The sequence below is a fragment of the Homarus americanus genome, unplaced genomic scaffold (genome assembly GCF_018991925.1).
Source record: "Homarus americanus isolate GMGI-L3 unplaced genomic scaffold, GMGI_Hamer_2.0 scaffold26591, whole genome shotgun sequence".
Lineage (NCBI taxonomy): Eukaryota > Metazoa > Arthropoda > Malacostraca > Decapoda > Nephropidae > Homarus > Homarus americanus.
Window position 1 is genome coordinate 3,130 of NW_024755595.1, and position 115,101 is coordinate 118,230.

The 115,101-nt window shown below is 41.6% G+C and overlaps 1 protein-coding gene across 4 annotated transcripts; it reads left to right on the forward strand.

Moving 5' to 3' along the window:
* Positions 1–15,593: 15,593 nt before the first annotated feature.
* LOC121856597 (solute carrier family 2, facilitated glucose transporter member 1-like) lies at positions 15,594–108,230 on the forward strand. 4 transcript variants are annotated; one of them, XM_042352227.1, is made up of 9 exons: positions 27,581–28,022; positions 30,235–30,258; positions 90,885–90,983; positions 94,958–95,109; positions 98,082–98,322; positions 98,679–98,850; positions 100,080–100,267; positions 101,108–101,527; positions 102,892–108,230. In XM_042352227.1, exons 1-9 carry the CDS (start codon positions 27,810–27,812, stop codon positions 103,042–103,044), a joined length of 1,662 nt encoding a protein of 553 aa, XP_042208161.1. In that variant the 5' UTR covers positions 27,581–27,809; the 3' UTR covers positions 103,045–108,230. The 4 variants fall into 4 exon arrangements, with proteins under 4 accessions (XP_042208160.1, XP_042208161.1, XP_042208162.1 ...); XM_042352226.1 differs by lacking the exons at positions 27,581–28,022; positions 30,235–30,258 and adding an exon at positions 15,594–16,090; XM_042352228.1 differs by lacking the exons at positions 27,581–28,022; positions 30,235–30,258 and adding an exon at positions 30,631–30,959.
* Positions 108,231–115,101: the final 6,871 nt, after the last annotated feature.

Below are 115,101 nucleotides of genomic sequence, written 5' to 3' on the forward strand. Positions count from 1 at the left end.
AAAGTAGGGGTTTCTAGTCTTCAAGAGATCCAAACATACGCAAATATGAATAACTTTTTCCACTTAAAAGATTTAAGAAAAAAGGAAAAATAGTTTTGTAAGGTATGCCCCTTTTATCTTCAATAGTTGAGAGATGGGCTAAGTTGAGAAACTAAAATCTTATTATGTTAGTTCTCTCTAAAATGAAAAAAAAATATTAATATTTGTAATATAACTACTTGAAGTGTATTTCAGCATGATTATATAGGATTGTGAAACAGATTCAGTGCTGGCATTTTCAATAATGCCAACAAAAATTATTTACTGAATAATTATACACTTATCCCTGACTTTAAAAGTAGTTACTTTATTTTAATCTTTCGTATGTAAAGAATATGGAAAAAAACAGTGTTGGACTTTGCAAACAAAGTTAGCCAAAATGACTTGCAAGGAAGTTTATAATGGTAGTAGAGTCCCGCTATGATGATCTTCGAGATTGAGAGGTGCCGATAAACAGTTTTTCCTGTAAGGTGAGGTTCTACTTTAGATCCCCAATAAATCTTTACAGTATGTTGCTACAGGCAGACTCACAAATTGTCTCAGAAAATCAGACTTATTTAACATTTGTTTACTTTATAAATGATGTGGGCTTAGAATAAAAGAAAATATGATATAAAATCTGTAATATAAGAAAAATGAAGAATGCGATGGGTATGTAAGAAGTGAACTGTGATGACCTGTCATTGTCAGCCCAGCCAGATTTATTGTTACTTTTTAGAATGAAACCTTAAAAAATTGTGGAAAATAGTGGAAAATATAAACAAGAAAGTGAACGGGTGTGGATGCAGTGTAGCCAACGCTTTCGTTAGTAACTTCTGTGGTTTACTCGCCAGCATACATTGTAATGAACTATAAAATAGGGAAAATCATTAAATACCTAATGTGGCTTAGAAATAAAGAAAGTGGTTAATTTTAAACTATAAAATAAGAAAATGAAGAGGATGATGTGTGGAGTTGTGGGTTATAACTGTGGATGTGTCTCCTGATGTGTAGCCACGTCTGAGTTTGACTGGTTAAAAGGGCCTAGAGGATGGTTTTGAGTGTTGAATGAGGTATTTAACATAAAAATTTTTCATTGTATTTAACGTAATGCTATGAATCAATTTTAATGTTTATCATAAATAATCAATTTGCAGCTCATCCTTTGTTGCAGATGGTATTCAAACTTATGATAGTAGATTTTGAGGAATTTTTGTTTTATTGTTAATTATTTCATTTGGTGCTTGTTAGGTTGAATTTACTGTAGCCTGCCTGATATCGATAACTGGTATTCTAATGTGGTTAGATATGTTTGTATGTGTTGTATATGTATTAGATCTTATTAAAGAAAACTAAAAAGTGAAGCTGCAGTGAGGATGTAATGTCAAGGTGAAGTGATCGCTTTAATAAAGCTAATGTTGATATTAAAATAATTTCAACATTTAAGATGACGATTACCACTTAATTTAATTTGTTAAGCATGTAAGAACAAGTTAGTTCTGTTTGTCTGATAAGAGTATACAGTCCAGTATTGGTAATATGGATATAGTACTGTATTATGAAGGTATATTTAATCAAATTAGTAAATGAACTGAGAACTTGCTACTACATGACTATAACTATCTCTTTCTGTCGTGTCATATGCAGCCCGGGCTGAAGGAGTTTATCGGTTTAATCATGATGTCAATTCCTCAACCTGTATGATCGCAGTATAGGTCAGGTTTTTAGATTTGTTATAATCTTTTCGACAGTTATTGATAACCATCAGAATTATCATAGTTGAGAAATTTGCGTAGGTAGTGTGTTCTAGTTAATCCAAATAAATCATTTTGGTGGTTAAATATGTGTAACAATACCTTTTTGTGTGATCTGTGAGTATGTGTGTTAAGTTTATAGTGTGTCTTAAGAGTAAAAGTTTAGGTGTGTGAGGTATATCTCAATAGGCTCCTAAATTTTATTCTTGTTTAAGCTTAGTATTCAAAGTCATCATGATACTAATATTGGAGTCCCAAAGACACAATATAAATGTCTTTTACACATACAGGCAATAACCTTTTATTTCTTAGGGTGAACTAGATATCAGGAAACATTACATATAGGAGTATCAAGAGTTTTGGCCTAATGTTAGTTATAAGTTAAAAAACTCCATACAATCTGCACCCACTTTCTTGCCTTTAGTAAATCACAGGCACTTGATGATCTGCATTTCACCCCAGAGTTTCTTCTGTCATCATAATGATGAAGTACCAGCGACCTTTCCCCACTTCCTCGGCAGGTGTTGTACTGCTTGCTTAATAGACTTCCAGGCCCACTCCTCAACATTCAGGGTAAAATGTCTCATGGATCAAAGTGTGTTTTATTGGTAGCAATTTGTTAGTACTGTATACTCAATGGTCACTTCTTAACAAAATGACAAGCACCAGGAAATTGATTCCTGAATACCTTTTAAAAAAGAACTCAAATATTTTTAGTCTTGAAATGTTTGAGATGCTTTCAGAAATGACTATTGACCACCTCTCTCACATCACAGCAGAGGCAACACAGGCCATCAAAAGATATATTTTCTTTACACTCAAAGTGAGAATTTTGTATAATAATTTTTTGTCTTATTTACATGGGCCACTGTTGATGGCAACAAAAGTGAAGTCAATAAGGCACTGTAGGAGAGCAGTGGAATATTACCTCAGCCTGTGTTCTCCCTCTGTCCACACACAGGATGTAAAAGACTGGTGTGGAGGGTTTTGATGGGTTTGATAAACTGGGTAAGACTAGTACGTACTGAACTCATATTGACAGTTCTTTTTCTCATACCCCCCTGGCAATGTAATGAGGCTCTAGTGGTACCTGTACATATATCAAGGAGATGTTGAATTGCAAGAGTATCAAAAAATTAAAATAATATTTGTTTAGTTTAATATAAGTTTTTAAAAAACAAGTTTCAGGGAACGGCTGAATGAACTAAAAGCTTTTAAAATTATAAAATCCTTAAACATCTATATTAAATAAAGGAAATGAGAAGCCAGAATATAGAAAGCCTTCTTTTCCTAACCCTTCACCTCAGAGAGAGAATCAACAATATTTGAAATATTTGCTAATAGATTACAGAAGAGCCCTTATTCAACCCAGAGATATCCTATGCTAAAAGGGATAAGAGGTTGAAGGTTAATGCCAGAAATGAATAGAATGAAATATACTGCACAAAGACAGTATGACCAATGGAATAAGTATCAATCCATGATAAGAAAACAGTCGTTGCCATAGCCTTGTATAAGCTCATGTGTCATTCTTTCAACACTCGAGCCACCACGTAAAAGTGTGTATCATACCACACAGTGATCAGAGTTTTAGTATTACTACCCTCACTGTGGTTGGTTTACGTTGAGGAAGCCCAGGAGCACCAGACAAAAAACAAATCAAGGAAGTAACCGTAAATACATTGATTTTTAAGAACAAAGACAGATGATAACCACGAAGTATGTAGGCTTGAAGCATCGTGCAACAATCAAAACAGATGCAAAATAACTTAACCATATACAAAATACCATAGAAAATAATCATACTACATCATAAAGTTTTGAATTTTCTTCCTACATGTCTCGTTGATATGATGGCAGGTAAAAAATTAATCTAAGGCGCCAAGAATAAAATCTTTTACAATTTAACATAATAGGTACAAAAATATATAAAGACTAATATATCAACTCATTAACTTTTCTTAATCATCAACTTAATTCAGATATTTCACCACAAGGGCTACAAAGATTCTATGTTATACAGTTTTTTCAATTTCTCAATATCCATAAACACTTTACTTCCACAGCACAGAGGCGGTGCGTCATGCATCATGGTGGGAGTTCTCACTATAATAGTAGTATTTTGTCACAGTCGTCCTATTGACCACATCACATGGTGAGGCTGGCATCCTCTCTCGGTTCTGCCTTGTACCTGCCCCTCCATCCATATATTGATTCTGTTCCGGAGACACATGCATACCATAAGTATTACTTATATTGCTATTATTAAATGTCGACAATATACACTGATAAAAAATACAGTGATTTCCAAGAGTTTCGAAAGAAACAATGACAGTCTCATTCAAGATTCTTCAAATTAATGTTGATAGATAAAATATGTAACCCAAGGCCAATGTTGTTGTTATAGTACGTAGAGAGAAGGAATATTGTATTTAAAGAAATTAAAGTCTATCCATCAAATTAGATAACGTAAATCATAAACCAACCACTGATCACTTTATATTCACCTATAAATTTACTGTATGTTCATAAAAAACGTAAACGTCTGAGTTGCTGAAGGCTGTTCCGCAGTGTTCAAGAATCTGAAACGAGATCAGAGACAGGCCAGTAATATCACAACTCGATGTAGTACATTCCTTGCAAACGCTGTTTGTCGCTGAGCACCGACTAATCGCAGTAAATGGTGGGGTCTAGGGTCAACCATTACATGGTTTTGAGGTCAATCTACGTTGCTTAAATGCCTACCTCCTGCTTATTTTTCCCATAATCTTGAATCTCGGTGACCACTCTCTTCTTTCTAGAGAAGAAGCAGCTCTATATACCACCTCTGTTGTTGCCTGGCGGTTCTTGGCCTGTCAAAGAAGAAGCACCCACAAGTTACGTCCTCCTTGACATCCTCACCAACCAGTTTCTACATCATTAGAATTTAATATCACGTTACTTCCCAGCACCAAGTTGTATTGATACATGTATAAGAGATATTATCAGGAGTTTCTTTCCACCCATCCTGAGTGTGAACCAAAACAACAGTAACATCAGTACTGTATATTTAAAATGTCACATCCTGAAAGCACTGGGGCCTTAGTTGCTTTATAAACAATGAAATTAATTATTATAACTTCATCATCAAAATAACTATGAAAATCACTTGTTAAATATCTATGACAAATATTTATTTCTACTGTACAACCACTGAACTATACTCAGCTGCACCCAGACCTACTAAGACAAATCTCATGTGCTTCTCTTCTAATTCATATCCATGTAGCAAACACCTTCAGTGTAATGGTATTATGTTATCGCTTCTAAAGATATTCTAACTTACCTCCGTGTCTGAAATTATGTCACACTCTAAAGATAATTCTAGCTTACCTTCAGTGTTATATTATGTTACACTCAAAGGAATGAATTGGATCAGAGGTCTTCTAATATAGATTATCAAAAATACAAATTATCATTTGTTAAAATGTTTTTAGGGTTTTTACATGATATGTTGAAAAGCAAATAAAGAAGTGGAGAGAACGTGGTTGGAAAGTGTTACTCAGAAGAGGGTGGGATAATGGTGAGTGTAGCAAGTCTATACAGTTAGTCCCGGTGGGGCACTAAGCCCTGGAAAATATCTTGAATTGACCAATTCAGGGATATTTGAGCCATATGCACTGGATTTGAGGATATATTCCAAGGTTGAAGATGTAATATTTCAGTGTCACTAAGATTATGTTGTATAACATCCAGTATAAACAATAAAAAATAGAAAATGAACTGGAATGGATTAATTAAAAAGAGTTAATAATTGGTATGATGTGGTTAGTTTCAACAGATGAAGATTCAATACCTTTATATTACACGAATCAGGCTGATGGTTGAGTAGTAGCAGAACAATGGTTTGTAGCTGTAATGGAAGGTAATGATCAGAGGGTATGTTCCCGAGCCCTTTTCAACTTGTTTATCATTTGACATTTTTGTATAATAAATCATATATGCGGCACAATAGTGATAATACACAAGAGATAAATTCGTTGAAGAGAACTGGAAAAGATAACAAAGTGAATAATAGTTAAAAAAAACTAGCCAAACTGTCTCAAAGCACTGTTTAACACAAAGAAAAGTTTATTTTGTATGGTTTTAAAGGATTGTGATTGTACATATGATTCACCATTCATAGCGTAGGATGCGGTACATAGTGACAACACATAGATACAAAATCTTGTTTTGAGGAGAACTGGAACACCCACCTCAAAAAAAAAATTTAGTTGAACTGTCTTGGACGGCAACACTGAACATTAACGAGGGTGCCAGCGAGATCACACCAGGCAGAGCAGCCAAGTGATTTATTTTTAATAATAATAGTCTGTCACAAGGGCATGATCACTCTACATCTTAGTGCACTTAGATTATAATTAGTAGATGTGATTGTAAAGGAAGCTATCCTGTGCTAGGGGTACCCTTTAGTCAGTAAGAAATTATGTGAAAGTCCGCAGTTTGCATCATGCCCCCTTTCCCTACTCACTAGATAAAAAGGCCTATGTGAATGCAACAGCAGGGGCTTAAAAGAGACCTTGACCATGAATGGGGGCGGGTTATGGTCTACTCGGGCGGCACTTTGGGTGAAGGATCACGAGATGCTGAATTGCCATGCGATATTGGAATTGAGGAGAAATGTTTTCTTGTGGAGACAGAGTGATCCAAGAAATAATTTTTGAGATTTCAACATGCTTATGGAATTTAAGGAGTAATATGCCTTCCTTACCCCATTGAATCTTTTGGATGGATAAATATGAGGTCAAATAGGATCAATATCACTGATTTTTGATTGATAAAGATGATTCTTCGTTGAGAGAAAAAGACTTCAGCATTTTGTTGCTGTTATAATCTGGTTAAAGATAGAATACAGACGTGGAAAGAAGGCTCTGAACTTTTGGAGTTTATTCATAAAAGTATAAACTTGGAACTCGGTTCCAAATATAATACATGCTGAGGATTTTCCTCACAATTGCTGGTAGGTGTTACTCAGAGAGGAGTTTTTCGAAACTAAAACTGATCAAGAATTACTTAAGATCTACTATGAGCACCTTGCGGTTGGAGTAGTCCTCATACTGTCTGAGCAGAGTTTACAATTGACAGATGAAATAGTTTTGACAATGTCATTGAATAAATTTTGACAACAAAAAACAAGAAAAGTTACTTTGTAGAAAGTTGTAGTTTTCATTTCAGAAATAAAGATGGTCCTAATTTTTACACTTTTTTTTTCCCCATCCTATATGTCGTTTTTGCTTTTGTTTTTAACTGTTACTATAAAGTTTAAGTATGTTTGGTGTTTAAAGCATACTATATTTGAGTATGTGAAAGTACAGTCATATTATACGGTACATAAACTATTTAATATATATATATATATATATATATATATATATATATGATATTATATATATATATATATATATATATATATATATATATATATATATATATATATATATATATATAAGAGTGAGTCAGCAGTATTATATTTTATGTGCAGGGGGTAAACTGGGTCATTGGTGAATACTTTAGCTACACTGACCTTGACACTAAAGCCCTGCCACCAAGACAGAGAGACAAATTATCATAATAATAAAGATTATTATTACATAGCAATAATGTCAACGATTAGAATTATATCACTTGTAAATGGGCTTAAGCCTAAGAAGATTCTGAGTCTGCACCCTCCCCAACAGTGAGACAGCTGTCAAACACCAAGTGTCTCACAGGCAAGTAAGTAAAAGGAAGAGGAAAGTTAGGACAAGACATGAATAAGTGTAGGAATCAGGGGCTAAAACTCCAGCATCACCAGGAAGTTTGTTGATATGCAATTACTGCAGGGCGAAGTCTGATGCACATTATGTGGGTCTGGGCTCAACAGTGCCACTAGAATGGCAAGGAGAATAACATACACATGAACTGGTGCGGCGGTCGACAAAGTTGAGAAGAAAACCAGAAATTCAAGACGGGGTTTGGTCAACCATAAGCAGGACAGGAGGATGTACACAAGAGCCAGGAACCAAGCAGTCAGAGTGTAGAAGGGCTGAAAATAAGTTCCAGAGGCTAGGTTGCAGGTGAGGTAAAGTCAAACCCAAAGGCACTTTACGCTATGCAAAGTCAAAATTAAAAAACGAGAGTAGGAGTATCGACCTGGGGCTTGAAGATGGTACTTACACAGATTATGACCAGGACAAAGTTGAACAGCTTTTTCCTTGGTGTTCCAGGTGGAAAATGTTCCTGTGTTTGAGGACAGATGGTACGACACAGCACTGACCCACATTTGTTCCACACAAGAGGTTATAAGAAATAAACTGTCAAAGCAAAGGTTCATAAGAGTCCTGACCTGACATGGTGCATCCCAGAGTGCTAAGAGTTGTGCAACGGGCTTGCTGAGTCCTGAAGATCCTGTTCAGTAAATGACTGGATGAGCAAAAGGTCCCTAGTGATTGGAAAATGGCTTATGTGAGTCCTATCTTCAAGAAGGGCGTAGCCACTCCATCACTAACAACTATAGACAGGTGAGCCTAACCAGCATAGTATGTACAGTACTTGAGAGCATTATAAGAGATGCCATGATGTAACATATACTAGAAACAACTTTGTAAATGATTGCCAACACAGTTTATATGTGTGCCCTGCTTAACACAATTACTCGGGTTACTGGATATTTGGACCCAAATTCTGGAACAGGGTGGTAATATCGACAGTATTTACCTAGATTTTGCCAGGTCTTAAGCAGAGTACTCCCACGAAGGGCTGAAAATTAAACTGGAAGGTACGGGATTCGGGAAATGTCCTAGCGTGGATCGGAGACTTTCTCCATGACCGCAAGCAGTGTGTGTGTGTGGTAAAATTAATGGCACGAAATCATGTGTACTAGTCACGCAAGGTACCACAGGCATGTATTGGGCCCGCTGTTGTTTGTTTGTTTCATAAATGACATGCCTGAAGCTGTATATTCGTCCATACAAATGTTTGCTGATGACGCCAAATTATTTCGGGAAATTAAGAACCAAGCAGACTGTGAAGAGCTGCAGAAGGATCTCTGTGAGCCAGAATGGTTGAAGAAATGCCTGTTAAGATTCAATGTCACACAGAGGCTGCACCTGGATATACCAACGTAAGGAGGCGATCATGTCCCAACGGGATGAATAAACTGCATTAATTGAGACTGAATGTGAAAAGGACCTAGGTTTGTAAGCTGACAATAAGCTGAAGTTCTCGGGCCATTGGCAGTAGAAGGTAAATCGGGCAACTAAATTGTTAGGGCTCTGTGAGAATGTCGTTCAGATATCTAGACGGTCCGCTCTGTAATGATTCCAAGAGTGAAGTGTTTCTGCCTGGAGTACTGTCACCCGTCTGGTCACCGAGATATGCTAGGGCTGTCAGTTGATTGAAAATGTCCAAAGAGGCCACCCTTGAAGCTACCCTGAGATTAGAGCCTGAAATTGCCTATAAAATAGTTTATACTACAGGCGAAGGGGAGATCTAATTGAGGTGTACAAGCATCTTAAAGGGCACTACTCAGTCGAGTGCCCTTACCTGAGCTGGCGGACACTGCCCCACAAGGGGTCAACTAATTGTTGAACAAGCTGCAAGCCCAGAAAATGTGAGGGTAACTTTTTTGAGTGAGAGTTGTGAACTGTTGGAACAATCTGCCAGAGTGTGTTGTGACGGCACGAGTGTGAGCTGTTTCAAGGCCAGACTGGATAAGCACTGAGCAGGTTCAGATACATTCAGGAGCCAGTGCATGCCCAGTACTTGCGAACAGTGCATAACAGAGAGATGTGTAACCGATCGCCCAAGCGGCAAACGAGCCAATCAGTGGTGAAGAGGATAAAAGTAAAAGTAAGTGTTTAGGAGGCGCTAACGGTAAAGTATGAAGGCTGTTGCTGGTATTGCCCAAACTGCAAAAAATAAAGTATATGAGGTATTTGAAGATCAGGAACTAGATACTTAGAGACATAGGGAGATGCTAAATCCGTGTTGGTTGCTGCCGGAGCAGGATGGGAAAGAGATCCTCACTAAGACTGGGGAAGTAACTGACAGAACAGAGGAAGTAGTTAAGATGAGGTTGTAGCAGAAAGGAAAGTGCTGGAGAGTAATGCAGGTTCTGAACAGGTCCTCCGGTGGTTAGGGACTCTGCAGAAGTGTGTTGAAGAGTTGACGAGGACTGTGTCAAGTGAAGGGTGGGGAGGACTGTCAGGGAGGGTTGAGGAGGGCTGTGTCAAGTGAGGGTTGAGGGAGGCTGTGTCAGGTGAGGGAAGGGAGGCCGGGTTTACAGGTCAATGCCAAAACTAATGGTTGCCAACTAGGTCTTGACAGCAGGCATATAACTGTCACGGGGATTCTACGTTAGCACCGGCAGATGGATGGTTAAAATAGCATGTCGGCAGACATTTAGTTGTAATAATACTGGCAGACATGTAGTTATAACACCAGCACTTAGGAGCTTAGAACTCTCTGGAAGTTAGCTGGTTACCATAACAATGGCAGAAAGGAGGCTATAACTTTCCGGCAGTCAGTTGGTTGTCATAATAATGGCAGGGGGAAAGGCCATAACTCAATGGTAGACAACAGACTGTCTATCAACATATATTCAACACTTAACAAATATTGAACAAAAACAGAAATACTATGCACGTACAATATACTGTACACACACACACACACAAGGGACTCATAAACAGTATCATGACACTTTTAGCCACATGAAGTGACCCTGCAAAGCACTAGGTCATTCTTGTGCCAGGCTGAGTGTGCTGGAGGCTGAGTGTGTATGAGGCTGAGTATGTATGAGGCTGAGTGTGTGGTCGAGGCTGAGTGTGCTGGAGGCTGAGTGTGCTGGAGGCTGAGTGTGTGGTCGAGGCTGAGTGTGTATGAGGGTGAGTGTGTGGTCGAGGCTGAATGTGCTGGAGGCTGAGTGTGTGGTTCAGGTTGAGTGTGCTGGAGGCTGAGTGTGCTGGAGGCTCAGTGTGTGGTCGAGGCTGAGTGTGTGGTCGAGGCTGAGTGTGTGGTCTAGGCTGAGTGTGTATGAGGGTGAGTGTGTGGTCAGGCTGGTGTGCTGAACGCTGAGTGTGCTGGAGGCTGAGTGGTCAGGTGGTGGTCAGGCTGAGTGTGTGGTCTGGCTGAGTGTGTGGTCTGAGTGTGTGGTCTGAGGTGATGAGGCTGAGTGTGTGGTATAGGCTGAGTGTGTGGTCTAGGCTGGAGGTGTGGTCAGGCTGAGTGTGTGGTCAGGCTGAATGTGCTGGAGGCTGAGTGTGCTGGAGGCTGGAGTGTGCTGGAGGCTGAGTGTGTGGTCGAGGCTGAGTGTGTGGTCGAGGCTGAGTGTGTGGTCTAGGCTGAGTGTGTATGAGGGGGTGTGGTCGAGGCTGAGTGTGCTGGAGCTGAGTGTGCTGAATGCTGAGTGTGTGGTCGAGCTGAGTGTGTGGTCTAGGCTGAGTGTGTGGTCGAGGCTGGAGTGTGGTCGAGGCTGAGTGTGTGGTCTAGGCTGAGTGTGTGGTCTAGGCTGAGTGTGTGGTCGAGGCTGAGTGTGTGGTCGAGGTTGAGTGTGTGGTCGAGGCTGGAGTGTGGGAGGCTGAGTGTGTGGTCGAGGCTGAGTGTGGTCGAGGCTGAGTGTGTGGTCTGGCTGAGTGTGTGGTCTAGGCTGAGGTGAGTCAGGCTGAGTGTGTGGTGGGCTGAGTGTGGTGAGGCTGAGTGTGTGTGGCAGGCTGAGTGTGTGGTCAGGCTGAGTGTGTGGTCTGAGTGTGGTAGGCTGAGTGTGTGGTCGAGGTTGAGTGTGTGGGCTAGTGTGTGGTCTGGTGAGTGTGTGGTCGAGGCTGAGTGTGCTGGAGGCTGGAGGTGTGTGGTCAGGCTGGGTGTGGTGGGGCTGTGTGTGGCTGGAGGCTGCAGTGTGTGGTCTGGCTGGTCAGGTGTGGTGTGCTGGAGGCTGAGTGTGTGGCCAGTGTGTGCTGAGTGTGTGGGCTGAGTGTGTGGCCAGGCCTGGAGGCTGGTGTGCTGGAGGCTGAGTGTGTGGCCAGGCTGGTGTGCTGGAGGCTGGAGTGTGCTGGAGGCTGAGTGTGTGGCCAGGCTGAGTGTGCTGCTGTGGCTGTGGAGGCTGAGTGTGCTGGAGGCTGTGTGTGGTGCTGGAGGCTGAGTGTGCTGGAGGGTGTGGTCTAGGCTGAGTGTGTGTCGGGCTGTGTGTGGAGGCTGTGTGTGGGCTGAATGTCTGGAGGCTGAGTGTGTGTGAGCGAGCTGAGTGTGTGGTCGAGGCTGAGGAGCTGGAGCTGAGTGTGTGGTCGAGGCTGAGTGTGCTGGAGGCTGGGTGTGCTGGAGGCTGCTGAGTGTGCTGGAGGCTGTGTGGTCGAGGGCTGGAGTGTGTGGTCGAGGCTGGAGTGTGTGGTCGAGGCTGAGTGTGCTGCTGAGTGTGCTGGAGTGGCTGGTGTGTGGTCGAGGCTGAGTGTGTGGTCGAGGCTGAGTGTGTGGTGAGGCTGGAGTGTGTGGTCTGAGGTGTGTGGTTGAGTGTGCTGGAGGCTGGAGTGTGCTGGAGGCTGAGTGTGTGGTCGAGGTTGAGTATGTGGTCGAGGCTGAGTGTGTGGTCGAGGTTGAGTGTGCTGGAGGTGTGCTGGAGGCTGGAGTGTGCTGAGGCTGTGTGTGAGGCTGAGTGTGTGGTCGAGGCTGAGTGTGCTGGAGGCTGAGTGTGTGGGAGTGTGGAGCTGAGTGTGTGAAGGCTGAGTGTGTGGTCGAGGCTGAGTGTGTGGAGGGCTGGTGTGCTGGAGGCTGGAGTGTGTGGTCGAGGCTGAGGTGTGCTGGAGGCTGAGTGTGGTCAGAGCTGTGTGTGGGAGGCTGGGTGTGCTGGAGGCTGAGTGTGGTGGAGGCTGAGTGTGTGGTCTAGGCTGAGTGTGTGGTGGTCGAGGCTGAGTGTGCTGGAGGCTGGAGTGAGCTGGAGGCTGGAGTGTGTGGTGAGGCTGAGTGTGGTCAGAGGCTGGAGTGTGCTGGAGGCTGAGTGTGCTGGAGGCTGTGTGTGGTCGAGGCTGGAGTGTGTGGAGGCTGGAGCTGCTGGTGTGTGTGCTGAGTGTGTGGAGGTTGAGTGTGTGGAGGCTGAGTGTGTGGTGGCTGGTGAAGTGTGTGCTGGAGGCTGAGTGTGCTGGAGGCTGAGCTGAGTGTGTGGTCTAGGCTGAGTGTGTGGTCAGGCTGAGTGTGCTGGAGGCTGAGTGTGTGGTCGAGGCTGAGTGTGCTGGAGGCTGGAGGTGTGGTCGAGGCTGAGTGTGGTGCTGTGTGGAAGGCTAATGTGAGGCTGAGTGTGTGGCCGAGGCTGAGTGTTGAGGTGAGTGCTGGAGGCTGAGTGCTGCTCAAGCTGAGTGTGCTGATGTGTGCTGAGTGTGTGGGAGCTGAGTGTGGTCGAGGCTGAGTGTGCAGGCTGAGTGTGCTGGAGGTTGAGTGTGCAGGAGGCTGTGTGCTGGAGAGGCTGGAGGTGCTGTGCTGGAGGTGCTGGAGGCTGAGTGCTGGAGGCTGAGTGTGTACAGGCTGGTGTGCTGGAGGCTGAGTGTGCTGGAGGCTGAGTGTGTGGTCAAGGCTGAGTGTGTGGTCGAGGCTGAGTGTGCTGGAGGCTGAGTGTGCTGGAGGCTGAGTGTGTGGTCAAGGCTGAGTGTGTGGTCGAGGCTGAGTGTGCTGGAGGCTGGGTGTGCTGGATGCTGATTGTGCTGGATGCTGATTGTGCTGGAGGCTCAGTGTTTATGAGGCTGACTGTGTGGTCGAGGCTGAGTGTGTGTGTGTGTGTGTGTGTGTGTGTGTGTGTGTGGGAGGTTAAGTGTTTGTTCGAGGGTGAGTGTGTATGAGGCTGAGGTTGTGTGATCGTGGTAAAAGTATCTAAACTTGTGGTGAAGGTCGTCCTTCAAACAGTGATTATAATATTACTGAAAAAGGACAAAAAAAAGACTTAGAGTTTAGACTGTATGGCCGTAACGTTAGCCAAGTTTAACCTCAAAACTTCGTATGGGTTGAAAAGTGTGTAGGAGTTCTGGCAGTCATAGCAGAGACAAGATCTTTGTCAACCTGGGAGCCAAAACCACCACACTGAGATATGTAGCAACCAGAGGCGCTCGTCAGCCTTTGGTTATGACTGGTAGGAATGTGTGACAGAATCAGACTATAAAAGTTAGCCACCAAACTTCACCATGCTTAACCTAGCCTAACTTAGCAAAACATATCTTCACCATGCTTAACCTAACCCAGGGGTTATTAACCGGATGTGCGAGACCCGTTTCTTAGGGGGGTCAGAGTTTTATGCTGTGCTCAAACGTGGCTAATCTTAGGGGAGTGGAAAAAAAAACTGAGCATAAAATTGCTGTTTTATGTTATGAATTTGTCATTATGTTACTAATTTTAAATGTACTAAATTGTATTTAAATTGCTCAGTAATTTGTATTAATGTACAGATAATGTGTATTGTTTGAGTATAGATGCCAGCTAGATATGACGCAAGTTACTGGAATAGTTCAGTCCTAAATAATTCTTTACAATTCTCACTCATCATTACATTACCCTTTTGTTGCCAAATTGTCTTGCCTTTTATAAAATTACTATGAATTGTGTGAGAGAGAGAGAGAGAGAGAGAGAGAGAGAGAGAGAGAGATTCAGTTTTAAATTTACTGTCATCATGGAGGACAAACAACAGCAACAAAGTCACTGAGTTAGGTGCGCAAGCATAATCAATCAGCTTCATCCGCAACACACCATGCAAAGTACTTGCAATTGTAAAGTAATTTTTGTACATTTATAGTTATCTGAATTTTTACAATGTAATATTTAGTTGTCAATTGTGTACATTTTGCACTTTGGTAATTCATTGCATTTTCACTATTTATTTTTGAGTTGCCAATATAGATAACAAACCAAGATGGATCTGTTATTAATTCCCATGACAATAAGTTCTTTCATCAATTTGGTGGGAAGAGTGCGAGAACGGCTTGGCGGTTTGGAAGGGGCGCGAACAGGGAAAAAGGTTAAGAATCACTGATCTACCCTAACTTAGCAAAACATATCTTCACCATGCTTAACCTAGCCTAAGTTAAGCTTAGTTTACCAGGTTTAACCTAACATCTCCAAACCAAATAAAACCTGACCTAACTTGGTTAAACATACTCCGAGGATGGTTAAATACTGTTTGGGTGGTTGTTGTTGTTCCGAGTGAGCAGTAAACTAAAGGTCACAGAGCCGTGAAAAGTCCTCAAGTATTAACCACACCCACCATGACACACGTATAACTAACCTAACCAACACAGGGCGACCCTCAGGCTTTACGCTGAATCCCATCTTTGTTTACAAAAATACATTGTAAGGGGTATACATCCAACTATACCTAATCTCATATGACCTAAGCTAAGCTTCAACCCATCTATCCTCATGACACCCTCAGGCACTTCCCTCACCACGAAGCTGTGTAACTGGGTTAGAATTAAAGCTATGCAGGATTGCAGAGGACTCCGGCCACCTCACCTGCATATCACGAACGAAAATAGCAACAAGAGGAGTCACTGACTACAATAACCGCCATGGCAGATTGTTTGGTCAGGTTACTACACCACAGGTTACAAGTTGAATGAATTACATCACATGTCGTATCTACTGTTCGCTGTATGACAAGAAATTGTGTATCTACGATTTTGTACGTATAGGAGAGGGAAGAGAGGTGGGGGTTAGGAGGGGCAGTAGGCGTGGGCATCGTCAGGGTGTTGGCAGGGTGCCGGGCACCAGAGGGCGTGAGGCTCTACAGTGGTCGAGCATACTCTCTTGCACCTACACCCGCCCTCCGCCGCTTCTAGTATTGTTCCTCGAAACACTGAGGTCACTCCCTTCACTGAGATTGTCAGCTCGTGGTGCCTCGCTCACCCTGTCTTGGCGAGTGATCCAGCAAACGTTTCTGTGGGAAGATTTACTGAACGCCATTCTTGAGTATCTTAGTGAACCACCTGTCGCAGTAGCAGCAGCGTCGTGTCGTGGCCATGTCGCACACGCGGTCGAACGTGCCCCACCACCCTCTAGTGGAGGAAGAGTCATCACCCTTCCCGGGGATGTCACCTGTGGAATCCCCAGAAAATGGTTCCCCTGTCCGTGGGATGTCCCCTGATCGTCTCCTGGTCAACCTGGACATGGAGTCTTTCACTAACCCCCACGACCCAGCCCTCAACCTGCTGGAGGTCCCCGATACCAACTGGACCCGCGGCTCACAGGGCTCGCGGTCCTCCTCCCTCGCCTCCTCCACCTGTGACATGAGCGCCAACCTCTACGACACCGGCGGCAGCAACAGCGCCTCCAAGGTAAGTCCGGCCAACCACCGAAAACTTGTTATTGATGATCACTCTTGTTGCGTTATTATCAGTTGTTACCGATGTTCTTCGCTCTTGTTATTCTCAGGTGTTATGCATTACAAACCAAACCAAAGCTAACCAAACAAAACTAAACTCAACCCAATGCTAACCAAACCAAACCCAATCAAACCAACTCTAACCCAACCAAACCAAATGTAACCCAACCAAACCTGTGAACAGGCCGGTGAAACAACGTGAGGAAGGTTACTTTAAACTATAAAGGGTTTTATCTTTGGGTACAGTTGGACGTGTGCCCTGAGAGATGGGTGACGGAAGGATAATCTAGGCGATGCTACACACACACACACAGCGTGGTGCAAGGCGTGGTAGGGTGAGGCAGGGTGGAGTGTGGTAGGGTGAGGCAGGGTGGAGTGTGGTAGGGTGAGGCAGGGTGGAGTGTGGTAGGGTGAGGCAGGGTGGAGTGTGGTAGGGTGAGGGCAGGGGTGAGGCAGGGTGGTAGGGTGAGCAGGTGGGAGGGGTAGGGGTGAGGGGGTGGAGTAGGGTGAGGGGGTGTGGTAGGGTGGGGTGGGGGTGGGGTGAGGCAGGGTGGGGGGTGGTAGGGGAACAGGATTGGAGGCAGTAGGGTGAGGCAGGTTGGGGTGTGGTAGGGTTTGGCAGGTTGGAGTGTGGTAGGGTAAGGCAGGGTGGAGTGTGGTGGGGTGAGGCAGGTTGGAGTGTGGTAGGGTGAGGCAGGCTGAGTGTGGTAGGGTAAGGCAGGTTGGAGTGGTAGGGTGAGGCAGGTTGGAGTGTGGTAGGTGGCAGGTTGGAGGTGGTAGGGGGAGGCAGGGTGGATTGTTGGTGGGTGAGGCAGGTTGGAGTGTGGTAGGGTGAGGCAGGTTGGAGTGTGGTGGGGTGGGCAGGTTAGAGTGTGGTCGGGTGAGGCAGGTTGGAGGTGGCAGGTGTGGTAGGGGTGAGACAGATTGGAATGTGGTAGGGTGAGGCTGGGTGGAGTGTGGTAGGGGTCAGGCTGGGTGGGTGTGGTGAGGAGGCTGGAGTGTGGTAGGGTAAAGCAGGTGGGTGTGGTGGGGTGAGGCTGGGTGGAGTGTGGTAGGGTGAGGCAGGGTGGGTGGTAGGGGAGGCAGGTTGGAGTGTGGTAGGGTGAGGCAGGTTGGAGTGTGGTAGGGTGAGGCTGGGTGTGATAGGTGAGGCAGGTTGGAGTGTGGTAGGGTGAGGCTGGGGAGGTGATACGGTGAGGCTGGGTGAGGTGGAGGGGTGAGGCAGGTTGGAGGCAGTGGTAGGGTGAGGCAGGTTGGAGTGTGGTAGGGTGAGGTGGGTGGAGTGTGTAGGGTGAGGCAGGTTGGAGTGTGGTAGGTGGAGGTGGTGGGGTGAGGCAGGCTGGAGTGTGGTAGGTGAAGCTGGGTGGAGGTGGTAGGGTGAGGCAGGTTGAGTGTGGTAGGGTAGTGGTGAGGCAGGTTGGAGGGTAGGGTGAGGCAGGGTGTGGTAAGGTGAGGCAGGTTGAGGTGGGGGTGGAGTGGTAGGGGGAGGCTGGGTGGAGGTGGGGGGTGAGGTGGGTGGAGTGGTAGGTGAGGCAGGGTGAGGCAGGTTTGAGTGTGGTAGGGTGAGGGGTGAGGTGGCAGGCTGGGTGAGGTGGTAGGGTGAGGCTGGGTGGAGTGTGGTGTGTGAGGCAGGGTGGGTGTGGTAGGGTACAGGCAGGGTGGTGTGTGGTAGGGTGAGGCAGGGTGAGGCAGGTGTGGTAGGGTGAGGCAGGTGGGGTGGGTGGTAGGTGAGGCATGGAGTGGTGGTAGGTGTGGCAGGTGGGCAGGTTGGAGTGTGGTAGGATGAGGCAGGTTGGAGTGTGGTAGGGTGAGGCAGGTTGTGTGTGGTCGGGTGAGGCAGGTTGGAGTGTGGTAGGGTAAGGCAGGTTAGAGTGTGGTCGGTTGAGGCAGGTTGGAGTGGTAGGGTAAGAGCAGGGTGGAGGTGGTAGGGTAGCAGGTGGGTTGGAGGTGTGGTAGGGTGAGGCAGGTTAGAGTGTGGTCGGGTGAGGCAGGTTGAAGAGTGGTAGGGTAGGCAGGTGGAGTGTAGGGTGGGGCAGGTTGGAGGTGGTAGGGGTGAGGCAGGTTGGAGTGTGGTAGGGTAGGCAGGGTGGAGTGGTAGGGTGAGGCAGAGTGGAGTGTGGTAGGGGTGAGGCAGAGTGGAGTGGTGAGTAGGGTGAGGCTGGGTGGAGTGTGGTAGGGTCAGGCTGGGTGGGTGTGGTAGGGTCAGGCTGGGTGGAGGTAGGGTGAGGTTGGAGTGTGGTAGGGTAAACAGGGTGGAGGTAGGTGAGGCAGGTTGGAGGTGGTAGGGAAAAGCAGGGTGGGTGTGGGGTAGGGTGAGGCTGGGTGGGGTGGTAGGATGAGGCAGGTTTGAGTGGTGGTAGGATGAGGCAGGTTGGAGTGGGGTGAGGCAGGGTGGAGGTGGTAGGGAGCAGGTTGGAGTGTGGTAGGGTGAGGCAGGTTGGAGTGTGGTAGGGTGAGGCTGGGTGAGGTGGGTAGGGTGGAGAGGGTGGAGGTGGTAGGGTGAGGCTGGGTGGAGGTGGTGGGTGGGTGTGGTGGGTGAGGCTGGGTGGGTGTGGTAGGGTAAAGCAGGGTGGAGTGTGGTAGGTGAGGCAGGTTGGAGGTGGTAGGGTAAAGCAGGGTGGAGTGTGGTAGGGTGAGGCAGGTTGAATGTGGTAGGGGTGAGGCTGGATGGAGTGTGTAGGGTGAGGCTGGGATGGGAGGTGGTAGGATGAGGCAGGTTGGAGTGTGGTAGGATGAGGCAGGTTGGAGTGTGGTAGGGTAAAGCAGGGTGGAGTGTGGTAGGGTGAAGCTGGGTGGAGTGTGGTAGGATGAGGCAGGTTGGAGTGTGGTAGGGTGAGGCTGGGTGGAGTGTGGTGGGATGAGGCAGGTTAGAGTGTGGTAGGGTGAAGGTGGATGATCCCGTGCTCTTTGTGGTAATAATAGAACACCCTAATACATGAAGAAAGAGGAAGAGGAGGAGGAGGGAGGCTAGATGGGGTCAGCACTGTGGTTGACTCAGAGGGTCAATGCACCTCACAGTGATTCTGGACACTATCACTGAGTTGCCGACACAATCTATGGCCTTTCAGATATTTAACTGTATGGGTTGAGAAGGCAAGCATGAATTCCGCATGTTTCCCTGTTAGGTGCTAACCTAACCTAACTTGGCTTAAGCTCACCTAACTCTAACGTAACTTTCTCAAACGTAACCTAATCTATAAGTATTCACAGTTTGGGGAAAAATACGAGGTATTAGACCTCCATATTTTTTTTAATATCAGAGAGAGAACTGGAGGTGAATTTATTGACTTAAAGCGAAAATACAGTTCCAAGCAAAAGCGATCAATACCGCCTGGCGTTCCCCATGACACGCCTCCACTGGATGGTTATGTTTACTGTACTGTACACCTGTTGCGTAATAATACCTTACTGACTGACTTAGTACAAGTACTTACAACTCCGTGGTCGTACATACGATGTGTTTAATGCTTGTTCAGTCGTCTGTCAATGGTCGTCATGTGTTCGAGTAAAGTTGCTCCTTGTGTCTCAATTTTTATACACACACACACGAACAATGCTCTCTCAACAAGCTGAAACATTAAAAAAAATTGAATCGGAGGCACAAATGTATAATTCAGTTTTCAGTAAGCTTCAGATCTGTCCCGCGCGGAGGTTATTGTATTTTAGTGACGTAATATTTCACATCTATAGAGATGGGGTCAAAGGAAGGTGAAGTTAACTTCGGCTGATGATATACACAATCAGAGGTAAAAACAGTAGACACGTCTCCCATTCAAACCCTCTGCAAAAGTCGAATGAGCTAATAACAAAGTGGGCTCATGTGTCTAGCTATGACATGTTACCAGCATAGACTCGGGGACTCCTTGATGCGAAGTCTGTAGAGAGAAGTAATCTTACTAACTTTATGCTAGGCAAACAGCACGATGAGTGTGATGTTCCATATACTGAGTGGGAGCTTGACGCCGCCCTCGCCAGGGGTAGGTCTACTTCCCCTGGAGAGGACGGAGTCACCTACAACATCGTTAGACTACTAAGGCGCGTGCCAGGCAATCCATTGTTGGTATTGTACAATATGAGTCATGCCGAGGGCCAACTACCCACATCATGGACCAGTAGTATTGTTGTACCAATACCGAAACCAGGACAGCCTGATGCTTTTCGTCCCATATCACTAACCAGCTGCCTGTGTAAAACCTTTGAGAGGATGGTTCTTGGCAGACTCTTATATAGAATCAGAGAACACATGTCTCCTAACATAAATGGCTTCACCCAATCACCCATGGTAAAGGTGTACATAATTGCATCACCACATTCCTAACTGTGCATGGTGATGAAAGGCACAGATACACCACATTTCTTGACCTAAAAGCTGCATTTGATATTGCCAATAGGCAACTGATATTGTATGAACTAGCCAAAATGGATATAGGAGGAAGGCTGTTACACTGGATAAGTGGTTACCTAACCAACAGAAGGGCTGCTGCACTGTTTCAGGGTTACAAAAGTGAAGTTAAAGATATGCAACTTGGTAGCCCTCAAGGTGGAGTACTTAGCCCCACTTTGTTCAATGTTCTTATGAATGCATTATTAAATTTAATACCAGACAACCCCAGCAATATCTCAATCAGCTATGCTGATGATATTCTTATACACACTAAAACTCATCGTGAAATGCAAACCACCCTGAACCATGTATACGCAGCCTGTGAGAACCTCGGTCTTATTATCTCCACTGAGAAAACTAAGGTGTTCAACAAACAAGCTGGTAACCGCAAACGCGGCCCCGCCAAGTTCAAGATAGGTAACAACACTATTGACTGTTTCTTCGTTTAAATATCTTGGTGTTTCTGTCCCTTGTACCCTACCTGCCATCCAACAGCTAACCCGCCAATGTACTGACAGACTGAGACCTCTTAGAAGTGTAGCGGGGTACAGCCCGCACTATGGTGCTAATATTAGAATTGTTAAAACAATGTACCTAGGCTATATAAGATCTCTGATAGATTACCCTAATTTTGCTCGAGAAAATGCAAAATAAAGACCTCAGAATTATCCTAGGATAATTCGGCCCCCCACTCAGCTTTTATGATAAACGATTCAGTTATAACGGAACCCTCCCTCATTGCCAATCACTTCAATGAATATTTTATTAATGTTGGCAAAAATCTTGCAGAGAGCATCCCTGATCACCATGAGGAATTTAGAGCCTACCTGCAAAACAGACAGCAAAATGATCTATTCTTATCCCCTGTCACAGCAGATGAATTACTGGCCATCATAAAAATGTCCAAAGATGCAGCAGCAGGCGAAGACAATATACCAATGAGCATCATTAAGAAAGTGGCCCACTTATTACTACCTGTTCTCCTCCACATTTGTAACTCCTCCTTCACTAGTGGTGTCTTTCCTGATAAACTGAAAATTGCTAAAGTCCACCCGGCATATAAAAAATCTGGAGACAAAGGTCTCTTCAAGAATTACAGCCCCATATCAGTCCTCCCAGCCTTGAGTAAGATACTGGAAAAGCTAGCATGTAATAGACTAAATTCCTTCTGCAATGCCTATAACATCTTTACAGACTCCCAGTTTGGATTTAGAGCTAGAACAAGGGTTCTCAACCAGGGGGGAATATCCCCTCTCAGGTTTTCAGGGGGAACTGATACTAATATAGAAAAAATAAAGGATTTTCAGTATTATATGCATATTATTTGGAATGCACTTTTTGAGGCAGACAATCTTGGAAAGGAGGGGGAATGACATTCTGACATATGGTGAAAGGGGTGCATGGGGCAAACAAGGTTGAGAACCACTGAGCTAGAAGGTCGACTGAGAGTGCTCTGCTATCCTTTACTAATGACATCTTAAATTCCTTTGATGACAGTCAATTCACAGTCGGTATATTCTTGGACCTCTCTAAAGCCTTCGATACTGTCGACCATACCATCCTCCTTTCAAAGCTTGAACATTACGGCGTTAGGGGCCTGTCCCACAATTGGTTTACCTCATATCTGTCCAACAGGATGCAGTATGTCTGCTATAATAACCACCAATCTGACTCCTCGCCAATCTTGTATGGAGTCCCCCAAGATTCCATTCTCGGTCCAGTACTGTTTTTGTTGTACATAAACAACATAGTCCACGCCAGCTCACTCATAAAATACAACTGATTTGTAGACGATAGTAATCTCTATGCCAGCAACTCAGACTTCCATTCCTAGAAGAGAACAATGAACACTGAATTAACTAAAGTCGGGACCTGGGTAAAACGTAATAAACTGACCTTCAACCTTGAGGAAACACACTACACGATCTTTCACAGAATGAAAAACTTACCCCCAGACTTGGACCCCCTGTACCTTGGTAATATAGTCCTCAAACGCGAACAAAATACTAAATTCCTCGGAGTTATTGTTGATGAGAAACTTAACTGGAGAAACCACATACAAGCCATTCACAGTAAAATCAATAAACAGTGCGGTATCATGTATCACACTCGACAGTCACTCACTCTCACAGCAATGAAAGAAATCTATCATGATCTTGTTTACCAACACCTGATACACTGTCACACACTATGGGGGGCCTCTGGCTCTTCAAAAACAAAATCTCTGGTTACTGCACAAAAGAGAGTTGTACGGACAATGACCTACTTGAAAAAAAAAATCACACAAAAATTTGCTATTTTGAATTTTTTTAAATTCGAAGATATTAACACCTACTACTGTGCCCTCTTTGTTTACAAATCTATCAATCATTTGCTTGACAATAATTATTTCCACCACAACTAAACAGTCACGTACGTAGTCCGAAGTGCATCAGCTTGAGAGAAACAGTCACGTAGAGTCTAACCAACCAAAGTCTAATAATCTCTCAGCTTATGCGTGAGTGTTATTATCCCATGTTTTACACTACAAGAATATTTATTGTGCTGACGTTACACACCATGCACGGGTGGTGAGGCAAGAGGCATCCAGCGTGACACGTCATTAGCAGCGAGCGTGACGTCACCACCACAGACCTCCGAGACCCCAGGCACGATTACCTTAACCCCCGCCACCTACCTCAGCTGACCTACTTCAGTGGTCATAACTCATATTTGGAGTTTACCCCCTCCCCCCACCTACCTCAGCTGACCCACTTCAGTATAGAGGTCATCAAACCCCTGCTGGTCACTGTACCGGTATTGTTTCTACACAAGACAACATCTAAGATCCGTAAACTCTTCCTGTTATATTGTGTTACGACTCAACTGTACCTGAATATGACAAAGTAACTCATTTTACCAATAAGTTGATTATAAAGAGATAAGTTAATGCTGTAGGTTAAGTAAAGATTAGTATATTTAAGGATAATATTTTTACCTACAAGATGATGATGATGATGATGATGATTCATTAGTAATTGCGTATACCTGCACGGTCTATAGTATATCTGTGATGTCTAATATATATATGGTGAACCAACTGTTAACTTGTATGGTGATTTTACTGAACAACTTGTATCTACCAATGTATCTTTCTATATATGTCGTCAGCGAGGGTTAGGTCGTGTTGGCAAACTGAAGCAAACACTAACACAGTTAAACTTCTTATAACGGACTTCTCTCCATATAAAGCACTTTCATTATTATATAGTTCAGTAGATGGAGGTTTCATGTCTAATGGAACCTCGATACAAAGAATTTTCATCTCTATATAGTCCGTTAAATAGAGGTTTGCCTGTATTAAGGGCAGCGGCTGAGTGTTATGGTGAAGAGTAAACATGAGGCAGCGTTAGGTGCCCTGTTGGCTGGCTGCCTCCCTGCATCCTGGTTCCCTGATGACTTACGACACACACAGACAACAGGTGTGTTACGAAGTCTGATTGGTTAATTCATTGACTGGTTAATGTATTGATTGGTTTGGTTAATTCGTTCATAGCTTAATGGTGCCGAGTTACAATCAAAACAATATAATGTGCAATAGAAAATAATTTTAACTGTGATTTTAATTTAAATTTTGAACTTGTGCACCATAGTTGTTTTTATCTTCGACTGTCTCACTGGTAGCCAACTTCATCCTTACTGTTTAACTGACGACTGACTGTAAGACGATTTTTGGTGTGGTACGTTTATGAAATTACGATATATTGTGTGCATGTGCGCGCGTGTGTGTATGATCGCGCGTGCGTCTGAACGTGCGTATGTGTGTACGTGTATGAACGTGCGTGCATGTGTGAACGTGCGTATGTATGAATGTGCGTGTGTATGAACGTGCGTGTACGTGTACATGTAAACGTGTGTGCGCGTTTAATAATAATAATAATAATAATAATAATAATAATAATAATAATAAACGGTTTATTAAGAGTTGCAGCCGGTGGCTGAAAATATACAAATTTACATTTGATTTAGACATAATGATATGCGTTGAATACATTTACAGGGCTGTACAGTACATAAATCAGGAGTTGTTTATTATTTTAACAATAGATAGGATGCTGCTATTCTTATATCTACCAGTGAGGGCTCTTATGGGCTGAATTTTGTTGTAGTGGCGGACTGCGCGAGGTGGGCAGGGGACTGCTGGTGGCAGGAGGTGGCGATGATAAGGAGGGTGCAGTAGTCCACTGCCAAACCTTGGTGGTGGAGGTTACTGAGGGATGGCATTTCCAGGGTGGAGAGAACGTTGTTATACTCAGAGTATTCTGCGCCGAGCATGATTCTGCAGGCTGTCTTCTGTACCTTCTCTAGCTGACGCTGTTGGGTAGAGTTGTGTGTGTGTGTGTGTGTGTGTAAATAAAGTATTAAAACAATGTAAAATAATTTAGACGCTTGATTTCTGTATTTTGTTAAAAAGTCAAACCTGCCAAAACATAACCTTAGAGTTGTTAGTTGTTGTTTATATTGAATGATCGTTCACAGAGGTGAGGTCAGGTCAGGTCACGTTGGGTTAGGATAGAGTAGGTTAGGTTTGAGTAGGTTGGGCTCGGTAAGGTTTCGGTAGGTTGGGTTAGATCAGGTTAGGGTAGGTTGGCTTATATCAGGTTAGGGTAAGTTGGGCTTAGTTAGTTTAGGTTAGGTTTGGGTAAATTAGGTTAGGTTCTTAGGTTAAATACATCCTCGTTGCGGTAATTTTAAGAACGCATCTAACGTTAACCTGTCCCTCCAGGTAACGCTAAGGTGTTTAATCATCACACACATACACACACAACGTTAAAGGTCACGTTATGTTGTTGGGTTAAGTGAGCCATAAATGATTTATTCGTGTGTATGTGTGTATGTGTGTGTGTGTGTGTTTAAGAAACCTGAATAGACTGGCTTATATTCCTCGAAAAAACAAGAATTACAGAATAATAAACCCAACAAGAAACACAGGACAATAAACACACAACAAACACAGGACAATAAACACACAACAAACACAGGACAATAAACACACAACAAACACAGGACAATAAACACACAACAAACACAGGACAATAAACACACACACAAACACAGGACAATAAACACACCAACAAACACAGGACAATAAACACAGCACATCAAACACAGGACAATAAACACAGCACATCAAACACAGGACAATAAACACAGCACATCAAACACAGGACAATAAACACAGCACAACAAACACAGGACAATAAACACACAACAAACACAGGACAATAAACACAGGACACATCAAACACAGGACAATAAACACAGCACATCAAACACAGGACAATAAACACAGCACAACAAACACAGGACAATAAACACACACAAACACAGGACAATAAACACAGCACATCAAACACAGGACAATAAACACAGCACAACAAACACAGGACAATAAACACACAACAAACACAGGACAATAAACACAGGACAATAAACACACAACAAACACAGGACAATAAACACAGCACATCAAACACAGGACAATAAACACAGCACATCAAACACAGGACAATAAACACAGCACATCAAACACAGGACAATAAACACAGCACAACAAACACAGGACAATAAACACACAACAAACACAGGACAATAAACACAGCACATCAAACACAGGACAATAAACACAGCACATCAAACACAGGACAATAAACACACCAACAAACACAGGACGATAAACACAAAAATAAATATAAGAAGTAATATTCGACAGGTTGAACATGGTACTGTAGTGGTGGGAGACATTACTGAAGATCAAGGTATAAATCCTAATATATTACACGTATGGCTTCTTCAGTATCACACACCACGCAGCAGAACAATACATTATTCTCTTGATACAGACCGCAGGATTGGGTGAAGGTGACCTCTAATAAACGTTGGGGGTTTGAGTCAGGTCGTCACAAGGTCTCTTCCTCCGTGCGTATGTAACCTTGGCGTCACCTTGAACAGTCCAACAGTAAACATTGTCTAAGCTATTTACTACTTACATTCACCTGTCTTCAGCATTCATATTGATTTAATGATTTAGTGTTAGTTTTATATAACGAGAGGAGTGAAGTACTACTTTAACACTCCTCGTGATAGTTTTATTATTTCATGACGAAACATATGGAGTAGACACGTGGGCGGTAACAGTTGCCAGTTTTAAGAGCGTAATTTCCATTCAGCGGTGACATCAGTAAGTCACGGATTGATGACACGATGTCACGGTGTCGGAGTGGATGAATGCGTGATTAATGAAGGTTTATATGGAGGTTGTAAGTGCTCGTTTTGGTATTTTGATTGAAACATCTGCGTAAAATGCAACTGAGTCACACCTCTGTAATGCTGGTCTGCCATTGGCTGGTCCCAGGGGTGGGGTTCTGACGTCACCAGTCTACCGATATTCAATTTCACAAATCCAGATTTCCCTTCTGGGAGTACCGACACTTTCTGGCGTTATTTAACAAGGAATTATGATCTGTAATGAATGATAATTAAGTCAAGAAGTAATTAAAATATCTGAAAATTACATTACAAGGTTTGGCGGCAATTTTCCAATTCTTGCGTCATTCATTCTTGGCGGGAATCACAGTTGGCATTGTGCGAAACTTAACGATTTGTTCTCAACTAATGATGCGAGTGTAAGGGCTGTAGTCTCGTCACCAATGATCTTGTGAATAGTGAAGAATATATAAAATACATATTATTTAACTTCAAGTTTCATATAATGCCGAATACTTGAATATTAAAATAATGTCCTATCTGGCAGTGGATGAGTCTGGCCACTGCCTTCACAAAATGACTCACCAAGCTGTTCAAACACGACTGGTGACCCATTTATAAGTTTAGATAAATGATCAACATTATCAGCCTCCTTAAAATACATACAGACATCAAGAAGAGGTACAATACGAAAGATACAGAGGAATGGTTGACAGGGAGACACGCGGGCTACTGCGCACGTAGTCTGGTCTGAGTCCCGCCAGATCAATAAGGCTTCATATTTAAGTCCAGCGAGGCTGTATACATTCCGAGTCTTGTGTTTCTCCCGGACTGGAAACAACGCCAGTGCTGCTAGAAACCATTAAACTCTTCCTTATCCCGTAACCTTGGTAAAATTCTCGCCGTAATCTGCCTAAGGCTTGCTGTAGACGAACGAGTTGACCGCCGGCTGACTACGTGTGCGGGTATAGTAATAATAAAAGAGTATACCGGTGTTTAGGGTACATCTACCGGACTGTAAGACGGGTCATCGCTCCTCAAGATGACCGCTGAAGAGAACGCCAAGACAGAGGCGGAGGCGGACAAGAAGATCTCACCTACAGAAGAGAAGGAAGTGGCCAGCAAGAACGGCGCGCCGGCTGTTGAGGGCTCGGACCAGACGCACCCCGAGAAAACCCCGGCGGACAAAGATTCAGCTGACAAACAGCCGGCAGCCGTGGCCACCATCACGACACCAGCTGATGTGGACCAGCCGGTACGTTTGTGTCCCTTATGATGAACCTTTGACAGGTGTTATTTCCCTCTCTTTCTCACGCACACACGTATTCAAATAAGGAAAATCATGTTAGATCGTAATAAAACGGTTTACCTAAAGATTCGCTACTCAGCTTATTTCAACTTAAGATTATACACCTGAACGCTACATGGATGTTAGGTTAGGTTAGGTTGGTTAGTTAGGGTAGGTTAGGCTAGTTAGGTTAGGTTAGACTAGTTAGATTCACATTTGGTTTGGTTGGGTTAGATTAGGTTGGGTTAAGTTAGGATACGTTAAAATATGTTAGATTAGGTTAGTTCGGTTCGCATTAGGGTGATCTAGTTCAACTTACTCTACCTGGCCATCGACCTATCTCAACCTATTCTACTTGACCATCGACCTATCTCAACCTATTCTTCCTGGCCATCGACCTATCACAACCTATTCTTCCTGGCCATCGACCTATCTCAACCTATTCTTCCTGGCCATCGACCTATCTCAACCTATTCTTCCTGGCCATCGACCTATCACAACCTATTCTTCCTGGCCATCGACCTATCTCAACCTATTCTTCCTGGCCATCGACCTATCTCAACCTATTCTTCCTGGCCATCGACCTATCTCAACCTATTCTTCCTGGCCATCGACCTATCTCAACCTATTCTTCCTGGCCATCGACCTATCTCAACCTATTCTTCCTGGCCATCGACCTATCTCAACCTATTCTTCCTGGCCATCGACCTATCTCAACCTATATTCTTCCTGGCCATCGACCTATCACAACCTATTCTTCCTGGCCATCGACCTATCTCAACCTATTCTTCCCTGGCCATCGACCTCTCTCAACCTATTCTTCCTGGCCATCGACCTATCTCAACCTATTCTTCCTGGACCATCGACCTATCTCAACCTATTCTTCCTGGCCATCGACCTATCTCAACCTATTCTTCCTGGCCATCGACCTATCTCAACCTATTCTTCCTGGCCATCGACCTATCTCAACCTATTCTTCCTGGCCATCGACCTATCTCAACCTATTCTTCCTGGCCATCGACCTCTCAACCTATTCTTCCTGGCCATCGACCTATCTCAACCTATTCTACTTGACCATCGACCTATCTCAACCTATTCATCGACCTATCTCTTAACCTATTCTTCCTGGCCATCGACCTATCACAACCTATTCTTCCCGGCCATCGACCTATCACAACCTATTCTTCCTGGCCATCGACCTATCACAACCATTCTTCCTGGCCATCGACTTATCGCAACCTATTCTTCCTGGCCATCGACCTCTCTCAACCAATTCTTCCTGGCCATCGACCTCTCTCAACCTATTCTTCCTGGCCATCGACCTATCTCAACCTATTCTTCCTGGCCATCGACCTATCTCAACCTATTCTTCCTGGCCATCGACCTCTCTCAACCTATTCTTCCTGGCCATCGACCTATCTCAACCTATTCTTCCTGGCCATCGACCTCTCTTAGACTACCTTGCTATCGACCGTTCTGTACCTCACTGAGAACTAAGCTTTATTGTGAAGCTCTATTGATTTATTACACGGCTATACTCGTCTTTTACGACCTCTCTCTTTCTCTCTACGTATGTCTATATTAACATCAACATTATCTTCAGCACAGTGCCGGATTAACCATGAGGCACTTGAGGCACTGGCATCAGGCCCCCCGACTCTAAGGGGCCCCCAAATCCAAATATTCTCGAAGTTGAAGCATATAAAACATGAACTTCGTTCAACGATGTCCTAGCAACGTCTCAGTTTTCTGTCTCTTAGGAACATTGAATGTGTTATTTTGCAGAAGCTTAATGTTGATGAAATCATTGATAAATTTGGGTATATTTCGTTCTTGCTATATATATATATACCTTGAGGGTAGGGGGCCCCAAGTTGATCTGTGCCTCAGGCCCCTATTAAGCTTAATCCGGCCCTGCTTCAGTATATACAGTAAGAGACGAGTTGAAGTCTGATACAAATTTAGTGTTTTATAAAATTTACTGATGAGTGTTTTTATATTGTGTTTAATATCAGATACGAACGACACACACACACAGAAACACACACACACACATGCACGCACGCACGCACGCACGCACGCGCACACACACACACACGCACACACACACACACACACACACACACACAAGATGTTAAAATAAAGTTAATTTAAGTTAAACTATCTTTATTGCACGCAGCCTAAGGAAGTCGGGAAGTTTGAGGTAAGATTTAACAGTAAATATAATTTGTTTTTATTAAATTTATCTCAAAATGGCGGAGTAGGATTACACTACTTGTGATTTAAGTCTTGACACATGACCTCCTGTGTGTGTGTGTGTGTGTGTGTGTGTGTGTGTGTGTGTGTGTGTGTGTGTGTCGCTGACCTACAGTAAATCGCTTTCGGGAATAACTTAACCCTAGCTAAGACTCACCAAACAACAGGCAGTAAACATGTTGGTTATGTTCCTTCACGTAAGCGTCCTTTGGGTTATGTCTCGACTATCTTATCTCTGCCCCCACCACCGCCACCACTACCCCCAGTTCCTATCGACCAACAGATAAGAGTCTAGTCGTTGTCCCAAAATCACTTAGATCACACGTGTTCCCAGTTCTCTTACCTGACGAAGGAAGACCTGTTTGAAGCGAAAGAGTGTGTGTTGTGCGACTTATTAATGAAGGGTATTCAGTTGTTGACATCTGACTGTCGACAACTAACTGAACCTACCTTGTCGACAACTATCTGAATCTACCCTATCGATAATTATCTGAACCTAACTTGTCGATAACTACCTGAACCTAAAAAGGCGACAACTACCTCAATTTTATCTGCCGACAAGTACAACAGGACCTTGTCGACATTTGTCACCACAAGAGCATCATGGCACAGGATCAGTACTCCATCACCTTGAAGGAGTTCATTCAGGTATTGTGTTTTGATGCCAATTGTCTTCTTATGTTGGGGTGCGGTAGGTAGGTTGCCGAAGCAGAGTGACTATGACACTCGCCTCCCGACCCAATGATCGCTGGTTTGGTGAGGTGCCATCAACCACAGTGGGTTCTTTGTTTTACAGTTGGGGAGTGAGAGGCGGTAGTGTGCAGTGCCGGCTATTGTGTGTATACGTGTCTTTATTCAACTATCAACGTGTCTATGCAACAGTGCACGTGTCTATGCAACAGTGTACGTGTCTTTGCAAGTATCTACGTGTCTATGCAACAGTCTATGTGTCTATGCAAGTCAAGTGTCTACGTGTCTAAACCAGATGTAACACTCGGCTCTTATCGTGAAACAAGTTATATACAGTACATTAATATTTATAACCCTTACCAATCATAAATATTACAACATTTGCAAATAACATCATCATCTGCATAATTACTGAGGAAGTGCTGAGATAATACTTAGTTCTTATCGTAGATGTATATTATGTAACTGTTAATTTCGCTACTGTTGTTTTTATCGGCGGGTAATACATTGTAATATTGTGACAAGATACAGCAATCACTATTATCGTCTCCTATACGCATATACAGATAATATTAACGTCTCCTGTACGCAAATTCACACTAAAATGTCCTCAGTACACGGACAAACACTATTAACGTCTCCTGTACACACACACAGCTCTAAAAACTCTATGTAATCGCCTTGAACAGCTGAAATGTCGTCGTAAGTAATAAAATAAGGCCGTGAGGTGTTCAGTAAAGGGAAAATGATAGGTTTCCGTCTTGCTCAACTGTCATGAACATTACCCGGGTGCAGTATTGTGTTGTGTCACGCCCTATTATACTAAGCCATAATAACTACTGAAAATATTTAGGACTATACACGTACAGAAATATATTGCCCCTCAACATGGGCACCTCTATTGGGTGCCCATTACGTACATAAGGTAAATATTACTGGCAATATTATTGAAACAGTGAGTTTAAACTTATAATGTCAGCCTAAAACAACATGCCATATAGAAAAGAAATCGAATTGCAGCAACTTGCAAAAATAAGGAGAAAATATTTACCTACAGACAAACATAACTAAAAACGGTTGTGTTTTATTTAGATTCTTTATTTTTCCGCGTCATTAAGCTTTGTTTTGGGCACAAAACAGTAATTACAACAAGACAGTTTAGAAAGAATTAAATAGTTTGGTTAGAGGTGGCGGGCCAAACATTACATGAGTTTACCATAGAAATTGTGAAAACGTTTTCTTTTATATATCACGGTGCGGGCTAACGAAAGCATTACTGTTACACATCTTTTATACTTCGATGTTTCCCATATTATACGATATAATTTATACCTTATTAGATTAAATATGATATACTCATTGGTTACACAAGAAGGTGCCGGTTTAAGGTGCAACAACATACTTATCGATGCCATTATCGTGTAACTTCATCCCAGTTCCGCCTCACACGTAATGCAGGGCGGATCTAGGAATAAAAAAAGGGGGTCCAAGAGGTTATGGGTGGGGGGGAATCATGGCGAGCACAGCAAACCCACCCAGCAGGGGAGTTTAAATCTGACTAATATCATGGCCATTTTAAGGCCATTTTGAAGCCATGTGCACTTGATATTAGGAGATATTCTGAGGTCAATATTAACAAGTTTATACAATACTAAAACGCCTGAATACAATATTGCATTAAAGAAAAAGTATTGATATTTTCTGATGAAAAGGGGGTTTCGAACCGCCCCTGGTAGTACTATGACAAGCTAAGCATTAACACATTCACGTCGTTTCACGTGTACGTATTGGACTTATGACAGACCACGGCTGAATATGCATGTATTGTATATATCTAAAAAGACACAAGGGTTTACAGAATTAATTATGTTTTGGTAACTCTCCTTCACAATTTATGTCAACTATATCTTGTTATCTTTTCCCCGAGTTTCTCTGACGCAACGCGAATTATCACTTGTTGTTCGTCACTCAAGGTGACGATGTTGTGTGGACGATAAGGTTCAGTCTTAAGAGTAATTTTGATGCTACTGTACTGTACCTTTGAACTAGGTTTTTTGTACTTCAGTTTAAATCTGTTTTAGTATATTATTTCATCGTTAGAATATTGATAATGTGAACCCTATTTAGTGATCATACATGAGTTTGGCCTCAATCAACAATTATCAGCTCACTAGCCATACGGGCGGTTGGACTGTTCTTTGCTATTGTGTTATGACCTACAGTGTATTGTCATTATATCCTTCTGAACTTTTTATCTCTCGAGTACCCTAACCTTGCTTACATCTAGCCCTTATCACTTATATCTATCCGTCCAACCCACATTTGAAGTTACCCAGCGTGTTCGAGATAATGATGGTGTTTAATTGGTAAACTTGTGCCACTCACCCACTACTCTGTTTCCAAATCAGTGTTTACCTATCTCACGCCTAAATCTATATTTGTCTAATTTAAAACAACTCCTACGTGTTCACTCCGGGTTTGATAGGTTAAGAACCTTAGTCATATCACCTTAATTTAACCCTGAATTCCATTTCTATAGTGACATTACCAACGTTACCATGCACATAGTCTAAGTGAAACGCTTCATAGTGCATCTTGTTCAGGTGGAACGTCATTGCGTCAATTATACACATAGTTTAGGTTGAAAGTTATTCTGCCATTATACACATAGTTTACGTGGAACATTATTGCGTCATTAAACACATAGTTTAGGTGGAACGGCATTGCATCATCATACACATAATTTAGGTGGAACGTCATTGCATCAATATACACAGTGTTTAGGTGGAACGTCATTGCATCAATATACACAGTGTTTAGGTGGAACGTTATTGCGTCATCATACACATAGACTAAGCGAAACATTACCATGCCTTCTATGAGTCATGATATTAAAATTACTCGTTCATCTGACTGACTGGAATACTGAACACTTCCTCATGGTTGACAAGAATCACATGACATCGGCTTCGCACCCTTAACCACATCTACAGTACGTCATAATTATGCCCTCCGTTGCGTAGCTGACAAAATGCAACGTTATATAATTATGGTATGAGCCCTGATACACTTTCATAGCCATATATTTGTGTCGTAGCATCAATGGGGAAACTAACTTATAATCTTTAGAGAATTCATTTTAGTGTTACTAGTTGAGTGAGTCAGTTATAATGTTTGTAGTTCCTCATTTAAGGAAAGGTAATATACACATATATATATATATATATATATATATATATATATATATATATATATATATATATATATATGCAAATAAACCACTGAAGGTGCGCGTGATCCAGGTATATGCTGATAACCACAAGGAAAAAAGAAAACACCGCTGCGGTGCTTTTGTAAAGATTAGTAGGGTCATTACCAATACTTGACCTCTGTGGACTTGTTCTCACCCTCCTCTGTATATATATATATATATATATATATATATATATATATATATATATATATATATATATATATATATATATATAACTTGTTCTGCACTTCTATTTTAGTCTGTACTCACCCTGAAGATGTGAATTATACGAAAGCGCTTGGGAACTTCGTTTTTTTTTCCTTGTAGTTATCAATATATATATATATATATATATATATATATATATATATATATAATTATATATATATAATATATATATATATAATTATATATATATATATATATATATATATATATATATATATATATATATATATATATATATATATATATATATATAATATATATATATAATATATATATATATATATATATATATATATATATATATATATAATATATATATATATATATATATATATATATATATATATATATATATATATATATATATATATATATATATATATATATATATATATATATATATATATATGAACTTCAGATTTATTGAAGGTCAAGATAATATTTCAGACAAATAATCGGTTTTCCTTCACTACAATGGCTAAGACGGGGTTTAAACTCGGCCACTGAAGAAGAGAAGACTGCTTGAGCCTTCTCAGGATCATATTACTGGAACTGCTGATGTAAGGCAAAGTTGTGTCGAACCTGTTCTTAGTATTATTGATTATAACTATTAGGGTTATAAAGTATTGTTCACTAACCTAACCTCACCTAACGTAATCCCCCGGTAACGTTAGGGTGTTTATTTATCAGGTGAAATAAGCTGGGGCTAATCTTCATGCGAGCCAAAATAAGAATGTATCTAATGGCCAACTTGAGATAAAACATGCAAGTACTTTAACTATAACACTAAAACTATACTTTAATCAAAGACGCCATTAAATTATCACTAGTTAGGGACAAAATTAAGATAGATATTTTATTTGGACGTTTCTGTAATCATGATTGAAGGCGGTGTAGTAAGTAATGATAGATATAGCTGTTTTTCGTATGTAAAGTTTTTGTATTTCAATTACAGTTAAAAAACTAAGTGCAATCCAACATCTTCGGTTACGAGGAATATTCATCTGAAGAATTTTGAAGGATATGACGTAGCCTTGCGTAATAGTGTGGGGGCACGGGCCAACCGTCACGTACTGCTGTTATATCTAATCTATCTCGCACAAGATTTCAGGTACTCAGCTGTTGGCAACTTCTGAGAATATATTGTTCTTACTGTTACATTATGCTTCTGAAACATTTTGGTCGTTTAAACATAATATTTAGTGTCGACGAATCACTTTTAGAAGAGGGTATTTTGTGATTACTTTTTCTTTCTATTTGTCCTGTCTGTCCGGGTGCTATATCTCCGACACTTTTAGAGCCAGCAAGTTGAAACTTTTGGACACAATAGTGACCAAGAACTGTACCATAATATTTGTACTCTTATTTTGTTGTTGACATAACATAGTTGAGCGAACATTGTTAATACACAAGTCCCACATCATTTATTTAGTATAAAATATCTTGTTATAGTTAAATAAACTTACTGAAGAGTGACTGTAGTGTTCTTTATCGTAAGTGTACAGAAATAAATTTATTCCAGTATCATTAACCTGCAGTAGTGGTCCCCATATTATGGAGCCTGCAAGGGTTTATTAAAAATTTTTGAATTATTTTAGATTTTTTGAAAGAGTGAATTTAATGAAAATATAATTTGATACAACTGTTGTGTGCAGGACATGTGTACAGTATTTATCCTAGACCACTAGAAATTTTTGTTTCTTGGATGTAGATCCAAAGTTTTGGCGCCCTACACTATACAGTATTTACAATTATAAATGTGGCCCAGAGCCGACAAAAGGTTGGGGACCACTGATCTACAGCTAAAGTTGTGTTGAAAATGTTGATTACATTAGTGATAAGGTGAGAGGTGTGAACCTTTCTGTTTTAGCCAGTTACCGCCAGGAACTGTGGGTGTGCATTTCTCATAATATTGAAAGAGATAAATTTAGACAATACAAACTAATACAGGGATATAAATTATATCCCAGTTAGATGTATTAGTTTATATCATATAATGTTAGACAGAGAACAGGAAAACATTGTATTGCATCACCCTCCTGGCGGCATTAGGGCACCAGCCAATCACAGGCCAGTATTTGAGGGTGTGGTACGAGTGCCACTTAGTATTTCTCGTCTAAGTCTTATTTCTGTTTTAAATTTCCTAAATATTTTGTGAGTTTAGATCATTTAGAGTCTTTGTTTTTAACGAAGAAAGATTTTTGGGAATATGTTAGAAACATATGAATAAAATAAGTCCGGAAAGAAGTAAAATTTACCTTCCGACAACTTGTATATGACAAGTATGCTTGATAAATGAAATACTGACACGACCAGGTGTGTTGAGTGACCAGGTGATCACAGCTTAAAGCCAGGAATACATCTGTGCTCCCAGAAATGTCAGTAGTCAACCTCTAAAACTTAAGGTATCATCTGTGTTGATCTTGGTGGCGCGCCAACTCATGTGATCTCTGACACACTAACGGAAATAAACGTTGCCAAGTCTCTCTCGGAAAAACGTCACCCCTCCTCTCCCAGGAAAAGGCATTCTTAGAAACTCGTATTCAAATTTTCTTTGAACAAAAGATGCGAGAGCAAATACTCACTTGCTCAATAAAACTCTTAAAACAGAATTTTCCTACAAGGGCATCAAAAAGTTATCCCACTTTCTGTACCTAAATCTTGTATTATATAGCCCAGACAATATTTTCCTTCTACAATACTGTACTATTCTATATGTCTAGGAGAGGAGATGTGGCAAGAGTAATTGTTATTAGTTACCAGTTAGGTTAAGTTAGTGTAGAAGTTTATGGACGGACATGGCAGCTATCACCTCCCTCTAAGCTGCTCTTAACGATATTTCCCAAGAACATTCCTTCCCTTACTCTATTAGTCACTGTCACTTATTTCATCATTTCCTCCTTTTCACCCCTCTTACCCTCAGCTGCCCTTTTCCTCCCTTCCGCTCAGCTACCCTTCCGGGCCTTCTCGTCTTTTCCTCCCTCTCCTTCCTTCTCCCTCCCTCCATGACTCCACAGTTCCAGAATCTTCCAAGTTACTCAATATAGTTCCAGCGTCCTTTCAGTTGGTAATAATTAATTATACAGAAATAATTCGTTATTTCTTTTTATTTCTACCTGTAAACATTATTATTATTACAATATCACTATACTATATTAGTCAACCGCGCATAAACCATATATTAACCTAAAAATTATTAATATTTATTTACATTAAGTTTAAGCAGAATTGTTCCATTTCACTCGCGTCCTGATAATTCCCACTTGTCACATGACCGTCAGCGGGACAGGCGGTGGTTCATCTCCTATAAGGCTTCCTGACATTACCAAAACAGCCACGCTAAATAATATTATCTTTTGTATTTCCTTCTTCTATTTCCTCTTGTAATTGTGTCGTTCATTTATCCCTTTCTTTATTTCTCTTTCTCTCGCCTTCCTTTTCTCTATTTCTTGTATGTGTCATTTGTCTTGCTTTTAGTATATTGTTTTTGTCATTCCATTCTTTTATCACTGCTTGCACTGTCCTTTTTATGTCCTGTCTCCTTTACTTACTGCTTCCCCTATTTACTGCTTTCCTTATTTACCGCTTCATCTACTTACTGCTTCCCATATTTACTGTTGCCACTATTTCCTGCTCTCCCTATTTACTGCACCTTTTATTGTTGCATCATTCCTCCTTCTCGTTTCTCTCCTCACGTGTAACTCATCTCTCTCCCTCCCTCCCGGGTCAAGATCCTCCTGGCTGGCGGGTCTCATCTGTCGACCCCATACCTCCATGGCCGACCCCGTCACCCCGCGTGAGAGAGAGAGAGAGAGAGAGAGAGAGAGAGAGAGAGAGAGAGAGAGAGAGAGAGAGAGAGAGAGAGAGAGATTTTAATAAAGCATTTCTTGTATTGTTTATATAATTAGATAGAAAAGTCTGGTTAAATTGAGTAAGGCAGAGTTTTCTATAACAAATACTGATGTGATTATATTAAGTGCATTGTATCTGCATCTAACTTTAACCTAACCCACCCCTCACATAATCTAGGCTTTTTTTTAACTCAACTTATCCCTCCTATAACATAGCCTTATTTAACCCAACAGTTAATTTACTGTTTCTATGATAGTGCCACCACAAGGAGATACCTGTGATTTGTATCTACGGTTGCCATTGATAAGTTCAGACACCGCCTTTATGATGCTGTCACCACCCACTGGAATACATTATATCTGTAGTTTAAATTATCTGTATACTATACTTATCTTGGTGTCAGAAAGTGACAAGTGACTGTGATCGTGATGTTTCCTTAATTATCCTGCATATTGTGCGACCGCCTCATGAATTAACACAAATTTATGATGCTTAACAAACCTGAAAACTTTGGTAATATAAATATCTTGATAATTTTTTTTCCAAGTCGACAGAGATGAATTGACCGACTTTAAGTTGAAGCCCTGTACGTTGTTCCTGCCAGGGTGTTGTACGGTACGAATACCTCGCTTCACCAGGAAATGCCTGCCTACCTACCGACCTACCCTCCTCACCGCCATACCTTGCCCAAAATAGTCCCTTCTATTTGGACGTGAGGGGCGGCCACAGTCAAGCTCAAGGCCTATCTTAATGACTGTGTACTTTAAAACAGTAATTTTCCACAGCGAGATACAGTGACTCACCTTATAGTGATTCTGATGAAGATTAGGAACCCCGCTTATATCGTCTTTGGTTAAACACAGCGATCATAGACTGGATACCACGACGTAAAAAAAATACTTAGAAAATTGTGTATACTATATTGGTGGTGGTGATGAAGATGAGAATGAAATTTGAAGATGGTGTTGGGGATGATTGAGATGATGATAGTTATAATGATCGCAGCACATCAAGTGAGGGCAATGTTATAATACAAACATTGACGTGAGGGTCGCAAAACATTCTCCTGTATAATATTGCTTCCAGTTGCTCAACCTTGTTTCTGTGTCAGCACTGGAGGCCTGACGTGTCTCACCCGCCTCACTGCACGACCAATCACAGTACTCGTGTTCCCTTCCTCCCATATACTGCACCAATCACAGCTTTGTGTATGAACTATCGTCCAACCAGATGAGAGTTGAGTCACCGGCCCCCAGAGTTGGCCAATAGGAGAGAAGGAAGCTTATTTCCCACAAAAGAAAGCAGTTTCTTTTATTTAAGGTTAAATGTAGCCTCGAGGACTAAAGTGAATGTCTTAAGAACAGTTCAGACATTGTGGTTGCTGAATCCCGTCATTCTTCTCCATTACTGCAACGCCAAATAACACGTTAAGACATATAAAGCTTCTGTAACTGCAATGGAAATACATGCACAGGTTTCGTTTTCTATGCATCTGAGAGACAGTCTTCCAGTTGTGCTTAGTTTAAGGAAATAAAACATCCACAAGACGTCAGTTCCGCATTAGAATACTGTAAAAAGTAAATAAATTTAAAAAAAAAATTACCACGAAGAGGACTTTGTCCGTGAGCTGCCCCGCCAGCCAGGAAAGACCAGTCCACCAGCAGGTAGTCTCCACCAATCACCGCGTCCGCCGCTCAAGGTCTAACCTCTATCCACAAATCAAAGCACGACTCTCACGGCCTACCACTCCTCGGCCAATAGATGGTCGTGATATACATTGCATGTTACGTAATTACTGTGCTTGTATCAGGCAAGAAGCCTTTAAGGTCTCTGTTGCCAACTTTCACATTCCAAAAATCGCTATTAATAGCAGCTTACATATCGCTCTCAACTACATCAACCTAAAGTCGCTAGAGATCACGTCCTAAAAAATGCAAAATCTCACAAATTAAGCAACACCCGAGAAAGTCGCTGAAGGGACGATATGCGTCCGATTATGCGACTTTTCAGCTAAGTTGGCAATACAGCGTGTTGTAGCTTCGGTCTATGCCCACTTCGTCTACTTTACTGTACTTCCATTATGTCCACTCTGAAAATGTCACATATTCCCAGAATGTCTATTGTCAGTTAATGATGACCGAACTTAATCTAACCAAACCAAACCTAACAATAATCACAGACACCGTACATAACATAACAGATGGGCTACGAACTTAATAACTAGAGAAAAGTGACTTAACCTTTTGAGTACGACAATTTAACCACCAGAGTATGATAATAAGTGGAGTACAATAATTTAACATCGTGAGTGCAATAACCCCTGATGACGATAATTTTGCCCAGAAGACGATAATTTACTGTAATCCCAAAGACGATAATTTAACTCCACGATTATGATAACTGAAACCAATATAACTGGACCTCCGGAAGTGTTGTCTCTGTTCACACGATAGCGATAGCTGGAGCCAAGGTGTTCCCCCGCGTTCAGTTAGTGAACTTTGGCCTTGGCATTTGGCTAAATTTTTTGTCTTGGGTCGTCCAGTTGGGGAAGGCAGGGGGAGGGGAATAAGGGACCGCACATCCCCTATCTGGCAGTGTTCTCCTAACCTAACCTAACATAACCTAACCAAGAGATCAGGACGCACCTCATTGTTCACCTAATCAAACCAAGAGCCAAGTTACGAACATAAGAATGAGGGAAACATACAGTAGACTTTTTAAGCCATACTAGGCAGCCAGGTTTACATCCGGACCTTATCGCTCATATATCTGTTCAACTTATATTTGAAGCTTTCCAGCGTGTTCCAGTTAATGAGTGTTTGGCTAATTTGTTCCACGCATCCACTACTCTTATTTCCAGAGCGATGTTTACCTATCTCACGGCGTGTGCGTGTGTGAAAAGATCATGCATGAAGTTGCGACGCATATCTCTACACCTCCCATCACACAGCCCTCTCACCCCCCCTGGCCATCCCTCTCACACCTACCCAATATCTTTCTCCCTCCCCCACCCCTCCTGGCCTCTGTTCCCTCCCTATCTTTTCTCTCCTAACTTCTCCCTATCTCTTTGTTTTCCCTCTTATCTCCCTCTCACATTCTCCTCATTCCTCCCTCGCCTTTCCCCCACTTTCCTCCCCCATTTCTCTGACATATTGAGTGATGCAAGAATTACTGCACAGAAAACGAGGTCCGGCTGCAAGAGGTAGAACACTAGGAAAGATTTTCATTATTGTTTTCTTTGTTCACTGACTTGTGATTACCCATACCTGTCCAGTACTTGTCTCTGTTACCTACACCTGTCATCAGCCTAGCACACTTTTAATTTTTTAGGCCGTAACAGCAATTCTACACACAATGATAACGTGACTGCCAGGAGGAGATGGGGAATTTTGGAGGAGATGGAGGACCCTAGAGGAGAGGCAGGACAGCTACGTGAGGCGGGCCACGTAACGCCCTCTGGCTGAACCAGCATTGTCTCACGGTCTTTTCATTGCAACGCTCCCAGGCTTTTGGGCTGACATTCCATAGCTGACACTTCTGAACTGACACTCCTGGGCTGACACTCTTGGGCTGACACATTAAGGTACGGCTTCACATTACTGCATCGCCAACAATCTCACTTCCTGACCTGGTTTTACATACACTCCCTCTGACTTCTCTAATTTCCAGGAATAAAAACAATTCAATGTTCTCAATCTGGCAACGTCTGATAATAAATTTCACACAGGTGACCGGAACATGAGGCAGCCTCGCCATTAGAATGGCTGGAGGACTCACCGAACTTCACTTAGCACCTGAAACCTTCCAAAACCAGCTTGTCCGTGCTTCATCAGCTTAGAACTTGTGTTGTAAGGTCATAACACAGGAGGAGTAGTGTGTCGTAAGGTCACAACTCAGGAGGGGAAAAGTGATATCTTACACATACTGTACACACTTTATCTCCAGTGCTGATGTCTCAACAACGACATACCATGAAGTAGACACATCAAGACAGATAACTTTGGGAATCAACACATTATAAGAACACTGTTAGGTTACTGTATGTCGGTTAATAAGTCGCCTGAAAAAACAGAATAACAGAGAATGAAGGAGAAAAGAGACTGGAAGAAAGAATGAGATAGACAAGTGTTGAAATTGACACTTTGGGGCTGAGACAAGCACGAGAAATAACAACACTTACTTCATTATCTTCTCAACTTGGAGTAACACCTCCTCTCATACGCCCCCCCCCCCTTGTACATACCTCTTCCCCCCTTTATTCATCCCTTAGTAGCATCTCCCCCTTCCCTGCCTCCCTCCCCCCTCCATCTCTTCCGTAGCTGGAAACTGAATCAATTTAACATAGGTTAACACCCGTCCACCTTTTTTTTTCCAACCTCGTCGTTTGACCAGACTGAAAGAAGAACCTGTGGGTGTGCCCCACTTGATGATTCACTCGCTGGTAACCCCGGAGTATTGCTAATATAACCAGTATTTATGGATCCATTACCATATAGTTGAATGTTTACTGGAGTAACATTTCCTCTGTAATGGCTTCAATATCCTGGCGAATGTTTTGTGTTTAGGGTATCGATGGTGTGAGGTTTGTGGTGGTAAACATTTTCTCTGAGGTAAAATTGCCAGGGAGTGAATCACCCAGTAGTATCGACAGAAAATCAGGTCTGTACTGTAACCAAAGAGATTCTCACATAATAAGTTAAGGAAACATGAATTGTAAATATTTTGAGAATCTTTATCATCTGCATGTTGTCCCATTTTCGTAAGTCACCAACTTCTCTAGTCCCTCACCCCGCCCCCTCCCCTCATCCAAAAAAGGAACCCTTCACTGCTTGATAACTCACACTTCTTTTGTAGGTCTAATGTTGTTGTTTAACCACCACATTTCATCCTCTCTCCTTTTCTCTCCAACACCTTGTACCCTCCCCTTCTTCTCTCCCACACTTTGTATCCTCCCCTTCTTTTCTCCCACACCGTGTAGCCTCCCCTTCTCTCCCACACCTTGTACCCTCCCCTTCTTCTCTCCCACACCGTGTAGCCTCCCCTTCTTCCCTCACACCCTGTACCCTTCCCCTTCTCTCCCACACCGTGTACCCTTCCCCTTCTTCTCTCCCACACCTTGTACCCTTCCCTTCTCTCCCACACCTTGTACCCTCCCCTGTTCTCTCCCACACTTGTACCCATCCTCTTCTCTCCCACACCTTGCCCTCCCCTGTTCTCTCCACACCTTGTACCCATCCCCTCTTCTCTCCCACACCTTGTACCCTCCCCTGATCTCTCCCACACCTTGTACCCTCCCCTGTTCTGTTCTCTCCACACCTTGTACCCTCCCCTGTTCTCTCCCACCTTGTACCCTTCCTTCTCTCCCACACCGTGTACCCTTCCCTTCTTCTCTCCCACACCTTGTACCCTTCCCCTTCTTCTCTCACACCTTGTACCCTCCCCTGTCTCCCACCTTGTACCCATCCCCTCTTCTCTCCACCTTGTACCCTCCCCTGTTCTCTCCCACACCTTGTACCCATCCCTCTTCTCTCCCACACCTTGTACCCTCCCCCTGATCTCTCCCACACCTTGTACCCTCCCCCTGTTCTCTCCCACACCTTGTACCCATCCCCTGTTCTCTCCCACACCTTGTACCCTCCCCCTGTTCTCTCCCACACCTTGTACCCTTCCCCTTCTCTCCCACACCGTGTACCCTTCCCCTCTTTTCTCCCACACCTTGTACCCATCCCCTCTTTTCTCCCTGCCAATCACTCTTCCCTTGCAATTGCAACACAACACTTGAACTATGGACGTAGACTTGTCCCCCTCTCCCTCCCTCTCCTCTCACACATTCCGTCACACACGATTTGCCAGCTCCCAGATCAGCCAATTGCATAAGTACCCGAGTTGACCAATTTACCAATCGGCCGCTATTATTCCATTGAAGGGATCAGGGCCCCACAGCTCTGGAGGTTCTACGTGTATTTGTGTGTGTGTTTAGATCAGTGTTTCAGAGATGCCAGTAGTCGGCCTCCATCCATCTACTAATAAGTGGTGACATAGTTACATAATGAATCGCTTCTGACTACACACAATAAATCTGTTAGTAGGGCGTAGGTCCCATATCGTCACCCATAAAAAATCCTACATAAAAGCAGCACATATTTCGCGACATGTCGACACTTACAACGAAGAAGAGGTGAACGATCTACTGCAGTTCATTTCGCAACGTAGTGAACCCAACTCTCCCATTCTATATTCCGCCATCATATTGTCTCAAAACTATTCGTCCTTGTTAGTCAGTCGTAAATAAAGAAAGAGATAAGCTATGTTAGTGAAGATTGATAGTGAAAAGAATCGTTAAGATTCTTGCGCAAAAAAAAGTACAAAAGTTTGGTGAGAGTCGAAAGCCCTCACTGTGTCCTGGCCTGATGCTCCTCCGCTCTATGGCTTCTGCACCAAGGAATGTTGACCTTGTTTAAAAAGACGCCACGTATCATGTTGTTCCTTAACATCAAGTCTGAAGGATCTGTTACTTGGGGTCATGTCTGAAGGATCTGTTACTTGGGGTCATGTCTGAAAGATCTGTTACTTGGGGTCATGTCTGAAAGATCTGTTACTTGGGGTCATGTCTGAAGGATCTGTTACTTGGGGTCATGTCTGAAAGATCTGTTACTTGGGGTCATGTCTGAAAGATCTGTTACTTGGGGTCATGTCTGAAGGATCTGTTACTTGGGGTCATGTCTGAAGAGATCTGTTACTTGGGGTCATGTCTACTCCCATGTTGTTAATGTCTCTGAAATCTGTTGCTTGGGGTCATGTCTGAAGGATCTGTTGCTTGGGGTCATGTCTGAAAGATCTGTTACTTGGGGTCATGTCTGAAGGATCTGTGGGGTCATGTCTGAAAGATCTGTTACTTGGGGTCATGTCTGAAGGATCTGTTACTTGGGGTCATGTTCTGTTACTTGGGGTCTGAAGATCTGTTACTGGGGTCATGTCTGAAGGATCTGTTACTTGGGGTCATGTCTGAAAGATCTGTTACTTGGGGTCATGTCTGAAGGATCTGTTACTTGGGGTCATGTCTGAAGGATCTGTTACTTGGGGTCATGTCTGAAAGATCTGTTACTTGGGGTCATGTCTGGAAGGATCTGTTACTTGGGTCATGTCAGAAGATCTGTTACTTGGGGTCATGTCTGAAGGATCTGTTTGGGGGTCATGTCTGAGATCTGTTACTTGGGGTCATGTCTGAAGGATCTGTTACTTGGGGTCATGTCTGAAAGATCTGTTACTTGGGGTCATGTCTGAAGGATCTGTTACTTGGGGTCATGTCTGAAAGATCTGTTACTTGGGGTCATGTCTGAAGGATCTGTTACTTGGGGTCATGTCTGAAGGATCTGTTACTTGGGGTCATGTCTGAAGGATCTGTTACTTGGGGTCATGTCTGTATACATGTTGAGCTGTACACCTTCATTGTCTATATACATGTTGAGCTGTACACCTTCATTGTCTATATACATGTTGAGCTGTACACCTTCATTGTCTATATACATGTTGAGCTGTACACCTTCATTGTCTATATACATGTTGAGCTGTACACCTTCATTGTCTATATACATGTTGAGCTGTACACCTTCATTGTCTATATACATGTTGAGCTGTACACCTTCATTGTCTATATACCCTGTATAATGTCGAGCCAATTGTAAAGTTGTGTGACAATTTTACTGAATATCTATCTGTTTATGTATGTATGTATGTACGGCGACCTGTGGTGTAATGGTCAGTATGCTCGCCTTGCAAGCGACCGGACCCGGGTTCGATCCCCGGGCAGGGTGAAACTATGGGCAAATTTCATTACGCCATTTGCCTCTGTCTACCCAACAGTAATTGGGAACCTGGGTGTTAATCGATTTGCGGATCGTGTTCCGGGGTAATGGTTAGCCAGTGCAGTTGGCGAGTTGTCCGGTCTTCTCGGACTATTCCTTAACACTGGGTCACCACAGGTTGTACTCTGACCCACCACCGCCCTGCTCCCGATTACATAACTCCACCAAGGACCATTAACTCTCTCTGGATGACTGATGGATCTTGTTTCAATGTTGTTGATGGTTGAGAAACATGAAACTAGTCTGCCCTTAGTATTGTGGATATGTCCTGTTTCTTTGTTATTGAAGCTTTCTGAAACATGAAACTGATCAATGCTCTTTATATATATATATATATATATATATATATATATATATATATATATATATATATATATATATATATATAGAGAGAGAGAGTATGTATGTAAACTCTAACATGATTGAGTGTCAGGTTTGAGGTCATTAACAGGATTCGTTGACACTCGCTGTCACCTGCTTTCCCCCCATCCACACACACTCGATTTTATTATACACATCAACACCTTCGTTTGGCTTCAAGTGAAGTCTGGCCTAATCTTAACCAACACGGGATGGCTAATGTACTGTACAGCGTTACCTCGAATTTGGGAGAATATGTAATATTTGTTTGCTTTCTAAAAAATATACATATACGTACACTTAATTTATAGTTTCTCTTTCGAAGATCACAGTTCATCAATGGATAGATAGATTATATTATTATTATTATTATTAATTTAGTACCATTTCAACGTGTTCATAATTATCTCTCATAACTATGGATCACTTGAAGATTAACTCCCCAGCTTATTACACCAGACGAATAAACACACTACAAGGGTTAGGTTAACGATTGATTAGGTTAGTATTAGATTACATAAGATTAGGTTAGGTTTTGTTAGTATAGCTTAGATTAGATCAAATTATGATAGGTTAGGTCAGGTTAGAACAGGTTAGATTAAGTTTTGTTAGTATAGGTTAGATTAGATCAAGTTACGTTAGGTTAGGTTAAACTATCCAATATCATACAATCGACTTTATATTTAACCAAATAATTATCTAGACTCGATAATAACTGTATTTTTTGTATGTTACAGGTACAGCTGATGATGTGTTGTATGGCGGGTACAGAAAGGTACAATAACTTACCTGTTTCTTATTATAATCTATTGTTAAGGCTGAACGGTGTGAAGATTATTATTATTATTAGCCCTCAATTTGTCATACAGTAATGATGTTTGTCCGAATGTTTGGTCAGTATCCCCCTTCTTAGTGGAGATAGTCTACTCGTATGGGGTTCTCTCACCTGAATAAAATCGTCTGTCGTAAGCCAAATAAAATATTAAAATTGGCGTCCCCGTAGGGAGGGAATTAACACATTTTAACCCATAAATCCCAGCTTAATATATATCAATTTCTCCAAGGATAACCAGACTAAAATGTTTAGTTCGAAATACTCTAAACTGAATCGTCTAGTTCGAAACCTCCAAATAAAATCGTCTATAGTTCGAAATCTATAAGGCTTAGGTCGAAGCTTCATAGGTTATAAGAGTGAGGTGGCAGTCTTGTCAGTGACGATGGCTGGCATGAATGAAGATAAATTGACCAGCAAAATGGTTTTATTATCAATGTCCGCTGTGTGTGTGTGTGTGTGTGTGTGTGTGTGTGTGTGTGTGTGTGTGTGTGTGTGTAAATAAGATGAGACGAGAGGCGAAGGATAAAGGAAGATAATTAACATGAGCCAAGAGAGAATCCGATAATACATACCAATGAAGTCACTAGAAGGAGAGAGATTTAGTGAAGTAATTTTAGTGTGGTGGGTCATTACTATTGTCAGGGAGGAGGAGGAACTATAAAATGAGGAATAATAGAGGATTTCCCTTAGCAAGTCTGGGCTAATAGGCAGGCAGGCAGGCAAGAAGGTAGGTAGGTAGGCAAGTAGGACTGATGGTACGCAGGCAGGCAGGGATGTTGGCTGACAGGTAAGGCATGGTAGCCGCCAGGTCTACACGACTGTAATCTTACCTCGACACGCAGCCACCCAGACGTCTCCACCCGACCCGTGACTCAGGGGGTTACCGGGAATTACTATTTTAGGAAGGTGTATACACGAACACCGACCTTGTGTACGCGAGCAAAGTCACGCATATGCTTGACTAGTATACGGACAGTTAAACACTAATATTATTATTAACATGACCAAATAAATATGCTTGTTTAACGTGGGCAGGTGAGCAGTAGAACATAGTAAACGCTCTCAATAACAGACTTCTCAATAAAGTAATAGATACAGTGAACCCTCTCAATAGCGGATATTTTCAATAACAGAATCTTCCCAAGAATTAGTCTGACATTGGGAGGGTTTACTGTCTCAATAGTATCGTGTTAGTTTAGACACCATTTTATGTAGACAAGTACATTACCTGTACATTATGCTCACACTGAAAGGTTAATTACGTCAGGTATCGTACTCTGCAGATGAAGATTGTACTTATTGATTTAACGTGTTCTCAAGAGGTGTTAATATATTATATCAATATATCACTATCGCCATGTCTCCCTTCCCCTCTCGTGCTGTCTCTCTCTTTGCTGTTCACATCTCTCCCTCTTTGTATCTCCCTACCTCTTCTTCTTCATCCTCCCTCCTCCTTTCGAGTCCTGGAGGGTTAAATCATCATCCTCAGTGTCAATCCATCACCGGGAGAGGATTAAGAGTCGCACTTACGATGACCAAACTTGTAATAATGATAAAGACTTTGTGTACAACATGTTCTTTACCATGGTGGGCTGGATGTGTCACCACCATCTTGGCTCCTCTTAATAAACTCAACATACACGAAGTCACGGGAGTTGTTGCTTAACTAACTAACTAACTATATATATATATATATATATATATATATATATATATATATATATATATATATATATATATATATATATATATATATATATATATATATATATATATATATATATATATATCTTTTTGCCCCACCGTCTCATCCACACCCTAACGTTCCACCAACCATCGTCACGCACACCCTCGAGTTCAACCAATGGCAGCTCGGTTTTTCACACGGTCATGGGAGTAACCAATGGGAAAGCGGGTATAAAGTTGTTGAACCAATCCCGTGCGAGGTGTTGGAGGCTGGTCGCAGAGGGTCACCTTCATATGACTCTTGAAGTTCAGGAAATACCAAACTCTCTTACCAAGTGACAGGCAACCACAATGGTTTTACCAAATGTTAACTTACATCTTTCTTATAAACTTAAAGTATTTTACATGTTAATTTTGACGAAATATAGATTCAAGAAACACCATTAAAAATATATACGTATCGAACATATAAATTCTTTATAAGTTTATGCTACAGATTATATTATTAATAATATTCTGATCATGATTCAACCAAGTATAAAACACATGTTATTATAATTATGTCGTTTATCTCTGAGTTCACTAAACTTATGAATAATTAAGTTTACAGAAGATAAATGTAGTTTAGTATTTTAGATAAAGTTAAAAATATCGTATTTTTTCTTGAGTATGGTTAGTGCTCCAGATGTGTCGTGTTGTGGCAACTTAATGTACAATCGTCTACCTTTCTCTCTCCACTGTCGTCTCTCCCTCTTCTGCTCATACCCCTCCCATAATTCCTTATCTCCTTCCTCCCTCTGTATATTTCTACCTCCTTCTCCCTTTCCCGGTCTCTTTGCATCTCTCTCCCTTCTTCTAGTACTCCTCCCTTCTTCTATCCCCCCCTTTTCTCACCCCAACTCCCTGCATTTTCCCTTCCTGTCACTTTCCTTCACATTTTTCCTTACGTGGCATTTTTTTACTCTCCCTGCCAGTCACCCTTGTCACTTCCTCCCTGCCACATGCTCTCCGTCACTTCCTCCATCCCTCAACTACACTTTCCTCCCTTCCAGTCACTTCCTCCAGCCACACTCCCTCCCTCTGTAAGTACATTTCTCCTTTCCGGGAGGTCCGGAGCTAATGTGAATTGTTGCTTTGCTACGTTAACATTTAAATCAAATCATGTCTCCTCCCCTCCGTCCCTTTCTCCCTCCCTCTCCCAGCCACCTCCTTCCCTCCGTGCCACACCCCTCCCTCTCCCAGCCACCTCCTTCCCTCCGTGCCACACCCACTGTTACTCATATTACCTCGTGACTCCCGGTTACACTCCCCCACCACCACCACCTATATCTAAGCGTCGTGCCGAACCTGAGGGGACAAACATTTGACGGATGTGACGTACTCTAACTGCAGCTCGTCGTGATAACAGATTAGAGAGAGAGAGGATGCAGGCAGGCAAACTGCTTCTATCGATTTCCACAACACCGTCATCACTGCAGTCAGCTCATCGATATGGTTATCGAGCGTGATAGATACCAAGTTGTGCTTACGTGTCTCTCCAGCACAGAAAGACAGACAGACAGACAGACAGCCAGCCGTGACACACATAATCTATAAGTGCTGGCAGGGGTACAGCACAACACACCTAACCTAACTCGACCATAAATGACTGTGTATCGAAACCTCCATTTAAAGTACTTCTCACTCCATATAATTCGTTAGATTGCGAGCCGTTACATCTAACGGGTCTTCACTATAATGGACTTTCCTCTGCATATAAGCCGTTAAATAAAGGTTTCACTGTACCTTCAACTACAAAGCTCTCCACATTTAAATTTAGAACCAAAAAATTTCCCAAACCGTTATATTTATATGAAAACCAATCCACCAATATGAACACAACACTATGCTCCCAGACTCGAGGGCGCCAGCGAGCACTAAGATGTACCAAAAGATATTGGCAAGCTGGCTGGCTGGGTTCATTGTTTCATGATTCAAAACTTACAATAATAAAATTGGGTGGGTCGCCAGATACAGTATACGTACAAACATTAATGATTTGGCGTGTGACTTCTATAACTTAAAATCAGATACACATGAGCATGTTGAAAGGTTTTAAATGTAGCATATTTTTGGGTCTGTTTATATCTTCGACAGTTGACCGTATTACCAGAGGCGGTCAACTTGGTAAGCCACGGACGTTTGGGTCACGGTTATGCTAGGGATTTAACCGGGTACCCTTTAGGGTAAGAAAGGCTACGTTAAGGGGTTTTGTACTGTAGTCCATCCCCGAAACTGCCTGAAGTGAGAACTTCCCGCACTCGGAGCCCTTAATCTCCTCAGCCCGCCGCACTAGCATGGGGGCAGCAGTTGCTCCCCTTGGATCAAGCTTGTGTCAAAATATATAAGCAATAAATACCCAACAAAAGAAGGAGATTTATATTCTTATAAAAACGAAGGTAAAGAAAAACAAACCACTAAAATATTAGCCCACCGAACCCGACTGTGAGGTTTGCCTATCCTACCCCCTCGGAAAAGTTCCAGCTGACCCCTTGCCCTCCCGGAAAAGTAGTTCTAGCTGACCCTTGCCCCCCTGGAAAAGTTCCAGCGGACCCCCCCCCCGGGAAAATTTTCGCAGACGACCTTAGCTAAACAAGCACAAGTAAGGGTGTGGAGGCAGCGACCTCTGGCAACCTCCTCACAGCTGCGCTGCCTCTCGCCTGCAGCGTCGACCAAACACCTTCACTCACCACTACTCCCCAACCTGGGAATTTCCACATCAACCTGACTGGCTGTGGTGGCACTGTGTCGGCCCGGTGTGGCTGATGTCTGGATGTATTTCATCATCATGCTTCATCGGTATTTCGTGGTGCGCGGTATTTCCCTGCTGTCCTCTTAGTCACACCCACGTGTCGACGAATCACAGCCCGTCACCCAATGTAAACAAACTCATATTAGCCAATAGGAAAACCTCCTTTGTAACCCACCCACCAACCAGCCAATCGCGTTATTTCTTGTCTATTGTTTTAAGTTATTCACACAAACATTTATTTTTGATAGATTATTTAATTATTCTAATTTGTGGGACTATGGTTTTTTCCTTACTAAGCTGAGATAAAAAGGTTATCTTTGTCGTTCCTTCCCGTTGTAAATTTCATACCGTTTGATCTGCGTGTTTCTTGCTCGGGCGACTTAATGTTTGTAGCCAAGGTTGCGAAACTGGGTGTTGGTTGACCTTTGTACAAGATGAACGAATTTGTCGCAGAAGCATAGGCCAGCACTTGTTGTGACTGACACCATGTGGGCGTCTACGCACGCAATTAAGTTGCTGACTCTACATTTAACCCATCCATTCCAGCTTATTTCACCTAAAGATTAACCACCCTAACACTAACCTAGCCTAACACCAATTGAGGGATGAGGTTAAATTAGGTTGAAGATTCTTTATGTGATCACAAATAATATAATCTGTTCACTCAAACGTCTAAAAGGTACTGGAAATAGCAGTGCAGGTAAGATGGACAAGTAGACAATCAACTATGACTTGCCAGGATTTTGAGCTGTTGTAAATCAGGAAGTAAACTTCAAGTGAGAAACGCTGAATTAGGTTAGGTTATGGTTAAGATAAAAAGTTAAAAACTCCATTAGTCTTAATTCAAACATCAGAGTGGTAGACAGTGAACGACTCAGTATACTTACAGATGAGTTAATATTAGATACAAATTATCAAGAACCGCGTCTGTCTCAACAGCTAATGTTATACTCGTCATACCAGTTATTGCGACACTCAACTCAAAGAGGCAAGTCACGTCTACCTAAACTGGAATAATCGACTTAATTGCGTAATTTTGGTGCTCCCATATTGTAATGACACACACACACACGTACTTGTGTGTATATATATATATATATATATATATATATATATATATATATATATATATATATATATATATATATATATATATATATATATATATATATATATATATATATATATATATATATATATGGTCAGCACTCGCGTAATATTTTATTTTTCCTGTAGTAGAATATATTATAGCTTTTGGGCATTTATCATTTACTACATAAGTGGATAATAATAAATACAACGTAAATATAATGGCTATAACAGCGCAGGAACATTTTGTTAGGTTAGGCCCACAGTTCATGCGAGTCACCCCTTCAATTTATTTAACTTCTGTTCTGTTATCTCATTCCTTGCTTTCTCGTCTCCCACATTTCCCTCCTCTTCCAGTGCCCTTTCACGCTCTCCCTTCGTCTTCTCCCTACCTCTCTATACCGCCTTTCCTCCTACATCACAAGTCTTCCTCTTCCAACGTGAGAGGAGTGTGTGTGTGTGTGTGTGAAGGTTTTTACTCAGACAGGTTTAAGGAGCCTCTAGACATGGAGGGAGAGGGGGTTCACCTTGAGTACCCACCCAGACCGTTTCCTAATCTGACGCCCTTACAACCGTCCCCGGGCCATCCCATACTGTCAGGAGGTATAATAATTATGGTTTGGTTATTAGATTGCAACCAAATGTACTGGAGTATAGTTTATCGTAACCTGTATATATCTTAAATTAACACAGCGTAATATATGCCTAAATTAACATAGCGTAGTATATACTTTAAATTAACATAGCGTGGCATTTACCTCAAATGGCTTAGCTTACTGTCATAACCTGACCTGACCTTAAATTAACATAGCATAGTACTGTATATACCTTAAATAACGTAGCTTACTCTGGCATAACCTAACCAAACGTTAAATAGCTCTAATAAAAAAAACTAAATTAACTTGAAAACCACCGGATAATGTCACTCTGGAAAGAATTACCATCATGAAAACAAGTGTACAAGATCTCTGCGGGCTCGGGGCACCTCTTGTCCACCAAGCTGTACATACATGTTTACACTTATGGAAGGATGAGATGCCGGCACACAACGTCCCTGTGTACCGGAGGCTTTAAGTCTACATTATAGGTTACTGTAGGCACACTGTCCCTCATAAATATGTCAGGCTAACGGGTCTGCCTTTCACTTTTTGGTTGTATTACAAGAAGATAGGTTAGGTTAGGCTTACGTAGGTTAGGTTATGCTAGGTTGTAACGTGTTACGTTTACTTTGGTTATGCTAGTTTAGGTTAGGTTTATTTTGGTTAGGTTAGGTTAGATTTACTTAGGTTATGTTATGCTAGGTTAGGTTAGGTTTACTTCGGTTAGGTTAGGTTACGCTAGGTTTACTTTGGTTAGGTTATCTTCCTGAGTCGTAATGTTCTGTTACAACATTATCCTGTCATGATCATATTAGATCCAGGGATTATTTCTTTCTTCATCTTAATGACTTTTTATGTTAACGTCGGCAAAACTGGCGACGCCCTTGGTCTAAACTACAACGGGAATAAACTTCTTAGCTAAACATATAATGTACCTGGGTAGAAAACTGACCAGGTGTGTGTGTGTGTAGCTGACAGGAGGCGGGGAGGGCAGTTCCCACCCGGCCTAACCCTCCAAATATAGACATGAGACTAGGCTATCAATAAAGGTGAAGAGTAGACAATTCTAAACTTCATTATTTGTAAGGCCGATGATTTTATCAAGACCCGTTGAAAAGATGAACCTTATGGCAGAAGGGTGTTTGTGGTGTTGTGGTACACGGCTTCAGACCAGGTGAGGTGGATGGTCGGCAGGAGCAGTTTTTTGTGACGAGGCGGCGTTAAGTGTACATTACTGGGACACAAGTGACAAAAAAATGCATTTTATTAGCCCTGCCTCATAGATGCATGTCATTTTTTGGGTGTAGTTACATAATGTTACTTAAGGTAACATCCCAGTCCGCCTACTCTTATTTCGTCTACGTCCCATTAGGTTAGGTTAGGTCATCATTAACTGACCGTAAACATTCTGGGAATGTGGGTCACCCCCATAACCTCATCTAACCAAACCTAACCTAATGTGAAGTAGACGAAATGAGAGTAGACGGATTATGATGTTAACAAGCAAGACCTTATATAATGTACCCGTAAGTAAGTTAATATCCCCGGATAGAGTGGTAGTGCTACACCATAACGGCTTTTCATGGACACTCGTATACAACAGACAAGACACGTTTTTCCTCCCGTGGCGTCCGTTAATCCTGCAGGCGCCACTGTTGTATTCCTGAAGCTGCGTTAACGAAACACCATTTTGTACTGACATTTGATCCTGTGTTAGATGTAAGGACAAAATCCCAGCCGGCAATTTCCTGGTTAGGCTACAGTATGTTAGGTGAGGTTAGTGGTGACAGATACGAGCATTGCCGCGGTACCAAACACCATGGGTAACACGTAAAGGCGGCGGCATAATGGACACTTTCCTTCAAACATGTTTGGCAAACACGGTCCGGCCAGCAAAATGAAGAGATGTTTTGCGTCACACACGGATGTTTTGTTGGCGCGTCTGCCCAACGCAATGAAAACAACAACAAAGCGTCTAGGCGAGGACCTCGCCTAGCGTAGCTAGGGGGGGCGGGGGGCGGTCCGCCCCGGGCGGCACTTTTGGGTCTGCTCATCACCCATATCTGCAGCTACTGGAGACGTTAATCCATCCCTTTGTATCGGCGGTAAGTTAATCCTTGTCGTGTCTGACCTAACACCTGACCCACATCATCACGGCCACGTCATGAGCTACACCCTTGCTATGCGCCCCCCCCCCCGCCACACACACAACCTGTAACCTGTTGAGGATTAAGGAAACAACTTCAAACAAGTACGCCAGTGAGCTCATGTGGTGTGGGTCAGGTGTTAGGTCAGACACGACGAGGATTAACTTGCCGCCGATACAAAGGGAAGGATTTACGTCTCCAGTAGCTGCAAAACCATGCAGTCTCGGGTCATATCAGTTCATGTACAGCCGACCAATCCACCAGTTACAAGCAATTCACTTCAGTTCTGCATAAGTCTCCATCGTGACAAGACGAGGGGAGGCTAGACGACTTTTAAGTTCTCTTGTGTTTTCGATCCAGTTATTTGCTTCGTTGGAAGACATAATACTATAAGGTAAGAAATATTAAAGTATTGGTTAAAAAATATTGATGTGACTTTTCCTGCGGTACTGAGATTAAATATTAAGATTTTGTTTCAGCATTGCGATTTTATACTAAGACACTATCCTCACTGGGGTACAGACAAAAGCCCCCCCGACTATTTAATATATATATATATATATATATATATATATATTAAATAGTCACTGCAATATGTATTTTTTGTGGGGGCACGGGGGGGGGGGCGGCGGCGGCAAACTCAAGGGCTGCACCGGGCGGCACACAATCTAGCTACGCCACTGGGCGAGGTTCGCCATGGATCAAGTTACTACAGTTGGGGCCTTGCAGGGTTGTGCTATAGTTCTCCAATTGTTGAAGTAAGTAAGGCGTCTGCAAAAGCTAAAGAAAAGACAATGGATGCGTCGTGAACTTTCTTTAAAAGTGGCAGCAGCTGGTTGGTCAAATGAGATCCTGAATAATGATTTAATAATACTAAATAAGTTTTAAAGTGACGAATAATTATATGAAGCTTATTTGAGCACTAATCCGGCCAGCAAAGATCCCCGCGAAACCGTTGTTCATTTCTAGCAACAGTGAAATCCTGCTGTTTGCTGGGTGTTTAGGCCAACGGGCAACATGTTTGGTGGAAAGCGTCCAGTGTGCTGCCACCTTAAGACTGCTGTACGTAATTATGTAAGCCTAACACAAAGAAATGCAATAATCATTTCAATTCACGATGACACAATCTTGCTATAGTTTCTTGGTTTTTAATCCAACTCAGACAACATCTCCTTTACGTAAACACATCAAAAACTGTATTCAAGATTCGAAACAGCACAACCTTTCAAACAATAGTCAGAAGAAAAAACTTCCTACTATACAGTAAGCTTCACTGGACGTGGCCAAGTCTCTGTCATGGGTATTGGCACCAACGCACTAACGCTGTTCATGGATATTTCAATTGATCAGAGACTGGTGGTCGTACTTCACTTCACCTGGCTATCGTCAGTACCAGGTAGATCACATTAGCGAAACATTGATTGTACAAAACATTCACAGATTCCCAACAATGTACGAACTACGAAAATTTTAATATATAAAAAACCGTTTCAATATTTGTGTGGTGGAATTGTGTATAGTAGGAAATTGTCTGCTATTTCGTCCTCAATGAGAATATTCTCCGAAGACAAAAGACGATAAAGCGTGTTCCAAGACGTCAAAAGGTGGATTTGCGAGGCTAAATTTGTAGCTATAGTGAAAAATCTTGATATATCTAGCATTGCCTACTGCTGCCACCACATGTTTGTTTGGCTAAATAATTGTGTGTTGGTTTGTCTCATTTTGAACATAAAGAGATACTGCATGCTGTCGTGTCATTTATATATCAATGACAAATTAAGATATTCAGGATATTTGCGTATATAATGGGTCAAGTTGGTCTCCGGTTAACATAAGTAATCGCGGATGTTTCCTTAGCGATAAATCTATCGACAAGTGCCATGTCAAATATTCTTAGTTCTCAATATATCGACAGTTATTCCAAATCAATTAATTTATTTCTACTGACTTAATGGAAAGGACAGAACTACAAGATTATGTGATCCACGGGGCCATACCACGTTGAGATCACTGCCTCCCTTCATATCCATCAGACCTTGTTCCTATCAGACGTTAGTCTAGTTAGTGTAAGGATGGGTGACCACCTATGAACACTAGATGCTGTTGGCATTTAAACTGAAAGGATCCCACTGGAAATCAGCATATAATGGCTTTGTCGTTTAACCTTCATGCAAATATCTAAATACCAATTGCTATTACCTTACATTGTCTTGAGAGCAGCAGAGCGGCAGCTCAATGTACACATCTCTACCTTCCATCCTAAAGGTCACTGATTCATTCACTGGGCACCATAGTCCACAGAGCTGACTGGTGCCAAGGCCGTACCCAGGAATTATATTAGGTACGGGTTCAAAGGAGCTAAGAGAGTGAGTCCATACGCCTGGGGGAGCGTTGGAAGCCCCCTCGAGAAAAGGAGAGAATTGGAATATTATTTCAACACGTGTATATACTGTAAGTCTTATGGCAACTGCTAAAAAAAATTATATCTGCTGTTTTGTTGTGAGGCAGTTGTTGCTACATGTTGCATCAGATGAGAGGAAGAGGTGTGTTGTTTTAAGCTTAAAATAAGGAATGGACTAACAGAGTAAACAATACAGCGAAAAATTAAAAATAAAGTCAAACACAGATCTCCGAGTATGCAGGATCACGAGTCATATAAATAACTTATTTTTTGCTACCTTTCCTGGTCAAACACCCATGGTCCAACAACGTGCCGTCATAGCTCCGTGGGTTGTGTAACTAATGTTTTCTACGTACAGAACACAGGTGTGGTGGTGATTCATAGACAATGTGATTCTTGGGCGAACACTTGGGCCACGACGTTGTGTAACTCGCCAATAAGTTTGGAGCTGGAGTATTAAAAAAACAGTGTTGTCTCATTATGTTTTTTTGTCCCCTCGTGAGTGTTGTCAAGTGTTGACAAAATATCTAGGTCGAGAAACACCATAAGTGTTGTCACCATCACGAGGCTCACACACTCATTCACGAACTTTAATTATGAAAATATCTTCAGTGGGTTTTAGAAGCAAGAGTAAAACTGTGAGGACGCTGCAGGTGTTCGGTCACCGATCTTGGCATCATTCTAGTGCGCGTCTGACGTCATGGGCGCCACCCTCCCAACATACCTGGCGTTGTTTTGTCTTAAAATCTGGGAAAGTGATCCATAAACTGAAATGCCACATGGATAAAGGAATTTGATGAATTGCAGTGAGTATAATCGGTGTTGGTGGTAACGCGCGTATCTCTCATCAATTGCGAATCAAGGGTTTCCCCGAGTCCAGTATCCTCCTGTACTAACACTGGATAGACTAACCTCCCGAACAACTAGTATCATAAAGTAGCGAAACTGATAAAAAATAAATCCCTCGGGTATGTTGACGTCATGACAGCAAACCCGTGACAGTGAGTGAAGACTTATTTTTATATTGTGTATTCATGTATGCATAATGATCAACCATTGACCTCTTGATAGTAAAGTCATTACAAGAAACTATTTGGGAAATGTCTCACTACGTTAATACAGTATTTCATTTAGCCATGTAATTGTGTAATGTTTCTGGTGTAAAGAAAACGGAAGTCATTACTGGCAGCAAGTCAAGTTTCCTCAGTGAAGAATATCGCGGAAATTTCCCACGTGTTCAGAAGGTCCCGTGTTGCTGCCACACAAAACTCATAAGAAAAGACTGAGGTAAATTTGTCCTGTGTTCAGGTTGGCAGTGAATATTGTTCTTCTGGCAGGGGGTGAAGTTGTTGATAACATGTGAAGCACACACACACACACACACATACCGGCACATATAAACATACACGGACACACACACAAACACGTCCAAATAATCTTGACTTAAGCCAAATGTAATCATAAATTAATCCAAACTTTAATGAACGTAAGGCAGTTAACCAAATCATATTGAACCAATAGCCTACTGAGGCGTTGTGACGTCTGTAGTGATGCCCTTCATTACATTTTGTATAATTAGTAGTAGTAGTAATAGTTTTGGTAATATTACTGAGAAGAGCTATTAATAGAAAAATACATATACAGATAGATAGAAAGACCAACATTATAAATTTGTAATATACACTGGAGAGAGAGAGAGAGAGAGAGAGAGAGAGAGAGAGAGAGAGAGAGAGAGAGAGAGAGAGAGAGAGAGAGAGAGAGAGAGAGAGAGGTTTTGACATTTCAGACGATATTTATACCAAGAAGCGTTGAGTGCCGGCGGGAAGCTTATCTACCATTAATTCCCGGGTGGATGAACTGGGTGCTTCCATCAGTTGTATTAGATAGAAATAATAGGTAAACCGTGAGAGTGGATTACAGGGTTAAGATAGGTGCATTGTGCTTGTGGTGGTAGTAGTTGATGGTAGTGAAGGTGGTGAAGGTGGTGGTCTGTTCCATTTGTACACTGCACAGTATACGACTTAATATCTACACCAAAAGACATACAGTTAACGCTGTCATGATAATCATAGTTCCACACTGGCTATAGCGAGGTTATACGACCTCCACACACATGTGCACACAGCAGGTGCTGGCCGAATGCACAAGTGTTCTGTCATGTATTTACATTCATCTTGTATACACGTGATCAGCTCTCCCAACTCTTCTTGTTATATCATATAGTTTCTTGACTTAATCTTCTCATCTTCCCTCCCTCTGTCATGCCACCTGTAGAGGAGATTAATGTACAGGTGTTCTTAGGTGAAGACAACCACGGGCACCTGTGCTGGCTGCCTCGAGACACACTTTTCACCTGTACTCATCCTTCACTCCTCCCACGTCTCTCGCCCTCCAGGTGTACCAGTTTGTTATGTACTGTACAGTAAGTAATGCCTGCTGATCCACACACACATAAACCTAATTAAGGAGCATACGTAGTGTACATGATTACGAAAATACACACATAAATACTCAACATTCATACTTCCCAAGCTCACCTATGCCTCCTCTGCCTGGTCTTCCTCCCTAAATGCCCCACAACGGGAACACGTAGGAAAGGGGCATGCAAGATTATTCTCTCCCCCTCCTACTCCACACTGAGAATATATTGAAAGCATAATGTATTGTCTAATGGTAGACGCTGCTGCCCTATGGCATCACGAGAATTGTGACCAAGTCCAAGTTACTGTACAGACATAAGACATTGACCTCCTTATTCAAGTGTTACTGTACAGACATAAGACATTGACCTCCTTACTCAAGTGTTACTGTACAGACACAAGACATTGACCTCCTTATTCAAGTGTTACTGTACAGACATAAGACATTGACCTCCTTATTCAAGTGTTACTGTACAGACATAAGACATTGACCTCCTTATTCAAGTGTTACTGTACAGACATAAGACATTGACCTCCTTACTCACGTGTCACCATACAAACACAAGAGATTGACCTCCTTACACATACAGTATTAGCTTAACGATCCTGCCGTGCGTTTCGGCATCTGGGGACATACAGTACCATGGATTTTGTTTAAATTTCATACAAAGTCATTACTTTACATGCTGATTAAGGATCTGGGTTCACAATTATAAAATTCGAGTAATTAGTGTTTATTAACGACTTTTGAAGTAATTAAAGATATTTAGAATATTTCAAAAATCAATTACGCTGTGCCGGTAAATTTTAAATCACTTTTATACACATGCCGTAGTTACTTCACTCCTGAGCAGTTGCTTCAAGTATATAAGGGATTCATTCGTCCTAACCTGGAGTACTGCTCTCATAACTGGGGTGACTCTTCTTCTGTCCATCTGTTAGATAGGGTGGAATCAAAGGCATTTCGTCTGATTGACACTCCCCCTTTAGTTGACAATCTTTCTTCCCTTTCTCTTCGCCACAATGTTTCTTCACTCTCTCTTTTACAAGTACTTTAACGGGCAACGTTCGGTGGATTTGGCATCCTGTGTATCGCCAGCAAGGCCGTGGGCCCGTAACACACGTCTTGCCCGCGGTGCCCACCGTTTCTCTGTGGATGTTGGTCACACTAGAGTAACCCATTATAGTACATCCTTCTTTCCTCACATAGCCAAACTGTGGAATGCTCTGCCTTCTTATGTTTCCACACTCATACAATTTGTCTCACTTTAAAAAGCTGGTTTTCCGGCATGTTCATGGTGTAGATTAATATAACCTTTTCCTTTTATAATTTTTTATTTCTTTCTTCTCATATTTTTTCGCACCCAAGGCCTCGTTGTGGGTCAGTGACCTGTGCCCGGGTGGGCTAGTCCGTAAAAAGAACAAAAAAACATTGAACACGTTAGTTTTCACTCCCGTACTCCACCTCTAAAAAAATGTCGTTGGACGTCAAAAATACGACCGGGGAAAGTTGTTTAAGAGCGGAATAAATCTTGTTCACGAATTTCTTTAAGCGCGTCTGGTTAAGTTCCTGATAACTGGTCTAATAGACTCTAGACCTATGAGGTCACATTCCAATTAACCTGCGGTACACTCCCTGGGGCCCAGTCCTCTTACCTAATAGGCTCCAGTAATCCTATCTACTAAACTAAATTAGGCTTGAGTCTCCCTCGGACTTAACCGAAGTTGATGACTTAACAGTTTGAAGGTTGTACTAATGTTATATATTACCACAGTGACTTGGAGAGTTAGCAAAAGTTAAGAATAACAAGCATCACGCAGTAAGACACACACTCTTCACTACACGCTAACAAGGTAAAAACCACACAGCTGCATACTACTACTACTACTACTACTACCACTTTTTTTTTTTATTAACGTGGCCTCCAACCTCCCCCAATAGCCAAACCTTCGCCACCATTTAATTACCTTAATATTAAATATCCTAATACAAAAGTAGCTATCCTATCTGTGTTGAATTAGTTGAGCCGCTGATCTGTGCGGCATTCAGTGACAGTAGCCTCATAGTCAATATCTGCAGCAGTTGTCGGAGTTGGGGCAGAAGCTCTCGTTCCCCTGAGGCAGAGCAAAGCCGACCGAAGGAGAGAGAAAGACAGTCGACATCTCATCCAGGCTGTAACATAACTTCTGGGCTGCTGCTTCTGTTCGGAGATCACCTCTGCGAGTCTGGCGTAGAAACATCTTGCACTTGGTCCCATCCCACCAGAGGTTGTGAAAACTAGAGGAGTGAAGCTGTCTTGATCAACGTTTTGAATTCTCTCCCCATATGCCCTTCTCTTGTCGTTCTCGTTCCTCCTTTGTGTAGCATCGAGAGCTAGGTTACGAGTATGAAGCCTAAATAGTATAATAATAATAATAATAATAATAATAATAATAATAATAATAATAATAATAACAACAACAACAACAACAACAACAACAACAACAACAATAATAATAATAATAATAATAATAATAATAAGCTGCTGCTCATAATAATAATAATAATAATAATATTAATAATATTTAAACAGCATCCACTTGTGTTGTGACTATGGCGATTTTCTTACGAAGATTCACAAAGGTACTTAGGAGGAACATTTCTTGTAACTGAAGACGTTACAATTCACTAAATATTGTATATAGATAAAAAAAAAAGGTCTCCCCAAAAACAGTATTAATATTAAACCGAGACCCTAACATCTAATACAAGACACTTCTCGTATTCCTGGGGAAAATTTTCTCACATCAAATAATCTCATGGCGCCACCCGTGTTAGTTGTGGTCTCTGCATTACCCAACGTAATCTGTCACGTATATATATTTAGTAAGCATAGTGGTGTCTTATGATCCCTGTCTCACCTTATGTTGTGTTACCTCCCCACATCTCCTACCGTAGGTGAGTATAACAAGGTGGAAGGTGGGTATGTCAGGGTAGGTGGGTATACACTGTGGGTATGCATTAGTGGTTATCCTTGTGTTTTGTCTCTAAGATATTCTCGACCACCAGGTCTACGTCAGTTGCATTTGTAAGATTTTTTGTCTACACATTAACGTCACACTGTACCTGAGGTAGTTGCAGATTAGCGTATATTTAATTAAATTTTACTGAGTTTACTGAAAATGAGAGGCGTCACTATGTAGTGCTAATAAACCTTCAACAACAAAGCCAGCATGATTGTGGGGGGGGGGACGAGGGAGTTGGTGCTATTGTTCCGGTGTATACATATTTATCTGTGTGATATACTATAATGTGACCAATGTTTATCACGAATGAAGGACGTTTGGGGCCAGGGTGGTTAGCACCAAATGATTTAACTTAACCTAACAGAAGCCCAAACGTCCGCTCACCGTTTATCTCTGACCATGTGTCGCTGATGAATAAAACTCTTTAACTACTTTGTGATGTATGAATCGACTTCCTACAACAGTGGCCCATGAGATAATATATGTCTTGGAAGATGGCCAACGATGCCAATCTCTTTCAAAGACACACGTGCGTCATCCTTCAGAGGGTCAGCCCGGACACTTGTGTATGTGTACATCGTCTCGGGTGATGTATAGTAGGAGTTATTCTCAAACCCCAAATATGAGGAGCTGTTTAGAACTTTAGACCAATAAGCAAGCGGTCGACAGGGGCAGGAGGGTGAGCGTGGATGGCAGGGAGTGTCGCCTACGGCATCCTCATACAACCTTCACCACCACCACCAAGGGCTTTGGCCGTAGCTCACCTAACCTCATCCCAACACCTCCATCACCGGAAGTCTTCGTCTGTGTGTTGACTTTTTATGGCGGGCTCATCCGTATATCTAAACTTGTATGATTGTTCTGTATTTACGGTGTCTGTTTCTCTGTTGATCCAGTGTGGCTAGTGAACATTTTGTTGTATTTTGTGGTTACTTAGTGTTAGCAGGTGTGTCGGGATGTTAGCAGGTGTGTCGGGGTGTTAGTAGGTGTCGGGGTGTTAGCAGGTGTGTCGGGGTGTTAGCAGGTGTGTCGTGGTGTTAGTGTGTCGTGGTGTTAGTAAGTGTGTCGGGGTGTTAGCAGGTGTGTCGTGGTGTTAGTGTGTCGTGGTGTTAGTAAGTGTGTCTGGGTGTTAGCAGGTGTGTCAGGATTTGCTTGGGTGTGTCAGGGTGTTGGGTGTGTCAGGATGTTAGCAGTGTGTCGGGCTGTTAACAGGTGTGTCAGGATGTTAGCAGGTGTATCAGGGTGTTAGCAGGTGTGTCAGGGGTGTTAGCAGGTGTGTCAGGGTGTTAGCAGGTGTGTCAGGCTGTTAGCAGGTGTGTCAGGGGTGTTAGCAGGTGTGTGGCCAGGGTGTTAGCAGGTGTGTCAGGATGTTACTTGGGTGTGTCAGGGTGTAGCAGGTGTATCAGGGTGTTGGAGTGTGTCAGTGTTAGCAGGTGTGTCAGGGGTTAGCAGGTGTGTCAGGGTGTTAGTGATTGTGTCAAGTGTTAGCAGGTGTGTTAGGTGTGTCAGGGTGTTAACAGGTGTGTCAGGGTGTTGCTTGGGTGTTGTGTGATGCTGGGTGTGTCGTGGTGTTAGCAGGTGTATCGTGGTGTTAAGTAGGTGTGTCAGGGGTGTTAGCAGGTGTGTAGTGGTGTGCTTGGGTGTGTTGTGGTGTTAGTAAGTGTGTCAGGGGTGTTAGCAGGTGTCAGGGGTGCCAGGTGTGTTGTGGTGTTAGTATATGTGTCTCAGGGTGTTAGCAGGTGTGTCAGGGTGTTAGCAGGTGTGTCAGGTGTTAGCAGGTGTGTGTCAGGGTGTTAGCAGGTGTGTCAGGGGTGTTAGCAGGTGTGTCAGGGTGTTAGTAAGGTGTGTCAGGGTGTGTGGGTGTGTCAGGGCATTGCTTAGGTTGTGTCAGGGTGTTAGCAGGTGTGTCAGGGTGTTAGCAGGTGTGTCAGGGTGTTAGCAGGTGTGTTGGGGTGTTAGCAGGTGTGTCAGTGTGTTAGCGGGTGTGTTGGGAGGTGTGTCGGGGTGTTAGTAGGTGTGTCGGGGTGTTAGCAGGTGTGTCGGGGTGTTAGCAGGTGTGTTGTGGTGTTAGTATATGTGTCGTGGTGTTAGTAAGTGTGTCTGGGTGTTAGCAGGTGTGTCGTGGTGTGGTAGAAAGATTGTGGTAGGCCCTACGAGGCCACAGCTCCTGATAGTCATGCCGGGGTACTGTGATGTTCTTGACGTGTTATGTTGGACAAACATACAGTACACTCAAGTACCTGGTTTGTTTTGGTTACATTCTGCCGCCCCCCTCTCCCTCCATCACTCCATCCCCTCCCCCCCCCTGCCTGTATGTTGTTGACTACTGACCTACGTTTATACATTTTTTTTTAATACTTACGACAACATTGTACTTTCACACCTTGTAAATGTCTTTCACGCAGGGTATTGTTGGAACAATGTTGAAGAGGAATGTGATAATGAGACCACAGATCCCCGTACGTGTGGGAACAACGGTAATCGGGTCTTGTAAACATACAGATGTGTCTGGAGAGAAAGACGCACATCATGGAACACTACACTAAGTTACATTACATTACACTACACAGCACTACGTTACATTACACTACACAGCACTACGTTACATTACACTACACTACGTTATATTACACTACACAGCACTACGTTACACTACACTACGTTATATTACACTACACAGCACTACGTTACATTGCACTACGTTACATTACACTACACAGCACTACGTTACATTACACTACACTACGTTATATTACACTACACAGCACTACGTTACATTGCACTACGTTACATTACACTACACTACGTTATATTACACTACACAGCACTACGTTACACTACACTACGTTATATTACACTACACAGCACTACGTTACATTGCACTACGTTACATTACACTACACTACGTTATATTACACTACACAGCACTACGTTACATTGCACTACACTACGTTACACTACAGTGACGATTAAAACTTGCCAGACAGGTTCAACACTAGTAACACATAACTGTTAAATTAAAAAAAAATACGATCATTCCTAAAGGGAAAAGAGAATACCCATTTGTTAAACTTGAGTGATCTTGAAAGGTGTTGGCATGACGCTAATGTAGATATATGTCTGTATGTGTGTACAGTAATTGGTAAGAAAGGTCAATGGTGTTTATTAATGAACCCCAAATTTTAGTAAATAATATCAGTGAACATATACTGATAACATTTCAGTTATCTGCTATTGGTAATTACAGAGACCAGTACAACACACACATACACAGAGAGTAATATGTGTTCACAGTGAAGGTTGCTCGAGTTGGGAGGATAAAAACATAAGAATAGGATAACCTCGCTGCACACTGACGTTAACCAGACTACAAAAATTGGGTTGCGTGATGGTGTGTTTGTACAGGATAAAATAAAGGTCATCTCACAATTCTAAATATGTATTAAACTTTAATTAATTAAACTCGACTTAGGTTATTTTGGATGTTTGGTGAAGTAAACACTGTATTAACTTTTGTCAATACTAAATTTATTCTATCACTTCAGTTAAAATGTTCTAGTTCGCCGCGTCTGAGAACGCCCGTTTAAATCTAAGAAATAGAATATGATCTTTATTGTTTATTTACAGTTCAGTCGCGTAAGAAAATATTCCAGTTTGTACAAGAAACTAAAGCGAGATTCAGGATGTATTTCCTCAAGAGCTGCAGCTAGTGATCTTCTGTTCGTCCTCGGAAGTTTAAACCTTTAAGTCCTGAATGCTTATCCCATGTGTTTGTGTGTGATGAGGCTTCTGTCCATCTTAGAAAGTGAAGAGGGCGCTTTTTTTTTATTAGGCACCTCCCTACATCCTGTGCAAGGTGAAGCATGCTAAGTTCATGCGTGCCTTTATGTCTCACGAGTTAATGGCGTAGAAGCCTGGAGGGTCATAGATTTTATGTCAAGGGCGTAGAAGCCTGAAGAGTCATAGGTTTTTGTCAGCATGTTATTGGAAGCTCCAACAACTTTCCCTGAATACGAATTCGCAACTTTCGATTTACAACAGGTACCTACTTTACTGCTAGGTGAACAGGGACCAAGGGAGGCTGGGAAGTGTGTCCGAACAACTTTCCACCGGCCCGGGAATCGAACCCATGACATCTCGCTTGCGAGGCAAGAGCGGTACCGCTCTACCACCTGCGCCCCCGAGGGCGCTTAGAAGTTAGTATTTAGCGGAACGTTAACTCATGGCAATGATCCAGGAGGCGTCAGGCAGTGAGCACGGCGCGGACGTGTGATCCCACCCACCTCCTCCTCCCGCTGCTCTTCCATACAGCGTCAGGCGGACCCGCATGTGTCCCCCGCGTCATACATAGTCATGCCAGTAGCCAGGCAGCCAGCCAGGCCCCTATGTTATGTCTCCTGCTTGCCACATGTTCACCAGGAAACCATCCAATACTTTATATTTGTTGCTGGCAGAGGCCTCCAACCTCCTCCTCACGCAGTTATTATTTGGTTCATGGACAAATTCCACCAGGGAAAATCCTATAAATTTCCCAACGGACAAAATCTTACCAGACAGTTTCCCACCAGTTAGTGTGGTTATGACCGGTTAATCATACCCGCTCTAACTAAATCAATTATGATAATATATAGGATGCTGCCATAAGGTTAAATTGTTACCCAGTACAGCACTTTTATTAGTGTGGTCACCTCGGTGCTTCTCTACCACTTATCCTTCACAACGTGTGGCTTCCTGCTCAACACCGCCAACACTTCCTGCTCAACACCGCCAACACTTCCTGCTCAACACCGCCAACACTTCCTGCTCAACACCGCCAACACTTCCTGCTCAACACCGACAACACTTCCTGCTCAACACCGACAACACTTCCTGCTCAACACCGCCAACACTTCCTGCTCAACACCGACAACACTTCCTGCTCAACACCGAACAACACTTCCTGCTCAACACTAACACTTCCTGCTCAACACCATAACACTTCCTGCTCAACACCGCCAACACTTCCTGCTCAACACCGACAACACTTCCTGCTCAACACCGCCAACACTTCCTGCTCAACAATGATTTAATAGAAGGTTGTTAACACTGAGCGCGATAGTTGGAGCTGGTCTCGTGTACAGTAACCCAACAGAGTGAGCGTTTACACTATACATAAAATACATTAGTAGATTAATTACTGTATATAACAACAATATGGGATGGGTAGGAAGTTATGTGGGAGGTTAGTGGGTGGATGGGAGGTTAGTGGGATGGGTGGGAGGTTAGTGGAGGTGGGTGGATGGGAGGTTACTGGGATGGGTGGTTAGTGGATGGCGGGAGGTTAGTGGGATGGTGGGAGGTTACTGGGATGTGGGAGGTTAGTGGGGTGGATGGGAGTTTAGTGGGATGGGTGGTTAGTGGGATGGGCGGGAGGTTAGTGGTGGAAGTTGGTGTGGAGGTTAGTGTGGATGGGTTTAGTGGGATGGGTGGGAGGTTAGTGTGGATGGGAGTTTAGTGGGATGGGTGGTTAGTGGGATGGGCGGGAGGTTACTGGGATGGGTAGGAAGTTGGTGGGATGGGTGGGAGGTTAGTGGGGTGGATGGGAGTTTGGTGGGATGGGTGGGGAGGTTAGTGGGGTGGATGGAGTTTAGTGGGATGGTGGTTAGTGGGATGGGCGGAGGTTACTGGGATGGGGGGTTAGTGGGTTGGGAGGTTAGTGGGGTGGGAGGTTAGTGGGTGGGTGGGTGGAGGTGGGAGGTTAGTGGAAGGGAGAGTGGGATGGGTGGGTTAGTGGGATGGGTGGGAGGTTAGTGGGTGGGTGGGAGGTTAGTGGGGGGTGGGGAGGTTAGTGGGGTGGGGAGGTTGGTGGGTGGGGGAGGTAGTGGGGTGGGTGGGAGGTTGGGTGGGGAGGTTAGTGGGATGGGTGGGAGGTTAGTGGGATGGGTGGGAGGTTAGTGGGATGGGTGGGAGAGGGGAGGTGGGTGGGAGGTGTGGATGGTAGGGGTTAGTGGGGTGGGTGGGAGGTTAGTGGGATGGGTGGGAGGTTAGTGGGATGGGTGGGAGGTGGGATGGGTGGGAGGTTAGTGGGATGGGTGGGTTAGTGGGATGGGTGGGAGTGGGTGGGTGGGTGGGAGGTTACTGGGATGGGTGGGAGGTTAGTGGGATGGGTGGGATGGGTGGAGGTTAGTGGGATGGGTGGGATGGGTGGGAGGGTGGGAGGTTAGTGGGATGGGTGGAGGTTACTGGGAGGTGGAGATGGTCTGATGGGTGGAGGTTACTGGGATGGGAGGGGTTAGTGGTGGGTGGGGGTTAGTGGGGTGGGTGGGAGGTTAGTGGATGGGTGGGAGGTTACTGGATGGTAGGAGGATAGTGGGATGGGTGGGAGGTCAGTGGGATGGGTGGGAGGTTCGTGGGATGGGTGGGAGGTTAGTGGGGTGGGTAGGAGTGGGTGGGAGGTTAGTAGGATGGGTAGGAGGATAGTGGGGTGGGTGGGAGGTTAGAGCGATTGGCGTGTGGGTGGGTGGGCAAGTGGATAGGATAACACAAGTTGTAGACTATGAGTTACCATGGCTACTGCCCACCACCACACCTCCTCGTCTGGTCTCTGTGTGTAAATATAACATCATCTTCGCCTCACATAGTAACATAATTTACTGTCGTTTAATATAGTTTATGGTGATTTTCCAGTGAGGAAGACACACCATTATCCTTGAAAGGTATTATGTTATCTTAAGTTAGGTTAGGTTAGGTGAGGTGACGTAGGGTTATGTTATCTTAAGTTAGGTAAACGAGGTAGGGTTACCTTTGGTGACAGGGTTACTGTAGGTTAGGTTAGGCTAGGTCATGGACGAGTTGTCGGTTCTGAGCAAACACAAGAAATACACTCTGCCACGTTCGTAGAGTGATACGGTATATATAATTTGTTTAAAGTCCTGCTATAAAAGTAGAGATAAGTTTATTTATCGAGGAACAGGGCCGCCATTTGCAAAGACAAGACATCACCAGTTTCCCGCAGACGACGTTCTCCAACAAACTAGCCGCTGCAGTGGTAGGTAGTACAAAGGATGGCCTCTTCAGACCCCAAATGTCAAGGTCAGGTAAGTTTTAGGGGCGTTTTTTAATGGTCTAAGTCATGGACATTTCGTAAGTGAAGAAATGTGCCGTGAAGAGCAACTTAATGGACATAAAAAACTCCCATATTCACACCAGCTCAGCTGCCATGTATTCTTACCTGGTAGAATTTTTTCCAGTGCATTTACAGAGTATATCAGTACTAGATGGAGATACGAGTCAATTTAGAAGTAATGATATGGTCTGACTTTGTTTTGAGAATGCATTGGGATGTATCATCACTTATATTAATCAATGGGTAAAATTTTACTTTAACTACCAAAAGTATTTTAATGTTTAGATTCGAGACAGGCTATATTGGGTAAACTTAAAATTTTAGTCAACCCTGTACTTAGACATGGAGACTTTTTTTATAGTGGTTTGCGATGTGTTATGAAGATTTTGACCTTCATTTCTATCGCAAATCACTAGTTTTGAGTTACTACTTCCTTACGAATGTTTGTTAAACTAACCTTATAACTTATAACTCATCATATCCTAACCTAACCTAACCTATGACCTGTATTTTCTTATGCGATCGAAAAAATGTTTTGCCACAGAAATCCTGTAGAGATAATGTGTTTTATTGTTTAAAGTACTGAATCCCATAGTTAGAATCATAAGGTTCCCCAGATGACCAAAACCAAAATAATACCAATATTGTTTGGAATGTTTATACAGTACTATGAAATTTGTAGTAGGGGCAGCTAATATCCATTGAATTAGTTAATGTGCTTAGTAATATTTATATATTCAATATAGCATTACTGTGTTGCACAGTAAAGCACAATTAATTATCTAATAATATTTATTTACAGAGTCGATCAGCCGAAAAGGTTGGACACCTACTTCCAGGGTTCATCAAGGCAGATGAAAAAAATTTACCAAAAGTTGATGTCTTTATGATTGTAGAGTATCATCAAGAACTCCGCCATCCAGCTATGAAGCACGTTAAATTACATGTCATCTGATCATCTCCTGGCATGGTCGTCCCTAGTCCTTCCACAACATCAAATATAGACATCAGTGACGAAAACTTACATTTTCCAGACATAAAATAGAGAACAGTGATGAAAACGTCCATGTTGGAGTTAACGGTCTTTTGCATCATTTTGGCAGCCAGCAAGTAAATACACACAATGATACTTGAGCAGTAATTTATTTTAACCTAAAAATAAGGTGTGGCTCTCTATATCAACATTGTATATGGCCACAAGCCCTGTATTCATGCTGGTAACAACACATTCACCACAGTTGGCTGCCTCGACTCCTGCTAGGCGGCTCCAGCCAACCTGTGACGTCAAAACCAATCACAGAGCTTTTAGCAGTCTTGTAAATTTACTGTATAGCTACTTAAACCCTTATGTTTTACACTTTTAGGTCCAATTTATTTAAAAATATCATTACCATAGTGAATTTAAGCGTTTTCTTTACCCATTGACCTGCCATCTTACGAGAAAATTCCGACAGACAACTCGTCCATTGAGGTAGGGTTAGGTTAGGTCAGGTTAGGTTAGGTTTGGTTGTTTATGCTTCAGGTGGAATAAGCTGAGGAGGTGAGTCTTCCGATAATCCCAATCACGTTGCTGTATGTGTGGGTATATTTCTGCATACTGTCTCTAGTTGTGCTGAGGCGACATTCTTGTTATTGCCGTGACCACATAAAGAATTCCCTTTACAGTACTGTACAAATACCTAACCTTGTACGTGTATTTACTTATCTCTGTCCACGTGGCTGCCGTGACTTCTTGCATTTATTTACAGGAGTTTATTTACCTATATAGGATAAAGTTAGACTAAAAGGACGTGGTGGGGGATGGTAGGGTTATTGGTAGTAACAGACGCGTGCCGCCTCTCCGTCCTTGCCCGCCCGTCTATATTTAGCAAGGCTGGCTCTGCAATGCATACTCAGTCAACATTCATGTATTTCGCTTCCCAAGGCGATATACTGTATATCCGCAGTGGACAGCGTTGTTATGATGGTATATTAGTGGAGTGTGGCGGGGGGGGGGGGATAGTGGGATCAGGGTGTTGTTGTTTCAAGGTGAATCAGGGTTAATGAACACTGGCGCCAGGTCAGAGAAGTCGATGAACACCCAAAACTTGTCCACCACCTCTGTCCTGCGTGGCAGTGAGAAGTGTCAAGACCTGACTGAATAACTCGGAATAGGCAAACTGTACTCCGGGATTTGTCAATAAATTTGTTAAACTAAAAATACACCACCTCCTCCTCCTCCTCCTTTACCTACAGCTCCTCCTCCACTTACTCCTCTACCTACACCTCCTCCTCCTCTTCTACCCACACCTGCTCCTCCTCTTTGATCTACTGTACACCTCTTCCGTGATGCCTGATAATAAACCAACTAAATCTCACAAAATAATTTCTCACAGACAGTCCCAGACACTACGTCATTCATAGACAAAATCTCAAAAGCTCAAATGCAAGTCCTAAAACTATGTTACTTGGCTTGACGTACATTATTATTATGAGGCCCTATGGACTGCGTCAATTGTGACGTCACATTTATTTAAGGCAGTGTTCATGCAGTGAGCATGTGATGTCTAGGTGAAGGGGTAGCATGCTCAATGCGTGCCCACGTCGTGGACACCTACTTATTAAACACTGCACTGCCTAAACCGCCAGTTTCCAGGAGTGTTTAGACCAGTGTTCTTAAACAGATTACATGGCCGGTCACGTGGTCACACAGAGTTGGACACACGATCTCACATGGCCAGGAGGGCGGCAGTTGGGGGTGCAGACAGGGATTATGTAGATGAGAGGAAGTAGAGCTGGGAAGATGGACTGTGAACAGTGGCGGAGGACTAACGAGGCCTTTCGAAGTCGTGTGTGTGATGGCACACTACAATAACATGATGCTTAGGAGTATGATTGGGTGGCAAACAAGTAGTGTTTGTACATGTTAACAAGGAAGCTGCTGGGTGGAGAGAAATTTGGCTGCTGACTATAGCATTAGCGTTGTTGACGAAGCTAGGCAAAACACCACTATGTAATTTCTTACCTTTATATATATATTATTTTTGCCTCATCGCCATAGACAGGGTACGAGAGGGTTAAAGTGACTGCCTTCTCCATCCGTTCACTGTCATCCGCTTAGGCTTCCGTCCTCCCACATTCTGCAAGATATATTTCAATTATTGAATACGTATATTTATAATAGCACGTGATGAAAGTGCCATGAGAGTACAGTATACTGAGGAGGAAAATAATAATACTTGTCTACGATATGTGCTGTACAGGAAATTACTAATAGTGTTACATGAGCCTAGTGTGTGGTTAACTAGACAAAAATATTGTTTAATAAATTAACCAACCGTTGCCTTATAACCGACCTCTGCCTGCCATACTATGCGTGTTCAGCTGAATAAAATGCAGCTTAACATACACACTGTGGCCAAACATTAAAATATATTTTGTTAGGTATGTTGAATATAAAAAACTAAATAAATAAGAAATTGTATGAAAAATCATCTTATATTTCATACATTTATAAATTGTATGTATAGCACAAAAAAAACTCCCCTATTCACACTTAAAAGTACCAATACACATGAGATGTTTTTAACCCTTTGAGAAATTCCAGATTCACTCAGACGCACTACCAGTTAGCCTCGAGTCGTTGTGGTAGCTTTTGGTTTTGTCATAAACAGAACCCGACACAGAGACCCTCTATCTGTCAGGGCTGTAGCGAGGGAACATAATGGTCGTAACTGAAAGGCAGCAATAAAAAAAAAGGTATTTGGAACCCCTTCTCTCAAAACCCAATTCTACTACACAGTAAAGTTGGCGTCACACAAGCAGTTTTTCCGTCATTTTCCTGCTTTAATTTTCTAGATTGTCATCATTTTTGCGAGCGCGCCATGTTACACAAGCGTAGAGATATGGTGAATTAACGCGCCAGAGCGCCCAATGGCTCGATATCTATTTTATACAACTAGTCCCATTATCGAGTACAGATTCTGACTTGACCACGGAAATTGGCGCAAGTCAATCAGACGGAAACGACAAGTTTCGTCTGAGTGAGACCCAGGTTGTGAGAATTAAAAGAAAAATGACCAAGCGAACTACAAAAAAAATTATTGAATGTTTAATTATTAAACATTAGCATAGAAATTTGATGGATAAAGTAAAAATCTTTATTCAAATAGAAAAAAAATAATGTAATTTTTTTATTTAATGCTTAGAAAAAATCAGCAGCATTAACCTATTCATAGAAATTAAACTTAAATTTTAATTCTCCCAGTTTTCTTAAGCTTCCAATTATTTTGATGATCTAATTGATCAGTTAGGTCAATTTCACAAGCTATGAGCATAAGATTATGCAACCGTTATTCTGAGGTTCTGTTTCACAGGGATGTTTTCAAAAACTTAAACCTGCTAAAAGACCTTTCACTTTTACATACTGAAGGTGTTGCTGTCAAGAATAGCCTGAAAACTTTTGCTACATGAAGAAATAAATGATACTTTCTATGAGCACTAAGTGCACATTCTGCAGCTGAGCGAATGTTTTTTTTTTCTATATCAGGACGCTGCTCCACATTAGGAAAAATGAATGTTGAACACTTCTAATTCAACTCGGAAAGATTTAGTGTCAGGTATTTCAGATGGGTAAGTTTCTGACAGATTTTTCATAGCTTCCATAAAGCTTTTTGAGTCATAGTCTGCAACATTAGGATCCAGAACATCAGCAAAATATTTGAATAAAGATGTCAGAATTTCACATTTTGAGGTAAACACAGAAATCATCATATCTAAAACTGCATTCATTTCCTTACAATAATAGGAATACAAATTATACTGAGCACTAGAGTTTGGATTATCATCATTTTGGGGGGAGGGGGGCTGTTTCCTTTGACGGTGAACTCTCTTGAACTTTACTTCTCCATTAACATCATTATTTTTGCAAAGTATAGTACAGCCTCCAACAAATGTTTCTGAACCTCATCATCAGAACGTATTGAGTGAAGTATTTTCAATGTACTTTTCATAGATGAGCTCCAGAAACATCTAAATTCTGTTTGCAACACATCTATCATGTACTTAGTTTTGTACATAATGTTTTTCATGAACATCAAAGCAACAATAAGATCAAGTCTTAATTCTGTAGAGATCATTAGCTTTTGTCCTTGCTTCTGAATCATATTTCTTCTTGGCATTTCTGATTTCTTCAAAACTTCACACATCTCTCCATAAGATTTCCAAAAGGCATCCACTGACTCTGGCCTGGCACTCCATCTTGTCTTTGACAGATTTGTTTTTAATTACAATGCACCCTCAATTTGTGCTAACTTTTCCTTAAGAGCTGTATGACGACTGGTGCTACTGCTAAAAAATACATAGCAAGATCTAGTACATCATACATATGTGTAATTAGTTCACTTGCATTGCAGCTATGCTCAGTCACTAAATTAGAGCCAAGAGGTAGACAGGGAATGTAAGTGATTGGTCTCTCAAACATATCGGATAATTTCTTTTGAGGACCATTGTACTTTCCAGACATTGTTGCTGCACTATCATAGGTCTGAAACCTAATAGTATGTGCGTCAATTTTACTTTCGGAAACAGTTTTTCATAGTTCACTAATTCACGTTCATATTTTCTGTATTTCTTTACCAGTGTTTGTGTGTGTGTGTGTGTGTGTGTGTGTCCTTCCTTGACCATCTCCCAGAATTTATGAGATCTTGTGACCAACTTCTGGCAACTCGAGACCAATCATTGGGGGTGAACCCCCACTCCCAGCCAGGGCACTGAGACCGTTGAGACGCTCTAGAAAAATTGACAACTCGTGACAAAAAAATATACAAAACGGCAGTTGACGGAAAAAGTGCTAGTGTGACGCTGCCTTATTGTAAAATGTTCGCATCGTCAAAAAATCTGATGGATTTTCCATGTTAGTATAATTTTTACGTCAAACTGGTAGTGGTGGAGTCCTTGGGAAGGTGTTGATGACCCTGAGGTGGTCTCCTTCCTCCACCGGTCAGTACAGCGTCCTGCAGGTAAGACGACACACACACACACCAGCTGTATACTGAACGTTCAACTACGCAAATTCTTTTTAACTAATTTGGATCGACTTAAACTGTTACAAGTCGAGGGGCGTCCTGAGGTCAATCTCTCAACCTGCAATATCTTGAAGCCAATAGTCCAGTAATCTTGCGTAACTTTAATACTCTCAGTATTAGAAGCTTACTTGATCCGGACACAATAGTTGCAGATTTATACCTTTATATGCGATAACATTCCCCCCCCCCTCTTTTCCTTAATGTATTCTCCTCAGTTCACGATCATATCATCAACTTGCATTTCAACGGTGAGCGGACGTTTGGGTCACGGTTAGGTTAGGGTCTCACCACCCTAGCCCAAACCAAACTGTCCAAACAGCCTACATTCATTTCATCAGACCTTGTTGAGGCCACATCATGTGCATTGCAACATGGGCTAAGTTACCATTACTCTATCTCTATCTCTTGTGACTTAAGATCAATCTATTCATTATTATTTGTATTTGGGGACTGATTGACAATTCAGCTATAGTTAGTTGTCATTATTTAATAGAATAAGCGGGGAAATAAATGAAAACCTTCCGATATTTTGCTAATGTGTTTGCTTTTCTTCTCCAGGTATGGCACCATTGCAAGTATGGTAACACTACAGAAATGATGAGAATGTGAGTATGGCAGCACGGCAGGAATGTCAACAATCGAGAGTTTAACAACTGTGTGGGTATGATAGACTAGGGTGGCAGAAGTGTGGGTATGGCAGGCTAAGAATATGACAACAGTGAGGGCGTAGCAGAAGTAGGACGTGATATCGTGAACGAGAAGAGAGGTATAGTTCGCCTGGGGGAAGGACTGAGCACAGTTAAAAGGTTGTGTCAGCATCCTTGAAACACTCTACCGTATAACTCTTGTCTTTCTGATTCTGTGGAACGATTAATATAAATATGGTTTTGGTATTCAAAAGATGATCGTTAAACAAGCATTATTTGAATGGTATATATTTACAGCACTGATATTTAAAAAATTATAACAATATTTAGGTGTTCTATTACTATTCGAGTCATATTGAAACTCCGAACGTTTACAACGTTTACAAAAGCTGCTTGGCTCTGACACGAATTATTCAAACCGTTTAGAATTTTTTAATCTTTTTCGTCAACCGGTAAAAATTATTTTGGAACGTCTATGCATTTTGGAGGATAATTGCTTCACAAAACTGGTGCATCTTAATTGCCAACTAATTCTCCGATAATGTTATTTGGATCAATATCGGCCTATACAGTACGTGGTAGCGTTTCGTTCTGTAGAAAATAATAAATAAATCAACATTTGTGCATACTGTACTGTCTTCGCCTACTTGTGGTTTTAGTCCGGTTTCTTTGTTGTATTAATTCGCCCCTGGCATCTGAGCAAGGCCGGCCACGGAGGGAGGGAGGTAGGTGTGTGTGTGTGTGAGGTGCAACAGGTTCAGCCATGATGCCTGGAGGAGGGGGGGGGGGCGGCGGACACTAACCAGGGTGTCTCACGCCTAGAACTTGCCACTTTGGAAGGTGTTGGAACAAAATCTCTTCCAGACAATTTTCCATTGGACAAAACTGCGATTATATTTTATACCACCGGTCAAAATCCCGTTAGATACTTTTCCATAAACAAATCCCCACCATCAAAATTTCCTACTAACTAAATCTCCAAACGCATTACAATTATAAACTAAATCTCACCACCTCCCGTTATTTCACTTTCTATAGGATATTTGTTCTAAAATATGTAAGATGTCTTCGAAATATCACACACACATCCTTGACCACCGTAGGGTCAAGACCTATTCAGGCGCGGCCCCCCATTCCTGAAGTCCCTCTCCCCGAACCATCCTCACCACCGGGATACTGTATCTTCATAATCAAAAGTGACAATTTCGTTTCGGAAAGAAGTGGGATCAGTGTTGAACAGTGTTTAAACCAGTGAATTCAGCACTAGACAGTACCAGTGAGAGCCGTGACCCACCACTGAGATAAGCAAACCTAGGAACCATCCTCTGACCAGATGTTAATCCGTCCACCCTGGGAACAACAGGGGGCCGGCTATGCACCTGACCACGAGATAACACAACGTCACCGAGCAGTGAGGTACTGTGACACCACACCACACGGTTTCCCCATGACCAAGTAAGATCCTTTATATCAACACCCAACGACGAGTCACTGCACCACGTGAACACCACACCATGTGGTGTCCCCATGACCACGTGAGGTCCTTCATATCAACACCCGAGGACGAGTTACTACTCCACGTGAACACCACACCACCAGTAAACTATAATAATTTGTATGTTCAATTCATGTTCCTTCTTTCAGTAATGAAAGCTTTCGTTAAACGAACTACCCACCCCATGTCTTTGTATGTAATAAGTCAATTTTGTCCAATGTATATTTTCAGCCTTCGGGCTGCAAAATTTTTCAATAAACCGTTAATTATTATTATTATTATACACACACACACACCAGAGATAATGTCCACTGATTGACTCAAATACAAATTCAACTCATAAACACACAACTTTGTATCACTTTAAAGAGATTGCCTTGGTCTCATCTCAGCTCATCATAAAGGTGACGTCAGAACCAAGACGCAAAAGAAATGTACCCCCAAAGTCTTTAAGAATCCCAAGTTGGCCATAAGTTCATGGTGGAGACAGTCAGGCACCAGACCACTATACTATCATGTCCGGTCTGGCTGGCTGCATGCTCCACCTGTCTTTTTTCCTTCTCAATTAATCAATGTGATATTCACTCGTAACTCAGATTGAGAAAAGGTTAGTCACTGGCTGTTTTCTGTACCTTCGGCGGATAGTTGATGAACCCTAGCTCGATACATGCTCCCTGTCTCACTTCTTGGGATAAATTAACGGAGGACGCAGAGGCAGAAAAAACAAGTGGATAAGCTTGTGGACATTACTGGGTAACAGGCGTGTCTTTCCTCTCGCGTTTGTAGTCAGCTCATACTGGTCTGGCACACTTACACACCTCCGTTCTCAAGTGTTCTTCTTGGCGTGTTGTAGTACAGTAAATTATTCCACAATATGTTAGCACTTTGTAACACACTCACGGAGACTTTAATATAATTTAGCGCAATGTGATAGTTGTCTTCTCGTACATAATGTTACGATTACTTGAACATTATACAAACATTAGTACACACAATGTTGTAGATACACTTTCTCTGGTGGCGTTAATTCGAGCACTGATTATATGGGTTCCGTGGTGATTTACTGTCCCTTAGTGCAGTGCAGTAAACGTTTATCAGTACATAAGACACTGACGCCGCTATCACCTTCACTTTTCCGAACTGTATATTTAGCTAAACATCCATTGAGAAGTGTGCAAATTGGAGGTCCCCTGGACGTGTGCGTACAAGCTACTCTATGTCGGGAAGCGAGCACCCTATCCACTTGACCGTTGCTCTCTCCCTATCCAAAAGAAATTCTTGTTGGACAGCCTGTGAGCAGGTCTAGCTAATGGGTTACACTGAGGCATCCTATTGGGTGACTGTAGCGGGTCTTGTACAGCAGCAACCTCTCTCTCTCTCTCTCTCTCTCTCTCTGTCTCTCTCTCAAGTACTAAGATTATACTCAGCTCAAATACCATCGATTGTAGTGGTCGATGACAGTAATGACCGATAATAGAGTTTGCCTTCACTGTGTCGTTCAAGTTGAGATTAATGAAGTTTTCAGGCATGGACTCAAGCAGTGCCTCGTAATCACGTACATGAAGGAGGGCGGGAAGGGCAAACCGCAGAAAACATCATTGAGTCGTCGATTTTGTTTATACTTCAGTGTGTGTGTGTGTGTGTGTGTGTGTGTGTGTGTGATGTTTAGAACTTAAGAAGGGAAGGAAACAAAGTGAGGAGGATGGCGTGAGTGTGGAGAAACTGACAGCCAACCACTCCACGCTGACAAGAACCATGAACCTTCAGACTGCTCTCTGGTGGGCCCAAAATACTCCAGTGTCCGGGGTAGTTAAGAAGGGGACCCAGACCCAGCACCATGGCAAGTCACCACTGGCGCCACACTGTAGTCGTAGTAGCCTACAGTACTGTACTGTGCGTGACTTATACTGTATTTACCATTTCAGTACTCATCAGCCTACTAGCCGGTCGGTCGTTGGTCTGTTCTTTGTTACGATCTTTATTGTCCAGTGTTAATACAGGAGGAAACTGTAGTACCTGGAGAAAACCTGTCATATGGTAAATGTCACACTGACTCTAATGTCTCGGGCCGGGGATTGAACCCAGGACACGATATGAGACGCTTGTTATCACAATACCTGTAAAATAATCTAACCATTGCAAAACTTAATAACCCCAACAGTATTTAAGATAGAAGAACACTATATCCATGAGAACGCTTACTAAGACAATAAAAAACTTGCGAGTTCTCTGTCTATAGCTGCCGTATATATTTGTATACTTTTGAGCTAAGGCATGATGTAAAGCTTCAGACAGTGGCATGATGTGACTGATTGAACCAGAGATGTCATGAGTTAGTTACCGGCATGATATGACTGACAGGCTGGTGTGGATGTGAACGTGATGGTGAGGCTTAGTAAAGACGCGTTTTTCCAAGTAACAACACGACAGCGGATGGGGTTCTGACGCAATGTTAAGGGGTGAACGTGATTGGTGGCGGCGGGGGTTGGGACGCGGGCTTGGCTGGCTCATCTTTCAGCATGCCTGGAAAAATGTTATCATAATTCCACTTCCTGTCAGCTGCCATTATCAGCGTAATGCTACAGCCAGCCAGTACACTGACACAACCACCAACACACTGATCACTCACTGTACTTATATCAAACACAGTTTCCCGGTCTACAGAACGTCCATCTTGTCTTCGTCAATAAACAATATTTACACGTGTGAAAGAGATTAGATTGAGATAAAAATTATGTCGACAAATAGCATCGCAAACACATATGGGATACGTGACCAGCCTCGTGTAGCTGTCAGGACATTACCCGGAAAGTTCACGAAAGATGTATTTCTTCATTTAGAGAGAGAGAGAGATTTTTTATACGACAAAATGACACATTAATGAATTTGATAAAAGATAAAACACAAATACAGACAAGAGATTCGTGTACATCAGCATATAACGAGAACAAGCAAGCAAGTGGTCATCAAACAAGGAAAAAGCAAGTACTGAATATATCTATAAACAAAGAAAATAAGCAAGCTTAGGCCTATTCACAAACAAGGAAAATAATCAAATGATTAGACATTCAAGTAAGCGTATACACAAATACGGAAAACAAACAAGTGTATATACAACAAAAATGTATATGAAATCAAGCAAAGCAAGTAACATAGGTGAGAAATGAAAGCGAAATATGAAACAGCAAGCAACAAACAAGAAACACGACCAAGCAAGAAAGGCAAGCAAGTACATAATCAAGAAAGCTAGGTGTGCAAGCAAGTTAGGTAAAACACAAGGGTGAAAAAGGTAATCAAAACAAGCAATGTAAGCTAAATCAATCACGACAAGTAATTATTAAACAAGGTAACGATAAATAAATGAAGGCATACAAAACAAGACAAAACGCAACGTGGTTTGAGACATCCCTTCTACCTCCCCCCCACACACAAGACCAACATACATACTGTACATACACAAATCATAGATACAAACACACGCTCAGGACTTCTCGAGACAGATATTACGAAACTTTTGCTCAGCGTAAAATCTGTTTTCCTTGTTAGAATACTGGTACCCTTAGTGAGTGACGTCACGATGACTGGCACCCTCTGTGACGTCACGATGACCTTATCCTAACCTCTCCCCGTCTTCAGGTTTCTCAAAGATTCGCATGTTAATATCTCTAGCCCTAACACTTGACTTCTCAACCATTCATTCGATATACTAATTTTTCTTTTAACTGAGAAATTTTGAAATTTCTGTCAAAAATGTTCCTGAATTGTTTTGAGGACTTAAATACGTTAAGATACGATAAAAAGATGACTGCCAATCCAATAAATATGCTGGTGTGTGTGTGACAGTAAGCATACGTAACAAAGAGTACTGTTTATTCAGGAACTCGTCAGCTACCTAATACCGGAAGATCACGGGATAAGAAGTTCTATGTAAAATGTCAAAATTTTATTATTCACCACGAGAATGTACACTACCCAAGAGAGAGTGGGGGGATCTAATTATAATTCACACCTAAGTTGTAGTTGCTTCATCTTCCTTCTCTCGTAATGCTTGAAGACGAGAAGGTGTCAAGGACCAGCCGCTTGCATCACCCAAATCATATATAAATAAACAAGTCAGGTTCGCTGAGTCAGGTGATGCTCCCAGAACCATGTAAAACAAGCAGTCGAGGTGGTATCATTTTGACCATAGATGATATCGCCCTAATTCATCCTATTCTCGTGCTAAATTACATTCCTCTTGCATGATATTTTTAGGTCTATATACTGATTATATTAAAAATAATGTAAATATGTCTATGATATAGCCTTCATTCATGTACCACAAAAAAACAACTAACAAATAATATACTGAGCCCCGCATCGCTATAAGCTCCGCCCACCAAACGTGACGTTGGGAGAAGCCCCGCCCCCCTTGCCGGCATCTATCCAGAGTCTATTTAAAGGCTACACAGCTTGGTCGAGAGTGTAGTTGTCACATAGTGCTGTAGCCTGTGACAGTTCAGGTGAGGTCTAAGAGCGAACCAAGATAGAGAAAAAAAAGGGAGATTCCCAGCAGTGAGAAGGAATTTCGACGTGGGATCTTAACTGGAAGCATAGTTTTGTTCGCGACAACTTTCTGAGATACAATCATGGTTATTATAACAGTAGGGGTAAGTGTGATTTTTTTTGTAGTTGTGTGTGGTGGACCAAAGTCATGTATGGTGGACCAGTGTTATATGGTGAACCAGTGTTATGAGTGGTGGACCAGTGTTGTGTATAGTGGACCAGTTATATATATATATAATATATATATATATATACAGTACATATATATATATATATATATATATATATATATATATATATATATATATATATATATTGTAAAAGCCTTTACTGTATATACAGTACTTGCATATGAGAGAGAGACTAGATTAGATTAGAGGTGTGAGTTTGAGAAATTCACTTAGATTAGAGAGATGTGCGATTTAATTTAAAGACACGCGTAAGACTGATGGATGTGAGTGTGCGAGTAGAGATGTGTCAGTGTGTGTGTGTAGTACAATACAGTACAGAGGCTATCACGTCAACTTTCCGCGCCTGCCACGTTGGCAGTATTGTAGGTTTATCTCCACAATTGACACGTGTCTACCTCACTCACACACCTCACTCACTCACACACCTCACTCACCCACACACCTCACTCACCCTCACACCTCGCTCTTACCCCACCTCCTCACCACTCCCACACACTCCTCACACACACACCACCACCCACTCACTCCACTCACACTCACCACACCTCACTTACCCCACTCACTACACCACTCACCCACTCACTCACTCCACCCACACACCTCACTCACCACTCACACACCTCTCACTCACGCACACACCTCACTCACCACTCACCACTAACACCCTCACTCACTCATCCACACACCTCACTCACTCACCCCACACACCTCACACTCACTCACCACCACACCTCACTCACTCACACACCACTCACCACCCTCACTCACTCCCACACACCTCACTCACCACACACTCACCACTCACTCACTCACTCACTCATCCACACCTCACTCACTCACCCATACACCCCACTCTGACCTCACTCCTCACCCCACCTCACTCTCACCCACACACCTCACACACTCACTCACGCACTCACACCCACCCCTCACCCTCACCCACCACTCACCCACACACACCCCCCACACTCACTCACCAACACACCTCACTCACTCATCCACACACCCTCACTCACTCACCCCCCACTCACACCACACCTCACTCCTCATCCACCACCCCACCACCCACCACCCACTCCACACCACCACACCTCACCCCACCCCACCACCCCACCCACACACCCCACTCACCCCACACACCACTCACTCACCTCACCACTCACCCACTCACACCTCACTCACTCATCCACACACCTCACTCACTCACCCTCACACCTCACTCACTCACCCACACACCTCACTTACTCACCCACACACCTCACACTCACTCACTCACACCCTCACACCTCACTTACTCACCCACACACCTCACTTACTCACCCACACACCTCACACTCACTCACTCACTAACACACCTCACTCACTCACCCTCACACCTCACTCACACACCACCACCCACCCACCACCACCCACGCGCCGCTGCCGCCATCCCCCACTCACGCAAGCACCACCACCCACACGCCGCCGCAGCCGCCGCCACCACATAGATATCTTAAGAACACTGCCACAACTTAACCTATACTATATATGTGTGTTTCAAACGTTGCCTGTTAGGGTCAGTGTAGACGCACCGTATTACACTGTATAGAAAACCTTCGTTAGGCACTGTGATCGACCACCTTCACTTCCCCTTCTGTAAAGGCCCCTGGGCAGCTGCCCACTTTGCCCACTCCTGAATCCGGCCCTGGTTACGATAGGGTAGGTTAACTTTAGGGTGGTTAATATTTTGATGAAATAAAATGAAAAATATGATTAGAGACTTTTAAAAACAGCTCAGTAATGTGGGAAGGTACAGTGGCAGGTAACTGCCAACTGTGATGATGCCAACACCTGCTGACCTGGAACTGTCTTCCTCCCCCCTATAGTTCGTGACCATGACCTATCATTTACTACATTAACCTGGCACCTTTACCTAACCTAATGCAGTACAATATAACCCAACCAATCCCAAAATAACTGAATTCAACATAACCCAATCTAACCTAGTCCAACAAAACCTAACCCAACATAACGTAATCCAACCCAACATAACTTAATCCAATCTAACTTAATCCAACCAAACCAAACCCAACATAACCCGATCCAACTTAACACAACTCAACCTAACATAACTTGACCAAACCCAACCAAAATCTAACCAACCCAACACATAGTACTAGGCAGCTACCAAACAGGGAGGTAATACCCCCCTGGGAAAATAATGGAAGCATAATGTTGTTGTCTAATGATAGACCTTGCTTCCATATGGCATCACGAAAATTGTGACCAAGTCCCAGTTTGCTGATCTGTCTTTCTGCCTCATTTATACACAATTACAGGGTCTCAATTGTCTCCCTTACTATTGACATCACAACAAATATAACCGTACTCATTCTTGATCTGTTCTATTCATTTTATTTTATTTTCCTATGTCAGTTGATATTAATACTGAAGCGGGGCCTTCTCGGATGGGCCACACTGGTCGGGAAGGTTGTGGACCCTCTGATCATTAATTAACTACTGGGGCCTAAACTGACGCCACTGCTGTTGCTGGAGGATCGGCTTTTTTCACATTTAATTTTTCCAACATTCGAGGCCCGAGATACAATTTCCTTCTGTGGAGCACATCTATTAACCTCTTCCCCCGATCTCTTACTACTTTCCAAACATCAACTGACCAAAGTAGCTTCACCCAAACCTTTTCAAGTCTCCATCTACAGCCTTTATACCTCTTTCCGTTCTAAGGGAGGTGTATGTGCCTACTACAACACACGTACACCTGTAGCTCGACTCACGGATTTTGAATCTTCCCTTTATGATGTCATCTGGCTCAAAATATCTCTACCAATTGACTATTTTTCTTTGTTTCCTATACTGTTCTCCCAACTCTACCAACTATTTGGAACTCTTTGACTATCTCACTTCTTGCCCTGAGTCGTTACTATCCACACACCCCAACACCAAGATTCTCTACCTAGGGGATTTCAATGTACATCACAGAGAGTGGCTTAGCTCTGCAAGGGATGACCCAGGTGAAGCTGAGGCACTCTCTTTTTCTTTACTTAATGATTTGGAACAAATAATCAAACACCCTACACACATTCCTGATCGACACAATCATCTTACTAACATTCTTGATCTTTGTTTTACCTCTAACCCCTCACTCTATTCATACTCAATTTCTGCTCCCTTAAGGTCTTCTGATCACAATCTTATTTTTATTAAATCAAACTGGGCACGACCACCTCCACCGCTCCCCTCTAAACATCAACTATGACACTATTGGAGGGCAAACTGGCAATCCTTGCGAGAATTCTTCGCCGACTTTCCTTTGGATGAATGTTGCTTATCCACTCGGAATGCCTCGGTATGTGCTGACAGCATTGCTGGGGTTATACAGAGTGGTATGAGTGCATTTATCCCATATGCTACCAAAACTTTCACTTAACAATCATGGTTTGATCGCTCCTGCTCTCTTGCATGCAGGGAGAGAGATAGGGCATATCAAGCTATGAAACTATCTCCTCCTATTACCCACTCCTCTTTCATTGCTTCTAGGAATCGTTGTAAGGCTATTCTTCATAGGGCCAAGCGGAAATCTTTAAAAAGAAAGACCACTATCCTGACTAATTCTTCCTCTAGTAAATCCTTCTGGTCCTTAACCAAAAACATCTGTAATAACTTCTGCACTCCCTCTTTTCCTCCTCTCTTTTGATCTGATAACTCTATCACTAACTCTCCCATTGATAAAGCCAATCTTTTTGGCACCTTATTCTCCTCTAACTCAACCTAAAACGATTCCAACTGTATCCCTGCACCTCCTACTGAACCTATGCACTTTCCTATAATCTCCACTCGTAGGGTTGCTGGTGTGTTATCCAGGTTGGATGTGAGTAAGGCGCATGGACCGGACGGAATACCCCCTCGTGTTCTGAAGTTCTGGCCCCTGTGCTGGCTTGCCTCTTTCACCTTTGCCTCAAAGCCAAACTTTTCCTTCTTCTTGGAAGCATGCCTTGGCTCAGTCCAACCCGAAGAAGGGTGACCATTCTAATCCCTCTAACTATCGCCCCATTGCCCTAACTTCATCCCTCTCTAAAATTTTTGAAACAATCTTGAATTTCCTTTTCCCCGTCACCTTGAACGCCATTCTCTTATATCGTATCACCAGTACGGCTTTTGCCAGGCGAGAACTACTGGTGATCTGCTATCCTACTGTACCCATCTTTGGTCATCCTCTCTTAAGGTTTATGGGGAAACTTTCGTCGTGGCCCTCGACGTCTCCAAAGCATTTGACAGGGTATGGCACAGGTCTTTGCTTTCTAAACTTCCCTCTTATGGTTTCTCTCCTCCACTTGTTCTCTAATCTCTAGCTTCCTTGAGAATCGATCCATGGCAGTTGCTGTCGAGGAATCAATCTCTCGCTCTTTCTCTACCAATAGTGGTGACCCACAGCGTTCATTTATCAATGATTTATTTCACACTACAACTAATTCTATCCATTCTTATGCTGATGATTCTACTCTTCACTCTTCTTCACATTTTACCCTTCCTCCTAACTGTCAAACTAGATCTGTTTTTAGAGCTTATATCATTACATCTATCAATACAGATCTGTGCAGCATCTCCAAATGGAGAGGTAGAAACTTGGTTAAGTTCAATAGTAATAAAATTCAGTACGTATTTACCAATTACACTTTCCAAATTAGATGACCTCCCACCAATCACATTTCAGGACACTATCATTCTGCCAAATTCTAAAATAGATATGCTAGGCCTCACCATTTTCTCTAATATGTCATGAAAACCACACATCCTCAACATGCTAAAGCTGCCACCCGAAAGCTGGGAATGCTGTACAGATGCCGTAGCTACTTCACTCTGAGCAGTTGCTTCAAGTAAATAAGGGATTCATTCGTCCCAACTTGAAGTACTGCTCTCATATTCGGGGTGGCTCTTCTTCTGTCCAACTGTTAGATAGGGTGGAATCAAAAGCATTTTGTCATATTAACTCTCCTCCTTTAGTTGACAATATTTCTTCCCTTTTTCATCGCCGCAATTTTGCTTCACTCTCTCTCTCTTTTACAGGTACTTTAACGGGCAATGTTCGGTGGATTTGGCATCCTGTGTACCGCCGGCAAGGCCCTGGGCTCGTAACACACATCTTGCCCGCGGTGCCCACCGTTTCTCTGTGGATGTCGGTCACACTAGAATAACCCGTTATAGTACCTCCTTTCCTCACACAGCCAAACTGTGGAACGCTCTGCCTTCTTCTGTTTCCATACTCATACAATCAGTCTCACTTTAAAAGGCTAGTTTTCCGGCATCTTCGTGGTGTAGATTAATATAACCTTTTCCTTTTCTATTTTTAATTTCTTTCTACAGTACTCCTATTTTTTTCGCCCTCTAGGCCCCTTTGTGGATCGATGACCTGTGCCCGGGTGGGCTATTCTGGGTTTAAAAAAAAAAAAAAAGTGGTCAGTAGTAGGAGTATTTGAGGTGCTCCATGCAGCAACAAGACAAGCTTGAGGTCTTTTTTATTGCAGTGAAACCTCTAATTAACTGACTATATAGAGATGAAAGTCCATTATATCGAGGGACTGTAAGATGTGAAACTTCCATCTAACGAACTACTGTACGTATATAGAGATGAAAATTCATTATATCGAGGGACTGTAAGATGTGAAACCTCCATCTAATGAGCTACTGTATATAGAGATGAAAGTCCGTTATATCGAGGGACTGTAAGATATGAAACCTCCATCTAACGAACTTTAGAGAGAAGAAAGTCCATTACAGTATATCTAACAAATTATATGGAGAGAAGTACATTATATAGAGGTTTCATTGTTATATATGATTAATGATCTTTTTCAAAAAATTAATTTTACATAAATGTATACAGTACCGTGTAACATAACTGTTGATGTTTGAGGTATGAAAGACCTGCAGAAAAGGCTAATCTATAAGTTGGCATACACAGACTGGATCTATTGTCTCTAAATGTTGTTGTTGATTTTTTTTTGACATGGGGTGGTGTACATCCTGGTCCACCTTGAAAAGGGTATGTCCAGGGGAACACCTGTCTAGGGTTAATCTCATTTAAAAACTGAGCAACTTTCAACTTCGAAGGTTTGAACACATCTTGATAAATTGGGATCGAATCCTTTTCAACCAAACTGGTTATATTGACATTCCCCAATATGCTCCCCACTTTTAATATTTATTTGGCTTACGACAGACGATTTTATTCAGCTGAGAGGAGACCCCGGGCACTTAGTAGACTATCTCCACTAATGCACCCTATGTATCTCAATAAGGAAGACCAACTATCATTTACAAGGGGGTAATTGACTCTGTACAGCCAAGACATGTGTTGGTAACAGTATGGTTGTACAGTATAGTGTTGGTAATAGTAGTAGTATGGTTGTACAGTATAGTGTTGGTAATAGTAGTAGTATGGTTGTACAGTATAGTGTTGGTGATGGTAGTAGTATGATTGTACAGTATAGTGTTGGTAATAGTAGTAGTATGGTTGTACAGTATAGTGTTGGTAATAGTAGTAGTATGGTTGTACAGTATAGTGTTGGTAATAGTAGTCGTATGGTTGTATAAGTGTTGGCAGTGATGGTAGTATGATTGTGTATAGTGTTGGCAGTAGTGGTAGTATCATTGTGTACAGCGTTGGCAGTATGAAATAAGCAACTGAACCCTGACCACTAACTGTTACACCAAGGTCAACCACATTATTCTACCTTGTTAGCCTTCAAGATCTGCCAGCGTCATGGGGCTATTTCTACATATTTTCAAATAAGTTACACTATACCTTTTGGATGTACACCTGTATTGTAATAATAATAATAATGAACGGTTTATGAATGTGTGTGTGTGTGGCAAAATTAGATTTTCAGCTGACTGGTTAAGGTATATACAGGATACTGTACAATACTGGCTGCGTGTAAATAATAATTTTAGTGTAAGTAGACAACATGAAACATTTTGGCAATATTTACATTTGTGTTTTATCAAGAATGGTTGAAGTTAAACAATAAAAAAATATTGTTTTATAACTCATTTTCTTAACGTACTAATTTATTTATATACCACTAGCATAATATGAATCGAGTTATTGATTGACTTATCTAGCTTTAGAAAGATAGATGATTATAATTATGCAATGTGGCAGAAATTTGTACAGTTCTTAGGTGATACCGTAATATTGCTTCAATGGTATACAGTACAGTACTCAATAAATCTTTATAATTCATTTTAATAATGAGTCTGATCAGAAATGCACAACAAATTAATTCTGTTTCTTTCTCTGCAGGGACTCAATGCTCGGCTGGCGTTTGCCATCTCGGCTGCTGCCTTTGGCTCAGCCTTCCAACATGGCTTCAACCTTGGAGTGATCAATGCTCCGTTAAATGTGAGTACAGGGTACCAATTTTGTTAAATGATTTTAATGGTTATATTTTTGTCAATTATTCACACGCAACATTCTTCTGCCAAGAAAAACTAAACACACTCACCAAAACCTGCACAACCACCATCACCCCAACCCACCTACTACTACTACTCACAGCCAACAGTAACTACCCCTATCACCCCACCTACTACTGCACACTATGAACTAAGTAATTCTACACTTTGCCTCTGCTTCAACTACTAATGCTACATAAATATTATGGGTAGGGAAGATCTACAAAAGTAACAGATGCAATAATAAGCCAAGTTATCATGAACAGAATACTGTACTGCAGTCATGAATATTAAGAACACCCTGTAGTATTGCAAGGGTCGGGGAACTTTTTTGGGTATTACCCAAAAATGTTTTGAGTAAAATGAAATTACCCCCAGACTTCAAAGTACACTAGTACAGTAAACAAAAACAAGCCAATTTGCTCCTAAAATTGTTGGATATGGTATGGAAGTGTCTCTCATACTGCATGCATTACTCCCAAAATTTTTAGATTTACCCCATTTGGGGTAATTTACCCGTTCCCCGACCTCTGTTGTATTGCAATAAGTTGTAGGAATTATTATATGTTATGGGGGTACAGTAATGTGTTGATAATTAGTTCTGTTAGTTGAGGTGAGTCCATACATCTGAAAAGTTCTCCATGAACAGGTAATGTGATCTGACAATTAAATCTTAAATGTACTAATTAGCTGAAACAAAAATAAATACATCATATAGACTAAGACTATATTGCCTTAGGCTGAAACATGATCCACCCATAATGCCATATAACCTTCTTAGTCAAGGTTTCCATCTACAGTTTAATCTAGTCTAGTACAATACAGTACCATAGGTTTACACGCTGAGTCTTCCGATTAAGTATACTGTAGTTTTGGTCCAGTAAAACAAGTTTATTTCTGGGTTATTAACTTGCATATAATGTACCTGTACTGTACGGACAGAAGAGAGAAATTTAGCGAACTTTGAAACGCTTGGCAGAGTTGAGAAGCCAAAGTAACTGACATCAGATTACATAACCTTACTGGACTTTTAAGATGCAGAGGATTTGGCAAGCCTGGCAGACTCCCTCAGGTTAGCCACCACAAGAAACCCAGCTGAGGAGAATAGTTAATGCCTGTACAGTACTGTACTGTTTTGTGCAAAAGTGTATAGCTAGATATATTTTTTATTTTGTTTCATCAAACTGTTTGCAGTTACAATTATTGTTTTAGTAAATAGTACTTTTCTTAAATGCTTAAGGATTAATTGTATCACTCCATATTGAGAGATCATTGTCGTTAGAACTAACTTACTTGGACTTCATCAATAATTAAATTAAAAAAAAAGTGTAAACTCGTGCTTGTCTGGTGAGTGTACAGTATAGTACAGTACAGTATGGTGTGGTACAGTGCAGTACAGTATGATATGGTTGTCCCATTAGAGGTCACAGCCTTATTATAGGTTAAAGAAGCCACATGTTCAGAAAGTTGTCGGAACAAACTTTATGGGCGTAAGATTGAACTATTAGAATGACCTGCTAGAGAGTGTCATGATGGCACAAAGTATGAATTCATTGAAGACCAGACTAGAACAGCACTGGCACGAATACAGATACATTCTGGAACCAGTACATTGCCTGTACATGCCAACAGTATGTAACAGAGAAGTGACTGACCACCCAAAAGGCTAACAGGCTAATCATTGGCAAAGAGGAAAGATTAAAGTAAGATTACATCCCCCAAAAACATGATGAGTGTCAAAATGTAGTGAGAAAGGGAAGATGGAAAGTCTTAATCTATAAATACTTCAAGGGCAAACTTGTAGCCAAGAGTGGCGAGTCACATGTACGGCACTAACCACACTCGCTATCGTCTTGAGGAGGGTAAAGTCGGAGCCACACTTTTCTTACAGTTTTTAGTTCTTTTCTGTGATGTTTGCCCACAGAGAGAAAGCATTAGCTTCAGTGTTCAACAAGTTAGACAGAGGTATTACACTAATAAATGTACTGGAGTTAGCAAGTGTGGCCAACATCACCGTTTTTGTCACTCGGCATACTGTAAAGTATTTGGCCAATGGAACATGTATGGTCTAGACATGCAATGCCCAGAATTGGAACTACAGAACTCTTGCACAGATTAACTGAATATCAAGTACAGCAAGAAATAGTGATCATTTTCAGTTTGATCGGACACAAATCACCTCACAACAAGTAACGTACATCTTGATCCATATACTGTACGGTACAGGATGATCGACTAGCCCCTGTGTACATACAATAATAAAAAATGCATTTACAGGTGTTTACCTCTTCTGCTTACAGTATTGGATATGGTCACAGTACATGGTGGAAGTGGATACCATTTCCAGTATATACTGTACAGGGTATATTGACTGTGAGTGGAACAAGGTATTTTTTGTAGGTATAACAAGGTGCAGTAACAACACTATATACTGTATGCAATACTGGTAATTATTGCAGGTGCACATGGAATTCTCCATCACCCTGTATATTGGACAGACAGTATAACTTGAAATAGTATGTGGCAAACATTATACTGTACAGTACTATGATACTGAATAAATGATTCTGAGTACATTTTAAGTTTGTCAAGTTTGGGTGAATATTAAAACAATAAATTGTTAAGAATATAGCCGTACAGTACAGTACGTAATTGTATATTTGTATTAACAATTTGGTGCAGTGTATAACCATCTTTTTATACAGTACATGTACAATACTGTTCAGTGTATCATGCCAGATAATAGGAAGAAGGAATCTGATATTACACAGTCTAGTACTGTACCTCCACACAGCACTCTTGTGTTGCCAGGTTAAGATTATACTTGTCACGCCTACAACAAGTATCTAAAAAGAATTATCCTTAATAATTACCTGCACTTGCTTAAAAAGAACTGAATCTGTGATGTTACAGCATACAAGTTCAGCAAAGTCATTTTTGTTGGAACAAAACCACAAAAACAAACACGTACGTACAGTAGTGATACTGTACATTCAATATACTGTACAGTCGATCAAAAAATTATATGTACGGAGGAGTGCGATGAATTAAAACAAAAATAAACACTGTGACTCTGGTTATCTCGGTAGGGTTGTCAAAATCCTTTGTCCATTAGCTCATAATTATTGTTTAACATAGTTTTGTAAGATAGTTTTCTGAACGGCTACACCCACCCATGCCATGCCATCAAGAAAATAGGAATAATATCTATACATCCATTTTTGCCAAAGCACTTTGTCACTATTGAGTCCAAACTTCTTCTCCTGACTCTAAAAATGGTTAAAATATAACCCGGACAAGCAAGACAGACAGAAAGAAAATAATTGGGGGGTGGTCTGGTGAAAAATGAACCAATACTTAAAATGTAAAAAAAAATGTGTAACTGTAAGAGAGGCAGTGTCAGTTGGTGAAGGAAGCCACATTCCAGTATTGTACACATCACAACTGTACTGTAATTTTATATAACTCAGCATTTCCCCAAATTATTTTTTAGTAAATTCCGAGAGTATAGCAGTGCCAAATTATAAAAAATTCTGAGTTACCAAGGGTTTACCGTATTAACTAGGTTAGTCTATCGTTGAAAATATATTAATTATGAAGCTCTTGTTTATCGAAAAATGACACCTCGATTCTTGTTACAGCATGTCAAGTTTTAGATGTTTTATGTTCTGTACTGTTGTACGGTCTTATAAACATTTATTTTGTCTATTATGACTTTTTTATGGGAACTTAATTTTCTGCCATTATACTGTATTCACTAATTAAGAAAATATACAGTACTGGGTGACTATAAATTATTTGGCTTATTTAAAACTTAGTTGAAGATGTTTCTCTTTTTTCTTGTTATCTCTGTATTAACATCTTGTTCTTCCTCATATAGCTTGTTATCTCTTTGTGTTAACGTCTCTTTCTTCCTCACAGATCATACGTCATTGGATGAATGTGACCAACAATGAACGCAGTGGAGAATATTTCACTGAGACGGAACAGACCATGGTAATTTCCATCATGGTGTCAATCTACTGTGTTGGCGGCATGATTGGTGGTGCTCTCACGGGCTTCTTTGCTGAGCGGTGAGTTATTTTTTCTGTGTATATATTTGACTTGCATTTGATAAATAGATAGCTATTCAATCAATAAAATCACCATACAACTCAGCATGTATATATACCCAATGCAGGGGGTCCCTGACTTACGAATGTCCGCCGATACGAACGAGGTCCCATAAGGTAAATTGATTTAAGAATCCGACATAAGTACAATTTTTTCGTAGTATTTACATACGAGAATTAGTTTACGTGGCATAGAGGGGAGGCGGCGCATGGGGAGTGATGCGTCGCACCCAACCACACGCCTTGAAGGATCATCAGTAGACTTTACCCTCACCGCAGTAACGTGTGTGATCAAGTGCAAACTGTTGTTTTTTGTTTATTAACTCTCTTTTTCTGCCCTCATCACAGCTCCCAGATACAAACCTGGTGTAAATGATAGAAGTGCATCCAAGAAAAGGAAAACAATTACAATGGAAGTGAAAGTTGATGTAATTAAGCATCTGAAAGTTGATGTAATTAAACGTTCTGATTGGTAAAGTGTTAGGCTTCAGTCAGTCAATAGTCTGAACAAATTTGAAAGACAAACAGAAAATCTACACCAATGCACTCAACTGTGATAACAAAACAAAGAAGTGGATTGTTAAATGAAATGGAAAGATTGTTAGTGAAATGCATGTAAGATCAAAATCAACGGGATTTGCCTTAAGTCTAGCCTTCATTCAGGAAAAAGTGAAAAGCTTGCACGCTGACTTGAAGGCTAAACGTGGTGGTGAAAGTGATGGGGAAGATTTTGTTGCTAATAGGGGGTGATTTAGCCAGTTCAAGGTAAGGGCAAATGGTGTTTGGAAAAAACACTGTTAGGGAAGTAACACAGACAGTGGTAGACCTTGGGAACCAACTCCAGCTTGATATTTATGAGGAAGATGTCACACAGTTGCTTGAGTCTCATGCTGAAGAATTAAGCAATGAGGACCTGATTGAACTGGAGAAGCAAATTTTGCCAGAGGATGTAGAGGAAGCTGAAACTCCAGAACCAAAGGGCTTCATTACAAAAGAAATGGCAGATGATTTCAGGCTTATTGAATAAGGATTGTTAAAATTTAAACAGCAAGAGACCAACACAACAAGGTTCACCAAGATTCATACAGGTATTACTGAATATCTACAATGCTAGAGAGAGATTTAAGACAAAAGTCTTTATAAAGTTTCAGTTTAACCATCCCAATAATGCCCGTCACTCCTACAATGCCAATCTCTACATGCTGTACTGTATTTTGTCATTCAATTTCTTCTTTTCTCTTAAATTAAGTGATTTGAGATATATAAAAGGACTTAGGCTATGATAAAGTGCACATAGTGTATGTGTTACGACTTAGAACATCCTCAGGAACAGAACCCGTTCCTAACCCGGGACCCTCTGTATACTGTACTGTAAAGACAATGCAAGTACAGCATACAGTTCAGTATGTAGAGTATATATAACCAGCATACATATCGACAATGCTCGTCATGGGCTCGTGGGCCGTGGGTTCGAATCCTGGCGGGTTGAGGTGTTGATTGTGTATATATATATATATATACAGTATACAGTATAGTATATACAATGCAGGTATACAGCTCAGCATGTATATATAGGTAGTATATATACTGTACTCCACATATAGACAATACAGTACAGTATTCAGCAAAGCATGCATACAAACAATGCCGGCATATAATTTCCAATGTATAATGTACTGTACTTAAAGCAGGAATACAAACAATAATAAACAGTAAGGTAATTCGGCCAAGGATAGCCAACAAAACCATCAGTAGGTTCGTCTGCTTAGGCTTGCTATTAAATAGTGCAGTAATAATGAATTTACAAGAATAAGATTTATAATTTATTGATGACTATAACAAGTAATACTTTATGTGAAGCTTATTAATGATGGGTAACCATCTGTTGGCATAAGGACCTTACTGGAAATAAGCATCTCGTGGCTTTGTCGACTATCCTTGGTCAAATCAGTTAAATAACAATTGTAAAGTACACTGTACTACAAGTGGTCATATCATAGTAAAGATAGAAAAGGAAAGTACAGTACAGTACTTGTATATTAACCCCCAGCTTATTTCACCTGATGACCACGGGACATTACCTGTGGGGCTTAAGTTAGATTAGTGTTAATATTATATTGTGAAATAGCCTGGAAGGCTAATCTTCAGGTGTTCCTTTATATCATCACCACTGAAAGGATTTAACCATCATCCTCAAAGGGTTAATCTTTTGTCCTTAAATGGTTAAATTATTGTCCTCAAATGGTTAAGCATTGTCCTCAAATGGTTAAAGTATTGTCCTCAAAGGGTTAAAGGCAGCTTCACACGACCCTGTTTGGGCCATTTTCCCTAAGGATTGTTACTTTTCTCATTGCACCCCGTCACATGCATAAAGAATCAGTACGCATCTTTCTTCGTTCATGAACTGTAAACCCAGGCGCTCCTAATGTAAAGTTGAGAAATTTTATTAAAAATGTGGTGCTGAATAATTTTAAAGTAAAATTTAGTTATTTTACTTGGTTCAATATTTTATTTTATATAACTGTCTTCAATATTGACTATGGATCTTCATTGCGTTTGGTGTGAACGATACTGTACGTTCTAGGGAAGATGACAACTTGTGAGAGAAACAATAGAAAATTTTCAAGTCGAGGTAAAAACTGGGAGAGTGGCGCCGCAAAAGTATTAAGTTTACTTATCGCCATTAATGTAAATAGTGAAATTTAATTATCAAAATTATAAGAAATTTACCGGATGTGCAGTAAAGTGCTTAAATTACCAGTACAGTACTTCTCTTATGAATTACAGTATTCACATTTTGTGTTCACCCTTATGGCTAATAATTATCATGACCTAAAGGAGTCAGGCATAATGTTCACAATTAATTCTTATTCTGATGTTTCATGGTAAAATTTCACATATAAATATTGTTAATTGTTATTTTTTATCGGTAGGTTTGGCCGTAAGGGAGGCCTCCTCTTGAACAACATCTTTGCTCTCGTGGCAGCCGTGCTGTTTGGGTTCAGCAAAATGGCCAACTCTTACGAGATGCTTATAATTGGCCGCTTTGTGATTGGCATCAACAATGGTCTTAACGCTGGCCTCTGTCCTATGTACTTGTCTGAAATTGCTCCAGTCAACCTGAGAGGGGCAATAGGTACAGCTTACCAGCTGGTCCTCACTATTTCTATTTTGGTGAGTACTATATTGTACAGTATTGTTAAATGTTCTGCTATGAATTCATAGTTTATGAAATGAAGAACATTATGTTTTTTGGCCATTTGTCAACTTATTTCTATAATAACTGAAAATTTTAAATACTGTACACACGTAACAGTTATTGATAATTTCTTTGCATTACCGTATATTACAGTACAAGTACTGTTAAATGCTTATTTTATTTACATTATACAGTAATAGTTTAGATGGTGGAAATTGTACTGTTCTGTAGTTAAGAGAATTAATATGCAAGTTAAAAAATAGCATCTGTCTAAAATCTTGATAGTTTTCAATATACCTGTACACCATACTGAACCAGTGTTGGTTGTTAGTTCTCACAGATCATGGGTTTGGACACCATCTTGGGCACAGACGACCTATGGCCCATCTTACTGGCTCTCACTGGCCTGCCAGCCATCTTTCAGTTGGCAGCATTGCCAGTTTGCCCAGAATCACCAAAGTTCCTCCTAATCACCAAAGATGAACCTGTAACTGCTCAGAGGGGTGAGTTAAACACATTTTTAAAAACTTTATACATTTCTTCATCTATCATACTGTTTATTACCAATATTATCTACATTATGCAAGTTGTCTTATACAGTATACAGGTACTCCTCGACTTATGACCACCCGGACATACGACCACCTCAGTCGTACGAGAATTTTGTCAAATTACGTATCTTCGAGTCCCAACGTTAGTGATTGCGCTGTGTACTGACAAAATTTTCATTTGTAATTCACTTTAAATTAGCTGGCAAGCTTAAAAGTGAGAGTTTTGTGGTGCTGAGATGAAAAAGAGACACCCATTTTAGATTTTCTATGTATTATTTAAGCATTTGCGACTTACGACATGGATTTGGGTCCCTAACTCAGTAGTAAGTCAAGCAGCAGCTGTAGTACTGGTTACTCTGTTAGATAGTAAGACACATGTGTCCCTTAGTGGTGACTGTTTAGCCAGTGCAGTTGTCTGGTTTTCTTGGATTATTCCTTGACACTGAGTCATACAGCTCTTTAACTTCGGGTGTTTTTGTTGTGTCTTCTACACCACAGGGCACCACAAATTCATCCAGTTGGAAAAAAATGGGGGTGTTCAAGTGCAGGACTTGCCATGTTCCTGCCTTGTGTACCAAAAAAAAATCTACATGGCCTACCTAATGGGCCCTCAGGCCACATTCTACTTCATGCTCTTTCGCCCTGATCGGCCTGTTAGCCACTTGGTAACATATCTGTCACGTACTGTAATGGCTCCAGAATGTATCCGAACCGGCACCAATGTTGGTCAAGTTTGGTCTTGATCGAGTTCACACTTTCTGGCAGATTATTCCAGAAGTTGACAACTCTCACTCAAAAAGAGTTTGCCCTGACACTCGACTGAGTAATGTTCTCTTGAGGTATTTATAGACCTCTATTAAGTCACCCATTGCCTGCCTCTAGCATAAGCTAGGGATCGTCTAGGTATCTGAATGACCTTCTTGTAAGACCTATCAGCTTTGTTGCTTGATTCACATTCTTTTCACAATGATCCAAGAGCTTCAGTTAGTTGTCAACATGTACACCCAGGTCTTTTTTACACTTGTTCTCAGTTAATGATGTTTCTTCTTTCTGTTGGGACATGTGATTTGCCTCCTCACTATTGGTAAGGAGTGAGAGCTATTGTATTCCGTAAAACTCAGTTCATAAAAACCAATGTCAGTATTGTACCGAGGCACAAGTTAATTATCTTGTTTCCTCAGCACTGACATGGCTCCGGGACACCACAAATGTACAAGACGAGATGGGAGAGATGCGCAACGAGGCAGAAGCCTCCAAACTGGTGCCATCTGTGTCCTTGCGTGAAATTCTGACCAACCCAACCCTCCGCATCCCTCTTGTAATCTCCATGATGATGATGATCGCCCAGCAGTTGTCTGGAATTAATGCTGTAAGTAAAATTATCTTTTCATCGCCCCCTTCAAGGGAGATACATTAAACGTCACTGCCATCTGTCTGTTTATCATTAAACTTTTGTAGAATTGGTACACTGGTAATTTTCAATAGAATTTCATGCCTCACTGTAACTTTTGAACTGTTGAAGAGAATTTAATTACAATACAACAATTAGGCACCGGCATCAAAAACAACTATATCCCCCTGCATTAAACTTTAAAGTCTGGGATAAAAATATATCCATGTACTGTATGTACTTAAGAGCTTTAACCCTCTATGAAGATGTTACAACATATGTGCTGTTTGCATTGTTCCTGTTTACAGGGCCAGATTAAGCTTAATAGGGGCCTGAGGCACAGATCAACTTGGGGCCCCCTACCCTCAAGGTATATATATATATATAGCAAGAACAAAATATACCCAAATTTATCAATGATTTCATCAATATTAAGCTTCTGCAAAATAATGCATTCAATGTTCATAAGAGACAGAAAATTGAGACGCTGCTAGGACATCGTTGAACGAAGTTCATGCTTTATACGCTTCAACTTCGAGAATGTTTGGATTTGGGGGCCCCTTAGAGTCGGGGGGCCTGAGGCCAGTGCCTCAAGTGCCTCATGGTTAATCAGGCACTGCCTGTTTCAATCATGGCAGTAGGACTTGCTTCCATATGTTTTCCATGAGTGTATGGTGATTACATTGGTTATATTAACATGCACAGCAACAGGTTGAATTTATTTTCACCATCTGGGAAACTCACAAGAAAAAATTATCCACTTAAAATGAATTCTTGATAAAAAAATAAGATAATAATAAATTCTTTTGTTGCTTACAGGTCATCTTCTTCTCAACTGACATATACAAGTCTGCCGGTCTTAGTTCTGAAGCTGCCTTGAATGCCACCATCGCTATGGGTACGATGAACGTACTCATGACATTTGCCTCCCTCGTCATGGTGGAAAAGTTTGGCCGCAAGACTCTCATGTTGGCTGGTCTGAGTGGAATGCTTGTTGATGTGTTCCTTCTCTTCATCTGCCTCCTCTTGAAGGATGTTGTCCCCTGGATCAGCTACTTCTCCATATTCCTTGTGATCTTCTTTGTGGTGATGTTTGCAACTGGTCCTGGATCCATCCCATGGTTCTTCGTCACTGAGCTCTTTGCCCAGAATGCTCGTCCCACTGCTTCATCCATCGCTGTTGCAATTAACTGGACAGCAGCCTTCTTAGTTGGACTTGGATTCTTACCACTTCATGAAGTAAGCTTTATAATATTCATAATTATCTTCTGACTTGACCTTGTAAAGTAATTCAACAAACACTGAGAAATAATAATAATCACTACAATACAGTATACAGGGTGACTACGAATGATCTTCCTCATTTCAAATATTTATTACAAAGAAACTAACAATGTTAGAACAAAAAGTAACATACATGATTACAAATCAATGACTAAAGTTTTTTTTTTTTTGCAATCTACATTTTGATAATGCAGTGAAAAAGTATCTGAATAAACAAATACCCAACCATTGGATAGGACCCATTAATTGGCCACCTCGTTCACTTGACCTTACTCCCCTCGACTTTTACATTTGGGGTAATGTTAAATGTTAATTGTTTGTTCCACCAATGCCAACATTTTTGGAGCAGTTGAAGAACAGGATACAAAATGCTGTTCTTGAAGTTAATGTCGATATCCAGTACTAGAAAATGTATGGAGGAGAAACAGAATATCTATTTTGATGTTTGCAGAAATATCATAAAAAAAAAATAAAAAATATACAGTATATATATATATATACAGTCAACCCTCGCTTTACGCTGTCCCACTTTACGCGTTTCCACGTTTACGCGGTACCCTGCCGAAACCGGAATGCTCACTTTCCGCGGTGTGTGTACCCTTTTACGCGGAGAGCGGCGCGAGCACGGTGCGCACAAGGTCGCCCAGTCATCAAAACATTACCGAGTTCTTCACCCGCCACCCACCACAGCCGGCCCAAGTCAGTGATAGTGATAATTATAGTGAGGATATGGACTTATATGGCCTTTGAGGGGTTTGACAAAGAGGCCCTGCAAGCCTCTGTGGTGGATAGTGATACAATTGATACAAGTGATACAGGTGAGGGCCAATAATCTGCCCTCTGCCTCGGAACCAACCCCCCATCCCCGTGTGCCCAGCCATCTTTTCTACTAATGCAAGTGTTAAAAAACCTAATATTATTGATATTTCTCTTAATTATTAATTGTGTGTGCATACCATCATAAAGTTAAGATAAAATTTTTACTACAACATAGTTGTGTGTCGTCAAAAAGTGGAGTTTGGGGGTCGGGCCAGTCTCTATTGGAATTAATCCCATATGTTCTGTTGTTCACTTAACGCGGTTTTCACTTAACGCGGTACCCTGTGGGTTCAATTGACCGCGTTAAGCGGGGTACTACTGTATATATATATTGCTTTGTAATTGTGTAGGTTACATTTTGTTCTACCAGTGTTAGTTTCTTTATAATAAATATTTGTTATCAGGAAGATCATTTGTAGTTACACTGAATATGTAATGCAACAAAAGATTATTTTCACCTGTACTGAATATTAAGCTAAAATTGTGTTTTGTCCCAACAGCTGGCGGGTCCCTATGTGTTCCTGATCTTTGTGGTGCTTTTGATCGGCTTCATCCTCTTCACCTGGTTTAAGGTGCCCGAGACTAAAGGCCGAACCATTGACGAGATTACCGCAGTCTTCAAACAAACAGCGTATGGAGCCAACAGTGTCTGAAGCTGTGGAAAGCTCCTCACCTAATTATAACATACCAAATCCTACACTAAATGACACTTAGGATAGGCACACAAAATATGTATATACATACAGTACAGTAGATATCTGCAGGTTGTACATGTGCTGCATTGTGAACTTATACTGTATGAAGGTGTACAGTGAAAAGCATTTTTAAGCACTGCTTTATGTGCGGTGTTGGAAGTTGTGTCCGAGTCAAAATGTTACATGGTTTGTCTCCTTGAACTGGCATAGTACAGTATTGTACTCCTTCATGAGGGATATGAAGAGAAAGAAATTATTTTACCAGCCAGGTTATAAATATGCTGTAAGCAACTCAACAGGGAACATTAGATGTGTTTCTTCATCTAGGAATTACAGGTGTACCCCAAAAACCGATGTCCTGTTGATAGCTGATTCGTATAACCGATGAGTACATAAAGGGGAAATACCCCACAAGTCTTTTTGATAGCCAGACATCCGACGATCAGGAGAGGAATGGCAGAGCCGTTTTGAGTTTGACGGGTGGTGGCGTGATGCAAATTCTTGCCACCTGAGAGCTCTGCACACTTCCCTGACTCATTCCTGCCATCTTTGCTCTTGTTTACACTTACTACCGGGTATGTGTCTGTGTATTTTCGTTATTTCTGACTTAGTGTGTTACTCAACCATGCATAAGTGTCCCAGTGATAGTTCCTCTTGTGCTGGGCAGCTTGATGTGATGTTATAAAGAGTGGTGATGGAGCAACAAAGAGTGGTAAACTTTAATGTGCAACCTTAGACTGTCCTCAACACAGGTAACAGTTTATGTTTTAGTGCTTATTGTGCTTGCTTTATATTCTTGGTTGACAGTGAGCAGTACAGATATATCAAGGGTAATATGGGAGTTTTGGGAGGGTGGCCGGTCCTTAACCCCCTGAATTTGTTATGTTCTTATGGGATTAATTGTTTCAATAACCGTTGATTCATTGACCAATGACTTTACCCGGTCCCTATAAGCATCAGTTATCGGGGTACACCTGTATCTTATAATTCTTCAAGGCCGATACTGTATAAAATATATTATCATTAAATTTGATACATAATTAAATGTTGTGATGCCATGCCATAATAACTAAACAAGTTGTTGAGCAAATGGTCCAAGAAGGAGCCAGTTATGTGCTGTAATGTCATTTTATTCATGTTCACAAAAGATATTGATGTCTGCTTCCATTTCTGTATGGTGAACATATTTTCTGCTTTATATATATATATATATATATATATATATATATATATATATATATATATATATATATATATATATATATATATATATATATATATATATATATATATATATATATATATATATATATTGAATATGATGTTGAACATATGTTGAAAATACAAAGTTGTGAAGAGATAGTTGGACATTTTGACACAGTACAGTCATTACCGGAGCTTCCTTCCTAAAGTGTGTGATATGGGAAGATGTATGCTTTATGTCATAGGATTAATGCAATATTTTGCAGCTTTGATGAAATTTTTTCAAGTAAATTTTTTTTTCTGTGGCTGCATTGTCTGTGATGTTACTATGAAATGTTGCAGAGTATAATGGGAGGCCAGCTCGTCCTAGAACAGTATGGACAAATGAAACCAGTTCAATTATATTTTTGTAATGATCCCATTTGCCAAATACTGTACAGTACATGTGTACTGCATGTCAGGTGTATTGCCTATGCAGTACTGTTTTGACACTACTGCATACAACAGTGATATGTAAAGTACAATTGTATGAACAACAGTAGTAATTTTTTTGTCAGGAATACAGTATTTTCTCAAAGGACATTGGTGGTAAGAACTGGAGGTAGATATACAGTACGGTACAGTGAGTGATGCACAACAAAGGTGACGAAACAAGTTGGTTAAACTGTGAAAGTAATTTGTACACACACACACACACACACACACACACACACACACACACACACACTGTACACCATAGTTTTTGCAAAATTTAATAACCACTTATAATGTATTGTACAGTAATATATTAAATTTAAAAAAATCATTTTTACAGTAATGGGCAGTTTTAATCTGCAAAATATTACTCAAGTTCCCACTGCAGGTACAGCATTAACTAATAATCCTCAAATTTTCTCAGAACATGACATTTATGATAGTTATTGTTTCACCAAAATTATATAAATAGTTTTAGAATCTGTCATCTACAGCAGCTACAAAAGAAAACATTTTAATCTGGTGTTGAGCAAATCTCATTATTAATATTGTACCAAATAAGTGTCATGTAAGATTACAGTGCTACTACTGTACCATTTAGCAAGTAGGCAACAAATACAGTACTGTAATATGATCTGACATTAGAGGAAGGCAACCTCAGTTATCAGTGGGTGTTACAGGGATCACCACAAGCATGTGGGGCTGCCATCATTCTGCCATGATTCAATTTTTGGTGCCATAGTAAAATTTTCATTTACCATAATTCAAAATTGGCAAGTCAGTGAAAAATTACTCATATATTTAATGCATTTTTCAGTTTTCCTGGTGACAGCAAATGGTATTACTTCTTATACAGTAATGTACTGATATCTGAGGTACCAGCTGTCATGTCGGTGTATTAAGCAGTAACACTGTTTCCACACTTAATTTTCTTCTGTGGTGATTCCTGGTGTTGTATATCAGTGTCCACATTTTGTGACAATGTGGTTTAGATTTTTCAAGTCATTAGAAATCTCCAGTAAGTGTTCTTAACATCTGTGTTTCAGAGATAATGAATGGAGCCTTAAGGCTAATCATAATGAAATTTAGTTTAATTTCTAGATATTCATTCCTGTTTCCGTCTAGTCAAGTGTATTTACAGCCGGAATATGTCCTTTAACATATAGTAATTTATGTTAAGATTCATAAACTCATAAGAATGTAATTTTCACATCATTATCATCATATCTCACTCACAGGAAGGAGTAACACAATACAGGGGGTCCCCGGGTTATGAACGGGTTCTATTCCCGAGGACATTCTTAAATCGGATTCATATGTAAGTCAGAACACATGCTACGTGCAAACTGTATTTACAGAACAATGTTTAAAATCGCACTATATCATACCCTAAGTCCTTATATACATCTAAATTCACTTTATTTAAGACAAAAGAAGAAATAGAATGACAAAATACAGTAAATGAAAGTAAAAAATAAATCATCAGGTAAATAAAATACTGTAAATTTCAAGTTTAACCCTGTTCGTATCAGCGAGCGTTAGTAAGTTTGGGACTCCCAAGTATACTACAGTACATATATATCATCATCATCAGTGTTCATGATCAAGAATATATTAACAACTTCCTCACTTTCCAAGCTAAACAAAATGTGACCTTTAAGTTACAGTAAATGTCTTTTTTTCTGAGCAAAGGAAAAACCTTCAGAATGTACTTTCCTACATCCCATCCAGTCAATGCAAGAGGCTCAACATTCACCAGGATGTCTGGAAAAGAGGACCATCCAAGGAACATTTCAAAATGTCTCGGCAAAACAGAACCAGTAGTTTGTGAAAAATTAAACTCACAAAGAGAAAGACAATGATGATGAATGGCCAACCATAGTAATAATCTGTGTACGTAGATGGGCTTAACACATGCAGTATCTGACTTTTGGTTCCACAAATTTACTTATGGTTACAAGTGTATAATATTGAGTTTACAATTTTCATGTACTGTATTGTACATTACATAATGGACATTACAGACAAAACCAATGATGGTGCAGACTATTATGGGCAGTTGTTGTTGCATACAGAGATGAGGTTCTTGTGTGATATCCAAGTTAAGTGTTGTCTGTAAATTAAGGTTTCAGAGGAAACTCTCATTTCTGTCCATTTTGGGCTATCTATATTTATTACCACAGACATTTTTTTATAGTACAAATAACAGCATGCACTTATGATCAAGAATAGCCAAGAGTAAGCTTGCCGTGTTTTGGAATTAATAAGTCAGCTACCATGTACAGTAGCTAAAAAAATTATCTGTGTATACTCTGTGTGAAACAATATGAGACCATGGATGATAGATACTGGGATATCATGTCATCTCCTTATACTATGTGATAGTAATCACTTAAACATTTATTTTATTCTTATACGCCAACTCACCACCTGTATTGGATACGGAATGTCAGTGGGTGAAGACATGCATACCAACCCTCCCGAAACATCACGAGTTTAACGTATAATTTTGGAAGTCATCGGACCCAACCTGTCAGATACTATTTTTTTAGCTACTGTACATTGTATGTAGATTAATAACTGGTGGACATGTCACTATAGCTTTGGTTATTCCATCATAATCTTACCAACAGTTATTATTGTGTACTTTTAAAGTTTATAATTGTATTAATTGCACAAAGCTACTTTATATCACGATTGCAATATTACTGATGTTATCAAATACAGTACTTTTATTAGGATGAACGGAAGAAGGAATTTTGTTATGCCATTAGGAATTTGAAAGGAATACAGGGTACAACAAACCGTGTTGTATCTTGTAACACATCTAGCACATGCAACTTTATTATAAATAAATTCAGCATTTGTAAATATTCATTATAATTAGTTACACATTCATACATTGTTTTCAAGTTAAGATTATCTTTCTTTGGTAATAATAAGTCCTAATTTAAATTGGAAGATGCCTGCCATTAAAAGGAAATGCATATCATAACTGTATAACTGGAGTCATCCATAGTCACTCTTGAAACACTCATGTTCCTTCTATGACAGTACAGCAGTGTTAATTTTTTACATTATTAGTTACTTTTTCAAAAGATGGTGATAACTGCAATGTTATCTAAGTTCTCAGTTAATGCACCTTATGTTGGAACCCCCTGAGGACAATAATTATTGTTATAAATATTGCAGTTATTAACATTTTGATTTCTTTCTTGTACAATATAGTACTGTACTAAGTTTTATTAGAATATAAAGAATTGAATGACCTGTACCAATTGGAAACAAGAAATGAAAAATATCATTATCATCACCTCATCATTTCATTGTGAAAAATGTCATGATCAAAACAATATTTTTTTGATAGAGGGCATGTTTTAGTTATGATAATATATGGTAGGTGTTGTGTGCATGTACACGACACTGCAATCGTGTACAATAATTGGAAATACAGTACCGTTGAACAATACTATCTTTTTTTACCCTTAAGACAAATGTAGTTTTCTCCTGTATCCATAGTTTTCTTAAAATAATATATATGACAAAAAAATAAATATTATACCATCTTCATGGTGTAGATTAATACACAGTATAGTCTTCATTTACGCGGTCAATTGAACCCGTGGAGGTCCGCGTAAAACGAGAAACGCATAAACGAAATAACAGAACATACTGTATAGGATTAATTGAAATAGAGACTGGGCCGACCCCCCAAACTACACTTTTTCCGACACAATAGTACATTGTACTAAAAATGACATCTTAATTTTATGATGGTATGCATACACAATATTTACGAGAAATACAGTCGCCAGCTAATGTCCATTCAAATAATGGACTCAACCCTAGGGTTGCCATATCTGAACATTCAAAAAAGAGGACGTTCCCGAAGACATCATGTGCTCCCCCCCCCACCTGGCACACACTTTAGCGCTATGTAACCTTGATGCAGCCGTGACCGTTTTATGCTCTGGAAAAGTACATCAAATCGTAAGCACTAGCTGTGGCACCAAGCGACAAACCCACAACAAAGACTAAGATCAAACACTGTCACTGCAGGTTAAAGACTGGCCAACCACCGGTCACCGTCATAGTCGTCGGCACGCGTAAATAATATAGCGAAAGTGGCTAGATTATGGTTGAAAATTGCTAAAATGCCTTAAATGCAGGACAAGAAAAACAAATGCTACAGTGTAAAAAGAGGCATAAGAAAAAAATGGTATACTTTCAACATTTCATTTATGGCTGTAATAGCACTAAATACAATTTTTTTTTTTAATAATGCGCGTGGCTGAAGAACAAGGAAAAGCAGTACATGGCACTACAGGTTACCCCAAAAACTGCTAGCAGCTAAGTTGACAACACCGTACAGGTGACAGGTGTACAGGTGACTTATCAGCTGACAAAAACTGAACAAGATCTCTACTGTTTCCACCTCCCCTCTCTCACAGTCTCTCTCTCTCTCGTCATTACTGTTCATGTTTCTTTCCATGGAGAAAATGATGGAAGCTGAAATTCCGGACTTTTGAAGAATTTTAAAAATTCCTTCCGGATGAAGATTTCGAGACCTAAATGGAGGACATGTCCAGGAAAATACGGACGTATGGCAACCTTACTCAACCCCCCCTCTTCCCATGCTCGCTGGCTCCTCCCTCCCTGAGAAATGTTTGGGAGAAAAGACTAGGATTTTAGGTTTAATAATAAATAATACCTCAGACTATGTTTAGGAGAATATAATTGACATTGCTGGATTCCTTCCAAGACTGAGAATAATTTGAATATAAATGTCATATATTTTGCACAAAAGATAAAATTTTTGCTCTCTAATAAAATTCTTAAATTAGATCTAAAATTTGTATGTCTAATGCTTGTTTATATTCAAATTAATCACTATCTTATAAGAATTCCAGCAATGTAAATTATATTCTGGCCGGGTAATTTCTATGAATTTTATGAGGTAAAAACAAATATCTTCAGTAAATAAACAAATTATACTTCACCCAGACACAATACGTTACGTACGATGTAGTAAAAATAGCATCTTAATTTTATGATGGTATGCACACAATTAATATTTAAGAGAAATATCAATAATATTAGGCTTTTTAACACTTACTTAGTAGAAGAGATGGCTGGGTACAAGGGGATTGGGGTTGGTTCTGAGGCAGAGGGCAGATTATTGGCCCTCACCTGTATCACTTGTATCACCTGTATCACTATCCACCACAGAGGCTTGCAGGGCCTCTTTGTCAAACCCCTCAAAGTCCATTTCCTCACTATCACTATCACTGACTTGGGCTGGCTGTGGTGGGTGGCGGGTGAGGAACTCGGTAATGTTTTGTTGACTGGGCAACCTTGTGCACACCCTGCCCGAGCCGCTTCCCGCGTAAATGATGGAATGAACCACGTAAATAAAAATTGTCGGTCTGGCAAGGTGCCGCATAAATGAACAAACACGTAAACCAAATCCGCGTAAATCAAGACTATACTGTACAGTAATCTTTTTCGTTTCTACTTTAAGTTTTTACTCTCATTTTTTGGCCCCCTTGGTCCCATTGTGGGTTGATAACCTGTGCCTGGGTGGGCTATTCCTCAATAAAAAATAAAAATAAAAATAAAATAAAAATATATAAATTACAACCAAAAAAAAAAATACTGTATTGCCATTTAGGTGTTGGTCAAAGAAATTTGTCAATTGCTTCACTACAGATGTGAGACAGCTCAGAAAGGCTGAGATCCTCCACTCTCCCCTCCCCGCTTAGGGTGAACATATGACGTACCAACGGTAAGCAGGTGTATCATATGTCCCAATGGGACGAAGAAACTGCATTAATTGAGACAATGTGAAAAAGACCCGGGTGAGTATGTTGACAATGAGCTGAAAATCTCAAGCCATTGTGAAAAGGTGAACCAAGCAACTAAATTATCAGGTCTTATAAGCAGGTCTTTCAGATATCTAGACGGCCCATCCCTCGTATCGATCTTCAAGAGCGAGGTGCTTCCCCACCTGGAGTACACCCATCTCTCGTTTTACATGCATTTGATTTAAGCGTTTTTGGAATAACACGTTTCTTCAATTAATACCAGTTCCTAATTCACACACAATTATTTTTTAAATAACACGGTTTAAATTTGTCGCGTATTCGCCTGGCAGCGGAGTCGCATGTGATGGCTGGTAAGGTGCTTGTTAGTATTACTGTAAAGTCACATTCATATCAACATCAACGATTTTAATATAGTTATCATTCATTATAATAATCATTATTATAATAATGTAATAATAATGATTATTACTACTAATCATAATGAAGTACTGTATACAGTTCTGTACAATAACTGAGACGATGTCCAGCTCTTTAGTGTTTACATCAAGCTTCCCGTCTCCCGCTTTCTCAGTTCATTTCAGCACTACTTGTTTGTGTGTTTATCACGTATCTTTTAGTATTAAACACTTTTTCCCTATTGAGCATGTCTGGAAAACGTCCATCTGCCTCCTCTGGTGAGCCTAATATAAAAAGGCAAGAAAAACAATCGCAATGGCGTCTTAGATGTGATCACTCGCCTTCAGAGTGGAAAGCGTGTGTCGGATGTGGGCTGCATGCTTGGTTTAAGTGAGAGCACTGTTAAAGACAATGCTGAGAAGATAAAGAAAAGTGCTCAATCAGGGACATCAGCTAGTGCAACGAAAATCTCTTATGGTCGGAGTTCTCTAATGGAGCACATGGAAAGGATGCAGAGTTCGTGGATTGAAGATCAAAATCAGCGCAACGTACCAGTCAGCATGTTGCTAGTCCAGGCAAAAGCACGTGCAATATATGAAGAACTACAGAAGGATGAAGAAGGCCCTGTGAAAACATTCACTGCTAGTTCTGGTCGGTTCGCTAACTTCAAGCGAAGATATGCATATCACAACATTAAGATGAGTGGGGAGGCTGCATCTGCCGATGTCCTGGCGACCAAGCAGTTCGTCGGGACTCTGAAGGATATTATTGAGGAAGGAGGCTACTCTGCAAACAGATTTTCAATCTGTATGAAACTGCTCTATTTTAGAAGAGAATGCCAGCACGAACGTATATCTCTCGCGAGGAAAAAGCAGTACAAGGCTTCAAGGCCACTAAGGATTGTTATACCTTATTGGTAGGAGGTAATGCTGAAGGCGACTGCAAATTGAAACCAGTGATGGTGTACCACTCCACAAACCCACGTGCTTTCAAGGGTTATTTTAGGCATCTCTTACCAGTTCATTTATTTTCAAATAACAAAGGGTGGATTACTGGTAATCTTTTCTGTGACTATGTTGTGTCAAAGCTGAAAGATGAGTTACATGAATATTGTAAACGTGAGAATCTTTCTTTTAGAATATTAATGGAAGTGGATAATGCCCCCGGACATCCACCTTCAATTCAAGACCTTTGTGAAAACATTCGAGTTGTGTATCTACCACCGAATACAACATCCCTCATTCAGCCTATGGATCAAGTAGTGAATACGATGTTTAAAACTTATTATCTCAACAAAACATTTGATGTTTTAGTGAAGGCTACTGATGATGGTAAAATGCCTGTTAAAGAGTTGTGTGCACTAATGCAAATTTACCAAAAGAAACAACACTGTACAGTACAGGTTAGGAGTTAGGTTGAGGTAAGGTAGGTGAGGTGAGGTTACCTTAGGTTCTGTGCATTGTCGTTTTGGTTTGATTGTTAATATTACCTTTACCCTCATCAACGTCTTGAATGTCTGGCAAATCTTCAACTGTTTTCTCGTCATCTTCTAAAAAATCAAACACATCTACACCAAAGCCGTAACGGCCACTCCTACCCGCGGAGGGTTTACAACTCAGGTCGCTTACAACACAAATAGCTGAACAAAATACAAAATGTTTTATTCAGTACCGATGAAAATATTACTATATAATATCTATTTTTCATTCACAATAATATATCGAAGTTGTTCATTGAATGTAATCAATGCCAGGGCAATTGAAATTTATACACTTAACACGATCTGGGGTATGCTTATACATGTACAGTATGAAAACAAACTTTTAAAGACTTTGTGGGGTATGAGATGTTTGGGTTCACACTCAGGATGGGATGGAGAAAGGAAACTCACAATGTGCTCTCTGTACACATGTTGTATTGGATGTACAATGCAGCTTGGTGCTGGGAAGTGGCAGCGTGTTTACAAGCGTGATGTAGAGAGAGCTGGTTGGTGAGGACGCTCAGAGAAGGACAGCTTGTGGGTCGCCATGCTCGCCAGCGGGAGAGAGGACCGCCAGGCAGGCGGAGGAGGAGCGAGGACCGCCAGGCAGGCGGAGGAGGTGTTGCTGGCTGGTTGGTGTAGGTAGAAGGAGAGACAGATCACCACGAGGTCAGGTCTTAAATAGCGGGGGTAGGCGTGGCTTAGCAGTTGACCCCCGCTCCGTGGTGTATGGCGGCGCTGGTTGACCTAGACCACGAGGCATACACTGGGGAATTGGTGGGGTCGGCTAGGCAGCGACAAACAGCGTTTGTAGGGGAGAATTCCACTACAATACTCCCCCTTCCCTCCAGGCTGTGTAGGAGACTTGTTGTCTGCAGAGTTGCATAGCACATGTGAGGCAGAACGGGCGGTGCGTGCCTCATGTGAGACAACGGCGATGGCGTGGATGAGCCGGTCGCTGGGGACAACTGTCTAGATACACAATATCTGTGGGAGTAGAGAGGGAGAATAAGGGTGTGTGGAGGCGATGAATTTTGTGCTTCCCTCACGGCAGGTACAGAGTCGTCAGATGCGCCTGCTGGGGTGTGTGGGCCTGGGTCAGGAGCAGGGGCTGCGTCAGCAGAAGCGGATGAGGGCTCGTGACAGCAGCTGGGTCCACGACAGCAGCAGGGTGCAGGACATTAGCAGGGAGTACCTGCGGTGTAGAGACAGTAGCTGTAGAGCCGATGAGAGCTGCTTCTGGGTGGATAAGCCAGTCTTCCATGTTGCTTGAAGACTGGGAGCGTGATCAGTTTCTCCTCCATCCTGTGTGAGTGCGAATCTCCGGGAGTCACCATTTGTGGGGTATGAGATGTTTGGTTCACACTCAGGATGGGATGGAGAAAGGAAACTCACAATGTGCTCTCTGTATACATGTTGTATTGGATGTACAATGCAGCTTGGTGCTGGGAAGGCAGCGTGGTTACAAGCGTGATGTAGAGAGAGCTGGTTGGTGAGGACGCTCAGAGAAGGACAGCTTGTGGGTCGCCATGCTCGCCAGCGGGAGAGAGGACCGCCAGGCAGGCGGAGGAGGAGCGAGGACCGCCAGGCAGGCGGAGGAGGAGCGAGGACCGCCAGGCAGGCGGAGGTGTTGCTGGCTGGTTGGTGTAGGTAAAAGGAGAGACAGATCACCACGAGGTCAGGTCTTAAATAGCGGGGGTAGGCGTGGCTTAGCAGTTGACCCCCGCTCCGTGGTGTATGGCGGCGCTGGTTGACCTAGACCACGAGGCATACACTGGGGAATTGGTGGGGTCGGCTAGGCAGCGACAAACAGCGTTTGTAGGGGAGAATTCCACTACAACTTTCTTAGACTAATTTTGTTTATATCGATTTACTGTTTATCAGTGTGGAGAACTGCACTGTATACAGGCAGAGGTAATGTGAACTTGCATGATAATTTCATTTAATACATATTAATCTATTTAGGAGTATTGTACTTAATTTAACCGAAATAAGCAATTCTTCAGCCAAAAGGAGTTCTTGATATCAAAACAGTCTGGTAAATTGTTTTAATTTTTCCAATAAGTAAATACAGGGAATATGGATAAATGAACTCAACAAGAAAATTCCAAACAAAAGAAAAAACTACTTGATCCTCTTTGCTGTGTGTTTTATTATATATTTATTTTCATCTATCGCTTCACCACTTCAGCTGCTAGTGCGGTTGGTCTGTTCTGATGTTACATGGATTCATAGATGATAGAGAGTGGTAATAACTCTCGACAGGAGCTGCCATGCACAGGCCAACCGCCCTGTTGCAGACTCCTTATTTTCTTATGTTCTTATGTAACCCCCACTATCCAGTGATAGTTAAGTTTCCACGATCCCCAACTCCAGCACATTTTTTTTTTATAGGGAAATAGCCTGTGGGGTACGTGGTGTTTGGTTCACACTCAGGATGGGATGGAGAAAGGAAACTCACAATGGGCTCTCTGTACACATGTTGTATTGGATGTACAATGCAGCTTGGTGCTGGGAAGGCAGCATGGTTACAAGCATGATGTAGAGAGAGCTGGTTGGTGAGGGTGCTCAGAGGAGGACAGCTTATGGGTCGCCATGCTCGCCGGCGGGAGCGAGGGCCGCCAGGCAGCAGCGGAG

What these genes read in the sequence shown, in the direction of transcription:
- LOC121856597 (XM_042352226.1), top strand. Translation starts at nt 15,776, where the DNA reads ATGTCGCACACGCGGTCGAACGTGCCCCACCACCCTCTAGTGGAGGAA. An exon ending in GCAGCAACAGCGCCTCCAAG is followed by an intron (nt 16,091 to 90,884) that starts GTAAGTCCGGCC and finishes CTTTCTCTGCAG; the next exon opens with GGACTCAATGCTCGGCTGGC. An exon ending in TGATCAATGCTCCGTTAAAT is followed by an intron (nt 90,984 to 94,957) that starts GTGAGTACAGGG and finishes TCTTCCTCACAG; the next exon opens with ATCATACGTCATTGGATGAA.